Raw genomic sequence first — 144,179 nt, forward strand, 5'->3', positions numbered from 1 at the left:
ATGCCACCAGTTTAGAAAAAAAATAATACCTCCTTGCTAAGCTAGGTAGCAAACCACAGCTGCGGCTTAGAATTTTCCTGTGTCCGTTTATGAATTTTGGCAAACTGATACTTTTTTAGGTCTTGTCTTAGCTTTGCGTGGCTTGCCTGGCTACGTGTGAGAGGTGCGTGCCGTGGCGGAGCCCCGAGCCTCACGTGCGCGTAAGCAATACGGGCTTTTAAGAGGCCGGGCAGCGTATGCAGCGAGCTCTAACCCTAGTCCTGGGACTGGTTACGCGTCCCAGGAGTAACCGCGCGCAACACCCAACAAGCATGGTACCAATCCCTGTGTCACCTCTGGAGACCAGATCCTGCATGTGAACAGATTAAAAAATACTGTTTGTCATTTAATATTTTCTTTGCATTTACTGTTGCATATATCTCTATCAGATATATATATATATATATATATATATATAATATATATACACATATGTATAAATATGTATGGTTTTGATTGCATAAGGTAATTAAAAGGCTATATTACAAGCCGGAGTGGTTTAACCACGAAGAAGAGAGACTTTATGTTCAACGTGCTTGTGACATATCACTTACAGCAATAGCAAATTGATTTCCTGAATGTTTCATAGTCTAATTTTTTTAGTCGATTTTTTGGGTCCTGGAGATTAGCGGTTTTCTGTAACATCAGTGATTTAACTTTTCAGGTGTAAAAATACCTATATGAGCTAAACATAATTACATAGCCATTACAGCAGCTTTTCCAAGGTCTTTTCATTCGTGTTCAGAAAAACTCCTACCCTATAAAAACACCAATGGTCTTTACGACAGCGTACGCCCAGTAACCCGCTGGAGAGCGTTGTGTTAGTCGTCCCACGGACGTCAGTGCTCAGCTTTGGGAGCTTTTAGTGTCCTTGCCTGTACCTGCGCTGAGACGCTGCCAGGAAACGGCCTTCCTCAGCCTGCACCCACTCCTTACCTCAGGCTCTACTGCAGACCCATAAAAGATAGATAGATATGCACAGACACGGACATGTTAAAAAATACACTGGGAAACATCAAAGCAGATATGGAGAGGTTAAATAATTGTTCTTACAAACAACTGGCTTTTAAAATCGTAATTTATTAACACCCTGCTCAAGTCTGCAAACTTTGGATAGGAAAAATAATTAAATTATTGCGGCTAGAGGGTCCTGTAGATTTCCTGTGGTCTTAACATTTTTCTCAAAATAAGAAAAATATTTTAGAGGCAGCATTATTACCTTTTTTATTACAACTGCCCTATAACAGGACTGAAGAAAAGAAAACATGCTCCTAAGAGTCTGGCCACTGGATTTTAGATACAGCTGGAACTCAAAGCAGCAGGCTCTGGAGGCGCTTACTGCCATGAATTCAGGTTATGGGATACTATTTGTAGAACAGGAATGTGAACTCTGGCACCGACCATTTAGTTCCTTAAACTGTTGCAAAATGAGGCTAAAGGATTTACAGTATAGGCTTCCTTTTTTGGTCCAGCCTTTTGAGGATCACTAGGTAGGTGTTTAGTGCGTGAAAAAAAAATTAAAAAAGCAGAGTTGCATGTCCGTTGCTAACAAACAGAAGCACTGCCATGGGGACAGATGCATTAGAGCTGCAGTCTAACGGGACGCTAGGCCTGAAGAGGGGAATGGCCTACGGAATGCACCCAGGGCGAAATGCCACTACATACTACTCATCTACCACCGGCACTTGTCCTATAATCATATTTAATAGGAAAGCTGGGGCAAGGCGAGCACATAACACCGGCTCCTAACTGCAAACCTTGTTGCACATTACTGCGCACGTAAGGCGACTGAAGGTCTTCCAGGAAAGACAAGGTGCAAGTTGCTTTGAAAGACTAATGTAAAAGCCTCAACAGTCTTGTTAAAGTATCTCTTAACTGCTTGCGGTATTAGCACTATCTAAATATCACTTACAGTAATTCGAATAAAAATAAGGCCAAAAAAAAGAAGGTATTTTTGGACAGTGGCATTGATGTTCAAGCTTTACTACTGTACGCTTAAGTCGGGAGTTTAACCTTGTTTACTGCCCCCCCGCCCCGGGAGTCAGTGGGTGTTCTGGCTAAGGACTTAAACGTGGCATTCCCCTGCACTAACTAATTTAATTTATTCTAATTTCCTTTTCATTATGATCCCTTAATAAAAGCGAGCAATCGTGAAATACAGTTCTGCACACAGCCACAGCTGATTATGCCATTGTACTTTGTATCCAATAAAGGCAGCGTGCAGAAAAGCAAAATACTGTATTCAAAAGCACTAAAGAGCAGCGCTCCTTTTAGCTTACCAGTTCTTACCTATATGTTGCGCCTTGGTTATAGCTCCTGAGCAGAACCCTTGTCATCCTTCTCATTTCTGCACCAACTCCTTAGCACATTTTTGGTGCTACATAAGTAATAATACATATTTAATGATGGAACAGGCCTCAAGACTCTACCTTGTGGTTTTGCTTGGGGGAGAGACGGTTGGATGCACCATGGTCTGTAGGATCATGTTAGACGATGTTATAGCATGAGTCAAATCTCTATTAGCAATTTACTCCATTCTCTTGCTGGAAGCAGAAGACACAGAAATTGTTTCTGTGCCAGGGAGCTCTAGTACACCGAAATGGCGACGGCGTGGGCAACACCGCGTGTGTGCGCGTGCATGTGGATTCACGTTCGGAAGTGTGATTTTTCTGCACGGAAAGACAGAGGCTGTTCTAGAGAGGAATTTGGGGGCATAAAGGCCTATTAGGGACCTAAATTCTCATTTAACATGATTAACTAAAAACTGTGTAGGTGTCTGAAATTTTTTTTTGAACATGATGCTGAATAAACACATTTTTTTTTAAAGGGCAGTGAGGAGTTAAGAATGGAAATTGTGGCCTCTGAAATGCCATGAATGTTAAAAGCATTGCAGAGGGGCTCTGCCAGAGACTCCATGATTTGAGGGCTTCTGTGCTGAAGGTTCATTGTGAAATTACGTCCTTACAACCCCAAAAAACTGGGCAAATAATGATCCTAAACCAAATCATGTGACTTTACTAAGTCTTTTCAGCTTGGAGTATCAAGAAGATTTTTTAATTTACTGAAATGTATTCATTATTTAAATTTATTTTCTGGATATCATCAGATCATTTATTTAAATTGTAAATTTTAGGATTAGCATTAGTTATGGCTAACTCTGGGGCTGTTTTGACACTCAGGTGGTACAGAAGCACTTCCAGTAAGAATACTCGCATGCATAAAGTAAAAATTCATATTATGTGAGAACCTGCTCAGTCAGCTTGGAGTTTATGTTTCATAAATATTTATACTAATAAGCTTAATCATTCGTGTTGATTGGGAGGAAAAAGGGAGAGGCAAAGAGCTGCAGAATAGGAAACCTGCATACAAATTTAAGTGTCCCTTTCCGGCCGATTGCTAAATACCTTTGAGGCTGAGCCACGGGCCGCAGTTTTGTGTTTCTCTGCATTTCGCCACCGCACCGGCTTCAGCGCCTGCAGCTGTCACGTGGTGAGCAGTCCTGACTCCACATTTCGACAGTTGCCATATAATTAAAAAAAAGGGGGGGGGGATGCAAACATGATTAGAAAGTTGATGCTTCAAAGTATCATTAGAGGAGAGTTCCTACTTCAGCTATTCAACGACTCATTTGTAAGTATGGGGCGCTCTGGCTCCCCTTGTCTGGGTGCGCAGCTCTTCCCGTAATACCGCTCTGTCCTTCCTAAACCTCGCAGGTCTTTCCTCGCGTGCCCAGGCACCACCAGACAGAGGTTAAAACCAAACGACAGGAACCTGGGGAAGCGTGAGCTCATCTGGAAACCTCGCTAATGGCTAGGAGCCGCCGGGGCGGGGAGGGCAAGTTGTGCATGGCCCTTGGGGCTGACGCACAGGACGAGAGCCAAGGTCCCCTCGCTGCCAAGCCAGTTTCTAACAGCAGCCAGATGCGAATGCCCGGAGGGAAGTGTATCAAGAGAGCAAGGATTTGGGGTCGGCTGGCCTGGCTCTCCCGCTCGCTCCCCTCGCAACACCCAGGCACTTGCAGCTCAGGGACTCGGGCCAAAGCGGCTGCTGCGCATTTAAGACCTCAGCAGACTTCGCTTCCGTGAATTTGCCCAGTTTCCCTTTGGTTTCCCTGATGGAAACCTCTAGCATCCAAAACATCCTGTGCAGGAACTCCAAGTATTAGCGTGTTTGACTCATGTAAGGGAAAAAATTGAAGTACCAGGAAATGCTGACAGCACCTTTTATAGCTCCTGTCCTTCTACCTACGCTAAACGGGGCTGTAGCAAAATTTCACCCAGGGCATTTATACTACCAGGGCCATATAGCAGACAGGGCATTATATACAGCGGCACTATTTTATTTTGAAGTAAAGTTAGTTTAATTTGAAATATAATTACCTCAGTCAGGATGCCCTTGATGGGAAGAGAGGAAAGTTTTAAAAATTTCTAGAGGCTCCTGTAAGCAGAAGAGTAAAATGTTCCTGGCTGCATCCGTGTGACATAGCTACCTTCACCTGCCCTGGGTTTTCACGTGTGCTCTAATCCAGCTGAAACGGTGGGACGGAGCCCGGCCCTGGCGCGGTGCCTCGCGGGGAGCAGCTTATCGCTTTCCCTGGAGCCCACTGCCACTCAAGCCCATGGACACAGGGTCCCGTGAAACATTTTGGGGAGCCTCTCTCGCCTTTTACTTCTTGCTGTCAGTTAAAACACCATAGCCACCTGCGCTACTGAAGCAACAGTAGTTTAGCAAAGTTTTGTGCCATCAGTATTCTTCTCCGCTAAAAACAGCACCAGGATTTTTACCTTAAGGTTTTAAAATAGCATCCTTCAGTGGGAAAGCTTTGCACGTGCTCTCTCAATCCTTCCTCTGTTCCCCCTGTGACGTATTGTGTCTTAGATTAAATCTGTTCCCCTTCATTTTAAGGAGACTGTCACTCAGATAAACGGTTGTTATAAACATTAAAGCCTTACTGATAGTGAATATAGCGAGCAGGGGATAACACAGCCCGGACCAGAATAAAAACACCAAACAACATAAGGCTGGGAGAATGGAAAATGCCAGTAAAGGGCCTGTAATTGTAGATTAAAAAGTCAAAAAAATAAAATTAGCATCAATGAAAGAAGTTTTCCTGCCACCCATCACGTACTTCTTCCTTCCGTTTATGAACCGCATCTATCTAAACTCTGTTTGCATTTAACATGTTCACATGGAATCAACTAAAAGTATCAGACAAAAGTAAGTTAATGAATTTTCATAGAGGTTGTTTATATTTAGGTCCCAGAGTTGACAGTATAATTTATTGAGTATCTCACCCTGTATAGTGACATTTTAACTAATTAGTATGGAACCAGCTATACACACTGCATATGTACAGTTATTTTCATAAGGCATATAATATCTTTGCATTGAAAATAAATCAACATCATTAAATTTAATTTAATATATACTTTCTTTGAGGTGTTTATGAAAATATTTTTCTCTATATTTTTGTATGTGACATGATAGAAATATTTCATGGGAGTTACAGCTTAATATATTTTATCTTTATAAAGGCATATACAACTTTGAGGCAGTGTTTCTGATGGACAGCAGAATTCCTAAAGAATTTGTATGTGCTTCTGTGTTTTGAAATTATATGAAATTGACTTTAAGAAGTAACTCGATTAAAAAAACGCACCAATGCACAGCCAGAGGCTGACAATTAAAACTAATACATAGCCACATGAACAATATATTTATATAGTTAATATTTTTTTTCAAGATGATCAGTACTAACATATAGTATTATACATTTGGCACTACTGTTTGCCATTGGTCCAGCAATTGGCAAAAATTTGTTTCCTATGTATAAATCTGTTTGAGCATTAGATCTGGCTAGACATATTTACTATTTTTATAAAAAAATATTTAGACAGTAAGCTCACGCTGAATAACTAGGTCTACTGTATTCTGGAAACTCTTCAGTAGTAGTACAGCTTTCTCATGTTCCATATGTACAAAACTGTGTCCATTTGCCTGTAACACAAAAAAAGAAGAAGAAAAATAGATGAGATTCTGTTTAATATCTTCATTTTGGGGGAGCATAAAGGGACATATGAAAACGGAAGTCAAAGAATCATGATGTGTTAAAACAGAAAAAGAACGTAGCAGTATTTTTGACTAGTTATGCTCTGTGGAAAGTGGTTCCATATCTTGAACAACGTAAGTATAAAATAACTAATAGCCACGTAGTGATTTCCTGCAGTCAGGGCAACTGCTTGGGCCATTCGGAGTATACACTGCTTCCTCCTCCATTGGATAGATACTGCGGCACACAGAATATACAAAGCCAGAGAATAAGTAAATTTGTTCCAGAGATTTTTAAGGAAGGCAAAAACAATATAATTGAAAACACATATGTTATGACTGTCATCTAAGGTGGCAGTAACAGGCAAGCAGCTAACGCTCGAGAAAAAGCAGCAAATGTACGTGGGATGCTTAAAGACACCGCTGGGCCCTCCGCTTCGAGGCGGCGGCAGGCTGAAGAGCGCGCTAACAGGACCAGAGGCAATGGACACAAGCTGGAAAATGGGAATTCTGGTTTGGTGTAAGGAAATTCATTTTCACTCCAAGGGTGGTCGAATACTGGCACAGGCTGCCCAGAGAGGCTGTGCAGGCTCCATCCTCGGAGGTGCTCGGCACGCACCTGGGCAAGTCCCTGCCCAAGCGGAGCTAACGAGTCCTGCTTTGAGCAGGGGTCGGGCTAGACGATCTCTGGGCGTCCTTTCCAACCTAGAGTATTCTGGGATTCTATGATATTCCGCATATCTTTGGGAGAAACACTAGCTCTGGGACAGAGCTCAAAGCTAATGCTTCCCACTGCCAAGGCCGCCGCAGGCTGAGCCCATACGCAGACATGCTGCCTATACACGGAGGGAAAATTGTACGGAATGAACTCTTCTGCTTTAGTGCTCATCAAAACCTTTCTGCAACTTCTCTGTTACAAAGCTACTTAGACATCATAGCTGATACATCTCAAATGCCCTTTTGAGAAGCACAAATAGTCAGTTTTAAACAGCGTGCCTGCATATCACTGTCCGAGGGTGACACGCGTTACCAGCAGCGTGCTGAGCGGCCCGAAGCAGCCAAGGTCTAAGATCCACCACCATACAGGAATAAAGGACAGTCCTTGGAAGTGCCTAGATCCTGTCCCAGGGGAACGAGAGCTGCATACACCTGCCACCCGAGCATCTGTGAAAGCCTCCAAATTACCACCTAGGTGCCACCTAATTCCTCAGATGCCAGCAGAGGCCTGTGACTTCCTTCCCCTGGGGAGCCCATAATATAAAATATTTTTGCATTGAGAAACAGGAATACAAATTTCAGTCAGGAAAAATTTTCAAAGACGACCTTCATTCATACGCCAGCATTAGGAGGCCATTCTGCCTGAGGCCAGCGGGAACCCTGATGCAATTCAGAGAGAAACGGAAGAAGAATCTTTTTGTTCAGTGCATTCCCCACACAGCTACCTGGCATCTTTATCGCTTACTCAGGAAAACCCCCAAACTTGGACCACACCAGTTCTGGCTTCTCCCCTCATCATTGCCAAGTTGGGTGATGAGCGGGGCGGGAAGATGCTGGTTGTAGGTTCAGGTCTAGCTGCCGAGGAAACCTCTTTTCTACACTGAGAGTTTCTCAGCAGAACGGCAATGGAGGGGTTCTACTTCCAGAGATACCTAAGCAGGTTACAGCCAGAGGGATTTGTTATTAAGCATATAAATGATAAATTATATTATCACATACATGATAAACAGGAATCTTCCACTGCTTTCATTCCATGTGTGCTCTTACATTCCCCGTAAAACGTGCTATGAATTCAGTATAAATATTTACACATTGAATAACTAATTATTTAACTGAATTAACTGAATAAATAGTTATCAGGAATTACTATCAGTTATTATCAAGAATTCACAGTAATTCAAAATGTTTGACTTTTTTTCATCTTTAGCCAGTTTTGTCTTGAGCTATTTATAATTTCACGATTGGCTCTGGAAATTTGCTATCATTTCCTTGCCAAAATTTAAATGCCAACCTGTTAAAAGATAACACGAAACTTCCTGAAAGGAAGCGTTCCCTAGCCATGGGCAAAAACTTACAGCATTCATAAACCTGAAACGGCTGTTGTTTTATGTGGGACAAGCCGGACAGCTGTGCAAATACAGGCAAGAATCCGGAGATGCTGTGCATGCTGCCCAGCGGGCTGTTTTATATGTAATATTTCTTCAGAGCAGAACACTATTTCTGAAAGAGGATCAGGAGATAGTTTCCTCTTCATACATATTCATTGTTATCTGCAATTAAAATAACTGTATTTTACACATCTTTTTGCCATTTTTAAACCTATTTTTGACAGAAAAGTCCTAACCAAGAATAACTACCTGACAGACTTGCCATGGATCCGTCTCATGCTTGCTGCCCAGAATTCAAGGCATTGGCTAGGCGGCAAAACCTAAAGCAGGAAACATAGTGCCTGGCTTCCGGAGAAGCGGCTGCAAAGTTACTATTTCACCGTGCGTTAGCAGCAGCTGTGCTGGACCATCATTTCAGGATTTCCTTCCTGTGCTGCTAGCAATATAATCCGAGCCTGGCTAACAAAGTCGAGACCCGCATCGCTCATGAGACGTTTCATGGCTCCTGCGGGTGACAGATGTCTGACTGAGTCCAGACGCTCAGCAGCACCTAGAGAAAGGTGGACGCGAACAAGGAACAGCAAGTTCTCTTACCGCTCCCTCCAAGGTGGTGACTGCCTGATGCCTTTCGCCCCTTCCTGTTAGTATTTATGTTATGTGTACACATCAGATATATTTGTTGAGGAAGGATTAATTACTTTTACAGCATTATCAAGGTTCAACACACACAAAGGACTGTGAAAACATCTTTGCATTCAACTGATGTAAAACCTGATCCTGAACTACAGTCAGGAGTTAAAATGTTATCTGCAATTGGAAATTGGTGCTTGACTCGAACGCTCAGCCTGTAGGAACACTAGACTAACCACCAAGCACTGCTGAAGACCATGTAGCTGAATATCCCTTTTCCACATGGCAGATGGGTGCGAGTTGCACAGATTCACCACTGCTCCTAATTTAATACCATTGAAAGGTGCAGATTTGAATCCCATCCTCATCCTTCTCGTGTTATTTTGAAACTCCTGCACCCTACACACCCAAACTAATGAAGACGACGGCACAGGAAAAGGACCCAGAAAGCCCTCCTGTTAGAGTAGGGAGGGAATTTTCCACTGATCTATGAGCAGCAAGCTCAGTGATCACACCGTAGACAGAGCAGTGTTGCCCCGCAGGGGGTAACTAGTGAGGATGAGGTTTGCATATGTCCTGGCATCACATCTGCTCCTTTGAGAGACGTTACATCGCATATCCAGATTTTCTCCAAACTCTGAAAACACACGGGGCTGAAAGCAACCCTCCTCTTCCTGCTGCCGTGCCTGCTGAGCGGAGCGGGGCTCTCGGCAGTGCTGAAGGAGCCGGGACCTCACCAGTGCTACGGGCTTCTGGTGCACAGCTCCACTGTCGGGAAACCCTGAGGAGAAAGCCGAAGACCCTGCTGGGCCTTGGCCCCGCTGCAGCATGCTGACGCAGGGAAGCAGCAGCAGCAGCTCGAGCTGGGAACCCCCCCTCCAGGCAGCCCACCTCGGGGCGCCGGGCGGCAGCTGCTGCCCTGGGAGAGCCCGTCGCACCAGGCCCGTCACCGCCAGAGCCCCTGAGAACCTCCCTCCCGGTCTCACCCAGCCGGCGGGAACTTCACAAACGCACGGGTCGGGCAGGATTTGCAACCGACCTTTTCCACAATTGCTACAGAGGAAATACGAACGAAGTACATCACGGGCAGGCTATCACCAGCTTATGCTGGCAGATCCTTTAGGATCAAAGTGCTTTAATGAACCGGCAAGACTTTCCTGTACTTCACAAGCCGAGGAAAGACCCTTCTCCTGGCTGGATAGAGGCCACGGTTGTGTTTCACTGGACTTGCAGGGACCAGAAAGCGTTCATTCCTGAGGACACGCACTAGTCTTCTACCAGAAAAAGGCAACTGGCGAAACTGTTTGCCTAAGAATTACAGTTTCTCAGTTAGTTAGGTAAGTCTACCCAGGGAAAAGAAAGCCTTTTAATTTTTAAACCATCCCTCCCTCTTTTACCAAAACTGCCTGGGGAGACACACAAATACATGACAGAAGCTTTCCTGTTCCTCTTGAAAACATCCTGCTAAACAGACTCTTCAGTGTAAATGTTTAAAAAATTTCCCCTTGGGGCCTTGGCCTGATATTATCCTTGCTGTATATCACCTCTTGAATAAACGGAGTTTATTGACAGACACGCTTGGATGTCCCAGTAGTGGTGACATGGGGGTTACCTAACACGATAATAAATAAAGAAGCCAGCCAGTAACACTGGGAAGAAAAGCATCAGAGATGCTAGAAGCGAAAGTCTGTAGCACAGACGTTGCAGAGGACCAGTAAAACCCGATCGCCAGGGCAGATGGTGTGGGATAAGAGTGGGATAGGACTGAGGAAACCTAGGAAGATAGTTCCTCCACCAGAACTGCAGCAGAAACTGAAGTCACAAAAAAATGCGCCTGTGGAAAGAGAGTAAGAAGTGCAGACAGCTATAAAACCAAAGAACAACGATTATGGGAGAAGATGAGCCTGTTTCTTATGTCTGAAACAGTTTATATAGTAGCAAATATTATAAAGCCCTGATCACAGATATGATGTCATCTCATAATATAAATACAAATAGAGATGATGGCAATAGGTGAAAATGGAGATGAAGAAAGATCAGGTGAAGCTAGTGAGTGTTAATACTCCTAAGTTCTTAATGCCTTGGGAACTGGACACTTTTAGCTAAAGACATTGCTCATGTTTAAGAAATAAAATAACCTTCATCCCTTCACATCCCTGCTTCTTTCCCCCGTTAATTCCTCCATGATATTTATGACTTACTTTTTATTTGCCACAATATAAATCAATACCTGACAACAGGTATTACACATGGGTAGAAGTAATTGTAAATAAAAGGAAAATACATGTGTGCAAAGTGCCCTGCAATTACAGAGAGCTTCTCCAAATCACAGGTCTATGCAAACATAAGATGGTTTGGAAAGGGCGAAAGTTGGACTCTGCCATCTCTAGAGATCAGCTGGCAGGACCGAGGACATCAGTACTGGGGCACCAAACCCAGCAAAGGGCTGTTTTAAATGATTTCTGACCCCTCCGGAGGGAACAGGAGGAGACCTGTGACTTGGAGCCTGCTCACGGTGCTGCTCAGCATCGCTTCTCAGATTTTGCAGTTGTAGTCCAAACCTTACACAGGGTTCAGGCCCTCAGATAGTTTCTTCCTAATATATATTTGCTGTATTTTCTACACACATATGTAGACAAACCTCAAAATGATGAACGTGTAGTTCAAAGACTAAAGCAGAACGGACACAATACATTAATTGTCTCTGTAAAGGCGGCTCTTAAATGTAAAACTAATCAAGGGCAAACATACTATGAAAGAAAATGAGAGATACATCGTTAATTCCATTTTTGTTCCATATCACACCCTGCTGAAGAGGTTTTTAAGTCAGGAAATAAATCTGATTCTGAGAACATTGTTACTAAGTAGGCACAAGTTTAGGAATACATAAGTGGGTTCCATGAATCATTTTGCATTAATTTGCAAGGCAATCAGTGTATTATTTTCTTCCACGTTTTTTGACTCATTATAAATTTGAATAACTAAAATTTCCAATCAGGTTTTGGAAGGCTATATATATTAAACGCATTTCAGTTTCGGAAAATTCTGAAGTCATAGATTCTATTCCTTTAAATTACTTTGGATAATATTTTGATTAAGGTATTTTGCATTGCAAGGCGAATGAAGGACAGTCTAGCATTACCGCTGCAGGCCCATTTTAATAACATTTAAGCAGATGGTGTAGTATAAAGTAGATTTCTGATAAAATTAACTAATTTCTGTCTATACTAATGGTTGCAATCAATTAATGAAACTCATTGAAAACAGTGGAAAATAAAGCACTCAACAAACTTCATCTATATAATGTGATGACAAAATCTGCAGAGTAAAATTTCTGCTACCTAAAGAATACAGCAATACCTTAAATATGATTATATAAATACAGGTAAATGGTCCTATTTCAGGAGCACAGGCTGAAACATGGGAAATTCCAACTAGATATATGGAACAATGTTTTCCCCATGAGGGTGGTCAAAGACTGGAGCAGGGGCCCAGAGTGGCTGTGGGATCTCCATCCTTGGAGATGAGCAAAATTTGACTGGACAAGGTCCTGGACAACCTGCTCCGCTTGGACCTGTTCTGAGTGGGGGTTTGGACTAGCGAGTTTCAGAGCTCCTTTCCAACCCGAATTATTCTGTGGTTCTTTGCTCCTCCTTAGGGCAGCTGGAATTTTCAAATGGATGAATTAGCACCAATCTATCTGAATCTAGATCTTCAAATATACACAGATCTTCAAATACGTAACAGAGCAGGAAATTTTTTTTTCATTTATTGTCAAGATCTAGGTTAATAATATATAGATATTAAACCATATATACACAGAGAAAAAGTTCTGAAAAAAGAACAGCAGAAAGAATGAAATGTTGTCCAACAAAGAAATCAAACAGCACATAACAGTAGGGGAAAATATGTAGTTTGTTTCTATGTTTGCATTTTAGTAATTTTAGCACTGTTAAGAGTGAATGGTCATAAAGAGAATAAAACCTACGTGTGAAGGGGAAGGCGTGCGTGTGATTGCACGGCCTCTCTCTTTTCCTCTGTTTTTGCTTTGTTTTTGGAACTTGTGCAACAGGCTGATTCAGAACAGGCCTGGCCCCTCTGGGACCAAGGTCTTCATCCTTCTGATGCCTGCTCAGATCTGAAAGACTCGGATGAGTAAGTCACCGTAACCCACACAGCCATCCGGATGCTTTGAAACTTTTCTGGAAGTGATTTTACTCTCAACTGAAGAGAACATCCTTTGTACTCCGAACTTAAAGGAAACTACTGCATTTACTGATTCACATATACCTAAGACAATGAATCTGTTGATTTATTTCAAACTAATTTTTAAAAAACACTATTCTGACTATAAGATTCAGTTACTTCAAGCGCACAAAAGAGATTTTATCGAATTGGAGTTCAATGTAATTTTTCTCTCCCTGATGAGATACAACAACTTCCATCTGTATTAAGGCGAAGAGGCTCTATTTTGCCCAGTCTGCAAGCTCACCTAGACTCATGAGCTGGGATCTCTCACCTTGCACATCGTTATCAACAGTGAGTGTCCCGTAAGTTAAACTGCAGGGGAATTTCAATGGTTCTTCTACAACTCCACCAGTATTAGGAGGGTCTGTACAGACACGCTCTTCCTTTATTAACTATTTAACTTTGCTGATTTAGTTCACTAAAACAAGACACTGCACTTGTCCATCGTGCCTGTGCAGCTGGTGCTGGCAGTGTAACAGCACGCTGCGCAGGGGAAACCCAGCTCTGGGCTGCACCATGAATCGGGCTGCCAGGCTGCGTGCCCTGAAGGCGCGACGAATATTTCCCTCTAGTCTGCTTCCTTCGGGACAACAGAGCGACCACGGGAATGCCGTGTCTGTCTCCAGGTCAGACCGGAATTATAAGTATAACGGATAAGGCTAGCARGTAAACCAGCTGTGGTGTTCTTCAGTAGGAGCAGCAAGGATGGCATTAGAGAAGCAGAATGCAGTTCCAAAACTTTCAGGTAAATTAATACTTAATTGTGTCCTATTTTGAATGAACACCCTTTGGCTTCCCTGTATTTCATTTTATCATCAAAAAACTGTTTCTTACTGTGCAAAAGAAAGACTGAAAGCCAGATAAATGGAAAAAATCAAAATAAATTGATACGGAAAACATGCGTTATTGTTCAAATGTTTATACTGTTTTGCAGCTTTCCATCCCCATTTATCTACCTGTTCAGAATTTAAATAGCGGCAGGTCAAACTCGTAATAAAAACAGACCAAGACATTGTGTATCATGAGGCCCAGAAAGCTACTGCATTTCTGCCTTTCCTAGGTTAGACCTCAGGGAGCACAAGGGAAGTTATTACAGGGATGACACATGCTAATGGTGCTGTTAAGAGGAAATCATCATTAATGCTCTGCACTGGGAGTGCTTTTCAGTAAGTGCCCTCTGCTACGACATCAGGAGAAATCATTAGACATAGCAGCAGCCATAAAATAAATGCAGGTCAGAAGTGCGCGTCTTTGATAACGACATGATAAGTACAGACATACAATGGTCCTGTTCTTGTATAGAACAATATAAACCTCAATTAATTCCACCAAGAATATTCTTACACTGTATGTCCATTGCTTGCCACTGCAGACAACATTCTTACCATATTTTGCTTTTATTTTTTAATATATTTGCTCTTACCTATTTTTGTTTCTATTACTAAACCCAGTTTTCAATACCACATTTTAATTATTCTAAATATCTTTAGCCAACTTTGTACTTCAGTTAGCTTGGCTATTTTCTTTATTTCACTGTTTTTTGAACATACTAGCAACCGAACATTAGCTGTCTATTGTAGACTTTAGAGAGGATAAAATAATTTCACAGAGAAATATCTTAATGCAAATAGAGTAAGAGAAATGAAGGCCTACTGCAAACAAGCCAAACAGAATATTTGCTGCTGGGAGACAGGCTAAAACCACCGAGGTGCAGGAGAGGTGGGAGAGGGAGCGGGAGGGAGGAGAGAAAGCAGGAGAGGGAGAGAGCCTATGGCAGATGTTTGCAAACACCCTTGGGATGCTGATTTCCTTCATATGACTGATTAAAACAGTTACCCTCCAACCCTTGATCAGTCTGCACGGCTTTAAAAACTGTTATAAGCCTTCCAGACAACTATAATGACTCTCTTCCTCTTGTCAAAAGTACTACTACTTGTTGCCAGTGGGAATACATTTTCTAGGCTCAAAAAGACCTTGCAGGATACGGCCGAGAACCCTTCCTTGTATGGACAGCCACTATTTTCTGTGAATGAGGAATTTTTGAAAGGTGTGTTCAGGAACAGCTTGTCTTTCTTCTATCTGGATTAGAACCCAAGATTTCAATTAAAAGTGTTCACTTGAATACAAAAAATATTTGTTTCAGAAATGTAAAAGAAAACAAAAAGCTGAGATTTCTCAGTAAGTTGTTCGAGTGCTTCTGTGATCCAGTAGAAGGGATATTTTTCATGTGAGAGCATTCAAAAATGCTCAGGTAGTGAAGGAGAGGCAAAAATAATGGCAGTCACATTTCTCTGTGAAAATGTGAATACATAGTTCTTACACTGGTGTCACATCAGCTGCAAAGGTGAAAATTATAAACACATCTTGCTTTGTCATGCACTTACGCCTGTGAAACTGCTTGTGAAACTCCACTCTCCCTGCACTTGCTTGTGCTGTTAGTGTGGAAAAGATGGAGATGATGCAAAGAACACTTTTAATTCAGAGTTTAAAATTAAGACTGCGTCACCTGGATCATTCCTGTGACAGATTTTAAGCAGCAACCGTTCCCTGCAGTGCCATTCCCTCGCAGAAGGGTGGTGCTGGCATGCAGCGTGCTCCCCCCTGCCTTAGCCAGCATTCACAGGGAGGGAACACAAACTACCGAGCAAAATTTAGGATAATTTGACTCCTTGCTGTGTTACGCTCCCTCTGTTCTAAGCATGTTCTCTGGGTTTAACTCAGTTTCCAGCTGGTGGGGGTGGCTGTCAGACAGCACACCCCTCCGCCTCCTTTTCCATGCCCCCATTTTGTTTTCAAACAGCTTTATTCCTTCCTTCTGAGCTTTCAAAAGTTCTGCAACTAAAACCCGGTTTTAAATCAGTATCAAAATAAAGTACCATAATAACAGAAACAGTAGTTAGCTTGTACTGAAAACGGTATCACTGTACTTGTAAGACGCAAAGGTTTGCTTTATAACTCCCTTCAGTTAAAAAACAGTTAAACTGATCCATACCTTGAGGATCTTATCGCCAGGCTGGAGCAGGCTGGATGCTGGTCCGTCAGGCTGAACCCTAGTAACAAAGATACCCTATAAGTCAGAAGTAACAGAGGTTAGGATGCTATCACCAAGAACTAGTTCCCAAAATACAGGTGTCTCCCTACTTGTTGGTCTGGAGGCTTCATAGCTGGTAATGCTCTAAACACTAATCGATTCTTTCAGTCTGTAAGGAGCCAAACAGCAGTACCAGTTTGTAGCAGCTCTCCATGACCTTTGGCTAGTTATCTCCTGATAAAAATATAATTGTGGTTCATTTGGAATTAAGAGGCCATTTCACAAAATAATGTGTAATTTGAATAGTTTCCGGCAACTAGCAACTAGGCAAGAGAAACGTGGTTATCAGGAGGAAAATGAAAATGGGGCAAGCAGTAATTAATTACAGTAATCCATGCCATAATCTATACAGTAATCTTTACTTCCTCTAGAAAAAAAGCGTATATTCTGAAAAGCAGACTTTTTGATATTCAGTCTCATTGTTTGTAAGATCTTCTTTTAATCCTGTGTCTGAGGAGTAAATGTCTTTAAAAGAAAACAAATTATTAAATGAAAAAGAATACATTTTAAATCCATTTTTAGAATTTCAGTAAAATATGTTAACAAAACGTAAAAATAGAGATTGAGTTTCTGAGTGATGAAACATTTCCGATGCAGCTCTTGCCCTGTACTTCTGCTCCCTTAGTCCCCGCTGCCCTTAGCCCTGCTGCTCGGGGTGAAAACCTTTGAGAAGATTTTAGAACTGAGCAGAAGCTGGATTACAGCCATTCACACTGCTCATCGTGACCTCAGTGAAACTCACTGGTTATCATCATCACGCAAGTCATGTGCATCGCTGAAGAATTTTATAGCCTTCTGGCGCAGAGGACAGTCTGGTATTCCTGTTAGCCTTACAGAAGCCTGAGCTCTTTGGGAGCAGCAGGATGGGGCCTATCCTGCTTACATTTGGTCCATGTGCCATTAACTGTGACACAAGTCTGCCATTCAAAATGACGGGCTATTTTTGCGCTTTCTATTGCTTTTCTGTCCCTTCCTCTCATCACAGCATCATCAGCTCATGTCACGGCAGGGGGACGTTATCATGCAGAAGGATGCTCACTGCCATGTCCGCTGATCTCATCCTGGAGACAGGACAGCACCATACGCATGATTTAAAACCACTGAAAACGACGGGCATGACTGATGAGAGACAAGATCACCCTCTTACGGCTTTTGTGATATTTAAAACATGATAGAACTGAGGTAACAGTGCGGGAAGAAACACTTCAGACTAGTAATACAGAAAAAAACTTTAAACTATTAATTCCTTCAATAAAGCTACCCTAGCACTCCCTTAGTACACAATTTATGGAAATAAAATTTTGCATTTCTGTTATTAGCAAAATTAAGACCATCTAAAGCTGCTATCACATTGCATGTATTACTCATAGATACACTCACAGTTGGCTATAGTTTCTTTTTAAATAAATTCACACAATGGAAGTATAGCTTATTATAAAATTATACAAATTGAGAAAAAAGGACATGATATTATAAAGTATATTAGAAAGAGAACACTTACCAGTGTGCATCCTCAGGGAAGGACAACAAAAATGATTATGTTTTAAGGGCTAGTCATTAAAATGCCTGATAGGTATATACATTAAAATTAACTATTCTTGAAGCTCAAAACAGGGATGTATCAACAAAAAAAAATTGAAAGAAATTAAGATTATGCTAAATGGGTATTTCCAAGAGTATTTTACATTTCCAATTAGCTGCTTTTGTTGTAATTCAGGGTGGTGGGGAAATTTTTTTTAATTTGCACGCAGATCTCAAATTTTCCATGAAAGATGAAAAAATGGTTTAAACTTCATGATTTGCAAAAGTCTCATTATTTTGAAGTTATGACTATCTTTTAGAACTAGATCTAATATTATCAAAGAATATAAAATACAAGAATATGCTTAATTGAGAGGTATCCATAGTCTTTGTTTTGCAACAAACTCCAGTCAGTTTTACTGCACAGATCAGACGAATTCACAGTTCTAGAAGTTCATTTTCTAACCCTAGAACTCTGTGTAGTTGATAATCACCAGATGTTATATTTTTACTAGTCATCCTTTTACTGACTGAAAAGATTTATCAGCTTCTTAAATGTGTAATTCCCAAATTCTGGACCAGTATTAATACTCTGAAAGTCTCCCTGACCATCATAACGGTCAAATTTTTAATTAACATTACAGAACCCGATACAGCTTCACAGTCTGGCTACAGCCYGCTTACCATGATGCTGCATGCTGCCACTGACACCCAGACCAGCTTGAGGCCAGGCCTATTTCATTTGATACAGCTGGTGTAACCTTGGCATTTCTGCTATCTAGTGATGCTACTGCTGTTCTAAAAAGACATTAGGTTTAGTCTTCTTAACAGAGCCTTAAGCAAATTCACATGGAAGTGAAGTTTTCCCTCTAAAGACTTTAGTGAAGGTTTAATCAGGGCGTATATTTATTCTTAACAGAAAAAAGTGGGAGAGGTGATGTTTCAGAAAACAGTCTGAAAAAATTATCTTATATGTGGAAGATAAGCCAGACACTTTCTGCAAATTCTGTTTTGATTCCCTCGTCTTTATTAACCAGAAAAACAAAAGCGAACACCACTCCTTTAAGAAAAAAATGCCAAGTATGGAAACAAGTTCTCTCAGTTATCACAACAGAAGTGGATAAAAATTTCATTCATTGTATCCTATGTCACCACTGTGTGGCATTGTAAAATAAAGACCATTTAGTGAGAAATTCAGAACTTACCTTATCAGAAGGTTTGAATGGATTTCCTTGTCCACTTATTCCACCACTGATACTAAAACCGAGGCCAGGATTCTTCTCTATTCTCACACAAAACTAAGTTTAAATGGAAAAATATGGGAAGGCAAGTCAAAATCAACATTAAAGCCAATTCCCTAAACAACAGCATCTTTTTCATATGTTCCATTTCACCATTAACTGAATGAGTTGACCCTCCCAAAGACTATGTTACACAACAAAGTAAAAGCCACCAAAATATTGTTATAAACTGAAAGTGTTTTCATGATTTTAACATAGTTTGATGATATCATAATATTCACAAAGCTAGATGCATTTTTATACATATTTTAAATGTTAGATTTTTATGAATTCTGCTTCTATTTTCAAAGACAGAAAATAAAACTGAGACTTGAGAAAAAGCAGTTCACACTGGCCAAATTTTTCACTCTCACAGGAACACTGGGATAAAACTACATCAGTGAGAACAGAACTTGCCCCTACATAAACTTCATCTCATGCATTTCATTTTTCCCAGAAAGTGGCTTACAGTTTATGGCTTTATATAACAAAGAAACAGCTCCTGAATCCCATCTATACTGGAAATTAAAGGTACAAATACCTCTTTATACAGGAACAGTTCCAGAAAAATCTTTAACTTTACTCAATTTGATTGATACTTTTTAATATAATTTATCATGTATTCTAACACGGTATTTTCAAAAGATGAAGCCAGCAGCTTAAACTACTTCTCTACTATTTCTTTGCAATCCTGCAGCTTTTTTTCCAGTTGTTATGTGATTATCACAATTTTATTTTAGTATTTTTAAAAGTGAACTAAGAATTGCATTGTGAGGACACAGTTTGTTTTCAATCATTTAAACTAAGCTTTGCCCTCTCATTCATCTCTCTCCCATTTCTGTGGCTTGTTGTGTCTAACGAAACATTAGCTTCCCTGAAATACTGCCTCTGCTTTTTCTTGCTCTGAGACACGGCATGTTTGGCACTGAGCTGCCGACATTTTCAGCATGTGATGTTCACGGATACATTTTCCTCTTTAATTCCCTGATGGAGGGGTCTGCGTTAAATCCCCTAAACTTCTTTTTGTGTCTTTAAATACAGTTTGAGGTCTCAGTCTCAGACTCCAAAGAGGAGGGGTAAGCGGCTGACAGTGCGYGTATAAACAAAGATACAGAAAAGAATAATTCAGAACAGACAATCTCTCTTTAATTCGTTATTCTTTAAATGGTCTCACAAGTGGGAAATGAGCAAGCAGAGCACTTCTCCCAAGGCAGCAAGCTGAGTTCCGAGTGCAAAAATCACTAAAACAAGCAACAGTTCCAGGTGACAGATCAAGTGAATATTAAAGTGACTGCACTTTTAATCCACCTTTTTGAAAAAAAGCACATTTTTCCCAAAGTACAAATAAACAACATCCTGTAGGTTTTATAAAATGACAAAGGCCTTTGAGTTTGTTGTCTCTCTTTGATAACAGCAGTTAATTAGGGGCCATTACTACTTAAAATCCTCATTAACGACTGGGACAGTGGGATGGAGCAAAGCCACGGATGACTCCAAACGGGGGAGAGTGGTCGCCCTGCTGGAAGGCAGGACTGCCAAGCAGAAGAAACCTGGACAGGCTTCAGGAACTTTGTTAAGGACAAGCTGTACCTGAGACATGAYGACTGCAGGCAGGAAGAGCCGGCTGGCTGAGGAGCAGCTCTGCAGAGAAGGAGCGAGCGGCCTTACGGACAACAAGCTGCCCATAAACCAGCAGCAAAGAAGCCAGCTGCAACCTGGGCTACATTAACAGGCACACATCTGGCAAGCAAGGTCTCTCCCAGCGTGCAGCGTCTCAGGTGCAGGATCTCCAGTGAAAGACACCGACAAACCTGGGTCATTGAAGGCTGGAAGGCCAAGACAGGGGGTGGGAGAACCCGGTATATGAGGAGAGGCTGAAGGAACTGAGTTTTTTAGGCTCAGGAAGATGGTTAAGGGGGATGTAACTGCAGGCTTCTACTGTCTAAGAGGTGGCTATAGAGAAGATAAAGGCAGGCACTTCCCTGAGGAGCACAGTGAAAGGACAACACCAAAGGACACAAGCTGCAGCTAGGGCAATTCTCACAAAATAGCCGAGGTTGGCAGGGACCTGTGGAGATCGCCTGGTCCAAACCCCTGCTCAGGCAGAGCCACCTAAAGCAGGTTGTCCAGGACTGTGTCCGGGCGGGTTTGAATATCTCCAAGGATGGAGGCTCCACAGCCTCTCTGGGCAACGTGTTCCAGTGCTCAACCACCTCACAGTAAAGAAGTGCTTTACTTATGTTCAAGTGGAATTTCCTGTGTTTCAGTTTGTGTCCACTGTCTGTTGCCCTGAAGCAGACATATTCTGACTGGACACAAGGAAACAGTGATGGAGGCCAGACACCGGAAAAGGCCCGGAGAGGCTGTGGAATCTCCAGCCTTGGACATTTTCAGGTCTCAGCTGGACACAACCCTGAGCAACCTGATCTAACTTTGAAGTTAGCCCTGATTTGAGCTGGGGTGTTTCACTAGAGAATTTCACAAATCCCTTCCAGACTCAATTCTTTGAAACTATGAATAAACAAAAATTTCAGGACAGCTGAACATAGAAATTATTCTGTTTCAGAAGGAAACAAGCAATTTAAGACCAGCAAAGCAGATTTGAAAGCAGTAGGAAAGCCACATTCCTCAAGTCATTTATAAAGCACAATGCAGGTGATTTTCTGAGTGGATAAGTAGACCAAAAACCAAGTAACTTTGGTCCCAATTCAAGAAATATGTACAGTATATGGCACTGTATGGGAAACTAAATAAATACTTCCACAGTATTTTGACAGCTTTAAAATCAAAGATACTGTGGAAGGAAACCACATGTCTTCAGCGCAGTCACGTAGGCAAAGCAATGGTCTAAAATTAAAGCTCACAGGTCCATGCCTTCCTGGGCACTTGTCTCATACCTGCAGCATCCTTGTGTGCTACACTTATGAAAAACCCAAAGAATAAGCAAACTGAAGCTCAGAGATCTTCAAACTATGTCAGCATCAGGGTCACAGCCCTAGGCGTTATTAGGACTTAGCACCACTTTTACAGGTGGCTTACTCCAGTAAATAGTGCTGAATATTGTCTTTTAGTCAGGATGGCCATAAATGGCATTGGATAATTGAATATAAAATAAAAGTGACTTCAGTGCAGCTTAATGACTACTCATTGAGCCAGTCTGAGCAAGTACCGTGAGCCGCACAAGCAATTGCTTCTGTAGCTCGGTATTATACTTAGGGACTTAATACAGACAGTTACTTATATGGGTTGTCCAACACTTTACACAAGAGAAAAGTTTGCTAATGATTCTGAACCTTATTCTTCAAATCAGGTGACTCAAACAGTTATTGAAAATATTAAGGCCAAATACAATGGGGATAGGACTACTTAATGAAGAAACTCATCAGCGCCCATTATAGGGCTTTGGGGCACTGGAATTTCAGCTGGCCTTTCTTAGAGCTGTACTGGAGCAGCCTACACAAATCTGAGTATATCAGCACCCTGCCAAACATGCTGTGGTGTTAGCCCTGAACTAGGTTACTGGGGAATCAGTAGAAATTGCTAGTTTATTCAGTGTGACCTGGGGATGACAGCTCTGTTCAGGAACTTCAGTGACAAATTGACTTGCCTGCTCAGTCCAAGAAAAAGTGGTATCAGACCCTGGTGCTGGGAAAGGGGAACAGACCTGCTACCAAGGCAGCCATACGTCCCTCACGCTATCTTGAACATCTGCCCTTTGTTATGGCCCCACTTTTAACTGCTATATGCAGGACAGAAAAAAAACAGATACAGTTTTTGTCAGAGTGCTGTTTTATACACACACTTTCTCACCTGCTCCTGATATGCGTCCGTACTTCTCTGACCCTTGGTTTGGATTAAACATCGCCCTGTCTGAGGTGCTCGAGAGCTCTGCGAAGAGGGGATCTGTATAGGCAGTGGTGGCTGAAACTGCTGAATGGTCACTTTGTTCATGTTTCCTTCATACTGCTGCTCGCGGCTCCGATGTTGTAGACTTTGTGATCCCATTAAAGTCTGGATATGACTACCTGCCTGTGGGTAACGTAACCCGTTAGGCCAGAAATTCAGGAAGCTGAAAAGAAGCAATTATTACAACTTACAGAGTCAAGTAAAAGCAAACCTCTTAAATCTTATCAGAGGTTTGCCTTTTGACCACAGTTGGAAACAACTGTGATTAAAAGCAGCAAGGATCTGTCCATTGCATTCAGTGATCCTAGGAGGCTTAAGGAAGATTAGAGGCATATAATATTTTTTATAAATGGACAAGATTTTTTTCCTCATTTCATATTATATGCTTCTGCTCACAAAGTTTATGAACTGAAAACATATAATAAAATAAAGTGGACTATTCATCCCAGCACATTCTAAAGACTAACTATTGAATATTGGAATGCATTTTTTCTAAGGATAGCTTGGAGTAAGATTTATGCCACAAATATAAATATTGGCCACTGTTGTGCATTGTATACAAAACACATAGTTGATTAAATTCAATATCGCTGCCTTGTCCTAGGAAAAATGTGGCTTTTACAAAATCTTACATTTCATAATATGGAACTAATCAAATTACCAATTTTCTATGCTAATTTCTTGCAATTTGAAACACTAATAATTTTCATATGTAAGCGAAATATCAAATTTACATTGGTGGGGGGTCTTTTCATATTTTCAGAAAAAAATGGATGACTGCTAACTTTCTTCCATGCCCTTCATCCCCAATGTCTTTCAACTTTGCAGCTGTGATCTAACAGGTAGGTTTGCTTTCTATTTTACTCTCTTCTTGACATGGTAAAGTTGCATACTTGCTTACTCTTCGGTACACATTCTCTGTTTAGGCACACAAATTACATAAACATTTGAGGCAAATCAATGCAAAATAAATGTAGGCAAGACCACTCTATACTTTTCATATTTACAGCATTGAGTTGTTGTTGCTTATAAGTAATTGCATGCAACTTAGCAATAAGGGAAAGACCAAAATTCATAGTCTGCTCTATGATCAGATATTACTACCTCCATGAAACATCACACACTTGCTACTGACAGTTTTCAGATTATATACACTCACCAGCCTGTGTTATTATTCAAACAGTCTGAATGTGAATGATCATCATCATTTTAGGTCTCAATATCTACAAGTCTCTATGGACACAGCAGAACTACTTAAACCATGTTTCGTATTAAGTTCACACTAGCCAATGGCACAAAGACGCCTAGTCATGAAGATCTAACTCTCAGCACTATTGCACATTTATGATCCTGATGGAAGAGTCACCAGTTGTGAGGGTATTTTTTAGACAAGATTAAATTTAACACAGCAAAAGATCAAAACATTTCTTACCCATTGGCCAATCATCTGGCCACAGAAGTTACAGCAGCCAAGGTGCTGTTAGAATTGTTTGTTGCCATAGCACAAACACATGTTAATGGATTTGTAAGATTTTTCTGCAGAACACATCACTAACACAGATGCAGTTGGAGCTACCTGCGACACTGAACACAGAATCCTAGCAATATTCAAAGTGACTGCTAGGAAAACTGATGTGCTCTTTTATTGCTAGCTACATTTGAACACAGGGACCACCTCAGATACATTCAGACTCCGTGTACTCCTTTGACATTCTCCAAGTGAGCAATGACAGAGCAATCTGTTTATTTCTTGTGTCCAAATCCTCAGTCCCCAAACTCTTTTTAAATAATAGCATCTGTGGATGTGAAAGTGCTTTACACACATCAATGCACTTGTTCCTGGGATAGTCTTGTGAAGTTTGTACTATTAATATCCCACTTTACAGATCAGAAAGATCTTCAGCTCATCTGAGATCAGAAGGGAAGGAAAATGCCCAACACAGAACTTTAACCTGTTCTTTAACTCCCTAGGCGCAACAAGCTGTGTCCTCAGCGGATTACTGCATCTGTGTCACCTTACACTGCTGAGATCCAAGCTGAGCAGGTGAAAGTATGCAGCACGGGTCTGTACTTTATGTTGTGTCAGATATTCATCACAGAAGGACTGGAAAATGCAGAATCTCTTCAGCTGCACTACATGTCCCAGATACAATCCCAACACAACCACCGTATCAGTCCACAGCAGGAGCATTGTCCGTCTCAGAGGAAGAAGTCTGTTTCAAATACAAAAGACTGTGATTCTTCACCGAAAAACCTCAGATCTTCTTTACTGGTTTATATGGCCTCTGGCTTGAACAGCCGACGCTGGAAATAAAACACAAAGACCCTCCAGCCTCTCAGTGGTGGCTAACAGAAATACTCACAGTTCAGAAGGGAAGAGAAATGGGGACTGAAGCCACTTCCGCACGTCCCCGTTTTGGGGCAGCTGGCCTGCTCCAGTTCTGTAGCACACGCTCCTTCCACACCCGCTGGGCTGACTGCTGCAGCCCTGCAGCRGCCACAGAGGAGGCCGAGCAACGCCATCCTCCGCAGCCCCGAACCTGGCAGCTCGTCCTCGCGCAGGAGCGTCACCCTGCGCCCGCGCCGGCTAGGCTGATGGCTATTCCTCTTCCATCTTCGTTCACATTCTTCAACCTCTCTTCTTCCCGAGAGGCAATCTCCAGGTTCCCTTTCGGTGATCCCCCCTCCATGCTTCTTCCCCTTCCTTCTTTATGGAGGAGCAGATAATTCAGACTATAACTGATTTAACCAGGCATGTAGTTGACTTTTGTCTTGTTGCTGTGCCAGAAAAAGTGGCTCTTCCAAGAAGCATAAAAAGTGTAGTCTTTTAATAAACCAGTGGATTATTAAATTTAAATATTAGAATGTCCAACTTTTCCTTAAGAAAACATATCCCATCATTTGCCTGAAGATGACTAGATAAATGAGCACATTTAAATTAAAATATAGCTGCCATTTAATCTGTGTTCTGAAGAGTAAAAAGGACAGAAACAACCATTCATATACCATACAATTATGTAGCGATTACCAGGTAGTATTCCCACCCTACCTACCGTACATAAATAGCCATCACTATATGTGTAATAGGCTTATACGTATGGATCATTTAGGCACACATTTTATTGTGCCTGTATACATAGTCTACCGGCCTGAGCACACACTCTTCCAGCCTATTGCGCACACTCTTCCCTTGGACGAGCAAGTCCCAACTCTTCTTTCAGTGATTTCCATAGTAAAGCTCTGCCATGTGGTGATTCTGCTCTGTTTAGCACTAGCCCATTAAAACTAGTACTATTATGTTAGTGGAAAAACACAATGTATACTCCAATTTATATTCACAACGTTTGTTGAACTTCATTTCTACAGAAGATTTTCTGAGTCTGACTTCAAAAACTCACTGTATTTTAATCTCCAAATGGTGGAAAACTGACGCTCTAGGTCACTTTCAATGGAAGAGATTAGCACTGTCATAAATGCACATTGCAAACTACCTCCTGAGAATGGCAGGTAAATAATTTTCAGAATTCATTTTTTCACTCCTCTTAATAGGCTTTCTTTGAAGAGATCATATCACCACTTCTTGTGTATTCACACTGTGGCTCTTGCTGGATGTGGATAAGCTGAAAACAAATCCTTTTCTTAGAAACAGGAATTACCTATTCTGCAGAAAAAAAATCCTCTCTTTTATGCAGACTGTTTCCCTGATTTCATTTGCATTCTGTACATTATTTAACATCCACCACAAAAGTTAATTATTTTCAGCTCAGTGTCCAATATTTATCGTATAATTAAAGCAACTGACAATGAATGAAACAACAGATTGCTCCAGCGAGTTAAGCAGATTTCAGTATGGTTATGCAATGTCGGTACTTACAACATCTGAGCAGCCAGATATTGAAATATTCAGAATGAAACAGAATCTTCAGTTTCTTATTATAGCAACACCGATGATGCACAAATGCAAGACATAGATTACATCAGATTGTGTGAATGGATAAATGCAGGTTTTATCCCAATATATAAGTGAAGATAAGGAATAACTCCTCTTAAAATTCTTCTCCTGGTTTCTTGCATATCAGAGGATAAAGAAACCCTTTGAATAACTTTGCTCTCAAAGCCAACTCCATCAAATGACACGAGGGTGCTCTCTCTCCTCTTCACCACCCTTTGCTTCAGGAGGGGTCTGTGCTGCTCTGGGTACAATGACTCGTCTCCCATCTTCAAGCAATTCTCTTGTGTAAACTATCTCTTTTCACTACTTTTTCGTAAAGGCAAGGCCTGCTGCTATTAAAACTGTCTTGAATAAAAAGTTGAAGCCAGTAGGGAAATATTTGCTTCATCAGTACTAACAGTTGTTTAAGCTACTTCAGGTATCAATATGCACGTTATGACTTTCACACCAGTTTACTCACTTTATTGACTTTACTGCAGGAACGAGCAGGACCAGTCTCCACGTAGATCAACAAGCAATATAATTATCACTGCTTAAACGTGCAGCTCCATCTTCTAAAGCTGATTGCAAATGCAGTTTAGTTTGTTAAGATCCTTTATTCTTCAGTTTTATGACTACAATATACAAAAATGGCCAGTTTCTCAGTCAATGTGAACAGGGCCACGTCAGGGGTCGGATGAGAGCAGCCAGCGTTTTGACAGAAACAGGCCAGATCCAAGGACTGTAATTTCGCATCTACTGCCACAAGGTACTAGAAATCAGGCCCCTCTGATCTCTTAGTGATACGGTGCTTCTCCAACTTGCTAGCGAGTTTATCAGCAAATGAGGCACTGCCTAGGATGTCTCTGCCAACATGTCTATGACAGTCCAGCCATTGAGCTGGTCTCCATCTTAACACATTTATTTTTTGCCATTAAGTTATTACGACATAAGAATTGAAATGAAGAATTGGAATGAAGGATTTTCAGGATAAAAGGGAGTTGACAACTCTCTGACATGTGTGGGATTGCACCTGCTGAACCCCCTGTGCCCATTTTGCACGCTGCAGACTATAACTATTGGCATCTGCACACATAAATGCAAAAATGGGTAGCAGGCATGAAAACATGGTCTGTAATTCACAGTGACTGCTGCTTTAAACTTTGAACTACGAATATTTGTCTCCCAAAGCGGTCCTCATTAACCCGTTCTCCTCCTTCCACCGATTTGCTAGGAAGAGAAGCAAGTTGTTGCTACGCCAGCAGTGTCCCTCGCGGGGCTGCGCCGAGCTGCTTACCTTCTTGGTGATGGTCTCCGGGGGCACGTCGCGCCGCCCCAGCGGGTAGGGGGTCCACTGGCCGCTCGCCGAAACCTCCTCCTGCCCGTTGTCTAGGATGCTGCTCTGCTGCGACGGGGTCTATTGCGGAAAGGGGACGGCACCCTTTAGTCACTTGACAGAGCGTGACAGAAAATTCTCTCTGCACATTTATTCTAGTAATCAACCCAGTTAAACTGCAACACACTACTGTTAAAAAGGAAATCATCTTAAATTTTATGGTATTTTGTTAACATGTAATCATATTGCCATGAGACTCTCTGCAAATAAGAGATCTTTAGAGAAATGATGAGAATAATGAATGATGAGAGAAAAGAGAAAATTAATTTAGTATGAATCCTTACTTTCAGAACAACAAATCTTGGCCAAAGTTACATATTTAACCTTGTAGTCTGCCATTAATCATTTGAATTAGAACTTTTTTACTGGTCATTCAATTATCAAAAACTTTTTACTAAATACTTGCCATCAATATTAAATTATATGCTTACATTTTCTTTATAAAATGTTCCTTAATGACAATATTGAAGTTTTGACTACCATACCTTGAGCTGTGCTCTATGTTACACTGGGCTGTATACTTTTTATAGACCTCTCTCTCTAGGATATGACTGTTTTTGTTCTACTGAAGTTAACAGGATATCACCTGTTAACCAGTAACTAAACGCTTTCCTGAGTATGAATGGACATAACACACATTTAATGTTTCCTGAATGAGTATTATACTTTTGTTACTCTTTTCTGCTTTTCTCTCCTTTTGGACACATTTCTTCTTTGTCAGATTTTTCACAGGTTATTTTACTCATTGTTTTCAGTAGTTTTGAGGGCACTTTTTGTGCCAGTCTTTTCAAAATGTCAATTTTATAATACYGCTCACAGCACTTATCACTATAACGTGCTTATTCAGTTAACTGCTTATTCAGTTTTAATTAATGGTCATCTTGCAAAGAAAAAAAAAGTGTCTATTTTTTCTCCTCCATCATTCAATATCTTCTTCAACTTAGGAAAAAAAAATCATGAAACACTTCTTTAGATGACTGAAGAACAAACGCAACTGTGGCTTTGAAATATTAAAGCTGATAACTGGTCAGTTAAGGACTTTTTTTAACAAGCTTAAAAATGCTTTAAAACTAAGGATCAGTAAATTGTGATTTAACTCAAATTCCTCAGTGGTTAAGTAAAAATGTTCACCCCTAATTATTTGAAATCTAAAAAACCTGCCATTCTAATTCTCTCATCATTCAAAAAGTGCTCCAAAAAAATCAGGAAAGATGTGCTATTTCTTAAATTAAAAAAATTACTCCATACATATCCCCTGTCGAAAATACAAGACTTCCCCTTAGAGCTTTCTTTACACATAATAAAAAGGGAAAAACGAGACCGACCTCGGCACCTTCTCCATAGGTTCTCTCTCACCACCCAGCAGCCACCAGACCACGTCTGACCCGGCAGCGCTGCTGCCGGCACTCCGACAGCACAAACCTCCCCAAAGCCGGCAAACGCGGGCGCACGACTACGGCCTGACACGGCGCCCGCGCACCTCGCCGCACGCAGACCGAGCGGGACAGCTGGCCCTGGGGCTGCACTGCGTCCCGCTCATCCAAGGGCGAGGACAGGGGCCCGCTCCGGGCCCGCTCTGGGAGCTTTTTGCCTTCGCAGGCTCACGCATGAGCCACGCCATCCTGTCTGCTGCCTCCTGCCTGCCTGCCGTCCCCGCGTAACCCTCGCCCAAGCAAGGCGGACCTCATCTGAGATCACGCAGCAAAGAACTCCAAAAATCAAAATGTACCACTGCAAAATTTCTTCTCAGAGGAGTAATAAAAAAAAAACTGGAAAAGAAAGCACATCTTGCGATGTGAGTCATCCCTTCCAGTCTCACCCACGGGCTGAAATGCCCACGGCTGTGCTGGAAATCTGGCCGCCTCCCTGTGAGAAGAATTTACAAAACACATTATGTGCTCGCAGCCATCCAGAGACATAGGGAGCATGTGGAGGCAGCTTCCTAAGGGGCTTCTGCTTTCCCTCCGAAAGGGATACACTTTGCGAAACGCTGATTATTAGTAGAGGAAGATGGTGCTGCACTTCTGAGACTGAAGTTCACCAATGCACAGGGTTTTAAAAGAATTCTGACACGGATGATAAAAGCTGAAAGCGTTCTTCTGCGAAGCGTTTCTTTTGTCCCTGCAGARAACGCCGTGCCATTTTTACAAGCGACTGACTAAGCTGTAGAGGTGAGTTGACACTCAAGAAGAAAGAAGAAAAAATACAGAGAGTGCTTATTGCTGAATAGAAAAGGACAATTCTGTGATAACAGGGGTTTCTTTTCATTTTCTGCAGTAAAATGGATTAGTCTGCTCACAATATTATTCATTTGCAGAGCTTGGACAGACTGCAGACCCGTAAAAATTACATATCTATTACGTCTAGGTAAAAAAATGAAAACCAGCAGTTAAAACATGTTACAGATGGAGTAGACTCAATGTAATAACCGTTCTCAGTCTAAGTAATTGTCACAGTTGGTTTTCTGAGCTTCCGCTGGACAATTAGCCCTCACTTACTCCTCTGAATCCAGGTCACGATAAAGAGAAAGAAGAAGTATAATATTAAACTGCTGTGGCCTGCATTCATCGAGAAACGCAAAATCTTCCAGAACATGTGAAGGAATAAAATTAAGCAATTCTACACATTCAAATTATTTGATCAGCAATAATTTCTCCCTCGCTTTCCAACCTGCACAGTACACAAATACACCCCTTTCATGCACCTTAACAGCAGATTTTACATGGATACGTAGCAATGATATGCTGGTGAACTTTAAAGCAGAGTAATTCGCGTAAGACCACACCCAGGACCACGTCATCCTAAACATACCCTCGGATATCCATATTAGAACCCATYGTCATTTATACCCTAAATTTTTTGAAGTAATATGCAATACCTTATTCCTACATGTGTGCATGGAAACAGCGACACTGTTTGGAGTTAAGGTCAAACGGACATCTCACACGGACTTGTGACAAGAATTATCACATATACAAACCAACAGACATTCTTGGAAAGAAAATACAGTATGACCAACACTGGAAAGCTGCCTGTGTCCACACAAACACACATCTACACGTAGGACGTGACCCAGATGCCATTAACCGAGCAGCGATGGAGACACACACACTGATATCGGGACCTGTTAACTCCGTGGGGAGCTGGAACAGGAGAGGGAAATGCCGTTAGCAGAATAAGGAAAGTGAGTTACAGCAGGAGAAACCTGACACTGATGTGTGCGTGTGCGCGCGTGTGCTGTTACACTATCCCAGCTTTGCTCGGAAATCCAGTACACTGTGCGTACGCCTAGAGTGGCGAACTAAGCAGCGCTCAGGCTYGTCCCGCGGCCAACGTGCCCAACCTGGCCACGCTGCTGCCCCTGAACCCTCTCGTCCTCCTGGCCGGGTGGCACCTAACCCCTTCCGCCAGGCCCCGACGCTGCCTGCAGGGAGCTTCTGGCCGGTGCCGCGGCCTGAGCCGTGGYGGGAAGGCCCTGGGAGAGTGCCAGCCGCCCGGGCCAAAGCCCCGCCGGAGGCCGCTCCAGCCATTACCAGCACAGACGACCACGTGTCAGAGCCGGGATCGGCGCCCCGTCACTGTTTAATTACTCACAGAGAGGCAGCTCATTTGCACCAACAGCCAAACGGGTCTTACAGATGCTAACGCGCTAAGACACGTAGCAACACTTGTATCTTACAGCAGTCAGCCGTCCCGCTGACGTTACACACCATCCACGTAACAAGACTGCTTGCAATCATATGGCAAACGGGTTCCTCTTGCGACTCCAGGGTGGCCACACGCGACGTGGAATGAGAGAAGAATCTTAGCAATGTTCCTCTCTCGCTTGCTATACCTGCTTTTCCCATCACACATTTATTTATTTAAGTATTTATATATGTATGTACGTGTCAACAATATATCATTAACAGCTGTGAAATAAACATYAAAAAATGAAAAAAAAAATTCCTGTCTTTCTATATGCACTATTCACAACAAAAATTTTAAATTATTTTAGGTATAGTAGGTACGTACCCAAAGCTTATCAGACATTACAGCATACCCAAATTAACGTTCAAATGTGTAAATCCCTGTCTCTTGGAGCCTATTCAAATGCATCTTAAACATTTCTACATTAATTTTTCTAAGAGTAAAAAGTCACAACACAAAATGTGTCCTCCAGTTCCATACACAGATTATATCATTGGGAAATATAATGATCACATCAGTCTATATATAACACAAGAGCAGAAAGCAGTAATGACAGCCATGTAAGCTATTTAATCCAAAAAGCAAGGTTATTGACTAGGAAAGCTATTTTACTATCATCTTTGCTTTTTGGATTGCATGTATTGTATAAGCATGAAGAATAGGCAAAGCTAAACCAGGAAAAAGCAAGGAGTATTAATTTATTTTGTAAGGCTGGTATATGCTGGCTATCCCATACTTACTTTCGGTAGAGGTAGCTCTTGAAGCATTTGGTTTTCAAATTTAGATTTAGTCTGCAAGTTTAAAGTCATGCTTCTGCCGGCATGCATTGCTGAAAACCCTCCAGAGTGCAGCATGCCAAGGCTAACTGTGTTGTGTTTGTAAGCAGCGGTCTGAGTAGAGGAAACAACCACGTGACAGGATATGAACACACATGCTCATTGAATTAAGTATCACACATATATGGTTAATTTCACAAAGTTTTAGTTTAAGCAAACAAACAGTACCAAGAAATAAATAGCTTTTTGACGCATGCACTGGGTCAGACGGAAGCAAATACATTGCTACTTATACATAGAACGGATACCATAAAAAAGACTTCAACGCTGACAGCAAATGAAATACGTCGTTATCTGTAGTCTGAAATCTGCAGTGTACAACATGGTACAAGTCTTTATTTTGCAAATATGGCCAAACTTTGGTATGTCTGCACAACCATGGACGGGCCAGGAAGCGTATATCTAGCATAAAAGGGATTCGAAGGCAGAGCAAAAAAAACCTAGGCAAGAAGAGCGCGCAGCACCTCGTGCGCCGGCAGTGCACCCCGGAGGTGCGCGCGACGGGAGGGCGGCGGCGGCGGGGGGCCGGGCTGGGCAGACGCCTAGGCCTGCGCCCCCGGCACCGCGCTGGGCCCCCGGGGCGCCACCGCTGCCGCGCAGCACCCCGGCGGCCTGACTGGCTGCACATCATCTCCCCTGGTCGGTCAAACTTCCCAGGGTTTTTCTTACGGCACGTTGCAAACTATGAATTGGCTCACTTACACCTGCAGAAAACTCTAGGAACTCAGTTTAACCAGCTAAAATCACCAGTGTCAGCTTCCCATGAATTAAAATATTTCTTAAATACATACACATTTTAAACTAAGTGCAAAGATATTTCTTAAACAAACAACATCTGGAAATACAGATTTCCACCAGAAACTTCTATACTTTGCCTGCGCTAATTTGCCTGCACTCTTCTCCAATCAGTTTTACACAACACAAGGAAAATAGCTGAAGTAAGGGAAAAGCTTCAGCCTTCAAGCCAATTGTTAACGTTTATGCATTTGATCCTTAATGATATTTTAATATGCATCATACCTGCGACCCGAAAGGTAATGAATATAATAACACCAGACTCACAAATATCTAGCATAAAATACGTATACGGACACATTTTGAAGCTAATTTATGCATTAGGCCACAGTAATTTTTTCACAGTCACTTCAGTTTATGAAGCAAACCCAGATTCATGAAGCAGGTCATTAAATAGTCAAAATCATTGCAGAAATCATGCATTATAGTGTTTATACCACACTTTGTATAGAAGGTAAATAAGCATAACTTTCTATTGCTAAAAGGAGTAATAATAATATTTCTTGTTAAAAACAGAGGCAGTGTATATTCAGTGACATTTTTTCGTAGTTAAGATATAGCTTTAAATCCCCTCCACTAACAGTGATATGAAAGTTAAAATACATTTTTTTTACTTTTTATCTGTGATTTTTTTTTCTTTTATTGCAAAGATGTATCCCGCATCTTTTAAAGCTCCCAAATCATTACCGAAAATGTGGACTTCAGCAGCATATTCACATCTGTTAATAAGGAGAGATTTTTTTTTTTTTTTAGTATTTCAGACAGCGCTGCAGTAGTTATTAAATTAGTAATGTGCACTGTGGTAAGTTACTTTTATAGAGACGCTTTATAACTCATTTACCCAAGAATCCCTAACTCCAACTGATTTTATGTGTTGACAGAAAGCTTTGCAGGCCAGCTCCTCTAACACAAAATGCAGGAATTTCATTATTGGGAATTCTGATGTTTACCACTGTACGTGCAAATAGTTTGAAATATCAAAACACACAACTAAAGGCATTAATTGCAGAGAAATGCCAAACATACCCTGTCTAACCTTCTAGCTTCTATATGTCTAAGTAGCTGTTGTCTCCAGTCAGCGGGCATTTTAGCACAGCTTTCATTTCCCTTCACAGGGGTAGGCCTTGTCTTTATATCACTGTTATCTGAAGGCTTGTCACCATAGTTACCCAAGTTATAGTCTGACGGTATCTTTTCCAGCAGAGCTGCCATTGTAGGCCTAGCTGAAACTGGCCTGGTTTGGGAGGTACCATAACTCTCTGTACTGTAGCTTCTCGCAGACAATGGCCTCCTTTGTGTAAGGTTTTTAACTGGAAAGCTTCCAGTCTGGGCTTTCACTTCTTGATATGAAGGATGTTCATCTTCATACCTGCCATTCCTTTTGAGGAACTGAGATTCAGACACTGAGATACTGCTTTGGCGCTCCACAGCTCCTCGATACGGAGGCCTGCCATACCTATCGCTTGGAGGCAGTTCATGCGGTTCATTGACTCTTCTGAACATTGACATTTCAGTGGAGCTGGCCAACGAATCTGCTCTTCTCAAAAAACCTGGCCTTGACCCCTGGCTCGCAAATGGGGCACTGATCACCTCCTCATTAACCGAAGGCTGAGAGAAGGAAAACATGTGCTCCATGGGAGGGTAGCCACGGTAGGCCCTCGGGCTGACCAAATCCTGGGTCATGTTTTTACTCTGCTGGGGGATATACTCTGGATTGTGTTGGAAAGGTGGTGGTAACCTCTTCTCTGCTGTGACTTCCACTGCTCCTTGTGGATTGAAGCTTTGGTCAAACTGATAGACCTTCTTTGTCACAGAAGACTTTTGCGGCTGCTGCACCTTAACGCTTCCGTAAGTCAGCAGCTCATCATCCAGCATTGGCACAGACTGGCTGCGAGACATGCTCAACAGGCCATGCTCCTGTCCTATAAGCTTATCTACTCTCTCATGGGTTCCTACAGTTTCACTACCAGATGCATAGTTTTCTAAAGGTATATTATAAACTTTATATGTACCAATGTCTATTTCATCAATACTTTGTGACTTCTTAAATTTATTAGTTTTTAAATCTCTCATCATTGGAGAAAGCCTTTCTGTACTCTTGCTGATCGAAATAACGCTTTTAGGTTCTGGGCGACAGTGAATATGCGAAAAGACGTTTGTGAGACTTCTGTTAGCATTTGAATCATGATATTCCCATGCTATTCCTGGAGTGAAAGTGCTAGCTATTTCAGGAGACTCTTTGACATGATCTTTCCGCTCAGGCAAAGGGCTGGTGGTGGGGGTGTTTTCCAGTTTGGAAGGAAAAGCTGTCCTGTCTTCAAAAGGACTAGGAGTTCTGGTCCAATTTTGCCAAAGATTGGGAGGAGGCACTTCAGATTCATGTGTGTTTCTGAGTGTAGGCTGTTCAAGCTCCAGAGGAATGCCAACTATTCTGTCTTGTCTAATTAACGGCCTGCGTCCATGTGCGGATGTGCTTCTAGACTTAGTGCTTAAGAGAGGGTTAGCACCAGGATTCTCCACTGTGCTCTCCTCTGCAACAAACCCTGTATTATCGTAGTGCGAACTATCATTCCAGCTGTCAGTGAAAGTGTCACTCATGGGGCGCCTGTCACTGCGCTGTGGCAGGTTTCCTGCTGGAGCAGATTCCCGCTGGCTCAGTAATGGCTTTGTTTCAAGGGGCTGAGGAAATGACTGCACCAGCCTGCAGAAATAAAACAAAATAAAACAAGATAAAATATCCTCTCTTAGAAAACATAAGCAATCATCAGACAGACATGCATATAAAGCAATTTAATATTCTCCCATCTATACTCAGGCTTCAGGATCGTACTATGAGATGGGCTCTGTATGCCACTGATCTGGCATGAATGTCTGCAGCAGTTTTTGCACTGGAGTACAGAAGCTGTAAATATATACATGAGGAAACAACAAAGTGAGTCGAAAGTCCTGGATGGCTCAATGCCTTTTGTTCATGTCAACCCACCTAAACATAACTTATTTTCCTACTTTAAAAATAGTCTTCTATAAGTGCAGTGGAAACTTTTTACTTTTTTTTTTTTTTAAAGCAACAACAAAAAAAATACAGATTTAGTTTGTGTCTGCTCTCACCACCAAGATTTTACACATCTCCAGTGAGTGGGCTTCAACCTTTGTGTTTAACGATGAGGAGCTTGTGGATTTCTTAAGATGGAACTACATTTAGGCAACCTACAGCAGGAACAGACATGGCAGGGCACCTGTTTTACAGTACATGAGTGTTTTAAGGTTACTGATGGCCAGTGCAAATCACAACAACTTCCAAGGAACTGTATTATGCTTGGAGGTCCAGGGAAAACTAAGGATCAGGGCAGAATGAATATCAATCACATAAACTCTGTTAACTGGGCTAAAATATAGCTAGCTGCAGCTCAGGATCACATGGAGCAGAATAATTGTAACTCAATTGCTAGGTGCTTCTAATGCATGGTTATACCACACAGTTGAAAAACCAGCTGTAGAATTACTGATATTTATACAGTATGAATGGGGGGCTAATTCTCTACAGCCTGGGCAGTGTATAGCTATGTACACCTCTAGAAAACTGGGGTAAAATGTTGTATTTTGATTTGAATGCCTTTATAGACAGCACACCATCACTTTGCCTCAATGCATATGACAACATAAGTCAAAAGGCAACAGGAAGCTGTGTTAAGAAACATGATCACACCTGTTCCCCCACAAAGAATTATTCACTGCTTCTTTAGCCGTTGTCTGCAAGGACCCCATTTTAACACGTGCATTGGAGGACCCTGAGGAAGCCTGGGAAGGGGAATAGTCTGAGTAAGTGCCTGAGGAAACGCTGTTATTCAGACAATGCATCTTATCTGCTTCAGATTCATCTGTCGATTCTGAAACAAAACACAGCAAAYGTTTTCAGGAGGTAGTATTTGGAAAAGGAACTCCAGAGAAATACATTTTTAAACTGATACTATGAATATAGATATACATATACATAAGTGCACAAATATGCCTGTAATATATTTTAAAATCAGACTGAAATATAAAATACCTTAAGAAACATGTGTCTTATCTATCTGCATACATTACATATGCTTTCATCTAAAAAGTCATTGTAAGTCAAGTTAGTACCTTTCTTCTCTTTACCCAGAAGAACAAGTTTGGGTGGGTACAACGGTGTCTCTGGCATGGAAGGACGAAGTTCCCCTATCCTCATCTCACTGGCAGGATGTCCATAGGCATCCTGAGGAACAGAATAATGTAGAATAAACACAGGAAACGGAATTCACTTCAAAACTGCAGCAAACAAACATTTCATAGCCTTTTTTTTTTTTTTTTTTTTTTTAACCAAGGTGAAAACACTCCAAAACACCGCCACACAGGTAGCGTGCCTAATCATGCTGATTTGTCAGCTGAAAATTCTAATTAGTTCTACAGCAATTACTTGTAATATTACCATGATGTGCTCACTTTGAAAATGTGAGCAAAACAGATGGAACTTGTAAGATGTGTCAAGGCCACATGAACATTTTTGATGAAGTCAAGTCACAAAAATGCAAAAACGCAAAAATGCTGTCAGTAGAAATAAAAAAAAATACAATAACCATTTCTTTATTGTTTCAGGACTAAGAATTCCCCATTCATTTATTTGTGGCAAAAGTCCTTCCACTTTTTCAGCTGTTCCTAAAGCTATATTAAATCAGAATGATTTTGTCTCTAAAGAGTTTTCTCCTAGCTTAAAATGATTCTGATTTCACAGACTTATCACTTAGAGTTCGGCAAATGTTAACCTTCAAAGCCTGTCCCGCACAACTGTTCTTCTGTTCCAGCCAGCAGTAAGATATATGCTGTAAATACTGTGAGTCAAAAAGTGAAAAGAAAGTGATCCAGCAGTCTTAGAAAGAGAGATTTTAAATTAGGGCACTTGAATTAGGTCATTGAAATTAAGCTTAGTCGTAGCTAGAAGAAGGGAATAAAGATACAAATAGGGTCTCAGTGCCATTTCCTAACCCATCACTGGAAGAAAGCTCAGAAATGAGAAGGATGCTAGACCTGAAGACAGGTACCTTGGAAGGAGCGGACTGGAGAAGACGCTACCCAGAGGAATGGTACAGGAACGCTCCCCTCAGGAGGGGACCTGGGAACCCCACTTTGAGGGAAGCGGATGTTAGTGCACAGGCTCCAGCAAAGGTCATGAAAAGGGAAGTGATGGAAAGGGCCACGGCACCACTGCAAAGTGGTACCAACTCCAGTGACGATCCTTGTGGGAAGGGTAAGCGAAACGCGCATAGGCTTGGGAGCCACAGGACGAGTTGTTTGTGGAAAGAGGATGAAAGCTGGGGGAGAAGAGCATCTACTAAACAAGAGGATTTTGGACAGATATTAGGAGAAAGTAAATAATTAGCACTAAAAAAGAGGGAGGAAATGGTTGGGAGAAATATATTTAAGAGAGAACTTACACTAACGGAGACCCTATGAGGATCTCTGAACCCTGACACTTTGTTGATAAAAGTACTCCAGTGATTACGGGTCACATGGTTTTGCAGAGAGAAGTCAATAAAGGAAAGAGGTGCAATATTTAAAGAAATAATTTAAATTGAAGTGAAAACAAAAACACATTATTAAAATGTAAAATACTGTACTTTAAATTCTACTTGCTTTTACTCGGAAGACAGAAACGTATGGCCATACTTTGAGAGGTTTAGGTTCCATTAACTATTTTTTAGCATAAACAGTATAAACAAAAATTTGTAGAAGCATTTGCCCCATAATTTATCCTTGAAGAATATAATTATATTTACACAGTAGATATTTAAATCTTTCTGCCTTCGGTGTAGCTATACCAAACCAGAAYACAAAGAACAGGTATCTTCACACTCCGTTTAATTAACTCCCTCAGTGCTAACACTTAAGCAAATATAGCTACACACTGACTCTTACACGGTGTAATATTTTCAAGATTTTAAACCATTTTGGTATATACAACTCCCTTGTGATATATGGTATTTCTTACATAACAGTATTGATATACATATAACTTACAGCTAACAGTGCAATAGCATTTTTCCAGTGCAGCACAATAATTTCCCCCTCAGTATAACAAACTTATCATGCAAAACCATTTTTTGAAAAATAACAAAGTGCATAGCACGCCCGAGCTGTGAAACTCTCTACTTCTGAAGCATGGGGCATGTTGAGTTTCTTGTTGTACCTCCAAGCTTTTTGTACGCTCTTCTTTCTCCTTCCTCTCTGGGATTTCCAAAGTTAATTTATAAATGTTGTCTGTATCAGACAGGTGACTCTTTTGGAATTATTTTCTCTGTCTTGAACCTAAAATCCCAGTATTGTGCCATGAGACTTCCAAATGTTAGAAGCTTAAAATAAAACTAGTTGTTGTAAGATAGGAAGAACCAGTTCATAAAACTTTTGATATCCATATTTGACATAAAATAAAAACCCGTATTCACCATTATGAGCATGATTTTAGGAAGTTTTCTCTGTCATATATTTTTTTTCATTTTAGCTCCCAGTCTTGCTATTCCAACAAAAATCAATACACTTTTCAAAGAATTATTCTGGCATTTGTTAATATGCCATGAATGTGAAAGATGTTGTAAAGTATTAAAAAAATCATATTTCATTTAATTCTTCTCTGCTTAAGAGGACCCTTGTTCTTACAAGCCAAAGAACAAAAAAGCCAAGAAAATATTATTAATAGGACAAATTTCAAGAACAAAGAAAAAGATAAATTTAATTGTATTGAGTGAGACCACATCCTCAGGACTAACCAGAGAAAGATATGGGTACAGGATAAAAAAAATATGATGAGCTGTTTCCCAAGAGATGATACATGGTTAAAGCCAGTCAAATAACTGGGAAAGAGAAAAATTGGCAATTATTCATGATGACAACACACACACAAAAACCAAATTAAAGCCTAGAGAGCTGTGTTTTTCAAAATCACCTAATACTCAGAGTCCATTTGCACAGAACGTAAAGCCTCTGAACGGAGCAGACCAGGGCTCCGGGCAGATGCGGCACACGCAGGACAGGCGGGTGCAGGACCGCTAGCAACGCATCTSTTCTAGAGGAACAATTACACGTACGAAAAGAGTTGGCCAAACTCCCGAAAGGGAGAAAGCTAGAGCAATCTGGAGAATGACGAACTGGCTAAAAAGAAATCGAAAAACAAAGACAAGAGATAAACAGACCAAGGTAAATGTTACTTTTCCAGATTTTACTAAAACTTTCATGAAAGAATAAAGGAGATCAGAAAAAGTGTAGCAACAAAGGCAACCAGTTAGATACCAGAATATCCTTAGATACAAGTGAGACTAAATGAGGCATAAAGCAAGAGCTGGGTTCAGAATTTTGTAGCTTTTGGTAGTCCTGGCAGTGGGATCTGCACAAGCAGGGGCCCCGAGAACACCACAACAGCGTCTTAGGACTTTTTAGTATTTTTCTTGATACTTGCAGTTAGGTGCAGGGGTGCAGTTTCAGAACAAACCCTTCCGGAGCCCCTTACCCTGTGTTACACTCTGTACGGAAAATGGCAGTACTTAGAGCTCTCAGCACTGGCTGTGAACGGTTTCAGATTTCAGAGTTTTCAGACACTAAGAAGTCTTTTCCTGACAAGATTACACAATGCAGTGTGCGTGAAGCTCAGGCAATTGAAATTTTTTAGCTTAGAGAACAGAATAATCAGACTAACCGAAATGAAATTCAGTCAGACGGCTAGGAATGAGCTGAGGGGCCCCCCAAAATGTGGGTTTATCCCAGAAGAACATGGAGCGAAGCATCTTCCAACTGGTCCCAAATCTCTATTTTTCTGGCTGCAGTGGCAGCTTCCAGAAAGACCAGTTTCGGTAGTTATTAGGTTGAAGGCTGTTCCATCCAAGATGGTAAAAAAAGATTTAAGTCCCATTAAAGAACTGAACCACTGGTGGAAGGAAAAATTCTTCAGAAAATTCACTTGAATCTAAAATCTGAATGTGGATCTGGAATCCAAAAGCAGGAGGATGAATGAACCCTGAAACGCTTCCCACCAGCAGACACAGCAGAGACAGCAGCCAGCACAACGCTGAAGCACAGCCAGCTCCCAGCTGTCTGTGAGAGCTCCAGCAGCTTTCAGACATACAGTAGAGCTTTAAAAGGAGACATGACTGATCTGGTGACATAAGTACGTGAGGAACAGAGTGGGGCAGAGGCAGTCTTTGGGGGCTCCACTCAAAGACATAGCAGGTCTTGGAAAAAAATTGTCATAGGCAGGAAGGGCATAATGACTGTTACTGCCACATATTTCCTTGCTCTACAATCCTACAGAGTGGCAAGCAGTTCGAGGAACGCACACACTAACCTTGCCTGTCCAGGTGGTCAGAAATACAACAAAGAGGATGCATCCAAGAACAGACCAGCACTTTATAACACCAAAGAAGTCAATTTTAAAGATCACCAGTCTACAGAAATGTATTTTAGGATTAAAATTTCCATTTCTAAAAGATAAATTTCATGTCTGCTGACACGCTCAGGGTTCTGGGCAGATAAACTGCAGATGCATATCTGATCAGTGAACCATGTACTGCAGAGGATGGGAGACATCATAACATCACACTCAGATAGAGACCATGGAGATGGTCTTGTCCAGTCATCTGCATGTAGCTTTGAGCATGAGGGCAGAAGTCCCCGTACTGCCCTGAGGTACAAAACTCTGATATTTGGATTGCACTCTACAATATGACATAAGCCCTGTGCTCTCCCATCTCCAGAGTAAACAAGCTTCGGTTGCTCTATCTAGATGACAGAAATGAAAACACACCCAATTGCATACACTTCACAGGGGTTGCTGCCAAGAGAGGCAGTCTGAGACCTCTTGGAGAAGAGCCACTTTGTGGTCCATCAGACATGAGCTCCGGGTGTACAACTTTGTATAGAGTACTATGTCCAGATGTATAATACTGCACCACAATGAGYCCTTACACAGGTGGGGACAGAGAGAGCAATAGCATCAGGGGTTTACTGACCCCTGGAATGGGTTTTATGGAAGGTAGGTTATATTTTGGAGGGAGCCCAGAATCCCTCCAACCCAGACACTTAGATGAGGTCAGGCAAAAGTCAAAGTAACTCAAAATGAACTTTAAGACATTTGACTTCCTATCCGGAGAAAGGTCGCTTGTGAGTCAGACCTCTGGACAAGTAAACCGTCACCTCATTTCTCCTTTGATAGGAAGGCACCAAGGTTGCGACCTTAATAGAGGTCCTTTGTGCTATGGAGAAACCACGCGGCAAGACTCTCTAATGAAAATAGTTCTGACTCCTGGTAAAATATAGGTAATTCTGTTGCAAGGAGCTTATCAAGGTATGGGCTTTAAGCAGATACAAACTGAAAATCTTTAGGACATATTCCTCTCCCAACCAGAAGAGACTGTCATTGTGCATATCATCAGTGGAAAATGGCTCCCACAACAGACACGTCGATTGAATCCTACTGGTAAGGCACAAGCCAGGCATCCTGAGGGAGATAAAAATCTGTAACCAAGTCTGGAAAAGCAAGAGGATCTTTTAGACAGTCTCTGAAACTTCACTAAAAACAACAAAACAAAAAGAACACCCCTCTTCAACAAAAAACCCCAACTCCCCACGCTAATAATGTAAGAAGCTAGTTAACAGGATCGAGGTCTTATTTTGATTCAGGTGAGAGGAAGGTCGCAGGAGAACCAATACAGCTGCAGCGCTCTGGCTGTTAGCGCTAGCCTATGGATGCACCCACAGTATGACTGCACAAATGACCATCGCTCCAAGGACAACCAACTCTCCTTTTACAAGGTATGAACGAACCTGCTAAGGATTAACACAAAGGGTTGAATTTTGTAGGCTGGAATACAAAAGACTTCTTTTAACCAAAACCTGACAATTATATAGAACTCTATCAAATGAATTTGTCAGTCTGTACATAGCTAAGAATATTAACTCTAAAGCTACTTAATTGTGGATTTGTGGTGTTTCTCATTGTTCCTTATGGAATAGCTATACAATGCACTGATCTCATATCAGATGCTCCCTTTATTATTGGGAAACAGTTTTGTGAAGACACACAGACAAATTAATTGCAAGAAAAAGCAAAAGAGATTAGAAAAGAAACCAGCTTATCTAGCTCCTGAGGATGAAAAACTGAGCGCTGCACCTGAAATCAAATTACTTTGTTATTAGAAACTGTCTTCAGTCTAAATCTAAATCAGAACACACCTACACTTTTAAACTGTATTTTAACTTGTGGCTTCAGATCATGTCTCCTAATTATCTGAGAAGCAAACTGAGCTTAATTATGCTTTAATGTGTTACAATCAAAATCATGGTAATAGTATTCATAAAATCATTTGAACTTTTTCTACAGCTTCCCATACCTCTCTTTATCTTCATATAGGAAGCCAAAGTGAGAAAATGAATACATCATCCTGCTTTATTGACAAAAATTTTTCCCTGTGGCATTATTTGCTTCCAGTTGTATGAATGATGAGAATATTCTTTTTCTTTGCTTCAGTCAACAAGACAGTTGTGTTACTAGTCTTGACTAAATATTAGGGAAACGAAAATCCAAAGAAGATCCATCATCTTCACTATTATAATAATGGAAGATGAGAAATACATTTTCATTGATATGATGGAAATATTCATGCACCCTCGTCAGTTGTTTACGGTAGAAAATCAACTAGGAAATTGCAATCATATCATTTATTTGCACTTCAGGAACTACTGCAGGGTCTTTTGGCAATTCATCTATCTTTACAGAATACTTCTACTGATACAATTAAAGTTCATGTACATTCACAGAAAAACTAGATATGATTATTTTTCTGTTGCAAAAGTTAGTGCATTTTTCCCAAAGAATAAAGCATAGGAATGGTATGTGTCTTCTTTATCTTCCCCTATGGTAGAGCACAGTATGTGGTCACACGACCCTTTCAGAGCAGCTGTAGTATTTTGCGGTGTTACTGCCCACCTACTCTGTCCTTCCACCTCCGTAATGGAGGGTTCATTGAGCTCTGAATACCCACAGGACACTCTGCTGTGGCAGACGACATTGATTCAAATTCCAGATACATAATTGGTGTATTATATATCTGGAATTATTAAGACATTAATAACAGTAGAAACTTATTAAGAATTTTTAAGTTAAAAAAACTAGACGATGCAAAGTAAATTTGTAAATACTATGCTGCGCAACAYAGTTGGTTACAAGGTCAGATGTGCACTGTTAGAAATAATTTTATGGGTAAAAAGGAATAATGGTGGAAGTTAAAATTTCAGATTTAGATAAAAATATTAATGATTTAACTTACGTATTTTAGTTTGAAGTGCTAATCCAAACAGTGCCTAGACTTGAAGAAAATTTTCTGGTCACATTAAGAGAAAATTATTTTGTTTTTTTAAAGAAATAGAAATGTTTAACTTTAAATGAAACACAGAGAAATGACAGAGCAGTTGCAGAGACTGCTGAATATATAAAAATGGCCTGATCTGTGTTACATATATGGAAAACTGGGGAAGAAAAATTCATGCATATACCGCTAGCCACAGACAGCGATATTTCAAGCACAGTAAATCTATCATAATGTTTAAATAAAAAAGAGGTGAAACGATATTAAGGTCTAGATTCTGTAACTCATAGTAAGTCCCTCTTCCAGGGGGCCTGATCTAAAGTTCCCTGCAGTCAATGAAGCATTCCTACCGACTTCACTAACTTTTGATAACGTTTATTCACTATGTATTAAGTTTAATGTGAATAGAAGCGGCAGAACCTAGCATCAGACAGAACAAACTGTTTGACATTTACATATTTGACTCAGAAATATACTTATTTAAGACTGAGATATAAATCACAATAAGGTCCATTCTCCTGCTATTATGCAAGTCCCTCATAGCATTAAAATTTAGGAGAGTGCTCGTATATATCAATATCAAAATTCAGATCTAAGTGGATTTAAAACCAAAAATTCAGTCTGATAATCTTAGTAGTATTGGGAAAAACAGCACACTCAATATAAAAGTAAATTAACTTTAAAGAATGAGACTAGAAATTATGAGGTATGAAGTTCACAATAGATGCAGAATATCATGTGATGGAGTTATATTAAAACCCCGTCTTGAACTCTTGAAAGGAACAACGATGCTGTTACGTTACCTCCACTGAAATCTCCTTTGGTGTCATGGGCCACTTGTGCTCATATGTGTCTTTCACAGTTTGTTCACTGTTCACAGTTGGTGCTGAGTTCTCAGGCCGTACTCCGTGGCTTGTTTTGCCCACCAGATTTTGAACTGATTTTACCATATTCTTTAAATCCTCTGGGTATGGAGTAGGATAACGTTTTAGATTTATTTCAACCTGAACATTCATAAAAAGAATTAAAACACAAATACAAAATGAAAACAACGTGCAAGCTAAAATTATGGTTATAGTCCTATGGCTAGGTGCAAATTCCTCAGCTTTTGAATTAATCTATTTGGGGTAATGCATTACATACACTTATCTTCAGGTTTTTTGTTTTTTTAAGTCCTTGGACTGAAATTTGCTCTCAATCTATAATGGCACTTCAGTGACATAAAAGAACGAATGGGAATGCTTCCCTATAAACCTCTTTTACCCTGTGAGAGCACTGTATTTTAATTCTACACTTGACTTGAGAGTACTAACACATTAAATCACACTTTTTCATAGCAATACTGGTGTAAATGCAGAATTAATTTAACTATGTTCAAAGTACTGAATTAATCTGAATTATCTAAAACAATTGAGAACAGAATCTGATCTACTGGGACCTATTTGCTCTTTGAGTTGTATAATGTGTGTACATGCACTCAAGTGTATGAATCTTACTCTTATGCATACAGAAAATACAGGAAAACAGACTCAAACCACTACAGAAATGGCACCCTGAGTCACACTGAAGAGTACTTCAGCTGACTGAAAGGCCTACACATTTCCTACAGTACTCAACATTCAAGTTTATAATTTTTATCACTCAGAAGTAGAGAAAAGTCCAAAGCAACCCTAGATTAAGGACAATTCTATAAAATAGCAGGGTTGAGCCAAAGGGGAAGAGCGGCTGAGGAGGCTAACGGACTACACCACTCCCCATCACGTGGTGGAAGATGACGCAACTATCAGCAAACTGCTCCGAGGAGATGGCACAGCACATTAGCATATTAGGAGCAATCCAAGCAGGAAAGGCGGCATGATGCTAACCTCTCCCTATACCTTTCCTCACTGTGTTACAGGTGTATTTTGTCTGCTGGGGACCGCATCGTGAGAAGAGATGTTGGGGAAGGAGAAGAGTACATCCAAACAAAGCTCGTCCTCAGCAAGCCTGCTTGAGCGGTGCAGAGAGAGCGGATGGTTGCGTAGGTTTGTACCTTAAGCCTAGCCTATCCCCAGCAGCGCAGCAGCTGCCACGTCCCTCTCCCCTGCAGAGCTCCTCCTGCCCACCCCACTCTATCCTGCACCCGCCCGTCACACTCAAAACCTGCCCCGTCTCCGCTCTCTTTATACGAGGTGCAAAATACAGTTGTGGTTTCAACACGAAGTCCGCGATTCAAGGCACCAAACACGAAGCACACGCTCTGGAGCAGCCCCTGGCGAGCAAGCCTGCTGCCCAGCACAAACAACGCACAACAAATGCAGTTGAGTCTGCTCGACAATGTTGAGTCTGCCGCTCTTTGGGCCTGAATTTGGGGTGGAAATGCAATAAAATCCCCCAACGAATCAAAATTACAGCTCCCAGTACAAGCTGTGTGTCATGATAACTGTTTCTTTTTACCAAGGCTATGAAATTTGAAATTACAGCACATTTACCACATGATAAAAATGTATTTGGAAGCACTTACCACAAAGAAGTATTTACCTCACTGTGCATGTGAAGTAAGCAAAGGGAGCTAACTTTTAATAGGTAACTTTACTGTATTATAAGAAAAAAGAAATTCTGGATTCAAATGAATATGGTCTATGGATGGGAATGTCTTAGATGTAAAGCATGACTGAGTTGGAAAATAAAACTATATTAAATACTAGTGTATAATTCTGAACCACCATAGACTAACATTCCAGACAATAGATTCTGACACAATTTTAACATAAAATGTTAAAATGTATGGCTACATATCATATACTAATAAACAATTTCAACAGAAAAAAGTATTAAATGTGTAATGTATGGCACTACTAAAGCAGTGGTTGATTTAGGTTGAAAGAAATCATATTTAGATGTGGCCTAATTAGGCAATCGCTTTTTCACAAAATCTGAGCCATGATTTCAGTGTAAAGTGTACAGCCAAACACGGCTAGAAGTCAAGTCACACAGCAAATCCTCAGCAAGTTCCAGCCAAGGAAAAATCAACTGACAGACTGTCATGAGAGAGCCGAGTCACAGACAGGGATTTCAGTAAGACTCTCGTGTATCACTGTGAGTATTAATATTAAACAGTAAAAGACTGGCTGCTACAGCAGGCGATGTCCATTGGAATGCAGATATTTCCATAACTGATCTTAAAAGTAGCTAGAATTACCACTACAGATAAAATCTATATTCCCTGTCTGTAAAATTCTGGTATATTTGAATGTTACCTCGAAAGTATCATAACCCTGAAAAGAGAATTTTCTAAGTGAAAAATTCTCGATGGAAGAATTTGTTGAATAATTTCAACTACCAAATCTATTTTAACGTACAGTTGGCTGAGAGTCAATTTTAACTATGAAAGATACAAAGTGAAAACTATGTATGCTTTTACAAAAAGCAATCCAAGTTCGTCGTTACCTCCTATTGATAATTTAAGAAAACCTTCAAAGTTACCCTGTACAGGTCTGGTGCAATTGCTAAAAGTGCACATGGTAAAACCTCCCTAAGACCTATTACAACACATGGAGTCACGAACACTAAGTCAACAAAATGTTCCAGAATTCAGTTTTTAGCTCATGCTCATGCATCTAAACACAGGCTGGTGAACAGTTTGGTCAAGTAATTCTTTACAACATTTGAGATGATTAGCCTCACTGGGAAAGAGCACAAACATACCAGAAGGATGGAAATAAATGTTTCTATCCCATTATTAGTCATTTAATTTGAGCTCATTTTTTCATGGCTTGGGTAAAAAGGGTGTTTTCTATGATAGGGAAGAGGAAAAGAAAAAACCTGTATTGGCAAATCTTTTCTTTTCAAAGTTTGATAAGATATCCCTGGTTTGAACAGTATTATTTCCCCACTTTTGGTTTTTACAAACTGCAGGTATTTAGAGGTATCTGGTGTACATGCAGCAAGATATGACAGAGGCGAGATGCTCTCCTGAAGGCACACAAATTGGAGGAAATCTCTGACCAGCTCTGAGCTCCAGACTTAGCATTTCATTTAATAATTCTTCTGTATATAAGCAATAACTATAGCATCAGCTGCAGAATTTGGTGTCAAATATAAGGTAAGGCGGTTTTGTTGTGATGAAGAGATGTTATGATCATTATGGAGGAGAGGAATGTAGGACTGTATACGGGAATAGAGCAATCCCATGCAGAAACGGACTCGTACCCACTCTTGTCCACTAAGGGGTGGTGATATGAAGGGTAAAGACCATCTTGCTCTTCAGACAGTTAAGCCAAAACTTTATGGATAGCTGCAGCTCCATGGAACATGGATCACCCATGGGKACAAAAATCAATCCTTCTGCTGATAGCACGACTGGCCAGGCCAGAGGCCAGGCTGCCACTCTGATCTTCCCCTGAAACCGAGTTGAGACAGCCTGACCAAACGCACACCTCTGGAACTGCAAACTGCTCCGCAGGCCACACATCCGGCGAAAATCGCCAGGACGGGCGGAAGAGCRCAGCTAAGGAAGCACTGAGACGGCATCGGCAGCTTCCCGCGCAGCTCTGCTGCAGCCAGCCGGGCCCCAGGCRGGACCACGCGGAGACTCCTGCTCGCACCATCGACGCAGGCCGTGTCCTATTTTTGTTAAGTGCTGCTTCTAGGAAAACCGCAAATGTGGTACTGCGGATTTTATGTTTGCCTCTCTGTTCTCYGCACAGCAGATGGCAGCATTTGAACTGAAGTACAGGAACAGCATTTCGCGTATGGAGGATTTATTTTTTCTATGAGAACAATTTACTCTAAGGAAACACTTTCAGTCATTCATAGTGCTCTGAAATAGCCTTTCTGATTTTAATATAAGGGATATGATTCATTATATTACAACTTCTGAATTTTGAAAATAGTGCTTGCAAATAACATACAGTTAAAACACTCTATCATCTTAGAAATTCACATCTATTTTTCTGTTAATATTTCAATTGTTTTTGACATTCGGACAGCCATATTGTCCCCAGTTAAAATTATGGCTAGAAGTGGTGAAACAATATAAAATTCTTCCAGATGCTCTGTTTCCCATACATGGACCATACACCTGTAGTTCATCCAGGGTAAAATTTCAGTCTAAATTCAGTGAGTCAAAGGTTGCTTTTTTTTTAAAATGGATTCATTTCTGTTTAACTAAAATAGTTGAGTCCATTAACCTGATCACAAGCAATTAGATGAAAACTCATAATTAGAAAAAATAGAAATTATTAAAAAGGAAAATCAAAGTTTTCCAAGATGATATAAGTGGAATGTTAATTAAATGGCTATTAATAAATATATTTTTTTGTTAAATTTTAAATTAAAATAAGGTTTTCATCTCATATGATGTTGTCTTTGGTGACACTTCTTACGTTGGGTATCTTACACCAGTTAAAAATTTGCAGTGTTAAAGTGTTTGCTCTGGGATGATTCCTTGATATCCTACAAGAAATAGAATTTTTCATGCCATGCTAAAAATAGAAGGACCTGACAATATCCTTCTAACAGTACAAGCCACTAATGACTCAGCTGAAAACTCTGAATTAAATTAACTACAGATGAGTGGGGGAGGACATTCATGTTTAAATAATTATCCTCACTGTTAGGTAGGTTACAAAATTTAAGGGATGAAGCTTTCCGTTCTCCATCCTCTTCTGCAGCGCACACTCATATCTAATGCCATGAAGTCGCAAAGCCTTCATCCACTTCCACTTTGAGCGAATCTGCAATCACCCATGTGATCTAAATATTTCTAAAGTATTAGATGATTGGATAGTAATTCTCCGCCTCAAAACATTTTGTGTTGTCTTAGTTATAAAACACCTATCACATTAGGAGCCAAACATTAGGGTTATGGGCCTTAGCTGACTTATGAAAGCAAACTTTTGCTGTCTAGACAACAATAGCAAAACCWGAAATTATTAATGCGTACTTCAGGGAGAAAAGCTATGCTACTCTTCCTCAACTGCTACACTTGAATTACAGTTTAAAGTATTATCTGCACATATAAAACACAAAAATACTTTAACACAAGATCTGTAAGTTGGACACTGTCCATATTATGTAAACACCAGAGTAAATTAGACAGACTTACCTTAACTTTCCCTGCATTTTCCTCTTCTTCCTTTTTTTCTTCAAATTCAAAGGCAACAGTCATACGTTGCTGTCTCTGCTCTTCCCATAAAGTGGGGTTAAAACTGTCACTGTCTGATGGGAAATCTACAGTTTAATTGCAAACAGCAGTGCAACAAAACATGTAATTAGTGCACCTAGCAAAAGACTGGGAATGATCTAGAAAGACAAGTTTTTAGATGATCCTGTAATCTTGGGTTATTGCCTTAAAACTCCTGAAGGGGAATAATGAGAGTAATAACAGGCAAATAATTACAAACAGATTTTAATACTAAAACTGAAAAGAGAACGGTGGGAAGCAACTGGATTTGGGGGGGCAGAGGTGAGGGAGGGGGGAGCATGCAAACTCTGTAACTTAACCTGTGTACGCGAGTTGCGAGGCAGAGACCCTGTTCTGCTCGGCGAGAGCCCTGACCCACGTTTCGGAAAAACCCCACGCCAGCGCCCTCAGACAGCTGCTGTGTTGCTGCACACCGGGCTGGGTCTGGCCAGCAGTCTGTCCGACGGCAACAACGTATATCCTACCATTTCTGCCCCTGCAAACTTAACGACCAGGTTCAAATTCCGTATATGAGGCCATGCTTCCAGCAACAGAGAYGCGTTCAAGTAAACCTAAGCCTGATGGGCCGAGACTAAGTGATTTGAAAATGGAAGGTGTCCTTTGTGCATGACAAAACACAGACTGTTATGTAGGCGCTGCTGGATTTATATAACAGAAAAGAGAAACCCAGACATGGAACCATGGTCTGAAACTCCTCCCTCTCCATCCCTCCGTTTTTATCTCCATTATCTGAATAAGCACTGTAAGACATTCCTGCCTTTGCAGGAATTGCTGATGGTGTTTTACCTTCATCACTGCGGGGTTGCTGGGGAAACATGTAGTTAGTCAGTACTCTCTGCTTTGTTTCTGGATGAGCTTCAGTTTGCAGTGGAATGAGCGCCTTGGACTGTGTAGGAAAGGGAAAACAAGGACGGTTCACTCAGAACATGTATGATAATGAAATGGGATTTTAGCATCTGACAAAGAAAATACAAGAACAACTAAAATTCTGTATGAAATAATCCTATCTTTGTGGACTAAAACAAGTATTAATCTGATCTAAATGTTTTCTCTCCCATTCCTCACTTCTGATGTGTCTGTAATTCCTACTGGGATCAACAGAAGAATACTAAGTATCAGAAATCCTGACTGCATAGTAAGAATCACACTAGTGAGGAAGTGAAAGGATCAGCTGAACAGGGCCTGCAACAGCACAGTTAAAACACCCATGTTACGACTGTGGTTTCTTTTAAGCTAGGGTTAATGAGCAAGTTCACGATAGCCATTAGTTCATCTTATAATAATGCTGGTGCAAGCTACTGGAGAATTTGCACTGAGGCACCCTGAATATTCAGATGTAATTGTTATGCTTTAGTTCAATTGATTATTATTATTATTATTATTATTGCTTTGCTCCAGTGTAGCATCTAGGAGTGACTGTCACGGTTCATAGAACAGAATTTTATCTACGCTAACTGTAGAAAAGTCAGAATGCTGAAAAAATATTGTGTATTTAAAAGAAAGTATATGTTCTGTGGCTGGGCTAAGGATTCATGTAGCGTCAGTTTTTTAATGGAAATAAGAGTGAGAAAGAGCAGAATCCTAATTTAACACATTAAAATTTACTCATCAGTTTGCATTACCCATCCTATTTTATCTTCCCTCCATTCAGGGAGGGAATTTTTTCTCACCTATGCAGGTAAAAATTAGATTTAAGGAGAAGTGCAATAAGTACGTATCAATGTAAATCTATTGACCAAATTACATTTGGCTTTACTGTGATTTGAGTGCCTGGCTGAATGGTACACGTTGGGGAGGAGTCAGCAGGAAGTTTATCTAATATTCTGACAAAGAAATGACTCCTATCGGTCGGCTAATGCCTTGTGGACTGAGCCACTCTGGAAGCAGCAGCGCTGAACACAGGCCCATGGACATGTTCTTCTGCTTCCAGGCGGCTGCAGGATCTGAGCCTCTGTGGCCTTTTCACATGGATAAAAGGATGGATTAATTTTCAATGGCACGATAATAGGTCCCTACAGAATTATACTGATCGACTTCAATTAAAGAGATATAATATCTGCAGTAGGGCATTAGTGTAAGGTGAGAAAGATGAGATTATGAGAACTTACTGAGATGATTAAAAACTGTTAGGTATGTTGAATATTTTGAACATTCTGCAAATTGAGTTTTCCTCTCTTTAGAGTTAAACCCTGGAACTACAAAATTCTTCTGTTCACCAATTCTAGTAAGGATTGATGGGGAGTTATTCCAGTGCTCATATGCTGGTTGAACTGCTGTATTTCTTAGCGTCATTTGTTTAAAATTAGAACCTTAAGGAATGTACAGTAATGACATAGCGACCAAGCACTGTGGACCAAATAAAGGCATATTTAAACAAAACTTAAAAGGAACTTAAATGAGAATTTTCTCCAAAAAAAAGACTAAAACTTCTTGTGCACCCTTTACATGTCTAAACTCCCACTGGTTTTAATGGAAGTTTAAATATGCAGGAATGGAAGCACAGACAGGAAAAGGGAAAAGAAAGAAGACAAGAATGGAGGTATTTATGGAATAAGGGATGGGACAAAGAACATGTTTGATATAAAAATCCTGCTTTGCAGGTTTCTATCCACAAAACACCCTGTTGATACTTTTGCTCTTTATTTACTAGCTTTTGTCAGGATATAGAAGTTTAGTTAGATGAAAGTAATAAGCCCTGCAAAGGTCAGCTTTCCCAGCTAATAAATGACAGTCAGAAGAATCCGCACCTTGAGATGAACCTAACAAAATGGCCTAGGGCTAAACGCTTCTTAAATTCTACTACAGTCATGTACTAAATTGTAGGTTTTATTCATGCCCCTTATTAAGACTCCTTGGACTTTACTAAAAAAATGTGAGTATTAAAAGTCATTACCTGGTTGTCAGAAAGCCACAAAGCTGCAAGTTCTTTAAGTTTAGTAAAGGTGAATGGCAAATTCTTCAATCTGTAAAAAATAATATTGGAGCAACATGAATCTTTCCACAGTAGTTTCTTTCAAAGATTTGTATGCAGCATGTTTTAACTTGATTCTACTGAAATTGGTATCCTTTTGTAATTTTATTTTCTCCCATTTTTTATTAAAATTTAATATTTCATTAAGGGCATTCCCTTAAATTGCTTCCACATTAAGAGTGACATTTGGAATCTAAAAATATTGATGTCATTCCCTAAAGGTACAAAGAAGCTATCGATGCTTTGCCTTGGTTTTAATATAAAAATCTGAGACTTAATGAGTATTTTACTGTTGTCCACCAACACGTTGTTTCAACTACCTGGCTTTGTGACAGTACCGTTAAAGAGCAAGTGACCAAATATACAGCTTATAACATAGAAAACAGGAGAGATCTTGGTCCCAATGAGACCCACGGCAAAGTCCTTATGGTTTCAATGTAGCCAAAATTCCACCCAGTGTTCCTAGGACAGCACTTGTAGTTAAGGCAATTGCTAACATAAACACTTCTATTTTGTTTCTTTTAAATTTTGGAACAGAAAATACTCTAAGATAATTCAAAATTCATTTTTGCAGAAATGTTTGGAAAAAAATTAAAATAATAAAAATATTCATGGTGAACCCACATGACAAAATTAAATAAAAGAGTAAAAATAATTAGCATTTTAATCATATATGTGAGCACATTTCCTCAAAGTGAACTTTCTCAGGTTGCATAAATGAGGTGGTTTAAAGGATCTGAATGGAGAAAAGATGACCAGATACTTGAGGCAATTCCACGCACTCTTTCTCAGGAGCTCTTACGAACCATATTGTTTTACTTCGCAAACTGTACAAAAACGCAGAGGGCTGTCCTGATAACACAGTGACGTTCTCTCACCTTTGCGTTACTCAAGGTTAAGGAGCTGGAGAGCTGTAGAAAGGAAGGGACCAACCAAAGGACTGTCGACAAAGACAAAAGCTAAATTTGATTTAAGAAAGAGAAAAGAGGAAAAACCCTTTTCTGAGAGAGCTGGACAATCCCATATTGCGGGGAAAAAGCTCTTAAAGATACACCGGCTCACACCTCAGATAAAGACAGGCAATATGCTGTCAGATACTCCACCTAAAAGACAAAATCAGGAGAATCCTTTGCCCCTTTATCAGTAAATGAATGACAATATTCCTATAGTCTTCTTCACACTAAACATCTATGCATGTTTCTGGGAGATAAGTACCTCGCAAGCTTTTGTACCATGGCCTCCACACGACACTTTGAAAGCACATCCATTGTGGAATTACTTTAGACGTATTTTTACCTCAATGTTATTACTGTTAAAAATCCCGTTATTTCAGAAAGCAGAGTACACTTACTGCAAGTAATGCATTTTAAAGATGTGGTTTTAATAAGAATACCTGATCTTAAAGATGACTTATCTGTGAAAATGAAACAAATTGCTGTGACTAAATACACCTATATAGTGTGCTATGAGATAATCTCCAATTAAATACCTGTATAGATGAGAACATTTTTATATGTGTGTGTGTGCATGCATGTGTTTAAACGTATAATTAATGCCACAAAAAAGGAAAGAGTGCCTAAACTAGCTGAAGTTTAGTTGTCATTATTAACTTATCATAAAATGGATACTACAGCATTTCTTTATAACTTAAATTAGTACTTGTCTTTGGAATAGTGCAGTTTGTGACTTATTCTTCATAAATTAAGGTGACAAATTTAAGCTTTAATAGTCAACATAAGGATCCTTAAACAGTGTTTATTTCAATGTTCTATTCAGGGCTCTCTTTCTGTATAAAAAGAGAACTTTTGCTTTTCAAGGGATACCTTTATTTCTTTACACTTCAGGATTCAGTACCTGAAGCATGAATTTCAAAACTACACAGAAAAGCTTGGTCTGCAGAGGGTGAAGGCAAAAAAAAATGAAAAGGCTGCAGTGACAGTCTCCTCGAAATTCAGATTCTTGACTTTATAAAAGGAAGTATATAGCTATATTCTATCATTTCTCTAGCCCACAGCCTGAAAGACAGTGAACTTGGGAGGTGGAGTTTGGCGCTGTGTGAATGAGAGGTGACCCTTGAAAGACAATAGTTTCTAATAGAAAAAACTATTTTTTATTTTTCCAGAACCTTCATGCATTTCTGCTGAAGAGGAATTAATAAGCAGTCTCCTCACGGAAGACAGTACGAGGCCCTCTAGGCCAAAAGGAAAGGTAGCTGTAGTGCAGCAGACCAAGCCTTAGGTCTGTAACGACAGGCCTCTCAGGCACTGGGAAAGTGCTGAACACACCTTTCTAGTGGCAGTAAGTCAACTTATTAATGAATTTAACCTGACCTTTCCTCTTTCTCCTGTGGATAGTAAGTAATCAACTAGATTTGCTGAGAAGCTCTGTGGCATTAAGAAGGAAGCAGAACAGTGTAGGTTTGCCCCAAGCTCATCCAGTGTCACTCTTCTCTACATGATGGAGCAACCACTGGTTCCATGCTGCTTCTGAAGAGCTCCCGGGCTGCAGAACATGCTCGGCAGCGGTTATCCGCTTGGGCTCACTGATGCTGTTAAAAACAGCCACATGGAGCTGGCTCAGTGTGGAGGGAGAAGTACATCATACCTGCCAACAGCGTATCAGGAGGACTCGCTCTGTGCTACACTTCTTCCCAAGCAGATTTGGCAACAATGAACAAACTTACGCTCATTCTGCACTGCAATATTACCATGTCCCCATCCTATTAGCACGTCTGCATTTCTGATATTCTGTCAAGAGCAGATATGAAGGCAAAAGCTTCAACAAACAAGCCTTACCAAGAAAGTGGTAACCGATGAAGTTGGAGGGTTACCAGTGAAGTATACAACTCAGTCAAGTTGAAAAGTGTGTCAAAAGCAGAAGCAAAACTGGTAAGTAGCCTCCAGAAATGATGTGGAACAGGGGATCTCCAAGCTGGTTTTCCATTTGCATTTCCATAGAAAGCACAGAAGTCTTCATTTTTAATTCTTCATTGTCAATAAACCTGGATATCTGCCTTTAAACATCTTAAAAGGACTGATTTTAGGGACTCTTTAATAAGAAAGAATCTTATATTAGAGATCAAAGAATGGAGGCACCCCAAATCATTACTCTTTTTTGAAAAATTTCAACTAAGACTCAGCCCTATTTTTAACTGCAATTTGTTTTTGCAAGTTTTAAGAGTTTTTAAAAATGTATACAATTAGTTGTATGCAATTAATGCATATGTGAATACTTCTCTGAACAACTGAATTATCAAGTTATTTTGCATTATACCAACTTTTAAAACAAGTCCCATGATATCTGGCACATATACTGTATTACTTAGCTGTGAAAGGTAAATACATAAATATATTTCTAGCTTCATCAGTCAAAATACGGTTATACTACAGCTACAGAGGAACTCAGATATTAGTCATGTATAGAAGTAGGCTGATTACTTTCTACAGATTATGGGAGAGATCCTTTTGGTATAAATCAGCATGCTCTGCTGATTTTCCTAATTTAAGGATTTGGCCTCCTCCTCTGAGGAGAAAACAGAAAATATATATTCTGCCCCTCAATAATATAAGAAAGTGATTAATCTGCACTGCTTCCATTTATGTAATATATGATTATAATCAGAAATCAGTAGAAAGAAATGTAAAGTTTAAGAATGTGCTATTCAACAAAGAGCTTTTCTTTTATGCTTAAGTTCTGAAATATCTCATTAGACAGTTTGGAAAATTACATACATAATTGTTTTCACAAATCTAAAGGCAAATGTATTCACAATATTAGATGACACTCGAATCAGTGCAAAGATAGTTAATTAAAGAGATGGCCAAAATTAAATTAACTYATAATTCAAAGGAAAATTATGCTGTACCAAAATAATTTATTCTTATTATGGATGATACCTTAGTTGAATAAATAACCTTTACGTGAGGCCATTTCTCTACTGCAACCTGCTGCTACACTCTTTCAGAGCAACTGCAGTCCGGCAGTCAGGACCGAGAAGGTGACTAACAGAAATACAGCCATAGCTCCTGCACCTATTCTTTCAGGAACCAGCCAAACGGAGACCAAAGATTTGACCTCCATGGGAAAATGACATCTTTGTATCTTCATAAAAATTATACTAGTTCTAACACTTGGCAGCCACCTGTTGCACATGCTTTCTTGCATGAGCAACAGTTTGTTTCATGTGCAGTTTTTTAATCACTAATAACTACTGTTTGCAGTCTCTTTAATCTCTTAAATTAATTTGTGATAACCAAATTAAAAAACTTCTTAGTGCTATATAGGCAGTCTGTATTCATATTAGTTAGGTTAAAATAATATACACATGTAAAATCACACATATCATTGGTAAATGTAAATGTTTAAATATTAATAAAAATATTTCTTCTAAGCAGAAGATCATGAAACAGTACTCTACTATTCTGATTACATGCTAAATCCTGGAGGACCAACTGATTTTTCAGCAAAACAGCTATTCACATTAACTTGGAAATAATTCTGAAAAGCATGATATGAACACTTTTTACAGTGTTCAATTTTCACACAAAAACTATTTTCTTATGAGAAAAAAGAAATAAATTTCCCCTGCAGTTCCTTAGGTGAATAAAAACAAACCAAAACAGCAAAAGCACATTTTTTGAAATGACATCCCTAAACCTTAATCTGTTAGTACTGTATGACTCCACAGCCTTGAAGAAGTTACATGTCAGCAGGTTATGCCATTCTGGAATGAAGGCTTTAAAAGAATTTGTTCCATCATTTATCCTAGGTTATATCTTTCACATAATTTAAGTACTTAAAAGGCTAAGTGCTTTAAGACTACGCTATTGAGTCTTATTCACGGAAAATAAGAAAAGCAAACAAACGTGATTGACATTGTTTAAGTACAAAAAATATCAAATGTTGATATTTGAGAGAGTCTTATGGGTTGAAGGCGGCCTTTGCTTCTATTGTAAGTCTACCGACAGACATAATTTCAACTTTTCCTTCTTGATAATAACTGTTTTTCCCATAGTTTTGTAAAATAAACCACTACATACTTGTGCTAAGTACTAAATTTTGCTTTTGTTATGTTCTAAGAAAGCAATGTCCGAGTACGGCAAGAGTTTCCGCTGAATATTAAATGCAGTAACACAATGTAAGAGGAGCTTACTAAACACCTAGGGCATACTATCTAGCTTCAGCAATACATATACTATACTTCAGCGACATTCAGAAATTCTCAAATAATAACTCAAACACACAAACAGAGGCAACATGCAAACCGCCAAAAGTCAGTCATAACAAGCCCTATCACCAGCAAGTCAGTCAAGCCCACAGACAGTTACTCTTTGGGGTAATTCTCCAAGGTAACTTTCAGCAAAATTGATAATAGTAGTGTTTTCAGTGCGAAAGTTAAGAACATGATCAGTATTCACCCATCCATGTACTGCTTACAAACACACTTTTGGATATAAATAGCCAGAAGTAATATTGCTCATTGTCAAAGAGTAAATTGTATAACTAAATAACTAAGCAGAAAAAGAAAAGATACACCAAGGACCAGTCTTTTTTTCGGAATGGATCATATTATCTTAGGTTCTTTTTTCATCTAACTTCTATGGGTGAGATTCAAAGTACTAATTGAGTTTGGACACCAGGACTTGGTGCTGTTACCTCAGAGTGTATCCTATACCCTCACAGATTTAGCAATATAGTAAACATAATTAAGTAGTTCTATAACAGTCAGGTTAGTATTTCTGATGCTCTGCAGAAGCAGACAAAATACAGAAAGGTGATGGCTCTTCTTTAAGAACAGCTTCCTTAAGAACAACTAAAACTAAAAGAAAGGTTACTTACCAGTAACCGATGCTCTTTGAGAAGTGTAGCCCAAATGTACATTCTAATAATTCTACCTCTCAATCACAGGACTCATACCTGGAAGGACTCTGAGGAGAGAGGAGAAGCAGATGGAAGACAAATGTATATGTGGACTACACATTTTGAAGAACACCGGTTACTGGCAAGACATCTTTTTTCTTTGAATGAATCCCATGGGCACTCTAACAATGGGTGACTCCAAGCGGCTACCCCCAGTGATTCGTTATGTGGTGGAGGCCTTGGTATCTTTTGTGCAAGCAGCAACTGCAGAACTACTTTATCAAATGCTGCATTGGTTCTTGAAGAATTGGATATAGTGTCATGCCTGCTGAAGGCAAGGATGAAGCTCCAGGTTGCTGCATTGCAGGTATCTGGAAAGAAAACTTTCCTCAGTACACATGGTGAAGTCACCTAAGCTCTGGTCAGATGCATGCTAACCATCATAGGAGACTCCACCTTAGCAATTCGATAGCAAGTCAGCCCACCATTGCCTTTGATTGTGTAGAGACAATTGAATATTGCATTCCCAGGGATGAAGAACCTGTAACAGGGTTGAAAAGGTTTAGACCTGTGAAGATAAAAGGAGAGAGGACTCCCAGCACTGGAGATGAGAAGTATGGATATAGTCCTAGAGTGTAAGGCATGGGAAAGAAAAGCAGGACTCTGATTTCCTGGTTAAAATAGAATTCTAATATGAACATTTGGAGAATATCCTGAAACCAAAATAGACTCCGTCATGCCAGGTCAATTAGGATCAGAAAGGTTCATCTTACAGGGCTGAAGACCTTCAGAAGAAATGGAGCAAGAGGGAAAAGCCTGCAGTAGTTGAAAACATAGCATTAAAAATGCACCAGAGCGTGACTCCAAATAGCAACCCATCTTTGAGCAAAATGCGCCAAGTCACAAAAATCTGTGGCTCCTGTTAGCTCAAGTAGCAAAGAGGTCTATGACAGGTTTGCCTCCATCCTGAAAGATATCCCTGAGGACTTAAGACCAAATCTCCCATTATATGATCCAGGAGGACAAGTATGTTTCTGGCATTAATACCAAGAGCTAGAGGCTTCAGGTAATGCAAGTGAGGGAGAGCTCCTCTTTTCCTCTTTATATGGTGCATCACAGGTAAATTGCTCATCACTCCTTGTATGCGTGACCACTTGGAGAGCATACCAGAAGTTTGCCATGCACCCTGCTGAGGCAAGTACACCAATATCCCTGTACTCTACAAGCCTTGAGCCAGAGTGTACTCCCCATACCATGGGGAACATGCCCAGAATGAACGTTCTTGGTGGCAAAAGGGCATGTCTCAATAAACACTTGAATAGTCCAACTACTAGCAGAGAAAGTCATTGGGATAAAGGTAATGACAAGCCGTTTGCTAAGAGCTATTGGATACAGCTCTAGACACTGGAAATGAAGTCTGACATGCAAAAAAGTAGAGGCAGACTACCCTGACGTATCATTCACTGGATCAGGGCAACCATGAAGGGAAATATTTCTGATATTAGGTCAGTATTCACTGATGGGAGTTCTGCTATTGCCAATATGAATTCCATGGACTAATAGGGAATAAAGTTCAATTTTGAACATTCATTAAAAGATATATATTCTACAGGGGGGAGAATATAACTTACACAAACAGAGAAGTCTGGTCCCTTGATTCTTTTTTTTACCATCCAGTCAACAACACAAAAAAAGAAGGCTCCTCAAACCACATGAATGACTTGGGGCCACTGATAACACCTCGGTGAAGATACTGTGCACTACAGACAGACCAAAGGACAGGATGTGGAATTGCTGATGATCTGACCAGCCAAGAATGAAAAGCAGTGTTGATGGGGTGTCCTCATTGCTATGTGAAAGCATCCTGCAGCTGGGAGTTATAGAACAGTTCTCTGAGTGGTTACCTCAATGTTCACCTGGATGACGAACTTAAACTTGCTGTTTAGCTTCCAAAGGTGGAGTATGGCATGCCATCTACTCCTACTCATTCACACCAGTTAGTCCTGTAGAGCATCCTGCCCTTCAGCCTTGCCTACAGTGGCTCAGGGGTGTCTTGAGAAAGCACCACGGTGACTTTAGATGAAATAAGATTTTATGAGAATACCCTTGAAATAGATGTAGGGATGGGATGAGGGGAAGCAGCAATAAAGCAATTTGTATTTAATATCTATGGCTGCCTGCACCCAACGCCCAGAGTCCCAATGTTGTGTGGTTCTGCAGTGGTGACAGCGATGCCACTTTTCTCCCCAAGGTGATGCTTAGGCTGGAGGTAAAGGAGGGTGGAAAGAAGGGCTGTGCTTCCAGGCTGTGCAGCATATGCACATGGCTGCTGTTTGCAGTCCTGAGCTCATGGAAAGCATGAAAGAACAATCTATACCGAGTGCAGTATTGTCACTGCTTGGTACATGAGGCCACAAAACCAGAACTGCTGAGATGAAGAATGTGTAAAAGGCCTCTGAATCAGTACAGTATCAGAGTGGTCTTCCATCTCCTGGCAGCAGAGACGAAGGCCCCTGGAAAAGCATGCGAGTTCTTAAAAGACTAGAGCATTTTGCTGAATCTGGAATAAAGATGGATGAACCTGCAGTAGGCAGATCCCAAATGGAAGACTGTATTCCCTTTGCAAAACTAGACATTTATGAGAATCAGTGTGGGTTGACAGTCATAATGACAGAACGGGAATATGTTCCCTCTGCAAGGAAGATAACATGCAAAGATACATTAACAATGGAACATCTGCCAAAATGGACATGAAATCCCCCCGGTAACATAAGGAAAAAATTCAGAAAAGATTACCATTTGGCTGACCAGTTAAATTCTGAAAGAATATCTGAACATGTTCACCGTCCATCCCTGTTCCTTATTAATACGGGGAGTGACAGACACTCTTCAGAAGATAAGTACAAAGGCTGGAGCTTTCAGGCCAAAAGGCTGCATCAGCAATGCCTGGGGTGAACAGATCTGCCTTAGCACAGGACACCGCAGAGGCCAGGTCTCAGCAGCTCTCATTATAGGGGAGAAGGCTAACCCATGTGTTGAGACTCAAGAACCCAGCGCCCTTTAGGGTGAGGCACGGCTGCAGAATCTCCTTTCTGCTCTGCTTGTATGTGTGTGTCTCTTCTTCCAAAGGCTCAAAGGGACATCCAGGAGAAAAGAGGATGTGCTTTACCTTTACCATATCTCAAGCAGGAAGAGTGGAGGGGCAAAACTATTACAGGAATAGGGAAAGGTTCCTAGTCACAAGCAGAGCCCAAGTACACTCCTTATTAGCATAAACATGTGGACTCATTCAAAGAAAGAATGCATATTGTCTTAATATTAATATGCATATTAAAATGGGAAAATGGAAAAGTCTGGGTTTTGGCTGAATATCCAAACATTAAGATGGTAATCTGAAATTTGTCCAAACTCCTTGGTGCTGAAACTTTGAAACTTCTTAGTTTCATTAAGGTGGGAAGTTCCACAACAAAAGCATTATCATAGTGTCTCAGCAGAACAACATTCAATCCCAGCTGAACTTGATAACGACAAAGGAGCAAAAATTACCACCACCCCCAAGAGAAGTACACGAGACAATTCAACCAAGCTGAAGGGTTGAAGGTCTAAGGTCTGGGTCTCCAAGCCTAGGCTGTTTTCACACTAGTTCTGCACTGGTTACAACTCAACTGACCCAACTCCTGTTGTCTCAGAACAGAATCTGGCTCAAAGAGGAAAAGCAGCATATTTTTTTAGCTTCCTAGTAATAAAGATGTTAATTTTACTGACTTCTGCCTAAGTGTGCAAAGCATTATGTTAATTTTTGGTGACCTGCTATTATAAACTCTAAACCAATTTGTTTATCTGTAGTTTAAGTTACCTGACAGCTTGTAAAGTGACAGATCAGTACAGGTGATGCTGAGCTTGAGGTGTTGTCCAAAGGYATGTTTAATACCTGTACTGATTTGAGAACACCTGAAGGTGCCTGAATTACTAATCTTGTTTTGTCCTTCCCTGAAACTGGATACAGTTGTTCACAGGATACAGTTGTTCAGGCTGAGGTGAGAGAACTGCTTCCCACCTCAAAAGGCAAAGGTCCTGTTCTCTTGCCTTCCTCATACTTTCCTGCCTAGGTGCACAGCCTCCGTCTACCTTTGGCTGGCTTCGGTGTTTGCCAGACTTCACTGCGAGCAAGTCCAACACATGAAGAGTGGCAGAAATCTAATGCAACAAGAAAAATCGCTTCTTGCCATTTCAGTGAGTTAAATCAGTTCAGTGACTTGTCCAGTGAGCATCTGAGTAAGCGCAAGGGAAGATGCAGGGCTATCAGCCAGCACCAAAGAGGGAGTGGGAAAGGACAGTGACATGCTCCTCTCCAAGGGATATCACATCATGGGGGAGCTGGTCCCATAATCAGCTTCCTCCAAAATGGAAGTCCCAATCTTCTCTTCTCCTGAGTAACTGGGGAAAAAGGAGTATGGGGTAGGATTGCTGTTTTGGTGGCAGCTGGCTGTCAAATCGGCTTGGTCAGAACAGGAAGCCTTGCATACTCTTACCCTCTCCACTGCCTCCTCCCTCTCTTGCCCCAGCAAGAGCACTCACGTAACCAGAAATTACTCATGTGAACACGTGCGTGAAACCAGTGGCTGATCTGGCTGAAAACTAACTTGGCAAAAAAAAAAAAAGAAAAAGGAAGAAAAAAAGAAAAGAAAAGACTCATCTCATTTTCTGCTTCCTCAACACCCTCATGGCATGATTACAGGTATAAGTAAGGAGCCCAGTGATCCAGCTCAGGCTGGTTTAATGCACCAGGGAATAGGCCCTGCAGCCACAGGGCCTCGGACCCCTGAGAGGCAGCCGCAGGCCAGTGCCGTCTCGTTGCTTCCCCATTCCCACGCTTGCTCTGTTCCTCCTCCCCCGTACTCCATGAGAGCTGTCCGTGCAGAAACAAGGTGGACCCATCAGTGGAACTGTCCATCTGAGAATTCACCATATTTCCAACAGGCTGCTTTCTACTGGATCGCTCATGTAATCGAGATCACTGTACATCTGGACAAAATCACCTAGTACAGGAAGGGTTATGGGAAGGCAGGAACAGCGAGGGGAAGCTGGACTGCCTTTGCTGGCAAGAATGCCAGCCGGAGGCACTTCCAAGTGTTGCAGTTTCGGGCACTAGCTGTACAGATAAAAGCACAAACATACCCTACTGTGGTGACACACTGAGGATCTCTAGGAGAGTACTGGAATCTGAAACCCAAAGTCAACAGACGCATGATTTGAGTCTGGGACTTGTCAGGTTAAAGTTAATCAGTTTGTGTTGGAACTATCCATTTTGGTCCGCTCAGTGTATTTTATGAGACACAATTTCAATGAGGAAAATGATCTAACAGAATTAAGTAAATAATTTTAAACAAATATATTACAGCCATTTCTACATTACTTCATTGTATATTTTATGTTTAACTTTAATTTCAAAAATAAAACTGTGCACAGTAAATCAGGCATAGATGTGCAAAGTCCTTTCCCAAATTTTTACTGATTACAGATGATAATTCCTGGTAACAAAATGGTATTCACCTACCATTTGTCATACTATTGAGCAACCTTGGATTTCTGTGTTCTACTGAAAATGAATATATTCTTGGAACATATGCATCTATAAATTTCAAGGATAAGACAGTCTTTTCTGATGCCTATGGGAGCAAGGGATGGGTATCAAGAGAGGCTCATTTTAAGTATGCCAGCACTTCTCAGAGGAACAGTCACATGCATAAGAACAGAAGAATTTGATATTTTCATGAAACCTTGGTCTTGCCCAAGGAAATAGAATTTTTTCTATTTTCTTTCTTTCTTTTTTTTTTTTTTTTTACATTTAATGATGTCCTATAAACTAGCCTGTCACAATCTTTTGATGAGGACACAACATAAAATATTATAAAGTTACACACAATTTTTAAGGCTAAGTGTTTATGTATATCAGTGACATTTTCACATGGAAACAGCAGGAGACGAGAGGTAAACAGGTTTTCATCTATGAAAATATACTGAGACCCAAATCTTGGCCTCATTGAAATTTTTCTTTTGACTTCAGTGGAACCAAGACCCAGTCACAAAGATAAAAAAAAGTTCAGGATTTTTTCTATATAGTTTAAATAATATAAATATATTACTATGGATTATATACTTTATACAAATATATTTTACATAAATAAATAAATTACATTAATATTTACATAAATAAATATTAATGAATATATTCTACATATATTTAAATGAAATAGCTTAAATATTTTGTAAATAAATTCTTCTAATACGGGTTAGGAAAATTACATAAACTATACCTGTTATCACTCAGATTTAACACCCTCAGCTTCTGCATCTGACCAATTTCATCAGGAAGAAATTCTAGCTTGTTAGAGCGCAGAGACATAACTGTTACGTTTTTACAGCTTCCAATCTATGGGAATGAAGAAAACAAAGATGTTAGGATACTCACTTTGATAAAGATTCTTATCACTAACTTTTTATGTCAGAAGGTGGCTAGATTGTGTCTTTACTTTAAATAACGAAGAGCAGAAAGTACAGAATCCAAAGTCAGAAAACAACACCCTTGCCAGTAACATCAGGGCAATGACTAGGGTTACTTGCACCACTCTTCTGAGTGACACTGTTGCCTTTAAATGAGGCTACTGAATACATAAGAAAGAGCTGGTCTTTCACATTGGGCAGAAACAATTGCTTTAACAGATATTTTGTCTGAGTAGGGATGAAATCTGAGGTCTATCACAAAACATATCAATTGGTAATTTAGAAACAGAATCAGCTTCTCACTTCTCTGGGCAATTCAGGAAGGAAATTCTCATCCACAGCCAACGTCCTCAGGTTATGAAGGTAGCCAATAGTAGAAGGTAAGGACTCTAACTCATTACAGCTGCAGTCAAATTCTTCTAATAGAGATAAACTGAAATTGTAAATACACTTGTTAGAGGTTATACAAAGGTTAGGTAATAAAAATTAACAAGCTAAAATCTTTCAAAGTTTTAAAGCATCACATTACTACAGACATTGTGCCCTGAAGAAGGAACAGGTATTACAGACTCCCACAGGACGAGTCAGTAACGATATGCTTTAGCAACTATTAGGAACGCTGTTAATCAACCTTACCTGGCAAGGCAGTTTAAGAAAGATCAAGTTAGTTAGTTTCCCAAGTTATCATTCTTATTATTTGTTGTGAGAAAGTATCCCAAGAAAACAGACAGTGACCAGGGCAATTCACACAAAACCAGATAACAGTCCCTGATCCAGAAAGTTTACAATCTTAACATACAAAGACGGACAACAGGTAAGCAAACACTGCAGCTGAGAGCAAAGAAAACAAAAGTGGAAAATGCCTCAAGGCATGTTTGAACCGATGTACTCGACATAATTTCTGAAAGGATCAGAAGTGAAAGAAGATGAAACTTGCATCCAAACTCAGCACAGTAATTTCAGTCTGCTCACAAAACAGACGACCCATTTTTTGTAAATGTGCTTATCTTTCACACAATGAAAGAACCTGCTAAAAAACAAGCTTGAAAGGGCATCTGTGTGGCAAAGACTGAAACAAAGCTAACCAAAATAAGTCATCTTCTCAGCATTTGATCATACCACTTAACTCACTAAATGCTTTTTTGCCAAGTCACTGATTTAAAACTGCCTGATAAGCGGAGCTGTGCACAGTAACCTGGTGTGCACCACTGTATTAGTAAGTCAAGTTCTCCCTTTACAAAAAATGAAACACTCCATTTCTGCCTTGTATTCTTTTCCTTATATTGTCCTATTCTGCCAAACTATGAAAAAAGAGATGGACCTTTCCTCCATGCAATCTGGTTTTTAGGAAAGAGGATGAAATAGAGATAGCTGGTAGGAATTCCTCTGTCAAACTGAAGTCCAGATTAGCCACAACTCGCAGCACCACCAAAAGGGCAGTATACACAGAGAAAGCACTCCTTTCTAATGCATGGGACTGGCAACCAGCATATTCCTACACCATATTATTAATAAAAAGGTTGTGAAATGAGTCGGAGGTTTTGTACTGAATCCCGAAAGAAAGGGAAAAGCCACCTTCTCTAACAGGAGCTGGCACCTATGCAGAATAAAAGCCAAGGAAAGGACAAGAGAACCGACAAAATCCAGAGCCCTGACAGTCGTCACTGTTTAACTTTCCCATCCAGCACTGCTCCTGAACGAAGAGGCCCTTCGAAGGCATGTTTCTGCACGTCAGCCAGCCACACAACCCCCAGCTCTTGCCGAGTGTTTGCTTTTCCCCAGCAGCAGCGGGGGAGCTCAGGCAACACTCACACATGCCAATCTCGCTTTGGTGATACAAGCAGGAAGCAATGACCTGACCTTTGCTAGTGCAAGTAACGCGAATACGTACCTAATATTAATTAGCTAGAAGCTGCACTGGAAGAAGATGCTAATTCCCATTCTGCCTGTCAAATATTCCAACAACATCAGCCAATTCATCATTAAAAACAAGCCTCCTACAGACCCTCCAACATCAGATAGAACCAGACCTTGTCAAAGACACGTAAGTGAAAACCCGTTGACGCTTAGCCTTTATCTGCTCCTTTTAACAGAATAACTAAAATGCACATATTCCAAATATGTTAAGCCTAAAACAGAACACGTTTCACTTTACACCTGCCCTTCGGRAATGCAGGGGTGAAATCACACAATCACTGCTCACCAGGAGTACACCCTGACAGGCACTACTGGAAAAGTACAGTTATCAGGGAAAGACTGTTTTGCAGGGAAATTATGCAACTTCCAGCCTCAGACCTGATCCTGACATCTACTGATTACCTTAAAAAATGTGTCTGGATATAAAAAATTGTTAAAATTAACACCGTACTGCTTATCCAAATCACTGAATAAAAGTTTTGTGACCCATTACAATTGCCATCAATCCCTGCTTGTGCTGCCCATTTTTTGCTCCACACGTATTACCTTTTTCTCCCAAGTGCGCTAATTAATAAAGCTAAACGGCAAGCAGTTATTTCTTCCCTGATGTATGTCAGCTTCTTGTCCGCTGACGGAGGGGCTATCTGCCCAAAAGCTTGTCTGTTTTTTTCCAAATGTGTTGCTTGATCCAAAAAAAGGTACTACCTCTCCTACAAACCTTGCTCCTCAGTATTTATGTGAGCCACAGCTGCAGGAATGGACCTTCATTATATGTTTAACTTACATCGATGAAACATTCGCCTAGCACAATACGCTGGCTCTTGAGCTACTGTGCAATTATCTGTGTCAGGGTCACAAATCTCCTACCCACAGAGCGGGAGTGTGGGCATTCGCTCAGGTCCTAGGGATACAATCTCCAGTCTTCGTGTCCAGCTTGGTAAAGCACTTAACAAAGGGGAATCCACTGATATTATCCAAAGAGGTTAAAGATAATCATATACTTAAATGTTTTATTAAAGTGGGGCTACTATGTAGAGTATCTTGCAGGGTCAAACTTTAAATGCCACCTAAAAGTTTGCCCTTTGAACAAGACTGCCAAAAATGAAGGTGACTGCTCCCTGTTAGCAATGTTGACTCAGTGTTAAAGTGGGCTGTGTCTCATCGTGAAATTGGTCCCTGGAGGGAGAGGTCCCTCCTTTACACATTGCCAATTTTTGTGAGACAAAAATATACTATATAGTGGGTACTATGACTATCATTTTGGAGAAAGAGACCCAGTATGGAAGTATCCAAACGGATGAGAGTCAGAGAAAGGAAGTTCATTTTGATGTGGGAGACACCGTCCTCATTAAATGAGAAAAAGTACTTCATTTAAAAAGCACAACCAATCATTCAAAAACAGTGTGATAATATTAGGTGATTAGCCTACTGTTCTGCAAAGACACTTTCTAGAGCAGAAGTATCCATCTCCTGAAATCTAATTAAGGTTCCACGACAAATAATACAGAACAGATACTAGGCAAAAAAAGAGAGGGGATCCCTTTCAATTCGAACAATTCAATCAGTAAGAAAGCATCTTCATGACAGGATTTTTAGAAAATGAACCTCCCCAAATTATTAAAGATAATACTGGTTATTATATCAACCATTCTGGATAATGTCCAGCACACTTTCAAGTGTTATGAGCTTTCACTGCCTGTAAAAACGTATTGCTACATGGAATGTTTGTATGATTTTCCCCTTTTGTGATTCACACAACCATTTCTTGATATACCCCATGAAAAACACACATATCTAAAGACATAGTAATAGTTGCACAGTAAGCCAAAACTGAGCTTTCAGTTGCTACAAATGTAATAGTTCACAAATTTAGACTTTTTTTTCCTGAATCTCAAATCAAAAGTTAAATTATTATTGAAAATAATACTAAAAAATAGGTGCAGGAGTAATAAAGTGCTGGCTATGCAAGTTAGAGATTATTGCCGTTCTAGAGACCTCACTGTACTTGGTGAATACCATCATATTCCAGGACAAGTCCAACTGAAGCCTTCAAGGCTTTAACTTTGGAAGCCTCAGAAAAGTCCTGGCTTAAGAAAACTACCTCTAATAAAGTACAGCTGGTTGAGCTAGAGCTTGCTGAGAGAGAAGAGTTTTTGTACCATGAACAGAGGGACAGAGTCGGAGTGGAACCGTGCTCGGGGACGCCACAAGGCACCACCTTCCCCTCTCCCCACATTTCGTGCTGACAGCACAGCATTTGTATGAGCATGTGCTGAGTCACACCAGACAGACAACTAACCATTGCTTCAGCTGAATTCTGTCTCTTCTGCATGACTACTACTGTGTGAGGTGTGAGGGAGATGATGAAAACACAAGAGCTAGCGCCGCAGAAGGTGGCCAGGGACCATGTACTCTAACAATTTTCCAAATGTCAGTTTATATTGCATTTCAGAAGTGAAATATGTAGAGGAAGTGGCATCTTACAAATGCCAATGTTAAAGATACTTTCTGCCAGGAAGGGACATGTGTAGAAGTCACATACTTGGAAGTAGGCGATTCTTTATATTGCTTCATTTCAATCCATTTTACAATAAATTGCAGATTTCATTAGCAGTAAGCTCAGGACTGTAGAGGAAAGCTCTCACACAGCAGTACAAGACAGAATTTTGCACCAGTGATCATATAATGTCTGACAAAATGATAGCTAAAGGGCATCATTAGAGCATATTGTAATAGGATTACTTATTTTGATGTATACACCTATGAAACTGTCATGACTTTTTCATTTAAGCTACTTCAATATCTTAAGAAATTTTCATACATATGAGGTTTACAGCCATTTTCTTTTCAGCATCAAATACTGGCTGTTGCTATGGAAACAGACATATTCCCCAAATACTTTTATTTCTTCTACTTTGGTTGCTCTAATCATCTAAATTGCAAGTGATTCATACAGAAAATACCTCTTTGTTCTTTGTCTTGGAAATTATGATACATTCCATCTTCCTACACTTATGCCGGTATAAGTCCACAGAAGTAATGATGTTGCTCCAAATTTAAACTGTTTTAAGCTGGTTATTAGGCATACATTTTGAAATTATTTTATAATTCAGTATTTCTTCTCATTTTTGATTTCAGAAGAAAAAAACAGTGCAAGCAGAAAACACATTTTTCTTAGTGTTAAAAATCTTGAGACTTATACTCACTTTCCAATTGCATTTGGCAGAATTGTAAGTTGATTGTCATCAACTTTTAACGTTGTAAGCCTTTTCAACAGTCCTACAAGACAGATCAGAATGTTTTAGTGACATATGCACAGCAGAAAGAAGTAACAGAAAAATATTTCACATTAATCTTCTTTTACTTTCTGTAAATATCCTTAAATAAACAGTGAATTCAACACTAAACAATTTAGATCTAGGTTTTAGAGAACATCTCTGCTTAGGACAGTAAACAGACACATCCTTGTCCCACTGCAAATGCATTTAATCAAAATGAAGCACTCATTAAATGTTGACCTGAACTGGGACAAGCAAAACATTAAGTGTATTTCTGAAGTCTTGGAAAGACGGTAGAAAAAGAATTGCATACAACCTGTGTAGAAGGGTATTTCTAATTATCTATTAATGTTTTAATCAATATATTAATGTTTTAATCAAATTCAAGTCCTTCTGTTGCTTTTCTAAGAAGATGTTCAGGTCCTAACAGGGCATAAGGCAAATTGTCTAAAGTAAATGCTAAACTTATAAAGCTTCACAATATGCAACTATAGACAGACTGAGAGACAGACAGTCTGAATTCTTTTGTACATACAGTTAATTCTTATCATTAATAGAGTTATTAAATACCTAAAGGTAACCAGATCCATAATTGTGTCACATTTGTTAAGAAGTGAATGACACTTCAGCTTTACCACTGTATAACAGCAGAAATCAATAAAACAGTAAAGACAGACAAGATGGGAAAATTATTGCATTTTAGTGCTTGAAACAGAGCTTTGTCAGAAAAAAAGATTTATGCTTTCTGGAAATAATTAACATTTCAAAATCTGTTTTTGCCCTGAAAGAATTCTGGAAACACTGAAATAGCATTTTTTGAAATGATTATTTGTAATTCATGTCGGGAATAATATAAATTAATCACATACATAGAGAAAAAAATATTAAATTGAATGTGCCATAACACAAAAGATGAAGCAGATAAAAAGTGTAATTCAAAGCGATACTTGAAACATTATTCAATTGCAAAACATTTTTGTTGAAAATTTTGTCAAAATCAATATGTTCCAACAAACATTTAAATTTCAACAAAATGCTTTTTATGAGGAAAAAGTTCTGCAAAAAACACGTTCATCAAGCTCTCATTTAAAAATGTTGTATTAAAATGCCTCTTTATGCCTTGCTTCAGTTAAATCTGTTTACCATTCAGTAATTGGAATTGGAAATAAGAACTGAATATATCTCATTGCAAGAAAGTATAATTAAAAATGAAAGCATTTATTCCTTTTGTACTGAAGCTAAATACACTCTAAAATCAATCCGCATATGTACATCAGAAGATTGTAGAACGCAAAAACTGGAATGCTTATGCTAAGTTATTATACAAGACTGAAATGGAAAAGAGCTGTAAAATACATCGAGTAACACTCATGCAGTGCAATATTACTAGTAGGCAATACTTATTGGAATTTTGAGTAGGATAATTTAAAATTAGGGATTTAACAGTTCATGTTCAAAGGGATGCACTTAGGAAAATGAAAATGATGATAATGATCTAGTGGGCTCATCTATTGGAAGCAATAGAAGAGGGGAAAGATCTCAGCGTTTCTGAAGAAACTATAGGGGATCAGGACAGCAATGAAATATCCGGTTGTATAGAGTGATATACTTACAGTCACTTACCTTCCACAAATTCTACATGCTCTAAAAATAATAAGGCAGAAATTCTATATATGCAAGATAGTCAGAACAGAAACAAAATGAAATATGACCTATTTCTTTGCTAAATGCTCCCATTTGGAATTACACTATTGTAACTTAGAGTGATAATTTCTCATAAGGCTTTAACTCTGTTAAGATAATCAGTATTATATTTACTTTTAAATTTAGATGAGATCATGCCCATGGCTAGATCAGATCTTTATTCTGACTTTACAAAACGGTCCTTATGACTGTCCAGGTATCAGATGTTTCAAACTCCTTTGGAATTTAGCAGTATTTCTTGTTCCAGGTTTTTAATAAAGTCTCATCACTACCGAAAAGATATAAATGAAATCCTTGATTGTAAAACATTACAAGACAGCATGAGCTTTTCTCACCTATGGAGTCTGGCAGTTGCTGCAACATATTGGATGACAATAGGAGATCTTCAAGTCCTTCGCACCCTGATATGTCCAAATCGACAGTTTCTATCCTGTTTTTTGACATATCCAGATACACCAGCTGCTTTAACTTCCCTATAGACTTAATAGCATGATACAAACAGTTTTAGTTGAACAGATAGACACTGCATGCCAATTTCTAAGTTTAATTAACAAAAGACAATAGTAATATAGGTTTATACTTAGTTATCTCAGCATGCTTTTTACAAGATTTATTTGACTGAAGCACTATCAATAATGGTCTAATATCATTCCTGTTCGGATAACTGTAAAAGGAAAGGTTGAAGTATGGGGCAGAGCAGAAAAAGAGTTTCTGTGTGGTTTAAAAAGATAGTGTGAAAATTCTAAGGCCTATTAAAATGCTGTTCATTATTGTTAAACTAGTCTTTATACTAGTTTATAAAGTCAGTTATACCAAACTAAATGACACATACCAAACTAGAGTAATTCACATGTTCCAGATTCATTAGATCTGCTGAAAATTTGAATTCTCAAAGTCATAAAGCTGTATTATTTCTTCAGCTGGACACAGATCCAAGGGACWTTTACTCACAATTCACTTCTATTCATACCAGCAGTCCTCAATGTCACTGATGCTAGACAGGTATGTAAAGATTTTCTGTGTCAAACTCATGGTCTGAATTTTGTAAATCTAAAATTAGACTTCAAATATTCACAGTTCAATTATGAGAGTTCAAGCCTAATGGTCCACTTCAAGAACAGAGTGTTTAAGCTGCAGCGATATCATCAACGAGCAACATGTTTATGACAGGAATTCTTCCTTGATTTCTCTTAAAAACTGTTTAGCTTTTATGAGTCTGAAGCCTGACAAGGTTTATTTTTAATAAACTACTGGGGACCAGTGGGTTTTGTACCAGCAATTTAAACTAGGACTGTCTACACCTCTGCCTGTAGAAGCAATCTGCTTCTTGATCAGTTATTGCAAGACTGTCACTTCATTCTTGACATGAAAGTTCACCAAGAAAATCAGCAAAAAGGACCTGTGATTTTCCTTAAGCTCATACACACTAAATGGACAGGTTTACATAGAGAGAGAAATTCCTGCTGGGGCTCCTCTAAATGAGCTGGATCTACCACCCCGCGGCAGAGCGGTGATGCAGCCCGAGGATCCCAAAGCAGGGGCGAGCGAAGGCAGCACCACCCTGACGCTGGGCTGCGACACTGGGCTTGCGAGTGCTTCCGGCCTCCGCAGTAAGGCGCCTAACCGTCACAGAGAGGTTAAACGAGGAATAGCAAACTTTAAGCTTTCAAACCACAAACCAAATAGCGGAATGCTTTGCATGGATTTTGGGAAGGCCACGGGAACCGCCTGTGAAACTGTATGAGTTCTACAAATGTTCGAACAATTGTTTGGGTTATTTACATAGGCTTTTAGTGGTTATTCTCTGTACACATGAAAAGGGCAGTTTCAGACAGCTCCATCTCCACGTACTTGCAGAACAATATAGACTACAACTTGCTTTTTCTCTCTCACCTTGCTGAGACCTATTCTCTGCTTCTAAGGAGGCAGTACCATACTATCCTTCATCAGATCCGAGTTGTAAAAAGGGAAAACCTCCCTTTCATCCCAACGTTTGCCATTCTACCCACACTAATATTTGAATGCAATTTTTGTTTTATTTCTGGTACAGACCACTTTTTTAACCAATTGATCAGCACTGGAAACCTGGCATGTCTCTAGATTATAAGATCAATTTTCAGTCTGTATTTTTTTTCTATTTTTAAAAGTTAAAATTTAAAATTCACTCTTTTTAACATCTTGTTTTGGGGAAGGCTTTAATGAAAAATCACCCAGGATCTTACTAGAATCAGATTCAGTAAACATAATTTATTCACTGTAACTAATTAAGTTCTTTGGGAGCCCAGTGTCATGATCTAGGGAACACCCTCAACTCTAAATGCCTTCTCTAGGAAGTATGCTAGCGCAGCAGGGGTGGTTTTGGAACACATGCACCAAACAATTTCATTGTGAAACTGAAAAGAAATAAAATAATGATTAGAACACTTGTTTCTTAATCTCCAACTGATTTCGGTATCAGCAAATGCTTTCAACTTCAGCTTGTTTTTTTTACTAACAAAGCATTCAAAAAGTGGATATTTGGACAGTAAGCGAAAATGATCATTTTCTGTGCAAACATTCTGCTCAACAAAAAATGAACACAAACAATTTATTTAAGATGAAAAACATTAGACAATTCAGAAAAGTGAATTTTGATTAATAAATGTTCAAAGCTAAGTGTTTTTCTTACAATACCTAAGCACATTTATGATATAAAGCTTTAGTGTCAAATTTTCCCTGCGCCAATGAAAAACATTATTGTGTGAAACATAAAATCAGTTGCTTCTGTGATAAAGTTTTAATGACAAGGGATCCCTTTTGCCTATCATAATCAGAGTAAGCATTTTAAACTGATAATCTCAAATAATTATGCCAATAAAAACTGAAAATCAGAGTTCTAGTGTGGGGTAGGAAGAACTAAGAAACAACTCTAGTATCTATCCATGACCATAATGTCTAGAGTTTTTAATATTTGTTATTCCATTTATAAAAAGAGTGTTTCCTAGAGGAATGTATCTTCATTCCACAGCCTCAGAATTATTTTTAGTATAGTTGAATCTGTATACACCATCCATTATCTTTAAGTTTAATTAGATTACTTAATATTTTCTCTTCTTTTTTAAAACTAATGCAGTTTTTTATAAAACACCTAGTTAATGCATGGTGACTGAGGAACCAAGAGCAAATAACTTCCCCTCACAATGAAAACTATGCAAGGCTTAAACAAACAGGCACATCTCCATTTAGACACTATCATGTAATAACACAACATTAAAAGTTTTTTATATGAAAGGCCATGCTGAGGCTTTTATTTCTTGATAATTAATGACAATATTAACTAGAAATATGTACCCATACATGCAAATGCATTTATTTACTTCAAGGTATATATTTCATTATATCACACAAGAATTTGATTACATAAAATAAATGTTCATACCCCAGGTAGTATCTGCAAAGAATTATTATCCATCCACAGCTCCTTCAGATTTTGTATTTGTTCCAGAACCTCCGGCTGAGGAAAAGAACAGATTGTATTATGGACAGTTAAGTAACTCTTTCCCACCCGCCCTGGTCCCTCCCCAGAGGTTCTCTGGTCATCTTCCTGTTTTAGAACCCACATCAGATAGTCAGAAATTTAACGACGGGAACCGCATACTACGTTAATTTAAATATATTATTGTTCTTTTTCAAAACTCATTAGGAATTTTAGAAACCTCTGAAAAAGAAACAAATACAAAGCCCTTAGAAGTTCTTTTTCCAAATAGGTCATTGGCAATATGCAGTTTACGAACAAGGCAAATAAGAGAAGTGAGAATTGTGGAGCTTCGCTGAAAAGAAAGACAAATCTCATCTTGCAGCACATGCTACACTCTGCCTTTTGCATAATTTATAGTCTTAAAAATAGCTTAACAATGGCAGGTTGCTGAATGCTTTCCAGGATATACCTCATACTACAATTTAATGGCTGCAACTGTCATATTCAGTAGTTCAAAATAGCAGCATGCAATGATCAAGCCTTAAAATTACAATAATATTAAACTTTGATCTAGGATGTTCTATTATTTTCAACATTAGAGGACATTATTGAGAGACACTGAAAAAAAGCAATTCCAAAAATTATTTTTCATTCATTACAGCTGCAAAAATCAAGAATTATCAGGCTGCAAATATTTTGATGTTTCAGCCTAAGCAGTACTTCTGTTTTTCATGAAACACTGTTTTCATATGTAAAAGAAGACTTTCAATTTGCCTTATTTATGTAAAGTTCTAGAAGATTTTTTTTTCAAATTTTGCCAGAAACTGAAATTAAGCATTTCATTTGGATCAGAGTGAATCCGATTCTAGCATTTTTGAARTTTAGAGTACTATTTCACTAGAATTATTTCAGCATAGCTGAAAAAAACGTGTCTGCCTAATAGCACTGCACCTTAAGAGAGACCTCTAATTATCTCCTGTGGTCAAACTACCTTGGAATATCGTAATTCCCAAAATAAATATGGTTTTCCTGTTGACCAAGTCACGTGGTACATTTTGGGAGGAGCTCCTTCTGGATGCATTGTAAGATAGAAAGGTACCTGCTAACCTTCGGTTTTACATGCAGTCACACAACATGTTTCTACTAAGAAATGATTAATCACCATTTTGAAGATAATTTATTTTGCCTCAGCTATCCCTATTGAAATTTTGTTGTCCTTTCATGGTTAAAATAACTTCTTCTAATTTCTAGGCTAAATCTATTGATGGTCATTCTATACTATTTGTTGTGATGATCAGTGGCTCTTTTTTTCTCCAGAGTGTTTACTGAATGCAGTTATCATAGATAATGATAATTTTCTTCCTCAACTTCAGTTTTCTAGAAAAAAACTTCTTTCAGTTTCCTCTCAAATCAAATACCATTTGATTTGATATTTCTTGAGTATGGATTATGGTATACCATAATCCAGATGACATCTCACCAACGTCTTCGTAAATGGTATTGAAACCTTCTTATTAGTCTCTCTTAGAAATGCTTCTGCTGATGCACTTTTGGAAAATATTTCCATTTTCCACATAGATTGCCACAGTTGAAGACTGACATTAATCTTTGATAAAGGCACATTACATTTTACCCTCTCTTCTTTTCTTTTTCTCCATGCCTTTAACTATTCTTTTTCAAAATTTGTCCTGAAGCCCTTCTRCTACTGAGACCAGACTCATGAAACTCTGAAAATAACTACACCAGGGCTTCCCCTCCTTTGCAGGCTGAGGTACTACAAGTGCTATTTATCATTTGTCTGGTGCCATTTTTTGACACTTAAAAAGATTGGAAGATTTAAAATCCTTGCCCCATAACTTGATTAACTTGCCCCATAAATGGTTATTTAATGCTGCAGTTTTCCCTGCAAGCCGTGTCACAGATTAAAGATTCCCTTCCTTGAGTACATTAAGTCATTTGAATATGGCTGCTATTTAGGATGTGCCAATTTCTATTTCAAACCCACGTATCTATCACATGATTTGAATAAACTTGTTTCCAGAAAATTAATGAACAGAATTACTTCATTTTTGCAACTACCTTTAATCTTAACCCCATGCCTACTGCACGAGACTGCCTGTCTGAAGAGCATCGGGCCTCCCAGTGCACCGCTGACAGGGATGGACCTTCAAAGAAGAAATTAAACTCTTCCACAACAACACAGTTCTGCGTAGTATTTGACTCCGATAATAAAGAAATTTCTATTGGAAACGAAATCAGATTTTCAGAACACATGAGAACAGGACCCCTCACAATCCTTTTCCCAGGTGATCTTCAGTTAAACCAGCATCACTTTTCCCACGACACCTTTGTACAGCCATGCTGCTCCCCTGCCTGTTGGTCCATTTTGGAGCYGGCATTTTGTTTTCATTCATGCATTTTTGGACCAGTTTCCTGAAAAAGCAACCCACTCAGGGACTCCGGCCCTAACAGCAGCCCGGGGCCGCTGGACTCCTGATTTATGCTTCTTACAAAACAGTACACTACAATGGAAAAACGGAGAATGAGGCTGAATTGATTTAAAGCAAAGACTACGGAAGCAGTTCCCACAAAGCCCCCATTCTGAACTTGAGAAACCTGAAATATTTTTGTTCATCAAAGTCCCAAAGAACACTTCTGAAAAATTCTGTTCTATGCAAAATAAAAAGATTACTACTTTTAATTAAAAGTCTGAGGTAAAAACAATTTATTTTCTCCTACGTAACACTATGAACTCCTAAACATGATCAGGGTTATAACCATAAGGGTAGAAGATAGAGCAGCGTATATAAACCAGATGCAGACTCTGCCAGAGCTTTTCTACTGCTAGAAGACTTTTCAGAATTTGTTTAACTGACATTATCTTAATTTAAATTAAAGTTACAAGAAATCTCACCCTAATAAAACAGTAAGCCCTGATTCAGAAGCATTAGTATTACAGGGTGTGCTCTGTGATCCCGGAGGGAACGCGGCTCCGTTCCCCGGGCAGCGGTTGGCACTGCATAGGCTATSGGCGGACCAGTCACACACACGCATTTATTTCCCCATCGCAGCAACAGCTCATCAAGCCACACTGCCATATCTTTGCAGTGAGTTTCACACCATTAATTTGTTTTCTTACAAAAGCAAAAGCCCTCCTGGACAGCCCAAGCAGTGATAGGTCTCAAACAGGATGAGGCAGCAGTTTTGCTAAGTTTTACTTCTCTTAACACCTTTACAGTTCCTGCAGGATAAAGTCAGGTTCTCCTTAATTAGGCATGGTTTAAAAYCCATCAGTTTAAACACCCTCATGCTGCTTCTGAGAAGCGTCTCATCCTTTACATGTAGCAGAAAGATACCTTAAGGGAACAGTAATTTTATACTGAAACTGGGAAAAATTTCCAAAAGCTACTAAATCTTAAGGAACCTAATTCACATCTCAAAGGTGACTTAGGGACAGACACGGACAATAGATCCCTGTATGACTTTTAGGTACTTAAGAGCATAACTGAAACTGCTTACGGTGTTAAAAATTTACTTCTGCTAATAGAAACTTCTAACTTATGCAGGACATAACGATAGGTTTTAAGAAATGAACTATAATAGGTATATAAACACTTGTGTATAAATACACAAGAATTTATAGTGAGATTACCAATTCATCTCACATTGAAGTATTCCAACATTAGCAACTGGCAGAAAGTGAGAGTCACCTGCGACCTTGATCTGAACTGCAGAAACTCGATGAAGCAGGTTGCAAGATCAGTATCTACCTCATGAATTATAGCAAATCTTCTACTCTACAAGCAAGTGCGACCATAACATGTAGTCACAATACCATAATGCCCTTTAAGTATAATTCCCCCTGGGCAGAGGGCCCAAACACACTGGCATTCTACTAAAAAATGATGCATTTCTTACCAGTTCAGAAAATTCATTATTGCCCAAATCAAGCCTCTCCAGTTGAGTCAGTTTGTGCATTGACCTGCAACAGATTAGGAGAACATATAAGATGAAATTTCTACTTGGAAACCGTGGGTCAAATTTTTCTCTCACATAAGAATAAAGCTCAGATAACACTATTATTATAAAAATAATTCCATCAGATTCACATTGATGCAACTAAAAACAATACACTTCATCTTTAAGACACATTAGCTGAAGCTGAACTAAAAAAGCTAGCAACAATTATTTTAGCATAAAAATAAACAAAAAATCTTTGTATAATTTAGCACAGTTGCTCAAGGAAAATGACACAGATTATACCTATAAGCAATTGAAAGTAATATATATTTTAAAATAAACATATATTTATTTAAAAATTTGTGATCAGCTTGTTTATACAGCACCAGAAAGTGTTTTGGCTCTTTATAGAAGAAGTACAAAGTATGGTTGTTACCTCCCTAAAACTGTGGTCTAACTTCAGTCACGAGGCAAAACATTTTTGTGAAAAGGACCGGTAAAAGCCTACACACTAAACAAATCCGGCTTAGATACGGCTTGTTTGGAGTATTTGTGCTGCATTTAAGTGAATGCACTGAGCGGATGCGGGTCATCTCCTCTCTGGTGACTGTGTCATTACTCGGCTGTAGTGTGGGTGACCTGAAACACGGCCTCCATTTCACTTAGAAATAAGCAAACCGTCACACCGAGAAGCAGCGGCGTTCAGTGGTACCCAGTGATACTTGCCGCCTGGCAGCACTCTAAGAAAAGTCTATCACTGCGAACAGATAAACATCAGAATACAGGTTTCTAATTAAACTAACAACCTGAGAATCAAACTCTTGGTTTGCTGCACAGCACATCGGGGCAAGCACTGTTCTGCCGGTGCAGTTGGCGGCACAGCAGCGCGCCAGGGGGACGCTGTGGTCCGCGGCGCCGCGGGCGGCCGGAGGAACGCGTTGCGCTCTGCYGGCGGGCGGCTCCCTGAGAGCCCCCTGTGCGCAGCCGTTCCTCCGAGGGCACCAAAGGCTTCGCACGGCCTCTGCTCCAAAACACTGTGTGCAAACGACACAGTAAAACTGAGCGAAGCAGCTTATCCTTCTCCAGAGCGTTATGAAAGGCAGAGTCAAACGGAGCGCACCGCAGGAGAGTGAACCGAAAGCTAATGGCATTGACCGTGCGTTATGCAGCGAGGGTGCGAATGAGGAATAATCTGGATTTACACCTGTGCCTGACGACCACCTAATAGCAAAAAAGGCACTTTCATTGCTTGGGCTCAGGTGACTCAAACTGTGAAATAAAGAGGAAAAGCAAAAAAATGACTAAAAGGGCTTGAAGAAATTCTGGATTTAGTGAAATCAGTGAAATAAATCTCTCAGGTTTCTCTCTGAATTTGTGCTGTGAGGAAAACTGGTTATCTCAAGTATAGCTTTAACTGCTAAAAGCACAGATCATACCACATATGGACTGTTAAAAGCATTTAAAATCTACTAATTTTGAATATGGGCAAACTTTTAAAACCTACATAGAAGTTTTAAAATGCTGCACTGAGAACATACGACAGCAGAGGCACTGACTTAAAGAAGTAATACCAAAGCAACAAAGGTATTTTCAAAATAGAAGGGAAACTGCTGAGGGAGTTGTTGCAGAACTGAACAGGCTAAAAGGAAGGCAAAACTGTAACGTCGTTAAACGGAATAGCTGTTCTGCTCTTGTGCAGTGTACAACTTTGCCCACACTGGAAAAAATAAGATTATTCTAAAGCTGATTTAATACATGACACACAGATACTATTTGCTACTCCATGCTTTTCCAAAATGTTAGAATCTCGTATTTGTATGAAATTAAGATTAGGAAGATTCGATTCAAAATCACTATGCATTAGAGAGTAAGAATAATGTTCTCATTTGAACACATCGATCTTGATTGCTTATGATGGTTGACTTCTTAAAGTTAGTAAATGATTTCACAATAGAGCACTCAAATTAGTGCCTTAATTTTAAAAAAAGATTACTAAATCTAAGCCAAATAGCTTTATAAATATTCCATAAAGATTATCTATAGTTTTTACTCATTTTTGATAACTCTGATCATTTAATGAGGATTTTCTTCCAGGTCTTTTAATGAAAATACTGCACTATCCATTCCAGGCACTAACTCTGCTGGGGACCCGAGAGCTCTCGCGAGACTCGTTCCAGGGAGCAGCCCTGGGCGCTGGCACTCGACCGTCCCTGCTGCTGCATAAGTACGAAATGGTTCTTCACACAGTTTTGGCTCCTACCAAGGAGCTCTGCCCCCAGCAGAGCTCGTGCCACGAACATACGTTTGGGTGACAGCCTGGGTCAGGACCATTTCCAAAAAGCAGACAGCATGACTACCCTGTTCTGGATAAAGTGCAAATTTAATTAATAAATTAACCACTGCCTGCCTTTCTGTGAACAAAACTGGAACAGGATATTACCTGTACTGGAGGATTTCTTTTTAAGCCCTGGTAGACCAACATGCTCTAAACACAGTTACTGATTTTGTTAGTAGTGGTGTAAAAAAGAGGATACAAATAATTAAAGAATTTACTACTAACTGCAACAGCCAGTTCAGAAGCCTTCTGAGGTATTCAAAGCTGATGCTAATCCAAAAAAATAGCACAACCCACAACTGGCACCCAGCACATCTGCTCCCTATCCACCCGTGAAGGAATATCTTTGACGCAGTGAAAAGTACAGAGTGTACCATTTCTTAATACTTTTAATTAGACAACTGGTTTCATTTTTTGTTGTGCATTATTAATAAATTTTTTACACTCATATCAGTTATACCCAAATAAGCACTGAAGTTGCTTACACTGCACCAAGTAATAAAGATTTGCTCAGAAATGATCTATTTCTGCTGTTGATGACTGACTCAGTAGGATTCACATACGGAAAACCAGGAGTTTAACCGAACAGAGCACATTCGCTACAGAAGGCATTGACGGACGACGAACATAGCACTGAAAGATGGAATTTTTACATTATGCTTTGCAAAGTCTGGATTTTAGGGGTTTTTGCTCAATCAAGGTTAGAAAGTGAAGCAGTATTTGATTGCGATGTTGATATAAAGAGAGGTTGTGAGCACAACATTTCTATTCAGCACAAACTATGGACAGCTACTTCTGTAATCATGCTTAATCACACTTGGCAGAACTTGAACTACTCCATTTYTTCAAAATATCTCAAATTTCATCTAAAAATAATTTAAACTTCTGTTCCCACATTTATAAGACACTTTTGAAGTATGAACTGATTGTAGCTAAAGTGGTTTTGTCTTACTGAGACTGAACACAGCTTAGATAACGACAAGTTCTTGGTATTCACTAAAAAAGTAAAACTCAATTTAGATGATTATTCATGTCCCCAGAAACCAAACTTTTACTTATTGTTCAATAATATAAATCACATTAATCACAGCTACCGAAACAGGAAGAGAGAATAAGATTATTTTTCCCAAAGCATTATGAATTACACTGTGTAGAAACCAGTCCAGCATGGTCTGCAAAATTTAGACACACTGCTAGTGCGGTCCTACGGTGCCATCAGGAGTAAAAGCAGCACCTGGTGTTTTCTACTGCTGAACTAGACAACATAGAGTTTACTCATTTCTCAGACACTTATCCTAGAGAGGAGAGTTCAGGATTTTTTTTTGGTTGGTTGGGTTTTTACTCTCGGACCCTTGCTTGCCTTCCCAAAGATGTATAGTGACTTGCAGGGCTGCCGTCCAGGCCGCCCGCTGCCAGCTGCCCCTGAGCCTGAGCTGCTGGCTGGGCTGGGTGGAAGGAAGGAGGGAAGGAAGGAAGGACAGACGGACGGACTGCACACATTTTTCAGTGCTGCAGTGACATTCCCTAGCGAGGGGGGAGTAACAGCTGAATCGGTTTCTACACAGTCGTGCTCAGAAGATCCATCTACCTCTAGATAAAGGAAACCCATTTCATTCCTGATAGGTTCTGTATCTTTTCCTTCAAGACACTTTAAACGACACAGCCACAGTTTCTCTTTTGCATATGGAAGAGTAATGGCTTTTTTCTCTGAGTTATTGTTTTTTCCAGGGTCTAACATGTCCTCATTTATTTGAGCTGATGTTTATAATTTTTTTGAGAAGACCCCAGGGATATGAGGATTAAAATAAAAGTACAGGACATAAAGTATCATGAAAATTAATGTGAAATAAAGTTACAGACCATGCTAAAGTAATAGAAGAGAGCATGATGTACTTATTAGATTTATATAAGTATCGAAGTATCAAAATTCATAATCTCTTGAAAATTTGAAGACTGTTTTGTTTAGTCCATTAGTGAGATCAGAGACAGAGCTGGGAGTCAGATCGGGATGACTACGGCGTTTAGACTGTGGTTGTGGACCGACCCCATTTCTAACTTTTTTAAACATATTCCTAAGAAGGTATACAAAAAGCGTTTTATGTGCTACTAAATACAACAATTATTAAAAATGATCCAATCATATGAACCCTATTAATGTAACGATGAAAATGACTTCCATAATCTACTGCTATAGTTAGTATTTGTATTTGAAGATTTCCCACTGTTTATCTATTTAAATGAAATACTAATTTATAGTCTGATACGATACCTGAGAAATGTAAAAGGCATGCACTTCCTAAGAACACGCTAAAATTATTTTCTTATACCAGCATCCAACACACATTTTTCTTTAAGAAGAGCAAATATAAAACGAATCTTCAAAATTGACAGGGCTTAAGTGAGACATGTGCCCATCATYGGCTGCACGCAGAAACTGTACGCTTAAAAGTACATGATGGCAAACTTGGAAAGTTTAAATGATAAAAGTCTTAACTGATGGGGATCTAAAACATCAACCATTTAATCTCTGCAGATTGTATCAGAAGTAAAACTGGTTATAAAAGATGCTGTGGCTAAAAATTTTACACTTTTTTGTCATTCAAATTATGGAAAACTGAGGTTGGGATGAAAGCTAGGTAGAGAATATCAATATGCATTTATTAAGTAAAACCTTTACTTCATATTTATTTTCCTAAAGTAGGAAAAAAAAGCAATTTCACAGAAATACAATTGCAGTTCTTCAGTAGCAGACTGAAGTATTTCTTGCTAGAGATCAAGGAGCTAACTCAAAAATCAAAAAGTATGTAGGTAAACAAATATTTGGCTCTCAAGTTTAAGAACGTGTATACTTTATATCTTTTCTTTAATTAAACAGGTACTTTGAATAACCTACTTACTTTCTTCACCTTTCAGTATAACTTCAAGGAATGAACAGTAGGGTCATAAATTAAGATCAGGTAACAGATATGCTTCTGTAAACTACAGAAATTAACGTTCTGTAGAGAAGAGTTGCTAAATATGCCCAGGTCTCTCAGGCAAATAGTTCACCCCTGCACAAAACGAGTAATCCCCTTTGACAGAACCAGGTGTCTTTCATAAATAGGTCATTATCTTTCACATAACATGAACTGCAGTACTTTCAAATGCAGAAAATTTAAGATAGATAATATAATAAATACCCATTCATTTACACAACAGTTCTGCAAAGTGCCATGCCAAATCCTAAAGACCTTCAAAATTCAAGTTTGAACACTTTTATAGTACTGGTAACATCACGGCAGGACACGTACCTACAACACTGAATTCTTCAGTGCTTTCTGCGTTACTGTGGGTTTATCTTTACGGTTTTCTGAAATGTTCTTCTACTGGTTCATTATTGTTTTTTGTCCAATTTTATACAGTCTCAGTTTCCTGTGAAGTCTCTGAGCAAATAGGTTATTTCTGTTGAGCATTTTGGAAACACTCAGGAACAGGCACGGTTTACTTTCAGAATCATTTTTTGTTTGACACTGCCAGCCCCCCTAATACAGATGAATTCAAAATAACTTTTTTTTAATGCCTTCTGACAGCTCACCTATTTCATACTCACTCGAGTTCACTGTTCTACATAGTTTTTTTATGTTTCTTTTTCCTGTCCCACAGCTATTGCATGTCTCTTTTCCAATATATTTTCTCTTTTCCAATATATTTTCCAACCTATTTGATCAATCYTCATGAAAGAGCTTTTAGACAGGAAAGTGAGAGACACTTTTTGCTTGTTTGCTAAAACAGGTGGCAGCTGCGCACACAACTTTGACGGGGTTACCACCTAAATTAAAATTAAATTAAAGTAACAAAGTGCTAACTACAAGCTAAAAAATAGAAAAATATGTTGTAGTTTAAGCCTATAGCACAGAAGAGTTAAATCAGACACTGTTCTGCAACAACAGTTTAATAACAATGAATATAGCTATGATCAGTCAAGGCTTAGCACACATTCTTATATAGAAAGGGTTTTTTTTTTTATATATATATTATATACAGATCTGCTTTTTTYGTCAATATTATAAACCTTGATTCATGCTTCTTAACTCCTAATCTGCTTCTTAATGCATTTTAATTCTTATAATATTATTTACTTCCAATTATTGCTAATACAAAACCAGAAGGAATAATGAATATATATTTTGGATTTTTCAGTAGTAAGCCTTCAGTATGCAAGAGTAGGTGGAGGGCTGAAGGCATTCGAGAAGCCAAAAGCCTTTCCCTCGCACAGCACACCAGGACGCTGAGGAAGGGCAACGAAGTCACCTGGACAAGGCGAGTGTTTTGCATCCTTTCCCCCAAAGGAGTCTGTCTTACATTATATTCTCCACTAAAATTCTAGCTAAAAATGTTTTAAATAACCCAGTCCTCTAACATTGTTGTACTCCTCTATGGAAATTTCTTGCAAAATCTAACTTAAATTTTACAAACGCAGACAAAAGCTAAGTTTAGTAGTTTAGTAACTAACATACTCAGTTCATTTATACTCCTTTTCTCTTTAAATTATGCATAAATCCTGAAAAAGTTTGTCTGATCTAACTCGCCCCTCCTAACAATAAAAGTTTATATGTATTAGAAAACTTTCCCCACTGCGTTCTGATTGTTAATCTAGTTTAAACTTATGCCTATTTAGATACAAGTTGTAAATATCATATACAAATTTTTAAATTAATTGAACTTAATGGTGTAATTAGTTACATTCATGACTGCAAACACTTGATTACTAAGGACAGTCTTATTACCATACAGAATATCATTAATTTTACGAGAATTCTTCACACTAATGTGTGCTATCCATGGCAGTAAGCTTTTGCCAGATTGGACTGAAAAGTGCTTACACTTGCTTGTCCATAATTTACCAACTGCTGTTTGGAAATTGAAATATTTTTGCTTAAAATAAATAAATTTGACCCGTTTGAAGACTAGCAGCCTAGCAGCGCGCACACTCTCAGCCTGAGCGACAAGGTTGTCAAAGGCATTTGACACATTACAAGAGTTCTTTCAATAAATCCTGACTGCAGGCTTCACTCATCAGCATCATACAAAGGTTTGATAGCCCAGGAAACGTATTTCAACATGCTAAGYGAGCACTACAACTTCACAGTTATTTACACTTGCAATGTTACAAATTTTTCAGTTATAACAACTATATACAGACTCGCAATCATTACTTAGTACAATGTCTTTACAAGTAATAGCAGAAAACGTGACATATTTTTAATAGGCAGTTCTAGCACAAAGATCTTTATCTTAAAGTTACTGAAAACTTCTAGTATTAAATTTCCCCATGCCCATATAAACAACATGCTCCAAGCAAAAACACCCACAAAACTGAGGAACTACCTGCTAACTTGGGACTGGAAACCAAACAACAATATTTCTCTGTTATTTACATATATACTTACTTTCTGTTTAGACATACAGAAAATAAATATTTTGAAATGTGAAACTCTGAAACATTTTAAAGATGAAATGATTGGTAATTTTAAGTTACAACCAAGTTTGTTCTGTGCAAAAAAAAAAAGAAAGAAAAAGCTAAAACTTCTTTATTTCGTACCGTTAACTACCTCTGGACAAAACATGTAAAAGGTTTGTTGTACATTACTGTAAATTCATCTTAAAAGGCAACTTTTTAAATACAACTTTTACATAGTGCTTTGCATAATTTCTAAAAGCAGTCAAAGTTTCAGAAACTAACGTGTGTGGAGGCGGATTAATTTCAGTTAGCTGGTACTATATCAAAAGATAAAGCACATTGCCAAATGTACCCAATGAAATATTGTCTGAGATTTTCCATTACCTTGTGATATTTTTATCCCTTTCCTATAATCACTTATATTTTTCTTATGAAAAGATTCATTGTATTTTTTTTATGTGAGGTCATTGTATAAAGGTGGAACAGGAAAGGTGCAATTATGAGTAATGCTCAGTTAGATATTCATTGCTTAAATGATGTAATGTAATTTAATTAATGTGATAATAAAACTTGCAGCCAAAATTTTCCCATAAATCTTTATCCATATCACATTTGGACCTATTCTTCTATTCATAAGTAACTGCAAGAATTACACAGAGATTTGATTCTCGGCTACTGAAGTAAATGTGAGTTTTCCCACAGACTTCACTGAAGGTTCAGAATCAGGGGTGTGTGTGTGTGTGTGTGTGTGTGTGTGTGTGTGTGTATATATACACACACACACACACACACACACATATATACATATATATGTTTTTTTTCCACAATAAGGGAAACTGGTTCACAAAAAATGAAAAATGTGTTTAAACCAGCTTAGAGAGTTTATTGAACAGTTGGTGAAAAATCAACATTGCTTACAACAGTATTAATAACATTCACACTCCATAAATTATAATTCACATTTTACATTTTCAGTGGTATTTATTATAAGTTACTCTAATCACATATATTGTCTAACGTAACTTTCTCACGTTACTGCTTTTCATTTTGGTTGCCCTTTTCAGACTACGGTTACCTASACATTGTAAACACTTTAAATAAACAGGAAAATGCCTTGGTTTTACAGTTCTGGAAAAACAAATGAGTCAACCGCCACAGATTATTTTGATGAAATCATGGTATTGTCATCAAAATCCTGGTTAGTAATTCTGATAGATTATGAAACCTTCAATCACAAATTTCTAACCATAGCTGAATTTTTCCACATACTAAGTATTGTATTCATGAATGACAGAAATATCTGTGATAGCTAAATTCATGAGTAAAAAGCAGTAAATCAGAGACATGTTTAGATTTATGCAATGATAAATACAATTGTGGATGCAATATAATATTGCTACCGAAGTAGTGCCTGTGTCTTGTATGTTATACTTCTACAAGACAGGACAGAGGAAAGTTATAAGGGTTACATACTCTACTTTCTTATGCAGCAATTACAGAATTATATTTCCATACCAGTTTATGATAAATGGATATCACTATTTTCCAAAGAAATTAAAAACAACTAAAAGCAATTATGTTGCTGTTTTGGGAAATATCTGCTGTATTAATTCAAAACAATATTTTCTCACACTTTTGTTGCACACAGCAACCTTTATTTCAAAGTTGTTAATAATGTGACATCCAGGAGGTTGCTCCAATTCTATTATTTTAAACCTTACAACGTAACTTCAAATTCATTCATGAATCAGTTTAGAAGTTACATTGTAAAATTAATACTTAATAATTTACCTGTTGCAGAGTAATTAAGTTTTAAACAGGGCTAAAGCATTAAATGCTACAATCACAAAGAGCTGCTTAGCTATACGTCACTTAATGGATTGCACAAAAATCTCTGAACTAGTTTTAAATGAATCTCAAGACAATGTATACCATTTCTAGAATATAAAACAATACATGTGGTGCATAAAGCAAAGGATCGCAAGAATAAATTAATCTTTCATGAACTAGTGAACCCAGGCTTCAAAATAACAGAATATGCTTAATTAAAAATTAATTTTGAGGATACAAAATATTGTTACACATGGACTGAAATATGTAACATATAAAATATCTATAATAATAGAATAATAATATATGTCAACTTTAACTATCAAAAATAGTGATCATTTCAACTTTAATTATATTTAAGGACTTACAATTTTACAGTCTGTGATATCAACTCACAAATCCGAGAATATAGCAGAGACCATGGAATTATGCCTAAAACAAGTCTCTGAAGATTAAGTAACTCCAGAAACTCTCAGTTAGTTGTGGCRCCGTTCTTTGCTACTTTTATAAGGTCTCCTTATTAATGCAAGCAGCAGTTCGGAGCAGACAGCCCGCAAGGCACACCGTTGCCCCGGCTGCAGGGCAAGCAGAAACACGCAAAATGCAGGACTGCGCCCAACATCACTGGCCTTAAGCATATGGAAAAAGTAGCCAACTCACTAACAGGGATTAAACAAATGGCACAACATTCTGGACGGAAGAGGCAGCCTCCATCAGCCTTTGTGTATCAGAATTGTTTGCTTTCATAGTATAGTTTGGGAGAACTACCTCAACACAGTCTACTCGTGCTGATGCTCCTGAAGCTGCCATTTCTGGTGCCCGAAAATCTGCGGACTCCACATCCTCTGCTGTTCGTGCCACTGTACACTCTCAGGCGATGGCAAGGGCACGCTCTTCATCTTCAAATGCTAAGATGAGAAAAACCAATTTCAATGCCCAAAAGATGGAACTGCTGGTGCAGAAGGTGTCTAAACACAACCAATTCACCTATGGCACTGAAGTCTTGTGCGATTTTATCTAATTCTTCATCAAGGGGTTAAAATAAAAAGCACCATAAAGACAGAGAGTCCTACATACAGAAACTGGAAATCAAGTTCTTCTCATGATTCAGTCAGAATAAAAACACATGGACACTCCATTTCAGGAAAAAATGTTTTTGTGCAAAATGTAAGGATTTCAAGAAAACACCACTGACTTAAAATATTGCCTTCAATATACGATCCTAAATTCCCATCAGCGTTATTTACGGTAGAAACAGATCAGATCTCTAAAACTGTTCTTTTAGTTCAGGAGCCAGTTATGAATCACTCTATAACCGGAAAGATTTACTCAACTGGTTGTATAGAAAGGTGAAAACTTCACAAATTTGGCCCTTGTTCATACATGAATTTTTTTCCCAACATAGTTTTCAGTGTCATCAGGGAAGGGCATTCTAAATTTCAGTTTAGATCCATTTCTGCTTAACTGATTATATACATAAATAGAGTGCACAGTAACTCTCATTACCCAATGCAAAGCGTCTGACAATATCAAAACTTCATGAATAAAATTTCTGTAATTAAAAAATATATATATATATTTTTTTTAGCCTCCTTTTTTCTCTCCTTGGTTTGCATCCCCCTTTCTGGATCCCTCCACCTTCTTCCTGATAAATAGCTTTGTATAATAAAAAACAAGGTTAACAAATGTTTCTACTTTTTGGACTAAATTACATGAAAGTCAGCCTTAGCTGGCGCGCAGCTTATCTCAGAACATTCCCCACGGCACGTAACAGACGCTCCTGACAGATCCCTGCTTGGGGGCTATTTGCTCACAGCACTGGGAGCAGGCTGCGTTCTGCAGCAGCAGCTGCTCCGTCAGAACGGGATGACGAAGGGGACATGGCAGGAGAGCACGCAGCTGTGGGCTGCTCCTCTGCAACAGCAAGAACGGGCTGTGATGGTGCAAGGTGTGCGACTACAAACACAGGGTGCACGTTGTACTTCTGAGCTTCCAGCAGCCAGAAAGGTGGCTAAAGCAGGCTAAAGAGTCATTTGGCAGCCCTCTTCCCCCGACCAGCATTAACCACCTTTGCACCCATGGTGTTATTAAGTTATGAAGCAGCTGAAACTTTCAGTTTCTTCTGATTCAATCAGGCTGCTTCATCAAAATGTAATAAAAACATGAACAAGGGTGGACTGCTGACTCCTACAGCCACTTTTCATCTTACTAGTATATTTGCACCTATCTCATATTACCTGTGAAACTAGGAAATTAGTCTTTCTCTGTATCTTTACGTACAAGTTGAGCCCTCGCTTACAGCAAAGTCCCTTTGTGGCTTGATCAGAATTTTGGTAATGCCAAAATTTCTTGGTGAAACCAAGACATTGGATGTCTCTTCCATCAACATTAAAAATTAAACTTATCCCAGGGCCTATGCTCATCCAAACTCATCATTCAACTGCATTTATGGGACCACTGATCAGCAAAGCATGTTACATAGCTATTGACAGCGTTTACATTTTCCTTGTCATATTTAAGAAGTTATCTGTACAGTGTCTGACAGTCATTTTCCTGAATGTTGGAGCCAGATAATCTCTGATATACCAATTCACAGCATGACCTTCAAGTGTCCCGTTTTGCTCACAAATCACTTAGTAGATAGCAGTACATTACTTTTACCTACTTTAATACAGAAAATTGAAAACCACCACTTGACATTTTGTATTTTTTGCTTCTTGTTATCCATTTATTAAAAATGCAGAGGAATGCCCTCCAGAACATACAAGCAAACATGTGCCCACTTACTGGATTAAATGACCTTAACTAACCTACTGTCCCTTTTCCAGAAAGCAATGTTCATTTCTGAACCCCATACCAATCTTAGAATGCTACTTTCAATGAAAAACTTGAACCTATGAAATTCGTGTTTGCAAAACTTCTAAGTGTAACTGGTTAAAAACATCCAAATTCAAATAACAACCACCATGCAGTCTTTTGTCAGTGAATTTCAAAACTAATATTCCTTGAGGGAAATGACTTCGATGCATTAGAATCACAGGGTCAATACATCCTAACAGTCACTAAATCTTGGTGCCAAATTCACATCAAGCAAACTACACATAGCTGTTGAGAGCCATGATCTTGCTATATGAGGTCTGCATTTGGTCTAAGAGGCAATTATCATCTTCACTTACTATATGTGTAACGTAGGTGACATAATAACAATAAAAAACTCTCCATATTCTATGAAAACACACTGTCACTAACAGTTATGAACCCAGGACCCATCACAGTATCTAAATTCAAAACTACTGAAACAGAGCAAAATTGACTTTAACAATCAGTGCAACAAAGATCACCTCACTGGTTCTGCCTAAAAGAGGGGGTATCTGGGAAATGGTGTATTTGACAAATTATATGTGTTTACAGTGTAAAATTTAACAATTTAATAATTTTAGCAAATTTTTTTAATTAAACATATAAAATGACAGTAATATTTGGCTTCTGACTCTCACCATCTTGAAGATGGCAGAGAGGCAGGCTCTGTTTCCTATTCCTAAACGTTGGCTAAAAATAAACTTTCATCAGGATATACAAATATATTATTCAAATCTAAATAATTCAGCATATGCTTTATATTATCAGATACTAGTTTTGCATGGAATGAATGAACATAAGTTTCAGGCCTATTTTTAGAATAGAAGACTGAAAATGCAGTTTTGGCCCCATTTTCCCACTTACTTTAGCAGAGACCAGGAGGAAGGCCTAAATTAATGTGCTGAATACTTAACCAGGATGAACCAAGCGCAAAGGGTATTAACAAAGAGCTGGGGAGCAAAAGTTAACTGAACCTGCTAACACAAAAAACAAGAGTCCAAGAATGTTACTCTCAAAACTAAACTTCTTCTTTAGCAGTCCTTTTGATCCTTGTTTCTACTTAAATGTGGCCTAAAGAGAACATGGAAAACTAGGAATATTTCCAAAGGTAAAGCCAGAGAAATGAAATGGAGATAAGATGTGGATGAATTTGTGATGAAAAAATGTCAMAATTCAATAGCAGTCTGAGTATTAACTGAGGAAGAAGGATGGGAGTAGTCAGATGGCGAGGAGTGCACAAGCAGAGGAAAAAGTAGAACAGAACTCCTGCTGTTGCTAGTGAAATATCTGTATATAAAATATGCACATCATATAGTTACGCTCCCTCTCAGAAGCGTGGCTGATGTCTTCTTCATAGTTTACCTCCAGGAGAGTTTTAACTCTAGCAGTACCATTTTTAAGATTTGGAAGATCTCTACTAACAGGCTCTTTAAGTTAATTCCATTACTACACTATTCGGAATTCTGGGGGTGCAGCGGCTGCTTGCCAGCTGGGATAACATCACAAGCAAGTTAACCTCATCTGATGTACCTCACACTCTGGGGAATGAGTGTCAAAGACTAAGCCAGTGTAGGACTTCCATCTAAGAGATACGGCTTAAAAAAAAAAAAAAAAAAAAAAAGAAGTAACTGCAGGGTCATAAGGGCAATTTTCTTTTTCAGCTATCAGAGAACTGTTACAGCTATATTCCATTAGGAAGTATGGCAAATATGTGCAAGATTTGTTTCATAAGCCAATTAGGGGCAGCAAAGCTGCAGTGCAAATCTTGTGAGCTTTAATTGAACTTAGTCTGTTGGAGACATTGAGAGGGAGAAGCAYTGAACAGCCATATGTGCCAAAAGACAGGCTACAAGGAACAAGTACTGGGTAAAACAGGTAAATATCATCTACAAATATATTTTAATAGGAAGAAATAGCTCACAAATATGTACAAATATTAAAAAATAGCTAACAAAAATCATTAACCAGCTACAAAGAATATATTTGTAATATAAAATGATAACCATTATAATTTATTCAGATTTATGCATTCTGCAGTTTTCCAAAAGTAATAGTCAATCACCTGCTTTATACGTGTTAGAACATAAGTGGTCAAGAGTTTTGCCTATTTTTTTTAATTTTCCTAATTGCTGTTAGATTACATAAATAAAATATCTCACTGTACACTGAATTTTTAAAGTTTTGAGGGAAATGGTAACACAAGGTTTCCTTGCGCATTCCACAAAGCTGATTACAGATTAAGTGCCATCTGCTGAGCTGCCTTTGGTGAACTTTGGGCGCACTGCAAGACCTCAGGCAACGGGACAACTTTTCCCTCTCATGTAGAGGGACAGAAACAACCACAGCTTCATTTCACAGCTCACAGCATCTGCAGCTACAGGTTCTACGCTTTGATACAACTAAGGAGGGCAGCAATTACAGATGCCCTTTTACATGTGTTTAGCTCAGAATGATCAAACCTTAATCTGAAAACCTATTAAATGACAGGAGCGCATTACCCCAGAGCAACTGGTTTAACCATTATTCAAAGGTAACGCAGGAAAAGAGAGTCACACACAGTGCAGCGCGTACAGACACTCGGAGGGGGAGTGTGCTACCTGCACGTCAACACTGCATCCGGACTGCAGTTGAGAAACGTGCTTCTAGGAGCCTCCTATTCCAGCTGGAAAAGGAAGGGTCTCTGATGGTCACGTCAGGTAAAAACCCCATCCTGTTCTCAATGCCTTCCAGTGGTCATCTCTCTAGGGAAATGCCTCTTGAAGTTTGAATTGCATGCAGGTATTTTTACTTGTTAGGGTTTTTTTGGTTGTTTTTCGTTTTTTGKTTTTTGGKTTTTTTTTAAAGTAAAATGAAAAGGATACTGACTGGTGGTGTCCTGAGTATACTGAGCCATTTCCTTGCATGTCATAAACCAACCATACCCAAGAAAGCAGAGCACAGATCCTGAACGTAAACAAATTAGATCGCATTAATAACAGTCAGAATAAACTCCTGGGTCTTTAGCTCCGAACTGTTCTGGGAGGAGCTCAGGGCTCTCTTATAATTAAGAACAAAATAAGTGGAAGGTGGACTCAGGTGATTATCTATGTTTACAAGTGTTCTCCCTCCTACCACTTTCTGTTGTGAAGTGTCTATCCAAACTTCAACCCTACATGTCAGATATAAACTCTTTTGAAAAAAGAAATTGATTTTGGACCTATTCGATGGATGTTAAAAATAAATAAATAGAAACAAAAATGCTTGGGGTATGAAAGAGGCCTACACACAAGTCCCTAACTTCTGCTATGTCTGTCCTTTACCCATCTAACACATTAAAATCATACAACATGAACACTGTCCTATAGGAACCATTAATTGCAGTTCATAAGTTAAAGTAATGTCAGGATTGTCCTAGATGACAACGGAAGTATTGATATATGATCACTGAAGTACAAAAAGTTCTGGCTATACCTTCTCCTTAAACATCTCTTACTGCAGATACGGGGAAAAATTGGCATTACTAACTTTAGACAAGAACATTTAGGGCAATTTTTCATCCCCATTTCTGACAAGTTTGACCCAGTATATATGTTGGAAAAGAACTCTAAAAATAGAAAAACAATATAATACATTTTCTTGAATCTTTCTTGAGCAGCCAATATATTTAGTTTAAACATCCTAATGGGGAGATATTTAGTGGTAGCTGCTTGTTAAAATACTGGCAACGTTTTACTGATGTACTGTCAAAGTATTAAGTCTTTTGGAAGATGATAATTAAATGCAACCTGAGTTACTTTAAAAAAACAGGTCATCACAAAGATGAAAACATTTGTAACCTCAAAATGTGGGAAGCAGTTTATACCTTTATAATAAATTAGGAGGAAAGTAGAAGAGCTTTTCAAAAGATAGCAGTCCAAAGTTAAGCTTTTAAACCTGTATTTAAATGCTTGTAGACTGATTTACTGTAAGGGTGACTGAGCACTGGAACAGGTTGCCCAGAGGGGTTGTGGTATCTCCATCCTTGGCGACATTCAAACCCAACCAGACATGGTCCTGGTCAACTGGCTCTAGGTGACCCTGCTGGGGCAGGGGGTCAGACTAGATGATCTCTAAAGTCTCTTCCAACTTCAACCATTCCGTGATTCTCAGCTTCAACGCACTTAAGACAATTTTTCCAAATCTACTTCCTAAACTGGGATTTTAAAAGTAGTAAAGGACTCGGGAATAAAAGTGTTATTGACGTCAACAGGACCAATGTTCTTAGGTCACAAGAATGCTTTTTACAACTCCATCTTCAGGAATAGTGGAAATAATTACCATTTTTATTCAGCAAATTTCATATCTGAAAAAAGGTAACTGATTGTGACATGTTTTAGATGTCTGAACATCTTTCTGAATCTTTTATTATCTCATTCCTGCTGAGACAAAACTAAAGAAACAAGCAAGGTTGTATCTTCAGTCTTCCAACACCGCAAAGACTGAAAAATGTTTGCAATTATCTTACAAAGTCAAAGCAAAGTGGTATTGAAATAGGGAACAAGAACAAAATAACTTTACCTGACAGTGTTTCAAACAGTGTTTTGATTAATCACCAAAGATCCTTCAAAGTGATATATGCCAGTTTTTATACTAAGACGATTATTTACAGACGAATGGCAGCTTCCAAAAGATACARTGTATTTACGCAAGAACTGATTCTGTGTATTTTCATAATTTGGAATAAAGTCTTAACTACAGACGGGCATAAGAGCTGTAACGCTCTACAGGTTTAGATACTTCCGATTTGCAAACTTTAACCTCTGCAGAATACCTACTATTATTTTATATGCATTCTGTCAAGGCAGAATCTGCCTTACTTCATAATTAATATTGTTTTAAAACAAAATACCATGTGCTTTTTATATACTTTTTATAATGCTGCTTAGAAACCTTGATCCTTTGAGATCCCTTATAACACAGTCTCACTACTTTTAAGAAATGACCAGCATAAGAGTTGCAAGTAATTCTGACACATATGTATTTATGATAAGCACAGCTGCAACAGGACAACCTCTACCACTTTGTCTTGCTCAATGTTTCTGTCCAATTTGCTTGCTAGACATTTGTAGTTTTGGATAGTTGGCATATTGGTGCAGCTCACAGTAGTTTGGTAAAGTAATCCAAAATTTGGCATTTGCAGTGCAGCTTTTAAAGTTCTGGCTTATTTTTCAGTTGTGAAAGAATTATGGTACAGCTAGGTTATTGGCCAGGTAATAAAAGAAATAACAGTCCCCGGTTCATACAACTTTGAATGTAGTTAAAAAAAAAAAAAAAAAGACACAGAATTGAAGTTCAGAATTTTTTAAAAAGTAACATATATCCTCCCCCCACACTTTATAGAACAATACTTTCTACTGTTCTACCTCTAGATTTTGAGGAAAAGAAATGGAAAGAAAGAAAGAAAGGATGTTAGAGAAAAGTGTCAATTTTTTACACTGTATGTATAGAAAAAAATAGAAGTACACCAGAAATCTAAAGGACAGAAAAAATCCATTTTATGAAATTTCATAAGACTGAACTCTTCTAGGGAAAAATGGGATTTTACTCCTGCTCCCCCTTAGCGTTGTGTTGTAATATATCTTTAACTGAGAAGCCATAACAGGTACTTTTATCATAGAAAGACTGGTTTCACACTTTCATTTGTTACCCAGAAGGAAAAACGTAATACATAGTTCCTTCTTGTTTCCATTCCTGTTTGAAATGTCTTTCATKGAAATTTTTGGATAGTATTGACCTTCTGTGCTTTCAAATTGCTGGAAGCAAACAGATCCATTGCCCTTTATCATGAAAGATATTAAAACACTGATAGTAAAATAGTACCCCAAAATAAGATAATTTATGGAATTTTTTGAGAACTGCGCTTTTGCAGAACTAGAATGCACAAGTACTGTTGTAAAAAAGTGGCAGTTAAACCCCAGAGATTCATTACAGCTTGAGACATTTGAAGAGAGAAAATAGAAAACACAGAAAATTACCTACTTTACATTATATTTCCTACGATGATTTTTCAAGCAGGCCGTGATTCTTAACAGAAAACATATTTATCAGTAGCAATTCTCAGAAATAAGACTTTGTGGCTTAAACACATTGTCTGTATTTTCACATAGTTATATTTTATTACAGTCAAAAGCTAAAACAGTGCAGTCAAGAATGAAAAACACTGGTTTACATTTTAAGACTGAGAACACGTCAATATAAAAACACTAATTTTAACACAAGGAAAAAAAAACCCTAACATCAGCATATCTTTAAAGTTGTTTTACTTCCTAACTTGAGCTGACAAACATGTAATATTTTGGCAATGCAGGAAGATTGAACTACAAGGACTGCAAACCAAGGGGACAGAGATAATTATAAAATAAATATTAATCTTTCAGAAATGTGCCGATTGAAAACAAATAAAGCACAATAAAACAACGCATGCAAACTTCTTCAAACAAATATCAAAGAGCTGATCAACACAGAGTCTTACAATGTAATTATAGCGTTTGCGATAAAGACTTACCATTTAGCTGGTTTCAGCCAGTTTATTTAACAATTATCCAAATTTGCCTTACACAGGAAGCAGATTTGACGTAGCCAGCTCAAACCTCCAGGACTGTGGTATGCACCACTTGAGGTTTATCTTTCCATAAATTTCTGATGAAAACTACCCGTTTCTGACAGAAGGAGGAACGACCGCCACAGGGGGCAGAGCGGGCAGAGCGAACGCACATCCAAGCTGGCCCCTGCCTGTCCGCACACCCAGGGCCAGTTCCTCCAGCCGGTGTGGGACAGGGGCCAGCACCCCAGTGCTTCCCTGGGCCTCCTATCTCCCCTAGTGTGTAACGAAGAGATCCCCGAGCCAAAAGTGTTGCTTTTGTCTTTCTGCAAAACGCAAAGTGATGTTTCAATCTTAAAAGGGGAGGAGGGAGCGTGAGAGGAGGAGAGACAGTACTCCCAGCACTGCGCAGAATCTGACAGCTCTGATGCATCAGAAACTTCTCACTGCTGCCTCTCATGGCCAGCTCACCCTCATCTGCTCCTGGGCCAACCACACACAACAGCATCCTTTGTCTAGACAGAAGAGATAGTTCTCTTCCACGTTGCCTGCCCTGATGATGTGCATATGTACAAACACTATCAGGTCTGCCTTTGCCTTTCGTTTTCTTAGATTAAATAAGCCGTAACTTTCAGGGTCTTCTCATAYGATATATTCTGCATTTATTAATCTTCTGTTAAATTAGGACCATCTTTAGATCTTCCTTACCCTTGTTTCATTTGGAACTTTTCTTCCTTTCTCAATAAATCTAATTATCAGAACTACACAGCTATTAAATGAAGTCTCCCTCATTCATTATACAATGTCACAAACACTTCCTTATCTCTAGAGAAAAATACTGTGACAAAGAACATTTGGCTTTGTCATGGCTGTATTATACTGATGACTCAGACATTTTACACCCTGCTAATACACTCAAGTCTTTTTCTCCAATATGATTTCCAAAGAACCCCTACTTTATAGCACAAATTCTTATAAGTCCCTCAGTACATGACCTTGCACACTGTACTATCAAATTTCACCCAGTTTTTAATTGCTGTAGTCTTCAGAATTACCTAGTTCTTCCAGTTTTAGAAGCCGTACTTCAGAATTTGATCTATAATTCGTATTTTTCACAAAGCAAATTAATTCTGAGTAGTAGCTAAAGACAGAGAGAAGTTCTGTTTTTCTCTAACATTAGCTGCCACAGACCCACCCCTTCAGTAATGTCTCCATTTTACATTATTTCCTAAAAGCATGGCACTAAAAAAAAACCAATAGTTGTAAAACCTACTATCAAGAGAATGAAAGACGACATGAGAAGTTACAGCTTCATGTGGGAAAGTGAGTCATTATGATGAGCACAAGAAATACAAGTATTTTTTCATAAATTAATAGCACCTACAGTTTCTCAGCACTAATGATTCACTATTTACAAATGTAGTTTCTACAGTTTTTCAGTTTTACCAATCTCTATTTAAAGAATTCCCATGAATCCTTGAAAAGGTGTTTTCCTCAGCTCAAGCAGCTCTAAGAGCAAGGATCATACTAACTACTTTATCTTTAATTTACTCAAAGATTTTTGAAAAAATATAGGCAGGCTTCCTGATTGCTTGGTGCAGCAACAGCAGGGATACAGTTTCCAGATTCTTTCTTGAGATATGAAATACTCTCGATTCCTCTCAAGAATTCAACAGGAGATTAATGTCCCAAAACGTTCAGTTTAGAAGTGACAGGTCTGCTGACATTTGTTGCTATGAAGAACAATGAATATTCATGCTGAGTTTAATCTCAGAAAATACAAAATTCAATGCAAATTAACGAGCCTCCAAAGGAGTAGTAACCAGACCTTGCTTAAATGTGATGAATGAAAAGCCTTTATTGTTACATCTGAAATGTGCTCAGATGATTCATTTCCAGCTAAGCTGTGTCTGAAGAACTAGTAGAGCTTTACTTCATTAGTGTAATAACTTTGCACTGTCCTGACTCAGCCCAGATCCTCAGCACACAACAAGCAAAGTGGTGAATAATTAGTGAGGGGGGGGGGGGGGGGGGGGGGGGGGGGGGGGGGGGGGGGGACCATCGCTGGATTTTTTGTTTGTGCGACTGTTCCTAAAACCCTCGGCCAAAAAAATTAGGAAACTTACAAATTTAGATTTAGGGGTACCTCAAAGAAATATACTTATTCATGGTATCAGGCCACCCTAGGAAAAGTGCACTCTCACTTTCCATCCCTAAGAATAGTCCAGTCTAGGCAAGCTAGCCCACAAATTAATCCAACCCTAAATCCTGGTATCAGGGCAGCCTGATACAAGGAATATATAAATACATAAATACATAAAATACCTGATACCATTTCCATTGCACTCTGATACCAGGAATCACGTTTTGCACAGGGTGGAAGTACTCAGCAGCCAGTATAGTCTAAACTTTGATCCTCGTCCCACCCTGACTTCCCTTTTCGCCTCTGATATGCTGCACATTCCCCAGCATCACTTCCATTCTAACACTGACGCTCAAGCTGCCACCCTGCCACTGCTCCTTTTCTGTCTTGTTTTTGCTGGGTTAGTTCCCAGTCGATGAACTGGTTGACAATGCGATGGCACCAGCRCTCGCACCAGTGCACGAACTCACAGTGGAATTCAGCTCAGGTGTTGTGGAAGCCACAGAACTACGTGTGTGTGTGTGTGGGGGGGGGGTGCGTGTACATGTTGGTGTATTTACATATGTAAATGAATTGTTATATATAGCCTCTACATATCTCTGCTTTCCACATACGCTGGTGTAATTATGCTACCAAATATTTTAGGCTGTACTGATTCCTTCTTCTCTCCTGTGAAGGTTTTTTCATCAACCTGACTCCTGTTTCTTTCGAGCACCAATGCAAGGGTATGGGTTTTTGATGAAAGGTGTAACTGGCACCCTTTATTACTAATCCACATACCAGACTGTGCTCAAACTCCTGGAGAAAAGTCAAGATGGACATGAAAATATATTCTGTGTTCATGTGAAGACTGCCTAACATAGCTATCTTATCACTTACAAAGAAAGCAATACCTAGGGAAAAAACCCTAGAATTTAACCAGGTGCCCTTTGGTGGTAGGACAATAACAACATATACTATTCAATACTCTGAATTTATGGCCAATTTGAAGACAAAAACTTCTGATTTTCATTTTGGGAGAATATCAATGTGTATTTGGAAGATCTACTCCCTAATAGTAAATTTATTAAAAATTAAACATCCAGAAAATGGGCACCAAGCCTTGAACTGCAGCCAGAAATGAAAAAATCAAACCGCTAGGTTGACTGCACATTATGGGGTTGACTCCCCATAATGTAAAAGTTCTGTCTATAGTGTAAGAAGCACAAACGTGACTTCAGTATTTGCATCTGCTGCGAACTTTCATTCAAATATCATGAAATAACTTTGCAGAAACAGCTGATTCTTTAAAGAAAGATGTACTTTCTATATCAATATATATTAACACAAATAGAAGTTCTTAGTACCTGAAAGTCAGACACATTCAGTAAATTCCATGTCTCAAATAGTGGAAAAACATAGAGGTAGTTTATATCATTTACATAATTCCTCCAAGGAAATTATTAAATATCCTGTGCATCAGACAGCTTGGATTAATCATACAATTCAGACAGCCACTGTCAGATAATTTTGTGTTTCTCCAAGGAATGTCCAATATTTACAGCCATTCATAAAAGGGCAACCTTAGAATGACGTATAGGCCTTGGAGAATGCAGTTCTAACACAAAAAGTGTTTGGTAAATGGCTTCAAAAACATCAACACACATTATTAGCCTAATAATTATTTAACCACTAGGTAATAAAAGGCCTCAGTGTGCAATCAGACAGGAAAACAGCAGTCCAATTTGTCTGTATCAGAGGTGAGACAAAGCGGTACGGAGAAGAGGGTAACGGTGGTGTGAAAACCGTTTATCTGGAACCAGTGGGAGTCCCGAAACAGTAATGTGAGCACGTATTTCACAGTCTCCAAGTTATGCACACACAACCATGTTCATACCTAACATTTATCATACATAACTCATATGTAACATTGATCAGGAAAAACAGTAACTTCTGGTTCACTATTATGATTTTAAAATCACTATTATGATTTTAAAATATCAAAATATATTTGTTAAGTTGGTGTGCTCTCAGTAACATATCTCCTCTTTGCTCTTTAGTTTTATGCTTGTGAGAGTTTGGGGAACAAGAGCAGCGCAGGCAGGAACGCTAGATCCCAAGGGCAGCCAGGCGCCAGGCAGAGGCGCTGCTGGGGAGGAGAGGGGCGCGCGCCAGCATCCCCTCCCGGTGCCTGGGAACAGCACGAGCACTCACCCCAGCTACCGCTGCCCGCCGCGCGTGGGTGCCTCCAAACCAACGAGGGAGCGAACAGATCATTTTACAGGGAGGTATAACGCTGACTGGCGTATCAGCGTGAGCTGGGTCGGACACAGCGCCTCCAGCAATGGGGTGTGATGCTACACCTCTTCACTAACCATATATATGTAAATATATATTCGTGTGTGTGTGCATGTATCTATATATGTATGTATGTATATATGCATATATGCTTTGATACCTTTAAATGAGCTGCACATTTCAATTGTGTATTATTTCTTATAAATTGGAGAAAAACTCTAAGTGGAATGTTTTCTGTTTCAATAGACACAAAACAAAAAACACACCTGTGATCACAGCTTTTTATAGCACTGACAGAACAGAATATTAAACCAATGTACTTCAAGATTTATTGTTTTTAAACATCATGCTTTTATTGGAAAACATCTGGTTTTCAGTTAACCAAAGGTAATGTAACTAAGTAATTTTAGAGGAATATTCATTAAAAGAATTTCCATAAATAAGCAAAAAAGCATAAAAACGATATTCTGTCAGAGAAGCAGCCAGATATACTTGAAAACCACAGCATACGGTTCAGACTGCCTAGAAACAAACTCATAAACCCAGACCTAGCCAGACTAAGCATTTTGCACAGAGCTATAAAACATGGGTGGATCACGTGGCCCTGGGTGCACCCAAGGCAGGCAGCTCCCGGCCCAGGAGACAGAGCTCTCTCCAGACGAGAGGAACCCGGAGATGCCGCACGTTCACTGACAACACCTACGCACATAATACTGAACAACCTACAGGGATAATACTGAACAACTCTAAAAAAAACAACCAGACCCCGTCCTGTTGAGATGGCCAAAAGAAAGGTGGAGGTGCTCACTAGGTGCACCCACCTTCATGATTTAGCGCTGAGGACAATTTCTTTTTGGCGTGAATTCGTATTGCGTCATCTGTACTTGGAGTCGCACTGCGCACACTCCAGCGTGTCACTGCTCTCTCTGCAGTTTCCCTCCTGGGAAACCACGGTGGTTGTGCAACGGGGCGTAACACACCCCAATTGCAGAGCGGCCCCAACTGCACGCGGGCATCAGCAGTGCTCCAGCACTGGGGTCCTCCAGCAGCCAGCTTTCTACACCTGCTGGGTGCTCGCCAAAGCTACCAACCGGCACGGGCTTCGCTGCCAGTAAAGATGCGACATGGACAAACAGTCCTGGGACCGTAACGTGCTGCAGCAAATGGTCTGCCAGTCCATCCCCTCCTGCACCGCGCAGCGAGGAACGGACCCGCACGGCGTGAGGAGGCATTCAGGAATAACGAACGCCTGGTCTCCGAGTTTAGTAGACCCAGCCTTTTCTCAGGAAGGCTCTGGACAGTCGAAGAGGAAAATAATCACAGTGAGATGTCCTCACCATCAGCTAAGCAAGCTAAATCTCTGCTGGGAGAAAATCGAAGGACATACACAGGCTTAAAACAATATAATACCACCTGTCAAAAGGGCTTGAGAAAGTCCAAAGGCAACATCGCTGAAGAACAGAATATGGGAGACTTAGAAGACATCCTTCAAGAAGATGAAAATACGTCCAAAGCAGGAAAATAGAAAAAAATGGTTAAATATAAAAGGCCAGAAAATATCTTCAGAAATGTTTGATAAAAGGCATAAAAACTAATAATAAATCTTTCTTCAAGCACCTCAGGAGCAGGAAGTCTATCAGACACTGCAGAAAAGGCATAAAAGGAATGCTCAGAGAAAAGAAGGTCACAGCAGGAAAACTCAATTTCTACATTTGTAGTCAGTTTGGGAAGGCTACCATGCTGAAACGCTTACCGCAGAGAATGAATTGGGGGAATGAATGAAACTTGAACGAAACTACAGACCAGTGACTTTGACATCTCTACCAGATAAATTAATAGAATCACTTCCGAACAACAGAAAAAGGGGTAATGTGGACAAATATGACACACTGGGAAAATCCAACAGGGTTTCCGTGAGGAGAAGTGATTACTCAGAAATCTATCGGAGTTTTCTAAAAGAGTCGGGAGTACAAGAGATCTGGACAATATCAGAGAGGCTACTCTGATTTCCAAAAGCTGTGTGAAAAGATCCTTCACTTAAAGTTCTTAAACTAGGCATCCATGTGATGAGAAAAGGTCCTCACATGGATAAATGAATAGTTAAAGATGGGAAAAATGATCCATTTTAACTGAGTGCATGTAGCCTCATGGAGGAGCAGCCAAGAGCAGTCAGGCTCTGGGCTGCAGGGCACGTGCTGCTCAGGGTGTTTGGAAATGACACAGAAAAGGATGTCAAAGAGGAAAAGGTTTACAGAGGACACCAACTTATCCAGACCTTGCCAGGCCACTGCTGCAAACAGGCCTGGTGTGACCTGCGGGACTCTTCCGACATTCTCCATAGAAATTTTCTAGGTTGTTCCTACCTAGGCAGCCCGTTTGCCCGCATCGTCCCATCCAGATTGAACTACATCATTATTCAGCAGGACGTAAACTGGGAATTACCTATCTCTGCTCAGAGAAATTACACAAACACAGAATAATTAGACACTGAAGCACAAACAGCCTCATCCAAAACCAACTGAAGCTATCAGGAAACTCTCCTGATTTTAATCACTTTAGTTTGGGTACAAAATGCCTGAAAACATCACCAGTAATTAGGAAGCCTCACTTTTAGCTTCACATACATATTCAAAAAGGTAGTTTAACGGAACAGAACGCTGAAGAGCTATGAGGAGCCGCGCTCTGTACCACACCGTCCCGATCCATTACACGGTAATGCAACACGCTGTTACAGTGAGTAAAAATCAAGCGCACTGTTATCCAAACAGAATATCAGAAGTTATCTCGGTTAGCTCTTCAAGCCAAAGGCAGCCTTGGGGTCTAGCAGGTAACATTGTTCAAACATAAGAAGTGTGGTCAGGATCTCAAAAATCCTCTAAAACATTTAACAGAAATTAAAGAGAACAAAAGAGATTTTTCTATTTTTGTCACATAAATTAATGCATTAATACAATATTAGAAATTATTTGCAATATTGGCCAAAGATTTCAAAATATTTCTAAATGTTCAAAAGCTCCTGGCAACGGATATGAATAATATTTAATCAAACCATATGAAACAGAAAATAAGTGATTACGTAAAACAATATTGTGAGAAACCATAGACTAAACATACATTTTCAGTATAAACAATTACTAAAAATACCAGCCAGCCTACTATTTTCTGAAGAGAAAGTATTGCAAATAGAAAATAGGAACAGCCCACAACATTTTCATTTGAAAAATAATGTACGTATCTACCCAGTATGATGCAGCAAGAYGGGGTTACTTTAATGTTTGGTACGCTTGTCAGAAACAGAGCAGAAAAAATTTCAAAACAGTTTACGAACAATGCATTACTAATTTTCTACCAGGGAAATGTCTGGGAATACAGTGATATTTTTGCCCATATTTTAGATAAAATTATCTAAAAATACAAATTTAAAAGTCAAAAAGCTCTTATTTTTTAATGCAACTTATATTAAATAGGTGCATTTTGGAGATCTATGTTCTGGTTAGAAAGTCACCTTTCGGCAAACTATTGTTAACGTTTACTTAACTTGATCATTTTGTAAGTACTTTTAGAACCTTTGGCATCGAGTTACTGTGGATATACAGAGCAAACAGAGAGCTATGGTAAATACAAAACACATTTAATACATGTTCATGCCAAAATGCTAAATAGTTCCTTTAAATTTTTATATACATATATATGTATATATGCACAGAGCACAGCACGGAGCAGATGAGAGAATATGATCTTCTTTTTAATAACTCCTGTCAACAACTTTTAAATTGCACTTAATATGGTAATAGCACAGAGTTAGCAGAAGTTACTTAAAATGATCATGCAGCATATAAAAATCAATTCCCCTATTAAAATAAAATTATTTATTCGCTTTTCTTTGCATGTCTTTTCTTACATTAGAACTACTGGACAAAGTGCCAACATAATCAGGTTATCTTATTTATGATAAAGCAAATAAATTGTAGGGTAAGAAGGAAAGTACATGTCTGAAAGAGCTACATCACCTTTTTTACAACTAGATTATAATATATATTCAAATTTATATTACTGCGTTTGTTTTCCTAACTGCAGCTTGCTTCACTGTAGGCATGGCTTTCGTGTCACCATTTGGCTTCTCCTACTGCTCGAGAAAAGGGAACGGTCCAGCCTTGCTGTAAAGCCGGGTGCCAGACGGAGCCGGCATCCCCCGGCCCTCGCCACTCTCCTCCCGCAGCCTCCCACGCTCAGCCCTGACCCTCTCCCCTCCCGTACGCAAACAGCCGCTGCTTTAGACTACTAGGTAATTTTTTATATAAAAGAAATCAAGTTCACCCTAAGTAGGAAGCAGGACTTATATCCCCTAAATTAATGCTTTATCGTGTGTGTTAAYGCCTGTCCATCCATTGCACTGTGCATTTTGTTTGTTTGCCTGCAGAGAAAACTGCTCTATGGCAAAAAAGGAGCCCACAAAAGCATGGATCTCCCTTTTTTGTCCCAGTTGATGCAAAAATGGCTGGCTGTCAACTTACTTTCTTGTACTTTTATTTTATTTCAGAATGCAGCTGTGCCTTTTATCTATCAATTTTCAGAGCATTTGCACAAGCAAATACTTTTATTTCTAATTCATCTCAGTACTATATAGCAAAGCCTTCTGCCATAGCGAAGAGCTGACAACAAACATAACTTTGAATAATGCTTCCCTTGGTTACAGGGATGAAAGAATTTTCTCACTTTAAAAATTATACAGTGGGAAAAAAACACATTCAACCACCTTAACAAATACAGTGCTATTGAGAACAAAAGCAACTACACTTCAGTAGGAATCTTCCAAACATTTGCCAAACTTGAAAGGACAAAATTTGCCTGGCAAACACCATCTGATGTTTGGTAAACACCAAAAACACTTGGCAAACACAGGTATCACAGAAGTAAAAAAAAAAAAAGAAAGGAGAAAAAAAAGAAAAAAAAAAGAAGAGAAATCATTTCTATTAATAATGATGTCAAACAACCCTGCCCAATCCTGCTGCCACTGAAGCGAACGACAAATCACTTACCACCTTAAGTAGCATTGGAATTAGACCAGAAATATGAAAATATTCCGTATGATCAGAATTCCCTCGTGGAAATCTGCTGACCCCGTCCCAGCACACACACATCACCAYTGACTCTGACAAGCACCTTCTGTGCGCAACAACAGCGCAACATGTTTCAGTATTTGTAACTGCGTAAATTATGTAACCGGGATCTGTGGTGAGGAATGAGAAATCCATAGATATTCCTACCGTGCAGGGTGAACTGCCGCATGTTGCATGGGTTTGCCACTGGCACAGAGGAACACAAGGATAAGGGATTCTACCCATGTTGAAAGGAAGCACTGACACCCCGGTCTCGCCCACTGAGACGAGACTGCTCTGTTGCCTTCTAGAGGGACTGGTGTGTGCGAGGGGGTCTAGATAACATATCTATACTGTACCATATAGTCTTTCAGATGATAAAGACTTCAAAGGCTACAAGTTTGCTCTACTGAACGGGTCTCATTTAAATGCAGATATAGGTCTTTGTAGCTGACTAGAATTTGTTTTTGCTTTTCTAAAAAGTAAATATAATTCAGAACAGAGGAAATAGTAAGTTTATACAAAAAAGCACATGTTCCACTGAAACTATGAATATTGCATGACAAATACCTTTTCTTTAATAAAATAAGCTTTACCTTTAGGTAAACGCCCACAGGAAGCAGTGAAAATGTCCCTGTATCATATAGGCAAAATGCCTACACAGGATATTTTGATAAATAYGTGCTTAGGAAAAAGGGTGCCCTTTTTTCAAATGATCTAAGTAATATGCAATTCAGTATTAGCAAGGTTTCATAAATAGTCTAATGCCACCATAATAAATCTCACTTACAACGAGGCCATACACTCCCCATTTATAACAATCCCAATATCCATGGATATCATTTGATTGCTAAGGATTCTTGTCACAGAAAACATTTATATAACATTGGTCTGAACACAAAAACTTATTTCTTGATTTTGCAGTGCTATTTGCTGTTTTTATTATGGAATGTGTATTCTTATTTTTCCTTTTCTTTACTGCTTCTTTTTAAAATACCATTTAAATGCAGGTCAACTCATAGTAATCCCCACAGAAATACTTTTTTTTTTTTGTAAATGGTACCAAGAAATAATACCAAATTGGACATTTCTTCAATATTCTGACAATGCAAATTTCTAAATTGTACTGTGAATAAACAAATGCAATTAACATCTGTACAGATCATACGGTGAGATAGTCTACTGAGGTCACAATGAATATGTTTTTAATAAATTAATTACTTCTGGATGAGAAAAATACTGTTACATCATCACTAACCAGGGATATCTCATATTTTGTTTATATGTCATTTTAATAAATGTTACATTATAGATTTTGGATGTTGAGTTATAGTCTGCTGCTTACCAATATCCACTTCCCTTTATATTTTATATGCTTGTGTTTTTCCAAAAAACGCTTCTCACTATAATTTCTTTAAACAGTTGAAAAAGTAACTCTTAACAAAACTAACACAGCTGCATTGCTACCAATGAAAATACTTTGCACTTTTGGAAATTTCATGTGAAAGGAGTTATGAAAATATTCCATCACTTACTTTGGTAGAGTTTTCAAGTGATTTTCTCTTAACTCCAAGATTCTCAATTTGACAAGTCTAGAAATAGTGTATTAAAGAAAATAATTAGCCCAATCAAAGAATTAGTTCAGGAATTCATAAGAATGATTTGAAACTACTTATTTCAACAAAAAAAGAGACTGCTTAATGCACAATAATGAGATACCCAGATGTTGTTGGTCTGAATATAATACAAAATCTGTTCAGAACCAAATAGATTCATATTTGCATTATATTGTTTTTATGTTCTTCTCTGGATTCCTCTGAAGAACAATGACATATATCAGTTTTTCAAAATAACACTAAGTTATTTTTCTAGGCAATTCAAACAAGGCAAACATCATAAATTAACTTATCTCAAACATTTCCAGATCTGTTAAAGGGTAAAAAGCAACTGTTGTACAGTTCACAACTTCTTTTGGCATTTTTTTGAGTCTTGACTTCTGCAGCTCCACACAGGCAGACCAATGCTAGAGAACAGATCTCCATCAAATTTAATGTATTTTAAGCAGAAGTTGAACATATGCTTAAATGCTTGTATGAACTAGAACCTGTATACAACAGCACTTCACATTTCAGTATCATTGTGCAAACACTAATTGGCAATATTATTTAAGCCACAACAATAAATTTTGTGAAGCTGAATAATGGGTAGGAAGGGGGACACACATACAGGCTAGCGAGCAACAAGTGCAATGTCTGTATGTTAATGCTGGAAACCTGTGAAACATGAACATGACAATCTCGTTCCACATCTGTCTGCTCTACTGTCTTTTGCAAATCTTCTCTCTTGTTCTTGCTTTCTTATTTTTGCTTTGGTTACTCCACTACACTCAGTCATTTCTCATCCTCCTTTCTGACTCACAGTGCTTTTTTTTTTTCTGTTCATTTTTCTATAGACATAGACCATATTGTTATTTTCTGCCCTTGCCACAATTTAATAGCACATTTGATCAAGGACAGGCCTCTTCTCTAATTTCTATTTCTTTCCACCTTTTCCCTAAACCACCAAACTGCATCACTTCATCATAAAATTCTTGCTGACATGAAATTCTAACAACAATCATTCATCAAATAGGGCTAAAGAGGCAAAACCTTACCTTCTAGTATTTTTTTTTTTTTAATGAATGCAGCTTTTAAACAGTCCTTTAAAACTAAACTGGGTTTGCATGAAACAGTAATGCATTTTCATGACTAATTCTTACCTTCCAAAGTTAGCTGGAAGAAACTCCAGAAAGGCATCATTTAGATAGAGCTGGGTCAAGTTTACAAGTTGTGTGAAGCCATCTGGTAGCCTAAAAAATAGTTAAAAGCTTAATCCTGGCACTGAAGTTGCTATGGAAATAACAACAATGTATATTTATAGAGAGAAAGATGACTCTCTCTCTCTCACCTTCTTTTTCTACTCAACTAATCAAGATGAATTTACTTATAGGCAAAATTTTTGTCTGTTCTCATCTCTTCCACATTGTCATCATCTGACGAAATTCAAACTCCTGGTACATTCAAGCTACATCAGCTTTTTCTCCCCTCCAAGTTGAGGCTTTTTAGCATAGTTGGTTTTGTTTTGTCTTTTTTTTTTTTCTTTAACTGAAATAGGAAAGTTTCATACTTTCATCCCCTTCACTCCATTTTGTAAATCACAGCATTACAACACAGATTTTCTGTGACTATTATTCCAAGTTTTTGGCAGGAAAAACGATTGTCAAGATCCTAACCAAGAGATTAGGATAAATGAGGACACAGCATGGCTCACTTCCCATATACGTCCCCCTGTGCATAAAGCGCCAACCCCCTGTGTTTAAAAGTCTGCATTACATGGACTGCTTTGCCAAAGTTTCCTTTACTGTGTGGAGAGACACTACATCTGTTGCGTAGTAAGAGATCTTTTTATAGACACATCAACCTAGAAAAATGTCATCCTTATTACTTTTGGATTTCAAACAACTAAAAATTAGTTTGGGTTAACCTGGCAAATGAAGTTGACATTGTGCCTTTAAATTTTAGTTCACTTTGCACAAATTTTCTGAACTTGCAATATACAAGCCCAAGCTATTGATACTCACTTAGAGACTGGATTGACACTGGCTTCAACAATTGTTAAACACTTACAACATTTAATATTTTCTGGAAAATCTTGAATTCCTAAAAAAAAATATTGGAAGAAGCATTATACAAACATGAAAAACTGTTCAGCTCGTTTTCTTCATAAATGAGTTCCACATAAATGTGTTTTTCACTGCTAATGCAGGATGCAACTATAAATTCTGATCAGACTTTAGCAATAAAATGAAAAAATATATACATTTGTAATACCATAGTTTACAGAAGATACTTAAGCAGCAAATAAATATACCACAACAGACAACATAGCTTGCAATAAAAAATCCTGTTTTAATGAGTTACAGACTGACACCACTTGTACTAACTAGTACTTGTGCCTCTTTTTGAACTGCCCATCTTTTCCTTCTTGGTCTCCCTTTCTCCTCTGGAGTCCATACATACAGTCCAGGAAGTCTGTAGGCTTACACTGATAATAAAATTTTCCAGAGTGCCTAAATTTCATTTTCAAAAGAAAGGCACTTAAGCACAGACATGCAAGGGGTTTTAGGCACATAAGTATGTAAATATGTACCTTGGAAAAGCACATCAGCAAATTAGTCACTGGCAATGTTAATAGTGGTAGCTGTTTACCTGCAGCCTGATGTGCTTAGATACGTTAATACATCTTGATCCAAAAGAGTCCTGTAAGTACTAAGCCACTTGGGAAAGTCGAATGGTTCATACAAGTACACYGAAAAATGCTACCCCACTCCTATTTCTAACGGTTGTCAGTCACAACTCATCATGGTACACGATGCTAGCAGAGTGACCTGCAGTATTTTGGGAAAAATTCAGATGTCTGTCCGGCCTTTGGAAAAGTGCCAGACAGGAAAGACTTTTCTAAAACAGAAGTTATTGTTGTTTACATAATCATCACAATTCTTTAAAACGTGCATACTTTTGATCTCTTACCATTTTTACTGATATCAAGTTCTCTGAGATTAACTAAGCTAGCAATAGTGGTCGGCAGACTGGAAAGGTCGTTGTCAGGTATACTCAGTTTGCGTAAAGCTTGACAGTTGAACAGTTGCTGTAATATAAAAAAATACTTCAGAGCATTTCAGGAAAAAGTCAGTTTCATTATTTAACACAAAGGTAATAAATAACATAAAACTACCTTTGCTATATAAAAATCCAACAATCCAAAAATATTTTTAAATGACATTATTTGAGAAGACATTCTTAAAGGTTGCACAGTATTTTAAACAAGCATAATACAGTCTACAAGAATAACCAGCACAGTTGATCGGTGATAGAACAGTTCAAAATTGTGGAGTTTTCTGTCAAAAATTGCATATCTATTGCAATCATTATTTTGTAGGAACGTGCTATTTCATAAAATATGTCATATAAAAAAGAATTTTTGTGGTTTGTGGTAAGTTAAAGTATTTGATTATATAATTTAATATAATCGTATATTAGATTTTTAAAATTCCCTGACTGTGTGCAGACACAACTTGCTACCTTCAAGAAACAAAATATTTTAACATTATCAAAACGAGGTATTCTGTAAATCCTCCCAAAATTCAGGACTTTCAATTCCAGTATTTCATTCTAATTCAGATTTTCTGAAATGTCAGAATTTCCAGTCCAACAACAAATCCTCTTTTCAACCTAAAGTAATCAATACATTGCACTGAAAGCACCTATTTAGTATGGCTGCCTTCTTCAAAAAATATCGCCATCTCATACAACACCTTAAACATGCAACAGTGAAATAGCCATGTTAAAAGAAAGCAGTCAGGAAAACTATTTAGCATTTAAGTGCACTGCAGTGCGAGGTTAGAGCTGCTGCACATGAGGAACAAGCAAGGTGTGCTCTTCGACGGCGGAGCTCAGAGCTTCGTCAGGGCCAGCGGCTGGCAGGCGAGAGGAGAACGCCATTTACCCGCTCGGCTTCCTTACTGCCTAGARGCAGTAGGTAGTGACCAAAACTCCGTGCTCCACGCTGCCTGGTGACGGCACCGGGGAAACCCGAGAGCCCCGCAGCTTAGTGTCACACTTGCCTGCCTGCTTTGCAGGGCCAGCCAGGGCTTGCACACGCGCACAGTGTCCTCACAGCTGGCCCAGCGCCGGGACCTGCCACCCCGAGTCACCCGCATACCGCTCTGCTGAAGCAGGGGCTTAACCAACGTTGTGGTTGGGTACCAATGTTGTGGCTGCAGGCTCTAAAAGTTTACTCGTTTTAAAAGTGAGTTAAATGTCACTAATCCCCCTAGGTCTTGCTGAGCACATGAATTCACTTGATGGCCCTAGACAATTCTGTGGGTTCCAGAGAAGAATGATTTCCCTTTGCAGGCATCTCAAAGGTGTTCTGCAAATATTAGTGCTATGTTTATAGCAGGTTTTGTCTTTCTTTCCTTCAGCCTTCTACAGTAGAATAAAGTCTATGTACTTCTTGGCAGGATATCTGATAATGCACAATGATTCGATTGCCCATCCGAACAAAAGAAATAATTCAGCTAAGTGTCTGGAGATGAGAAAATTAACACACAAACAGTGTGCCAATGCCCAGTCAGTACTTCAGTCTAAATAAACTTTAGATGATTTTGAAACTGCATCTTTTTCCTGTCGCTTTTCATCATAATCCTTAAAAAAACAAAAACACCCCCAAATCCTGCTTTTTCCTCAYGATGATCTGTTCTCAAATAACTCGCATGATATTCGTCCTTGATATTAAGGAGAATTACATGAATAAAAAACACTCAGAATGAGAATTACTAGACCACAATTGGCACCAAGTATGAAAGGGTCTTTTTACCAAAAGTGAAAAAAGACACTTCTCAGAATGCCTTTGTATTCGCTCATTTTCAAGACTGCACAGCAGCCTCCTCCCCGCAGGCGCCAGCTAAGGCCAAGAGCAGGCGCAGGGCCCAACGCAGCGCTGCGGCCCAGCTGCCTCGCGCAAGTACGGGAGGGAACAATTTCCACACCGGGGTCGGCAGCTCCTGGTCTCGTGTGCAGGAACACCCAGACCAAGTACTGCACCCCGAGAAGCCAAACGTTTCCGTGCGGAAGATGATGACAATTAGGAGAAATCACTCTCTAGAGGAGGAGGAATTCTGGATTCTTCTGTGATGCATCTGAAAGCACCTACTTTTTTTTTTTTTTTTTTTTTTTTTTTAAAAAAAAGGAAGCACAGCATTTTGGACAAACCGAAAAGTACTGCGATGGATCTGCTCTAGGGTCTGCTCTTGAAAATTGTAGCTGCGTTGCTGGGTTTTGGCATCTGTAAAGCACCACAATGCTCACCTCAGGGGACCTGCAGAATTCTGGTACATATACAAAGTATACAGCGCTCTTATAGCAGCAATATGAAGTTTCCAGTGCATGTGCCTAGCCAGTCTTTCAGGGAATTATATTAAAAGCCAAGGAAGCCTTGGAACTTAAAGTTTTGACAATCTCTAAACAGCTACAAGGCTTCAGAACTGATGAACAAGGAAAGGTAATAAAAACTCATTTTCTTTTGGAAAAAATATTCTCTCTGGAGTAATTTTATGACGCACTACATTATCAGCAATAATACAAGAGTGGGAATACACTTATATATACCCCAAACGACTCATATTTTCTTAGCCAGTGGATTTTCAAAAGGTATCCTTCTCAATTTCTAGTGTTTTATGGCCATGCCATCAGGATTTTCATGTAATCAACATATTGTATATTCATACATTATTTTTATTCCTTTTAGACTGGAGACCAAGTGGAACTAATGACGCTGTGATTTAAGCTATAACAACGGACCGTTATTACGCACATCTCAAGTGCTTGGCCACACACAGATGGAGGCCGACGGCTTCGAGGGCGTCAGAGAACAACACAAAGCTCCTGCTCTTTGCTTTCTGTAGGTAGAGCTGCGGGACGGATTGGCTCTGGCAACGGAGGGACTTCATGTCAGGATTACAAACAAGTAACACTTCCCAGTTCTGCACCACAGAAACATCATTTCTTATTGGCAGCTTCAGAAACTAACCAATTCATTGCATGGAAATCATAACTCAAACAGCAAATGCAATGCAAAAGAACATACGGTTAATTTATAATACCTACAGATTTATGTAAGTGAGCTGTACATTAGCGATTACCTCAATACCATTTACACAGTGGCTGCATTGCTTGTTTTTAGCAYGACAATTAAGCACGAGGTTGCAGTCTCTAATTTCAGGAGCATATTTAGCATTACTGATACCTATTTTCCCTGCTCACCAAATGGTGAAAGATAGCGGTGGCTATTTCTAGAATTTATCATTAGAGATGGACAGATTTTTCCCAAGTCATTAACAAGTAAATTAATTTTGTCCATCACATTAGCGCAGATTTTACTTAACATTTATAAGGGAAAGCTGCTGGGAAGAATTTTCATCTTATTTATGTTATATAAATATATATATTATGTTATATTTTATATATCTGGTTACTGCTTGCCAATGACTCCACTACATCAAAATTGATACTCTTTTTTTATTAGTCATTGACACTCATTGGACTCAGACAYATAGGGATGTACTTGCAGCAGTAGCTCATGATAATAAAGTCAAAAGCCAATAAAAGAAAAGTCTCGGCTATGTTTAAGTGAAAATATACAACTACGGAACAATCCGATACCTCTAAAAAAAGAAAAGGCAATGAACTGGAAGTTAGGACCTAGAAATACTGTTCCAATGAGACAGCAGAAAAAAGCATAAATCATGGTGCACAAAATGTAACATAAAAATTCAAAAGAGCAATAGGCAGAATTAGTTTAATACATCAGAAATATCAGGCCTGCAAAATAATTTATTGATTTCAAGAGTGCCAGGTAGCAATGAATACTATGAGTACAATACTATGAGAATACTATGAGTAATTTCAGAGATAACATTTGTAAAATAACAAATAAAATTTGACCTAGGCAAATTTTCTTTGGAAGCAATTATTTGAACTCATATTTACATATAGAGAAAAGCTCTGCTTAAGGCAGATTGCTATGTGAAATAAAAAGATATATTAGGTATTATAATGCTATTTTAATAAAAGATGGCATTCTCCCACCTAGAATATTAATTAAATAGCAGAAAAAAAGAAAGGTCTACAGACAGGTAACAAAGAACTATTTGAAGCAGGAAATTTGAGAATGAAATCATTTGGACTGCTGCATTTAAGGTAATGATTAATAAAGGAGAATAGGCTTAAGATATTAAAAAATTATGAATGGCATAAAGGAGGCAAATTTAACTCTCTTCCATTAATCCTCTCTTATACAACAAGACCATGTAAAATGACACATTTAAATAAACTTAAAACTGATTTAAAGGATTTTTTTCAATACATAGTATTAGCTTCAAAATATGATTTATAAACAAAGAAAAATGAGATAAGTGTAAATATAGTTCAATTTACTTAAATCTCTCCAAAATATGCTCTCATTTGCAGTTTTGTGTCAAAGTAACATATTCACAATACTCGATATCACAACACAATGCAAAGATTTCACTAGCATTCACATTCCAGCTGTGACTTTCACAGTGATAACTATCACTTTCATCCCAGCTTCATGAYGTTGGTCCCTTCACCTTGCACCCTCTGTTTTTCATATRTAATTATGGTATATTGCTCCTGTCCTAAGTCTTGATATATTTGCCTTACGTTATGCACTGCAATTAACTCTTAATATCATGGTGATACCTACTTTCAAGTGATCTGAGATAAATATACCAAAAACCCCAAGCTAAATTGGAGACTTTACATATCCTTCTGTAGCACTCTTCAGCAGCATAATTAAAATATGCAAGGTTAACCATATTTTATGATTAAAAGTAAAATAGCGCTGAAGGCATTCATTAGCAGTAAAAGGACTGCCACCACATTCCTTTTCATATTTATGGGTGCAGAAAAAATTTTTTATGCTCTTCTGTCTTTTCTGGCACTAGGAGAGATACGTCACCTCTCTGTATCATTTTCTTTGACACCTGAAGATCTGACTTCTCAGCTATAAAAAATTTCTTGATGGGGTGAGCAATCTTCAGCAATGAACCCTCAGATCTGACTACAGAAACTCCATGTAAGGAAAAAAGTGCATTTTCTACATTTGTAAATAGAATGTGTAAAATCTCTGTGCAATGTAAATAAGTAATATGCTGGGAGACGAGGAAGAATAGATTACAGTGGAACAATGTTTAATTAAAAGACTTGTAAGCATCTTTCATTATCGTTAAGAAATATTCAATTAAGGAATGGATTACATCATGCTTCATTATGTAGCTAGCACCTACTGTTAATTTTTGCTTCTTCTACCTTGCCCTCTTTTGATTCTAGAGCACTTAAGTTACAGAAATTTTTAATTTCTTACAGTAACACTGAACACTGGAAGACCAAATTTAAAGATTCTATGCAGGGAGTTTTACACAGGAAGCATAACTAAAGTAATCTCACTGCAGGATCTCAACAACATGTCAAAATGTTTACAGTTACACAAACATTAGTCAAGTACTCCCGGCATTTCTCCCACAAGGATACACAGCTTATACTGACAGAATGTGCTTTCAAAAGCAGTGCAAAGATGATCCAAATTTGAGACAGTTTGCCCCATATATTAGTGTCTTCTGGGTCTCTCAAAGTACTGAACACCATTAACTACTTCCTGTGTGAAAAKTACTTCCTTTAAACAAGGACTTTATTGACTGTCCTCTGTTCTTGCGTTATGAAACAAGGAGAGGCAGAAGGCCCTGCTCCTCCCTGTGCAGCACCATCTGCAAGAGCAGTGTCTCTGCTGTCTGCGTTCTCCAGAGGCTGCAGAAAAAATTAGCAGAAACGTAACCAAATCTCTTCAGCTAATAGTCACAACTCTGACTGCCCATGGCAAGCAGGCCACCCGTGCAAGAATAAGTCCTACTTCATAGTTAAAGAACATATTGGCTGTTCATTTAAGAACACAACTTTGACTTCTGTGTTACAGGAAGAACAGTAATTACCTTAGGTAGCTCTTCAATTTGATTGGCATCTAGATAAAGCTCCTCTAATGTCCGTTCAAAACTAAAAACCTCCTTTGGCACCTGCTGTAGGCCACAGTGAGAGTAATCTAACACTGAGACGATTTCTTCCTCACCACGAAAACATCGGCATGGCACCAGGCGGCCAATGATTTTCCTTTTGGTTGTCATGTCCAAACAGTGCACTGAAAGAAAAGTGGAAAAAAAAAAAAAAGGTTTCTGAAACTATCAACATGTTTGGAATTATTCATTTAGAAATATTATCGAGATTGTAGTTCAATCAATATAGTTTTTCTGAGGGATATCTGTAATTTGCATTCTGTATGTCCTAATCAGCTCTTCTACAAAACAAGACAAAGTAAAGTTTACCAGTATAATCCCCAAAAGCAATCTCAATATATCGTCCATTCTGCTACCCTGGGACAGATATGCAATTGTTGCTTTCCTTAATGTTGAAAATCAGCTGCATAAATCCTACACGTATGAACATCTTCATCAGACAAAGCACAAAAAGACAACTTTCGTACGTCACGTTTTGATCCGTTACAGAGTTTGGACTGTGAGTCAAGGAAGCGTATCGGTCAGTGGTAGTCATCGAAGGTCTGATGCTCCCTGACACATGCACAGCTATCTTACACATATTTCTCCGACATCAACAGAGTTCCTTAGCTTTCTACAGTTATTGCTAGGATATATTTGTTGCCTTTTGACCACATAAGCACAGAAAAAGTAAAACTAGCTGGTTACAAAACTAGAAAGAAAGAAACCCCAAACTGGACAGTTTACCTGTCATTCCTGTTTATCTTATCTGACTTTCAATAGATCAAGGTAATATAAGGGATTTAGCAGAAATTCCACTAGTTTTTCTGTATCAAAAAACTTTTGGGAAATTTCACCACAGTCTGTTCCCTAACTACTTCTAATCTAGATGTCAAGTTCTGCAAATCTTCCTTGCATACACAATGCGTATGAGTACATCTAATTCATATTAGTAATGGTTTATGTAATTGCATCTTATTATTTTTCAGCTGAATAAAAATATTTTAACTAACTACTCTTGAATTGACAGAACACTCACTAAGCAGATTTTATACATGTCAAGCAGTCTCCAAATCTGGAACAACACTGACATTTTTAGAAGTTATGTTACCTTACCATAGATAAATCAGGCTGTTCTGAAACATATCACCATAAAGCCAAGAAGGGCTAAACCTTCATCTTCCATTTTCTAAAATTTGTCCAAGTAAAGCAAGGCTCAGTAGGATTCTCTTTCAGAGGATGCCACTGAAAAAGCAACTGTATATTTGTGCACAATATCAGTGGAGAAAAAAAATGAAGTCATGTAACCTTTTTCAACAAAACAGCACAATTTATAGTTCTTAGCATCAAACTGTGCTCTCCTTTGTATTCAGGCCAATTAACAGTAACAACAGTTTCAAATGCAAGAAATCCAGTTTCACAAAGTATAATGAAGAGAAACAAGTCATTTCTGATCCTGGACAACTCCCCATGCAGTGAGCTGAGCTATGTCTGTATGAGTGAGCACAGATCATTCAAGTTACTTAATCCATCATTTGACTGAAATATAAATGTAAAAATGTAAATGTAATGTAAAACATTTTTTGATTGGTTGGATCATAAGCCCTGCTTATGGTTCTCTGTGATTTTTATACTAGGGAATAAATTGGTATTTCAGAGGTAAATAAAACATTCAAATGTTATATTTCCTTGTTTAAATTTTATTAGCACTTATCTGCCTCTAGCAATCCCAGTGAGATTAACATATCAATACTATCAGAACAAATACTGTTTTTCATTTTTCATGCGCTCAAAACATGAAGAATAGCAAGAAGCTGAAACGAACATCAGTGAAACCACAGCGCAGCTGGTTATTCATTTGGCAGTGCCAACGACAGTCTTCCTGTTGACTGATTTTGGCTTAAGGGTAAAACTTAAACAGAATAAGAGGTAAAGTAATTCTGTAATTCAACTTGACCAGATGCCAAGTTTGTGGATATAACATAAAAGCTTTATCTTAATTAAAGTCAGCTGATGCAATGAAAACATCTTTGTAATGCAATGTATATAAATTTGTGAAAATTTAAAAATCAGAACACCAGTAAGTATGAAAAACGGAGCAATTCATTTACAAGCTAGGAAGTCACAAAATCTAAAACTTTTAGCAACTGTATATTTCACTGCAGAACAGAGAAGCACAAAGAACTACCCAGCTAAAATTTGAGGATGCAACGTGCCACTCAAATTTACTCTACTTATGGGTGAACTTCAATTTAAATGTTCTTTATTTAAATTTCTTACACCAGGAATACTAGATCCCCATTCCGAGCTCACACACAACGCTGTGGCTCAGTCTGGCTTCTCGATCAGCACTCAGAATTTCCTGTGATAAAGAAATGATTCTTTTAAGATTCCCCCTCATTTCCCCCTGGAAATAAGGTTTTTGTGACTCATTCTGTATGTCTCCATAAAGCTTCAAAACTTGCTGGCCAGTTTCAAACAAATTTGGAAGAAACCGACTTTTATAGTTCCTGAATTTCACAAAAATTTGTACTGGTCACTTTTTAAACAAGGTGGGAAAAGCCGCCAGCGCTCCTGCAAAGCAAGCGCAGTAGGCAAGAGGCCCATGGCACCAGTGCCCTGGTGAGCGAGAGGCAGCACCCAGCGCCCAGCGCAGCTGCAGCCGCCGTACGCACCTCCTTCCTCCTGTCCCTCAAACCCAACTCGCACTCACATTAGGGTGCTGACCGTCACCTTATCCACCCTCTCCAAACGCACACTGTATCCTCTGCCACCACAACAGCGTACCACATGCAATCAGCTTTTCTGCAGTCATGAAGTCTATACTTGGATGTTTGAAGTGACTTAGGGCATCTCTACTTAAAATTACTCAGCTTGCACCACTTTCTACCTGACTGCAGGATCCCCTTCGGTGGCAACAACTGCTAACTTCAGCAAACCTTCACAACTGGGCAGCAGCAAGGAAACGAGGCAGAGCAATGTCAGAAGAGGGAAAGAAACAGCTGTCCACATCAGCAGGGCTGCAGAAGGGGCCAAAGGGAAAAGATGTTAGGGGAACGTAGGCCGGCAGCCTTCAGACATGGTCCCCTACGTGCAACGCGCAGCCGAGGCTGCCTGGCCTGCCCTTTCCTCGTGAAGGGCCACCCCTGTGTAGCAGGGCTGGCGTCCCTGCCACGAGGCAGCCAGCTGCAGGAGCCGCCCGGGGAAGCAGCACGAAGCCCCCCTGGCCCCAGCCCCTCTGCCGCCAGCATCRCGGCCCCCGCGCCCAGGAGACAGGGTGCGCAGCACAACCGCTGACACCAGTTTGCACCGCCTCTTCCTAAAGAGCTCATTTGAGTATACAAGATCTAAACAGATGAAAACTGTAAAAGCATTGGTCAGAACAAGTATTTCATGAGAAAAATGAAATCAGCTATCAAGATGCCAAGCTTCTTTGTATTCGAGCAGAGGAAGCAGCATTTGCAACTGCACGTTTCAAACCTTGACACAAAACAACTAAATGCCCTTGGAATATCAAATTATTTCTAGCTTTTCAAGCCATTTGAATACAATGAACAATGGAACAGTTATAGGTACTTCAAAAACTACTCAGAAAGCATTCGTCCCATAGGCACTGCAAGCACTTAACCTTGCATTTTTCTCCTCTCCTGTAGGTATACACATAAAACAAACCTGACGTTCCATTTTAATAGAAACCCAGAACAACAGTATACCAGAATAGGTAGAAAAGGTACAAACGGTAATGAAGTGATAGAACTGTACTAAAAATAGCAATTACGACAACAAAAGCATTGGAAAAAAAAAAAAGATTTGCTCATGTAAACAAAAATGCTCCATTACTGCAGTTGATTGTTTGTAAAAACCTCTATCATTTCTTATTCAATAGAAAATTGTTTTTAAAAAATTGAAAGAAAAAATGCAGAGGATAAACAACAATGGTTTAATTACTTTGCCTTCCTCAAGAGAGAGAGTAAAACCTGGCTGTCATGATAAATAAAATTAATTCGGTGGGATTAACTGCTGATCCATTGGAAGATTGTCTTCTTCAGAAAAAACAGAATGTAATTTGGATAGATCAGCAATCTGTATTTAAGAGAAGATCAATACTAGAATAAGAAAAGTATTTGAACCTGAATTATGGTGAACCATTAAGATTTTGTGGGAAGAAGCAGCATGAAGTAACTCCACTGCAGAAACTCCTACCTACAGAACACGCCTGAAAAGAACAGCAGGAGAAAGCAAGAACTTAAATGTATTTGCGTAGAAATGTTTTTATATGTGTTCACAGTGTGCTCTCAGTATTTACCTTGCGTAATTAAAAACAAAAGAAACTAACAAAAACCCAGAAAATCTGTAAAAAAATCCTCTGGGATTTTTATTGTTCTTTGCATTCATTTTGGAAAGCAACAGTACGGAGTTAAAGGAGCTGTGCTACCATTGAAGGGAATAAATTTCATGCCCTCTGGACTAACGGTAATTAAACTCTTGATTGATTTCAGTATTATTTATTCCTATCCTGGACTAATTCCAGTTTGGGTAATTACACTTTTCTTACCTACATTTTATTCTTTCATATTTTTCATAAAGCTTTGCTTTTGTCCTGATAGTTACGTACTCTAAGAGGATTGCTACCCRAGATCATTGGAAAGAAAATCCCAGGCAAATAAAGTCAACAGAAAGCCAACCGTAACTTTGGGAGGTCGAGTCGCTATACATATTCATGCTTTAAAAACTCCTTAATCCCTGCAGGTGATACAGAATGTCTTCCGGTCTCCTCCTACAAAGACTAATGCTTAATACTTTCCCCTGGTTAAACTTGGCCAGACAACCACATTCTGAAGAGCAGAACGTCAGAGGTCCCTGTTCAGCACAAGTCACACGTTCTGTGTTCAGAACCACACACTAAAAAGGATTTAAATCACAAATGTAAAAAGCAAGAAGGCTGAAGCTGTCCGTTCAGTTTCACATGTATGATCACTAAAATGTCAACCATGTTCTTCAGACCACATGCAGACATGCTCACCAACTTGGAAAGTTATAAGATCACTGCTGTTCTGCACAGCCATTGGGAAGAGGTGTTTCTTTTTTTTCAAATGCAATAGAACTATGATGAAATGTAAAATCTTTTTTCTCTGTGATTCTGCTTAAGGAAATTTATTATCTTCTTAACTAATAATTAATAGTAATTCTATACAACTGCATTCATAACCAAATTAAATGTACCATTATTCAAAAACTCAGCATAACAAAATGAAAAGCAGACATATTTTTCCCAAATAAGATTAAAAATTATGTTATAACCTGTATTGTAAATGCTTTGGAAAAAAATCTTTCTTGAATTAGATTAAAGAATCCATGACAAGCATAAATATAAACTGCTATTTATTAGCTTCATGCTAGCATCTCATTATCATTATGTGCAATTTATCCTCTTAGGAAGCAAAACCTTAATCTAAAAAACAACAGTAGTTTTAAGGGAAATAATTAGAATAAAATTTAATCTCTTCTCAATTAATGGATCTTTTGTGCAGTAAAACCACTAAGTCCTGCTTCTCAGCAATCACGAGAAAAGATCTTCTCCTTACCTATTTAAAGACAGAGACAAAGAAAATTGCAGTACAGCTCACAAAACTTTGATTTAAAGATGGAACAAAGTAGCCTGACAAACTTAGGGAATCTTGAAAAAATAGGAGAACTGATCACAACCCTTTGAGCCTGGCACTTGAGCCGGCTCCCAGCCCACCTCAGTGCCCACCTATCTAGCCCGTACTTCATCAGCTTGTCTGTGAGGGTGTTCTGGGAGCCTGCGTCGAAAGCCTTGCTATGGTCAAGACAAACATCCACTGCTCTCCCCTCGTCCACCGAGCCAGGCATCTTGTCATAGAAGGCTATCGGGTTGGTTAAGCACAATTTCCCCTTCAGAAATCCGTGCTGCCTGCTCCCAGTCACCTTTTTGTGCTTCATATGTATGGAAATAGTTTCCAGGATTAATTGCTCCATCACCTTCCCAGTTGCTTCAACACCTTCTTAATTCCACTACACAGCCAGGACTGACCATGTACATCCTTAAGCCCACTCTTCTATAAGAAGTTCCACGGGATTCCTGTGTGTTAACATGACTAGTACTACAAAGCATGTGTCCAAAATATTCAATCCGTATTCAGCTTTTTGAAGCCCTTGAAAGTCTTCCAAAAAATTCAAATGTAAAATATAAGTAATTTTAAAGTACTGAATGTAATTTTAATTCTTAGAAGCAAACAATAATTCTTTGATGTCTTTCAAAAGTGTCAAGCAGCAAGTGGTGCTACAGGAAAAAAGATGAAGTTAAAATCTTACCGTAAAAAACTCCATAATTTGTCTCTGTATAATTGGTAGCCTAAAATGGCTTTTTGTTTTCTGTTTCTCAAAGCACATTAATTACAGATTTAATTTTACTACCAAACAAGTTTTCAGTGTCACTCTTCCCTTCCTTTAAGTATTTCCTATGTGTGTATTATTTGTCTCAGGGAAGTCTTAGCTGTCTCGTGTACTGCCATACTCTACAGCCTGGGTCAAAACTCAGTGCGTCTACCCCAAAAAGAAACAAAAACAAAAAACAAGGTAACAAGAATCATACAACCAGCCTATGTTGTCTGACAAGATATTGATCATAAAATTATCTGTACCCTTGAAATTTCATTCAGAAAATCTCTTCAAGAAATTGTAAAGGTTAAGTGATCTGGTAGTGCCAGAAAGGTATTGAGAGACACTGAGAATAAAGAACACAGAAGTCTGGAATGACAGCATTACAAAATGAATAATAATGGTAACATTTGCCAGGGCATTCAGAAAATATTAATTACATTCAAAGCAGCAGACAATCTGCTTCACTGGGTTCCTTCTCATACATCACAGATAGGTGACGATTTTTCTGTTCCTTTTTTTCTTTCCCATAATATTAGCATAATCAACAACATTAACATGTTAATATATTAGTTCAGTATCCTTCAAGCTTAGAAATCATAAGTATATCAGTCACTACAGTCAAACTCTCCATCACTGTTTTATTTCTCTGGGGAGGTCAACATCTCCAGAAGAGACGAAAGCAGAGTGCAATCCTTTCACATACCCTGAACAGACGACCCCCAACAAGCAGGAGTCCACAAAGACCCATACCACCAGGAAGATCCGAAGCAGACACCTTCAAAAACCATCCACCACCCAGCTGAGTACACTCATTAATTACAATCCCAGTTGTTACAATCTGTCTCTATCAGGGCACGATGCTACCTCAAACAATGACACAGCAGAGATGACTGTGCTCACAAGAGGAGGAGGCTGGAGACCAAACTCTTCAGCTACTGTTTCTTTTCCTGAGATCATACCCTTCTTTTTAAACCATATCTCGTTGATGGTTGGACCACTTCTTTCTTCAAATTCCACAAAACATCTGTTCTGTGAAACAAAAGCCTTTTCTGAAGCATTCAGCATGATTTGTGTTTCTACAACTGCTTAAGATACAAGGGATATGCTTCTGACTTTATGAAGGCAGTGGGAGTTTTCCCGTTCGCTCCCATAGGTCAGAATTTCACGTTATATTCCATGTTGAAAAAATTTGATGATAAGGACCACAAATATGAAATGGAACAAAGCTTAGCATAGGGTTCAAATCAAAAAAAAGACAAGAAAGAAATAACCCTCTAATTTCATTCAGCCAAAAGCCCTTTCCTCAATGGTATTTTCCTACCCCTGGATAGAGACACGGACCTCTGTTGTCTCTCATATGTTTTAATTAATTTTGTGTGCTGTTCAGATGATTTACACAGTGTCCATTTTCAATCTGGGTCACTGAAATAATTAGGGCATTTTAAAGAGCTCAGAGTCCTCTGAATTTTCAGTATAACTATTCTTTAAAAAACATAGAACTTAATAATTTAAATATTAAATTTTTTTTAAAASATTATATCTGCATATATGAGCTCTGCCCTCTTCATCTGGCATTTACTGTTTAAAAATGCTGCTCGCCTTATTATTATTTACATCTTTGTGGGAATCATTTTAGTAATGTCTTGTATGAACATCTGTGTGAGTTTTTACTCTTCTTTGTCACATGTGAATACATCCATTTTGTTGTTTGTATTTTTTTAGTTCAGCCAAGGCTTTTTGTCCACAGCTGTAACGCCATACTTGTGACATCAGGGTTACAGTAAAGTAAGCTCTTACATCACTGGTCACTTATTTTTCATCTTCTCACAAGTTTCCAATACAGATAAGAAGTTCTGAATCTGAAGCAACTGAAGGCAAGCAACTGATTCTGCCTACTCCTTGCCTGAAAATCAGCATCCCTCTTCCTTAAACTGTATATTACCTATAAAATTTGTGTGTTTTTTTCTGGAGCTATCCAAGCAGGGAAGAAATATTAATGCCTTTGCAGAAGACATAACAAGAGCTCATCGGAAACAAACACACAATTTTGGTTATCCACGTCCAGGAAAGACTACCTTAAATTGACACAGATACAAGGAAGGACTAGGATGACAGGGGAATAAAGAGCCTAGGATGGAGAAGGAAACAGCGTATTCACATGGCGTGAATCTAAACACGCGGGCTGCGAATGGGCAGTGAGAGGCACCAGAACATCATCAGCAGGAGCCATCTCCATGCGATGGGCTTTAGCTCAGAGCACGTCTGCTTGCTTAAACCCCCAGCTGTGACTTGACTGTTCCTGCTACCCACTGCCAAAATTCAACTCAGGGATTTCTGTAAACGAGTCAGTCCTCTCCAGCCTCTCCTAGGGAAGGGCACAGAGCTCTCCGTAAACCTGCAGCAAAGGAAAGCCACGTACATCCCAGGAAGGTGCTTGCAGAAGAACTAGTGGGTACGAACTGGCCTTGAAGGATGGACACCAGAAGATTTTTGAAAGCCAAAGGAGTGAGGTTTTTGCAGCCTTCCTTTCAATGGGAATACAAGGTAAAAAACCCTGGGTACATTTAAACAAGACCGACTCGTTTATGACTGTATCTAACTGTATGATGCCTGCATCACGCCATAGCACTGAGTTACATGGATATCTGGCAGAATGGGATTTAACTTCACACCTGTGAGCTCCCAGCCATAGCTACCTTTTTATCCATAGACAGGACAACTGAGTGTTACAGGGCGGGGTGGGGAGGGAAAATGCGTGTGAACAGGTTGGTCACACCATCGGTAGCCGCTGGAGCGCCTTACAGCTCGGCCAGCCAGCCACCCTCCCCATCACAGCCACAAACAGCCACCAGCCTTCCTTGAATCCACTCTCTGGAAGCAGAAAGACACTCTGAATCCATCTTTACCCTTAGGTATAACAAGCTGTTATGGAGAAATCAAATATCAGGCTTGAAGGGTGATTCTGTTCTAACATTTCCACTAACGTAAATACAATTGTAGATTGAGAGTATACTTTTTATGTAGAAAAAAATTATAGTCTTCATCCTAATAAATCATTTTAACAGTCATGTGCATGAAGGGAAGAAAAAATAGAGACAATATTAGAAGACGGACATGAGGAAAGAGCTAGAAGAAAGGCTTGGAGGGCGCATGCTATGGAATTTCAGAGACAGGCCCCACACCACAGACATTGGACTGACTGGAGCTAGCCAGGGAGAAATCAGTTCCTGCATCAGAAAAACAATTTAAAACTTTGGTTCTTTCCAACAAAGGTCAAATTCTTTGCAAGGTTCAGATTAGTAAACTTTAAAAAGGATAAAATGCACTCTGTGGTTTCAAATAGATGTCTCTCCTTTTTATCTCATTTTCTCCATCAGAAGTCACTTTTAAGTTACAGCTTTACATATTATGTTCAGAAGCAAAAACCATATTCTACTCAAATTTCACTTTTGAGCCAGGTGAAGAGGAGTAATAATGCACATTTCTTTTACATTCTGATTGGTAACTCAAATTTCGGAATTTAAATATTCAGATTGTGTAAGCCATATCTAATATTTTTCAATATTTTTAGATACAAAAAAATAAGGAACTATGGCCTTCTAAAGGTGATGCTACAATAGCAGACTTACTAGAATGCTTCCAAAGGTGAATCTGCCTTATCAAAGGGAAGGGTGCCATGATAACTAGCATATCTTAACCAGAAATGAGATTTAATGCATGATAATTGAATTCCTTCAATATATTTTCAGTACAATATTCTGTATTTAAGTTGGCATTTAGATTCTGCTAATAACCAAACATGAATAATCAGATTTCAACTCTTCCTTTTGCCTCCTGCAGAATATTAATGACAGGAAGTTGTATACAATTATTATAAAGGTAATTTTCTCTGTCTTTGCTAGAAGATCTGTGACCTCATTTAGGACTTGACCATCATGAGAGCCGGCAAATTTTCAAAAGAGAAAAGTAAAATTTGGGGCAGAATTAACATTGCAAAATGTCGGTCATTTTTTGAATGCCCGTATCTTAAATGCCTTGCAATAAAGGACCCAATCCTTTACCTTTTCTGCAAAGACTTTCATTGATTTCAATTGAAGTTTATTGTTTGTCTTGCCTCAAAATTGCTAAGAAAGAGTTTCTGAGGAACTGGTTTTGGATGGTCTTCGTTTTAGATGCTGATCACACCAGGAACAAAGACAGTTTTGTGACAGCAAAAAAGGGATTTTAAAACCTATATCCCGTTTTCCCTAAAGACTGATTTTTGCACAACCTTATGGCAGATTCCGGTTTTGTTCAGATTCTTTTTATACAGGGGCTGACAGAATTTCAGTAATTGGTCGAATATTAGTAGCTCCACTTAGCACATTCTTAAAATTAATAATTATGCTCTTAATTGCTAGAAATTACAATCAGTTTCATGGCCCACTGTGCAGACATTTAAGTAGCAGAGAATTCCAGGAAACCACAGAGAGAAATAGCCTTCTTTAGAAAGTCTGCTCTCTTTAATCTGGGAAATTTACATTTAAACTTTGATCTTTGACGCGTTTCAGCTTTTACTTGAAGTTATCCTTTAGCTTAAAAGATTATCTGGTATGAGAATTGGTATGAAATACGCTTTATTTCTTGCCTTATAGTGTAATGGATTTTGTTGCCCATATGACAGYCAGAACTGATATCCAAAGAATAATACAGAAAATACATTTACCTGCTAAATGTATTAACTAAACAAACTGAATATGAGCTATATAACTTTCATTAAGTCTGGATTTCTTCCTCTTAGAGGAGAAGGATCTTATAGAATACCCGATTATTTTCCAGTGGTTTACATCACAATCCTTCTGCATTATTCCTGACATATTCATCAGCTTAGCAGGAGCTTACTGAAGGAAAACTATTCGTTTTGCTGAGTTAGCAGAATGGAAGTTCCAGAGGAAATGATATGTGACTCCAAACTGCAGTCAGAAAATAAAGTTTTAATTGCTAGTGAAAACTATGACTTACAATGAAAAGTCATCTTCTGCAAGAATCCGGACAGAGTTCTGCTACGGGACGAGGGCCCTTTCTCTTCCCTCCTGTTAGCGCTACCTGGCGCAGCATGTGTATGATACAGTCACGCTGCAGCTCCGTCTATTTCTGGAAGGCAGGCTAAATACTTGTGAGGCAGATATTATTGAACTCCAAAATGGGAAAAGATTAAGTGGATTTTCAACATGTTGTAACATYTATTTATTTATATACCCATAGCCCCCAAACATGGTTACATTTGAAATACATATAACAAAATGTCTAGAAACTGGCACGTTAATTGCTCACCACAGTAAATCTTTACATCATCACAAACCTTTTTTCGATTACCTTTTCCTTTTTCAAGACGACTTTTCCTTTTTCAAAAATAGAAACTTGTTAATCATAGAAAAAATACAGTTCTGATTACACGTGAGCTTTTTGCCAACCTTCTCTAACCGTGAAATTCTACCTTGAGACACTTTCTGTCCCTTAACATCACCATTACTGGGATTATTCCTAATATTCCTTGTACTGTTCATTAGGTGCTCTCCAAATCACAGTCCGCGAGAGCGCGTCTGAGCTTTGGGATGTAGACTTTGCCCCAGTTCCATACCAGAATGGAATCTGCTTGCACTCCTCTCCACTCCACTTTGTCTGCAGCTTCTTTGCTCTCATAAAAAGAAAACTAGGACATGCAGGCCAGACAGAAACTGAGTAATTTGACACAGCCACAATAATGTAGATCACTTCACTTAACAGTTCCTGACTGCTGTTACAGGGACCAATTCATCATGCGCTCCACGTGCCATTGCAGCACTGGTAGTGCTGGACTTCTCCTTTCTTATTCCTGATGCTCCTCTTGACTTTTTAATCAAACTGTCCCTGTTTTGAGTAGYGCTACAACAGACATGTTTTTCCTATCACCCTCCATGTTATTGCCATGTACAGTTCATCCTAAGCCTTTTTTTATCCCTCATTTTGATTACCAAGTCTGCCTCACCACACAGCTTGTGTAGGATGGCTCCGACCACAGCTCTCCATCACCTGCGGCCCTAGTTCTGCTCTTCCAGTTACTACAAGGACAGGTCTTCCGAACGAAATGTCAAAAGTACTGCTTTTTGTGTGATCTCTCCGGTTCTGATCTTCTCTCTTCTCTGACCAACTCTTGGCATCTTTCGTATTTTCTATAATCTGTTCCCCAATAGTCACCTATCTTATTTAGCATTTCCTGSTCTTCCAGTCCTCTACGAGTGGTATGTTCTCATCTGCCTGGTCTTTTTCCTTCCTTCCTAATCTTGATAGGTTTCTTGACTCACTCTCCTTCATACATCCCCTTTTGCCCTTCACATCCCAACCATGGATCCAACCTCCAAATCCCTGTCCTGGCTCACAGCCTCCTTTTTCCTCACCCCCCACCATCAGCATCTTGCTTTTAAGTTATGCAGTACCATAATTATTTCCAATAATCAGACTGGCTTTCTCTACCACTTAATTATTCTTTTCTATGACCTCCTAGATAAACACTGAAAATCTCCAACTTTATTGAATAAATATATAACTTTGTTTCCAAGTAACTTTTAATAATTGTTTACTCACACCTAAAACTTATCCCTCCTGCTTACCCTCCCTTCTCTCTAYAGAAGATCTCTAATTTTACCATGAGAAAAATAAAACCATTTCTTCCCCATGAGCTCCTATTTCTTTTATTCTGTCCTCCTTCCTGCCTACAGATGCAACAATACTCACATGTTTCACCATAAACATCAGTGCTATATATCTTTGCTGTAATATACTTGCATATATCTTCATAAATCAGATTATCAAAACACATGACTGTATGCTTGCATACAAAAACATCAGCACAACTGTAATCTTAAAAACGTAATTCCCACCAGTATCCATGAAAATTGGTTATATGAATATGAAAATACAATTTGTCATCTAAAGAGACATTTACCTCTATAAATACCTCACTACCTATGAACACCTGAGTATAACTCCTCTGTATTTCAATGCACAGAGTAGGTGCCATGATTCTCTCTTGCATATTTTTAGGCAGAATCAAGTAATAAAATCTGAATTGTGCCCCTTTCCCCCAACACCAACTAGCCCCATCACTAGCCTGGAGCTGTGAAGTCACTGACCGAGCACACTGACACCCTTGATTAAAACCCTCCAGGCCTCAGCAGGATTGCTTATTTCATCTTCAGAGTTTAAATGATATTTATACTAGCGAAAAGTTCCCTTCATTTCACAGTGAGGACTACATTATATAATTACAGAAATATGAACCTTCTATATGAATTCACAGCAATCATCTGCAAAGAGTATTCTCCTCTTCTCCAACCATACCGATCTCTCTCTAAAATCTATCAAGTTTCAAATTCCACGGTGGGGGGGGCAGGATCATGGGAAACTACCCTAAAGAAAGGCCTTAACAAGAAATACCATAAAAGAAGAAAGACAAAAATCAATGCAAAAATGATGCATGTCTCTCAGAAAAAGTTAATTTTGGTATGACAAATGTGCTCACCAATTTACTGATTTTTCATGAGTAAATATCTCAGTTTAATAAAGACATACAAAGAATACTGAAGACTTGGAACGGACACTACAAGTAACTGCAAGGGGGAGATCTCCAGCATTATGGTCATCTAGACAGTCATCAGAGATCACAAGAATATTTCTGTAATGTTATCATAATATAATCCAGTACTGGTAAATGGTTTCTTACAATCCACTTCCCTAAGGAGATCTGTGGGTGGCATATTCTCACTTTCTTTCAGTAACCCTGCTTTTCACGCTTAAATGCATTCTGCAGTTTTCTCCATTTGTTGTTTAAACATGTTTTGCCACTATCAATTGCCTCAACCTCTTGAGATGAATTCAGGAAAGCTTCACCAGCCGCACCAAATCTTTCTCTTCCTTTGTGGAACACGGCGGGGGGGGACGGGGACGGCTTCCTCCGCAAACCCTGTGGTCACTAACCTGCTGCAGAACTGGGGGCCGGCTCTGCAGCCGCGCCACTCGCTCCAGCCCAGGGCAGGGCTGCGCAATCTCCTGCAAGCGTTAGCCACGCGTGTTCGGAAGGTCCGAGGGGAACCGCCGCTGTGCAAGAGAATGGCAGATCTGAATGAGAACTTTAGGGCAGCTATTCAGTTTTCCAAGAAATGAATATGCTAGCAGGCCTTGCCTTTATCTGTCTGAAAAAACCCCTACCAGACCTCTTTTTGCTTCAAATGGTTCCAAAAAACCCAAGAATAGCAAATATATTCAGGGTTGTCCTGGAAAGCAAAGATCTCTCTGCAGCCTGTTCCCTCCTCCCATACAGCCGCTACAAGCACTTCAGGCAATAAGGCAAGCTGTAAGAGGCCACGTTTAACCAACAAAGCTGAAAAACCAAACAGGGAGGCAGGCCCCCAAACAAACACTGCTGCTGCCCGCTGGGGGAAGGTAGGAGCTATTCTCTGGTAGTTAATCTTCTAGCTTGTCTCTAGTCTCTCCTCTCTTTCAACCTGTAAATCAATATTACTCAGAGCCATTTCCTGATCATCTTCTGCAAAATACATAACTTGCATTACCATCCCAGTTGTGGCTGAATGGGAATAGATATCCTTGAAAAATACATCTGCTAATACTACCCCAAGAAACACACCTGCTAACACCAAGGAGCAGATGCACCTCACCTCATCTCTAGCCATGGGAAAATTAAGGGTCTGGTGTAAACTAGTCCTCTAGGCTCCCTTCCTGGTCAGCAGAAAAAGAAATAAATCTTAGTGTGCAACTTATTCCACCTCAATTTAGGAGGCTGAAATAGATGGGAGGAATAACCCAGACTTTCCAAGCCAGGGCATTTGAAAAGAACTGTAATTCATCAGGTTTTCATCAGCAGAGGGCTCTAGTACTACGTTCTCTTAAGTATTATGTTCCCTCCCATGATTAATCTGTCCCAGTTTTTTTTAGTCAATTAACATACTGTTCTTATGGTACAAATGTTCTCTAAAAAAAAAAAAAAAAAAAATTCTCACAGCTGAGCTGTCAAACACTGAAATTCGCTACAGTGGAATGTCAGGTTTCTAACAGTGCTGGAGTTTGTAAAGTATAATCAGAACTTTAATACCCAATTATGCAATCTTAGCAATAACTTTCGACAGAGAGTTTTATTGCTTTCATTGTAAACTAGGATTATTCACCACCACTGTGCATAACTGTTCCACTCAGTGAATACAAAGATGAGATTCTTAATGGTGGAGGGGTTCATCAGATCATTAGGAATTGCAGGTGTGGATATAACAGATGCAGAAGATTCAAGCACTTTGGTACATTCTCCCCATTCAGCAACAATGACTTTCGCTGGCTTTGTAGCGCTTCCCCTGCTTATTCATGTTTTTGTTTGSCTCATAAATAAATTGCTAAATTATTCGCTCTTACAAAATGTAAGGTCTCTCCTTGTCTCAGCTCATTTAGTTGACCAGGTGGGTGTGCTTCAAAGGCTAAGCAGCTGCACTGAGACACCACCCTGAGCAGGCACAACGAACCCTGCAGGTCCAGAGTAATTCCTCACAGCTTGAAACATGACAAAAAAAGATGTGGACAAAGCACTATGAAAAATTTTAGCATCCACCCATCTGCTAAATTAAGTCTTAGCTGTAAGTAAATATTGATAGCCTTTTGGCAACAAATCAAATACACGTACAACCTCCAATATTGTGCGATCTGTTCTAGTGACAGAAAGTCTAAAAAGGAGCGAGAGTTTGGCCTTGAGGCATACAGTTGTAAACCAGAGCAAAACGAAATATGGAATTTGCTGTCTTTGACTGAATTAGCAAAACTATGGTATTTTTATGAAAATGTTCTCTCTACTACATATCAACAATTATATTATTTGGACAATTATAAGCCAAAGCAAAAAGTCCACTGATGTAAGTACTATATTAATGCAGAACAAAACTGAAAAGATGTGTTCAACTGAATTACAGCTATGCCACATTATTTGCACCAATACTTGTAATGGTGTTAAAATATATTGCTAATCCTATTTTAAAATGTTCAGATCAATTCTCACAGGAACAGTCAAAATATCATGCCATGTGCTTCAGAAGACAACATTTAAACTGATGCATTTTATTAAGATTTAACTAGTTTTCCTCAGTTGCATCAACATACCATTTGATAGATCTTTTTCTCTAATTAAACTGAATAATCTCTATTTGTCAGTCTAACAGCATAAGCAAAAGAATCAAGAATGTCCCTGAAGGGTTCATAAATTCAATCTAGATAGTTTGTGATTTCATCAGTCTTTTTCAAGTTATTCTATCAATATTTCTAAAAAAACAGAGAAAATCATATATTAATAAATGGCTCAACATAAGCAGCATGGCAGAACACGGTCCACAATAACTACTCAAGTGTTCTTCTGTATTTGTCACTTTTTCCTTGGTATTGCCTCAAACTCATAACACTTTAATGCTTATTTACATATTTATTTAACTCCTACTAAAGCCAATGGGATTTAACTATTTAAAATTCATCAATAGTTAAGCATATTTATGGTATCACAGATTTTGGAACGAAATTCCCCACACTGGTTGACAGGTGGGCATAGGTCGTTCTATGCCGACACACCAGAAAATTCATCGTTTTCAGTCTTATCTCAGCTGTCCCTACTAAGAGCTCAGAGAGGCTGGCTCTTCTATGCCCCGGGGGCAGTGTCAGAAATGGATGCTGCTACTCGTTCTCCAAATAACCTTAGGTCTGCAAAGTAGATTTGGGTTTCTTAATGCTTTATTAAGACGTAAGCATCACTTCAAGACCAGCTACAATGACAAAAGCATTTTAAAAGTGTATTTTGCTTCTAAGAATTTCCAAAGGAAAACCATAAAGTTTTAAAAAAATATACGCAAGTGAAACAACTGTTATGGAATAGATTCGAATATATATCCCATACCTAGGGCATCCTCTAACACTCCCCCAGCAATCTGGACACCCACTGGAACACTCAACTGTTTACATGAAGTGTGGAATTTTAAAAGTGGATCTAAAAGGAGTTAGCAGCAACATACCCCTTTAAGTTAATGGGAATCTGCAGCCTGATGACCTCAGTCCAATTAATTAATTCATGAGCTTAAGTCTCATTCACTAAATAACAAGCTACTGACTGAAAACCTCTCCTCTGTATAAATTTTGACTATAATGGCCATTTTGATTCACACTCTAGGAACACTGTATTTGGTTAACAAATACGAACTGGTAACACCTGAACGACGCTTTGTCACATTTCCCTATCTACATGGCTTCTCTTTATAAGACTCGGAGAAGACAATGGGAAGGGCTGCGCTAGGCTGTGGACACCCACATTAAAAAAAAAGAACCCACGCACTGGATGGTGCACATTCAGAGTCCTCAGTTCTGGGTGATTAGCAAATAACACTGTACATACAGAAGAGAAATCAGAGATCATGCATTTAATATAGACGGTTAGCTCTTATAACTTGGAGACTAGAATCTGCTAACACCTAGTTTTGCACATTCTTTCTTAGAGTTTCATAATGTCAAAATAAAAATTCAATCCCTCCATAGTCTAAAAAAAAGCAAAAAACATCCTATCAGGACTGGATCAATCTAGGAGAAATTAAATAATTTTCGTAACAGTCTAGATATTTAATTCCATCTATAGACTGGTAAGCACAGTTATCTTTAAATCGTTACCAGAAGATGCGAGGGAAAAGGACTCTCATTAACAGTTATTACTTATAGCTTAAGTGGATGCACACAAAGAATGGCATCTAACTGTAATTACTGCAAAGACTTTCACTGTATTTACTAGTTTCCAGCTCTCATCTATAGATCGCATTGTTTTTTGATAGTTGCACATAGAGTTGTCATGAAAGAGAGAGACTTGCAGAAAACTCTTTCGCAGAAGATATTGCAAAAGGCAACAAAAAGTACTGTGGAGCACTTCTCGGGCTTAAGCTTCAGAGCCAGTTTCTCAGCCTCTTCTGAGGTTCTCTGATTTGAAAGCATGTCACTATAGACTGAAACCATGAGAAAKAATATCACTGTGCTCAGACTTATAACTGCCTTTTGAAAAAAATACACTGATCTGAAAATGAGGAGAACAGGCAAGATTCTGGCTGCAAGAACAAAATCAGGACGCTGTCTATTAGTTCAACGCACAGGAGTATAAGAAAATTTTGCATGAGACATGAAGAAGTCTGGAAATGCATGAAAAATCATCAGTAGTCAGGATGACTGGAGAGAAGTCATGCATGAACAGGTAGAGGTAGTAGAGAACTGAAGCAAAAGCAGAACATTCACTTGAGGGAAAGTATTTAATCAATACACAAGAAAGAGTAAATTGTAAACCCAGCAAAGGAATGCAATGCCAGCTCCAGTGATGAGTCACTGTACTTTGATTTCATACAACTGCCGCAGACCCACAGAGATAAAGAGGTGATTCCAGCTCTTCTTGTTTAAGTGACATATGGATCAGGGCTGCCCAAAGTACAGTACTGTAAGTGCCACTGAACCGCATTAGAAACTGAACATGAACATCTGAATTTCAGCCTGAATGAGGAAAAACATTTGGAACAGCTTGGAGTGAATCCCATTTCTCCCTCCCACCAAGGAAAACAGATGGTATCAGGAAGATGAACAACATCCTAGCAGTCTACCCTACTGTTCCTAAAGAATAAAAACAGGGAGGCAGAGGAATACAGGTCCAAAAGGAACTTTTCTTGTCCATTACGATGCCCTGCTATACCTTACAATCACATCATTTAACCTCTTAAAAATCTTCGGACTCCATTCCAAACTAATGGATGCTGGTCAGTCCTACTACTTGGTCCTGGCTAGTCCTACTGGAATATTCTTGTAGAAACCTCACTTTTTCCGAGTTTCATACTACTATTAATATATGGCCTATATTCATTCAGAGGCTATTTATACCTACATATTCCTGTGCTAACATTCTCATTTATAGGTATGAATTTGATAGAATACACACAAGTCTAGCAGAAGGAGCAAATACAGGAGAAGCAATAGAAACTGTCAAAATCATCAAAACCAGATTCATCCTTGTAGAATCTTTTTTAACCTTATCTGACTATCTAAGGTGTAAAGAAAACRCAATATTCTAAAATACTGTCATTTAAACTAGCATTTTCTCTTTTTTCTTTTCCCTTAATACAAAGGGAAATACAGGAATAAAAAGTGCTGCATGAAATGGCTCCTCTGTCAGCAAAATGCAGTCATATGTATCATTTTTGGGCTTCCCCGTACAAGGAAAACATTGACATATTGCAGAGAGTCCATGGAGGCCAATCAGTATGATCTGGGGTCTGGAGCAGGACTTTCAAGGAGAAGATGAGAGCGCTGGGTTTGCTTAGCCTCAAGAAGAGAAGGTGGAGGGAATTTAACTGCTGTCTTCAGCTACGTACTGGGGGTTACACAGAAGACAGACCTAGACTCTTCTTGGAGGCGCACAACGAAAGGACAAGAGGTTACACAAGCAAACCCTACTAAATACAGGAAGAAAATTCTTCGCAATGGATGTACTCAAATATTGGAATGGGGGTCCAGAGAGTTTGAGCAATCTGTATCCTTGGAGATACTCAAAGGACGAGCAGCCTAATCTAACATCAAAGTTGCCCTCTTCTGGACAAGGAGCTCTCTACTTCTCAACTTCAGTTACTAGATTCCACGACTTTGGTTTATTCATAGGTTTTTTTCTGGAAGCTTCAGTTCATAAACAGAAAGTATTTGAGATCTGGAAGAGGATTTAGATTACGGATATTTAAAGCTCTCCTTTCTACCAGGTGTCTCTTTCCTTATATAATGCAGCAGTATGGGAAAAGTTTTCTTGGAGAAGAAATGGAGAATGAACAGAACTCTTAGAGATTCTACTTCTTCTAGAAGATGTAGAAAATACCTGCATTATTACACTCCTCAAAAATGGAGCAGAAAGACTTTAGTGATCATATTTATGAAGTTGTGTGGAATACTTAAGATATATTTACAATGTTCCTAAGCAGCTTGTTGCTTGTTCAATGTCAGAAACCTGACAACTTATTTCTTCGTAATTTTGAATGTTATGGCTGGTTTCAAGCATTTACAATTGTAAATAATTATTTACAGCATATTATGTAATTACTCTCTTTACTACCCCATTTAAAACATTAAAACAACAATAACAAAAAAGGAAAAACTGCACATAGTTTATATTTCCTTCCTAGTTTTGAATTCAGTCCCAAAATAAATTGATCCTTTTCTATGGTTTGGATGCTCACAACTTTCTGCCTGCTCATTTGTTAGTTCATTTTTTTAGACAGTATTTTGAGATTCAACCTTTTCATTATTGACAGCTGCCAAAATCAGGCTGAAATTGCTTTTATTTTAAAACCTTAAGTTAAAAAATCTTCTAAAAATAGGACATACTTGGTGAGTATGCTGATATTCTACAGTACAAAAAAAATCTCAGCAAGTTTACTAAGGGAGTGCAGATCTGAGATGTGTGCTTCTTCAACATATTTAATAACATTCCATTTCATTAAATGTCTTCAGCAAATACTGTTTATCCTAAATATTAATAATGTGTTTAAGTGTACATCCTGCTCTGTTTTTCTCAGTATAACCATTTCTTCTCATCAATAGGAAGATGTTTTGATGAAAGCCATTAAATTAGTTACATTTAAATAAAACTGCAAATTAGACACAAATTTCTAATTAAAAATGTTCCTTCTTTTTGCTCAAAGTAATTTCTAACATATATTTTCCATTTGTTTTAATCCTATCAAATCAGTCACAAGTCAATCAAGGACTCAGTCGTCTTTTTAGGCAGAAGTTACCTACTGAGCTGAAACCAGCTGTGCTTTTGAGAGTAGAAGGAATAGGTGTGTTCAAGAAAAGTTCCACAAGGGAATATGCCGAGTCTTTTTTAATTACCTTCCACAGAAATAAAAAATACTGCTTTAAAAATAAGAATAATTAAAAACTAGGCATAACTTCCTATAATTGAGTAATAAAAATTTTCAGCATGGTAACTGACCATATTTTACAACTGGCTCTGCAAGCAACTTTTAAAGAAGGGATTTGTTCCAAACCAGATGAAGAAACCAATAGTTTTGAAAGGAAAACAGATAAGAGAGAATGTACCTAGATGGAAATATATATTCAACTGAATAATTATTTTTCAAGTATTTATCTAACACCTGTTAGAATTATAGTACAGCATATTATATAAATAAATATAGAAATATTTGTGTTTTTTTAATTAGGTTTCCTTAAATTGCAAATGACATTAACCTACCAACATGAATGTTTGGAGCTGTACTGCTAGTACTGCTGGTAAACACCACTTGTTCACATCTTCCATGGACATCTGATTTTTGGAGTGAGGGAGCACAGCTATGTAAAAGAGGTGAGGAACAGCTCTACAGTCCTGACATGGGAAATCAGTGATAAAATTCAACAAATCTTTCCCTTTGGTATCTCTCTGACATCCTGACCATGTCCAAGTCTAAATGTTTGGCACACTAAAGGACCAATTCCAATGAAATCAATGAGGTTACCTTAAATTAGCATTGGTACAAAGGAGAGAGCAAGCATAAGTATGTTCATTCTAATAGTCTGAAATCTTTTACTGAATTCCACAAAACAGACATTTCTGTTTATGCAGTTGCCTGTTTATTCTTTAGTTATCACAAAAATTTCAAAGAAGTATTTTTTCCTAATTTTCTTGCTGCAGAAACAGAGGGCTACCCAAAAATCTAACAAAAAGTAACAAGAGAAAGTGTGTTAATCAGAATAATTGTTTATGGCTGTGACATCAGTTTCAAATGAACAGAAGCAAGTTACTTGCTTCCCTTACTTTATGTCCTGGTGTTCAAAAATTCAGGAACAAGACAGGTACTGTAACAAACCCTGCATAACTTTTATGACTACTCTGTACTTCTGGGTAACACTCAGAGGCCGCAGTCAAATTGTGCTGATCAAAAAGCATGGAGGTAGCAATCCTCATTCTAAAAGGTTTGCAACCTAATTTCATACCTAATTTCAAGCAAATGGGCAAAACACAAATGAAGGCTGGTAGAAACAAGATATACCAGTAATATAGCCAAAGAGAGGCACAACACATTATATCTCTGTCCACTTCCTGCTTTAAGCAAACTGCTTGGAAGGTTTAAAAATAATTACTTAATTATTTAAACCAGACAAGTCATATGCAATTGGCTATTTACTGTGAATACAAAAAATTGAAAGGGATCTTGAGGAAAAGTCACACAAACAGTTTTACATAGCAGTTTGTAGAAAATATTCTATGTGAAGGGCTGGCCTCTAAAAATAGATGAAAAGGGGAGAACAGAGGCTGGAAAATGACATCTCCCCACCCACAGTATCTTAAGTCCTGCTCCTCCCCATTCAGGTACTACGTTGGAGGAAGCACATCTGCGAGCCAGACAAACCCGAGAGCCTTCTTTCAGTGCCGGAGCAGCACTGCAGAGTTGATGGAAGCTCCACAGTGTGGGTACTAGAGCAGCACCATGGTGAATCAGGGCTATTAATTTTTATTTGGGGTTTACTGTTTATATCTAGTTCAGATCAGATACAAGCCAAAGTAAGGATATATACACGTAGGCACACACAAAAATAAAAAGAAGTTATTAAGTTTGAAAATTTCTAGAGAGATCAGGATGGAAGTTGTTGAACTGGCATTGTGAGATTTGTGAACATCAGTTTATAATAGAATTGTACTAAAGCATTTCACTGTGTCACTTTCTATGATAGAAAAAAGATATTATTTAGCAGACAAAGAACTTGTCCTCTGGATTTAGAACATGATTATAATAGATGTCAGTCTGATGGAGAAGTTGTTCCTAGTGGTTTAGAACAAATTGTTTCTTGAAATTTTCTTGAGTTACCTTTTTTTCCTTCAAGGGTATATTTTTTAAAAAAACCCTATCAGTTAGCAGACACGTACCTGAAATCTGAAAGCTTGTTCAAAGATCTTCTGAAGTGTGGTATAACCAATGTAYTATAGTTGCCTAGCACATTCATAAAGAAAAGCTTACCAAGTATTTTTCCTATTTTATGCATATAAGCAGCAGATAAATGTTAACCCACAGTTTTATGATCTTTTACATTTGTGCATTTGTACACGAGCAGCCAATTCAAATACAGACTGCAAGTTTTACTATTGATGTTGATATACATATAAAAAAAGTCTGGCCTAGCCTTTAATAAATTCTATTTTTTTAGAAAAAAACTGCCAGTCCAGCATTGCCTGTTGCTTCATGAGGTCATGATATTACATAGAGATAAAGGAGGAGGTAAATAGAGGATGTTCATTTCTTCCTCTCCTCCATGTCTGAAAAATTACATCTCTCAATAAAAAATTTAAATTAGCCAAACACTCCACTTAAGTGTACAGTATTTGCCCTTTCCAAATAGAAATGTTAGACTCCACTATGACTAAAGATGACTCACAATCTAAATCTCGGTTCTTAACACTCAAATGAAATCCAGAAATGAATTTTGCATGCAAATACTTTTAAAAGTACATTTAAGTATTCTTTAACCAGTAATATTAAAATGTAAGCATTCTAAATAAAAATATTTTCTTCTCATAGTTAATCTTTTTGTTTGCTGTCTTTACTTATATAGCTTGTTTATATATATAGTAGTCAACCTGTGTAAAAAAAAAGTTTTTATATATAAAACTACACTATATACATATTATATAGTATATAGTATATATATACCCACACATTATAGAAAAAAATATATATCGTAGTGTGTGTGTATATATGTGTGTGTGCATATATATATATATATATATAT

General features: G+C 38.8%; 1 protein-coding gene across 1 annotated transcript; it reads right to left on the reverse strand.

Annotated features, from left to right (window-relative positions):
• Positions 1 to 5,928: 5,928 nt before the first annotated feature.
• Positions 5,929 to 120,086, reverse strand: LRRC7 (leucine rich repeat containing 7). The gene is made up of 24 exons (XM_026074542.1): positions 119,874 to 120,086; positions 113,836 to 113,953; positions 112,887 to 112,965; positions 112,026 to 112,115; positions 110,803 to 110,859; positions 80,684 to 80,747; positions 76,727 to 76,801; positions 73,644 to 73,788; positions 71,533 to 71,605; positions 66,713 to 66,842; positions 66,223 to 66,338; positions 53,969 to 54,038; positions 51,862 to 51,961; positions 50,977 to 51,101; positions 45,692 to 45,892; positions 37,645 to 37,756; positions 37,223 to 37,403; positions 34,543 to 36,217; positions 32,626 to 32,775; positions 28,097 to 28,216; positions 22,773 to 22,991; positions 18,888 to 18,980; positions 16,063 to 16,137; positions 5,929 to 6,036 (listed from the first exon to the last, which is right to left on the reverse strand). The coding sequence occupies exons 1-24, from the start codon at positions 120,060 to 120,062 to the stop codon at positions 5,929 to 5,931; spliced, it is 4,365 nt and encodes a 1,454-aa protein (XP_025930327.1). The 5' UTR covers positions 120,063 to 120,086.
• Positions 120,087 to 144,179: the final 24,093 nt, after the last annotated feature.

This window comes from Apteryx rowi, unplaced genomic scaffold (assembly GCF_003343035.1).
Source record: "Apteryx rowi isolate R43461 unplaced genomic scaffold, aptRow1 scaffold_39, whole genome shotgun sequence".
Lineage (NCBI taxonomy): Eukaryota > Metazoa > Chordata > Aves > Apterygiformes > Apterygidae > Apteryx > Apteryx rowi.

Bases quoted from the DNA above. Each gene is read 5' to 3' on its own strand.
- LRRC7 (XM_026074542.1), bottom strand. From the start codon at position 120,062: ATGACAACCAAAAGGAAAATCATTGGCCGCCTGGTGCCATGCCGATGT. The intron at 37,404-37,644 runs GTACTAACTTGA...GTTTTGTTTCAG, and splicing joins TCTGGGTAAAGAGAAGAAAG to AATCGACAGATGAATCTGAA. The intron at 16,138-18,887 runs GTAAGTTCTGAA...TCTGACTTATAG, and splicing joins CATTCAAACCTTCTGATAAG to GGTATCTTTGTTACTAGGGT.